At 35.0% G+C, this 144,179-nt stretch overlaps 2 protein-coding genes across 2 annotated transcripts in view; one reads left to right on the forward strand and one right to left on the reverse strand.

Moving 5' to 3' along the window:
* Positions 1 to 53,644: 53,644 nt before the first annotated feature.
* Positions 53,645 to 99,038, reverse strand: CEP44 (centrosomal protein 44). Its single transcript, XM_044680563.1, has 14 exons — positions 98,950 to 99,038; positions 92,823 to 92,970; positions 88,668 to 88,814; positions 86,483 to 86,599; positions 83,009 to 83,137; positions 78,809 to 78,952; positions 73,117 to 73,326; positions 72,202 to 72,277; positions 66,255 to 66,347; positions 63,977 to 64,011; positions 58,297 to 58,390; positions 55,564 to 55,691; positions 55,284 to 55,321; positions 53,645 to 54,697 (listed from the first exon to the last, which is right to left on the reverse strand). The coding sequence occupies exons 1-14, from the start codon at positions 99,036 to 99,038 to the stop codon at positions 54,649 to 54,651; spliced, it is 1,497 nt and encodes a 498-aa protein (XP_044536498.1). The 3' UTR covers positions 53,645 to 54,648.
* Positions 99,039 to 122,753: 23,715 nt separating this feature from the next.
* FBXO8 (F-box protein 8) overlaps positions 122,754 to 144,179 on the forward strand; it is a 41,200-nt gene continuing 19,774 nt past the window's right edge. Inside the window, 4 exon segments of the mRNA XM_044681672.1 lie at positions 122,754 to 123,090; positions 126,949 to 127,075; positions 130,481 to 130,523; positions 130,526 to 130,605. Of these exon segments, the coding sequence (XP_044537607.1) occupies positions 122,762 to 123,090; positions 126,949 to 127,075; positions 130,481 to 130,523; positions 130,526 to 130,605 (579 nt within the window). The 5' untranslated portion in view covers positions 122,754 to 122,761.

Genomic DNA, 144,179 nt, shown 5'->3' on the forward strand with positions numbered 1-144,179 from the left:
ATATGGGTTTATTACAAAATTCTACACAGGGAAAGGAAGGAGGGCCAGAGATTGGGTTTCCCTAAACACTAGATTTCTATTTCTCCTCCCTCCAATCTGTGAGATCCTCGCAGATCTGTCTTCTGGTCTTGATGCTCCTAGTCTACATTGACTGCCTCGAACCCAAATTCCTTTCTAACTTCCTGATTACTGGCCCCCAAAAACTGTTGGTGAAAGAGTCTATAGTTCAGTTAAATTAGATAGGTGAAGGTGAATGACAAAATCACCCTTGAGGGTACAGCCAAATATGGCTAGGCTTCGCTTTCACACAGACAGCTCTCTCTCAGATCAAGTTGTATTCTTCTTAATAATGATGGAATCTATTAGGCACTGGAACATAGGAACCAGGTTGGTGGGAACAGGAGAAATCTGGGTGGATATGATCTCTCCCTTGGAGACAGGAAGGTTGATAGGAGAAATCCCAGGATCAGGGCAAATGTCTTCCAACAGAAGGTCCATTAACCTAAGGCAGGAAGTGTTTCCTTCAAACTCCAGCAGAGACAGGAACACTCCCGCCTCCAAATTCTCTGAGTCTCCTTAAATCCTTTCCTCACATTCTTTGGAACCTTTCCTATTTAGCTCCATGCATGAGCCAACCTTGGTTTGCAAAGTCATGCGTGTGACTTCTGCAAACAATATTCTCTGTCTTTTCCCTTTTTCAGTATCAAAATCATATTTGAATCATAGAAGGAATTTGGTAGGATCTCTTGTCTTCCTATTTTTGTAAAGTGCTTGTAAAACCTTGGACTTAATCTCTTCTTTGAATTTAGGTAGAATTCACTCAAAAAATCCATTTGGTACAAGGGTATTTTTTAATGGGAATTCATTATGGTATGTACACTTTTTTTTTCACAAATTGAGTCATTTTAATTCTCTCCTTCTTGCTTTGTCAAACTGGGCATTTTATGTTTTTATAAATATTCATTTCATTTAAGTTGTTGCCTTTATTTGCATAGAATTGAACAAAATCATCTCTATTAATTTGCTTTTTAAATTCTTTATTGATTGTGAATTCTCCTTTTCACATTTTTTTTTAACCCTTAACTTCGGTGTATTGTCTCATAGGTGGAAGAGTGGTAAGGGTGAGCAATGGGGGTCAAGTGACTTGCCTAGGGACACACAGCTGGGAAGTGGCTGAGGCCGGGTTTGAACCTAGGACCTCCTGTCTCTAGGCCTGACTCTCACTCCACTGAGCTACCCAGCTGCCCCTCTCCTTTTCACTTTTGATATTGGTCATTTAGCTTTCTTTTATTTAAAAAAATTAATTAGCAATCAAGTTTATTGATTTTTTTCCAAAAATCCAGGTCCTAGTTTTGTGTATCCAACTAATTTTTTTTACTTTCAATTTTGTTACCCTCTTTGTCAGAATTTTTATTATTTTGGTGTTTGTGTTTAGTAAAGGATATGTTTAGTGTATTTTTTTCTACATTTTTTGAAGTTTTTTTACCCTAATACAAGGTAAATTTCTATTAATGTGCTATGTAGTACTGAGCAATATATACACTTTTCTAGTTCAATAATCACAAAAGTCTTACAAAATAACTTTTTTCTAAAATTATATTTAGATCCTTAATTTCTTTCTTTTTTATATTTGTTTAACTCTTAATGAAGTATTTTGTGGTCCCCACTATTATAGATCTGTTACCTATTTATCCCTTTGACTCATTTTTTCCTTAAATATTATTTAGATATTATGCCAATAAGTGCTTATTGCCCTAGCCCCTTGTTTTATCTGTTTCTTTTTAGTATGTCAAGTGTATGTCTTATAAACATATTGTTGACTTCCCCCATTTTATGGATGAGTTTGATCCATTCACATCCACAATTGTGATCATTAACTGGTAGCTAAATGATGCAGTGGCTAAAGCAACAGACCTTGAGTCAGGAAGAGTTGAATTCAAATTCATCCTCAGACAATTAATAGCTTTGTGACCCTGAACAACTTATTTGCCTTAGTTTCATCATCTGTAAAATGAAAATAATAATAGCCCCTATCTCCCAGGTTGTTGTGAGGTTCAATTGTCATAATAGTTATAAAGTACTTAGCATAGTGTCTTACACATAGTAAGCACTGGATAAAGATTAGCTATTACAGCTATTATTTATCTTCATCTTATTCTCATACTTTTCGTCTTTGCTATCAGCACCCTCTTTACAAAGATGCTTGCTAATCTTTCCTTGAATCATCCTCCTTCCCTAGTCCCATTTTCTCCTGCTTCCGTGGCAAGTAAAAAGTATTAGGATATCAAACTCCTGTGTTTGTGTATGTTTGACTTTACTAGTTCAGTTGAAAATGAGACTCAAGTAACACCTCATATCCCCCCACTTTCCTTTGGGTGCATTAACTTCTTCTTATACAACTTGACTATGAGATGTTTTCCCTATCTTTTCTTCCCAATAATCCTTCTGCCCTCTTTCTTTTCTTTTTTTCTAAATTCATCAAAATCCAATAAAACGTCTTCACATGTGTCTTATTTGACTCCTTCAATGACCCTTTGGTAAAAGTTTTGAAATTGTACTTTTGTGTCATACTGCTATATTCCTACAATATTCTCCATTACAACATAAGCATCCCTTCTGCAGAGTCAATTTTGATTAGTCTCTTGTATTTTCCTTTTTCCATCTCTCTTGATTTCTATGTTTCTATTTCAAAATTTCAAAATCCACTCAATTTTGGTCTTTTTATTACCTTGGAAATCTTCTATTTCATTAAGTCTTCTATTTCATTCATTCTTCTTCCCTCATAGGATTATCCTCACTTTTACTGGGTAAATTGTTCTTAGTTGAAATCCTTTATCTTTTGCCTTTGGGAGCACCACTTTTTCATACATTCTGCTCTTTTATAAAAGTAGCTACTAAATATTTTGTGATCCTGACAGATTCTTTCGTACTTTAGTTCTTTCTAGTTGTTATATTTTTCTCCTATTATCTACATGCTCTTGGTTTTAACTGACATTCTTTGGTGTTTTCATTTTGTATTTTCTTTTAAGAAATGATCAACAGATTCTTTCTATTTTTACTTAGCGTTATGGTTCTATGAGATCAGAACAGTTTTTTTTCATGATTTCTTGAAATATATACATATGTGTATATATATATATATGTTCATTTTCTGATCATAGATTTTAGTTATTGTTATGATTACTAGATTATCTCTCTTTAATGTTTTTCATGTCTGTTATTTTGCTATGAGATATTTTGCATGTTCTATTATTTTCTAATCTTTTTACTTTATTTTAATATTTTTTGTTTTCTTACAGTCATGAATTTCTGTTTGGTCCATTCTGACTTTAAGGGAATCTATTATTTGGATAAAGCTTTGAACTTCTTGTAATAATCTGCTAATTCACCTTCCACATCTTTACAACAAACCTTTTTTATTTCCAATTCGTTCCTCTGTTACTTTCATTTCATTTATAATATGTAGGTTAATGGATTTAAGGATGACACCAAGGCTGAGACATTAGGCAACTTGAAGGATAGTTATTCCATGGGCAATAAAAGGGATGTTTAGAAGGAGCAGAGTAGGTATAGGTAGAAAGATTATTAATTTTGGACATGTTGATTTGAGATACTTATGGGACATAGTGTAGGAAATATCCAACAGATAGCTGTTAGTGTGAGTTCAGAACTCAGAAGAAAGACAAAGACTTAGTAGTTAACAAAATTCCTATTCACTCAAAAGGCAATGGAGAAATTCATGATGAATATAAAATACATTTCAAGATGTTACTAATGATAAGTTGTGTGCAAATATTAAGGATATTCATGACAGGATAAATAACAAGAAGTAATTACATATCATAAGTGAGATAGACAATTTGATTGCTACACTAATATCTGTGAAAAATTAAAAGACCTAGAATTCAATTTGCTTTCAATTTGTTGGGCAGATTTTCTGTGGATGATCTATGAATGGATATGCACAAGTATGTGTAAGAATTACATAGAGATTTAAATGCTATCTATACCAAGGGAGAAGGCCTATACAACAATGAAATCACAGATCTATCAAAGTAATATATTTAGAATATTAATCAAAAGCTTACCAAAAAAAAATTTTTGAGAACACAAGGATCAATATAATCATGTTAAACATCTGGGGCAAATAATTCTGTGGCTCCACTATTCAATGATGTAATTTATTCTTTTGATGAATCATAGAAGTATAGCCTATCATTATGAGATGACCGAAGCCAGTACTTTTTCATTCAAGCATCTGTTAAGCACAGAAAAAGGAGATAATTTTATAAAACTTAAACAGTATACCATATTATAATGTAACACATGATGAATTCTATTTTACTCGTAGATATTTTCTGGGTTTGTTTTGTTTTGTTTTGTTTTTGTTTATTTGTTTTTTTCAAACAAAACTCCAGGATCATAGAACTAGAGGATAAAGAGCTAGGGGAGAACTTTGGTGGTAAAGTGGATAAAGTGACAGGTCTGGAGTCAGAAAGATTCATCTTGAGTTCAAATCTCAGATCTTCTCAAGTTTAAATCTCAGATCTTTAATAACTCTGTGACCTTGAGCAAGCCACTTAACCCTGTTTACTTCAGTTTCCTAATCTACAAAATGATGGAGAAGGAAAAAACTGGAGAAAGAAATAGCAAACCATTCCATTATCTTTGCCAAGAAAACTGAAAACTGGACAACAAAGAACTCTGAGATCATTTAGTTGAATCTTCTTGGTTTTTTTAATGTGAGGAAGCCAATGAACAGAAATGTTAAGTGATTTGGACAAGGTCACATAGGTAATAAGTAACAGAATTAAAATTTGAAGTGAGATCCTGACCTCCACTACACTTCTCTTTCTAGATTTCTTTGCATGACTTTCTAAAATACTGAGTAACAAGAAAAACTTGTACTTCAATAAGTGTTCTGACTTTGAGTCTAGGTCTGACTGGTTTTAGACATAGGAGCAGATTTTTGTTTACACGATATTGGATATTATTTTTAATTCATCCAAATCCAACATTGAAACTTTAACAATTATTCCCACCATGAGTCTATCTTGTGGGCAGGTGATGATAACCTAAGGTTAACTCAAATTAATTAGTGTTTTACTAAACTAGACAATGATGTATTCCCAAGTTAGTTTTATCCTTTCTTTCAGATCCTAACTCAGTCAAGAATGATCCTTTGAACTTTTTCCCTCTTAGTTTCTTAAACATAACTTTTTGTTTCTCATGGGAAAACAACATTCTTTTCAATATGAAATGTATTATGAGTGCCCTTCATTAGCTGTGGAAGCAAAATAACAATGCTTTTGAAGTACAGAATGCATAATAACTCACATTTGCACAATGCTTTAGGATTTACCAAAGTTACCATAACCCTGTGAGCATGATAATACAATTATTATTATCCTAATTTTTTTCTGGGTAATGCAGCTATGGAAAAGTGGCTCATCTGAGATCATATAGCTAATAAGTTAATAAGTAGGATATGCACTCAGATATTTTGATTGTTGGTCCAGTGTTCTACTATACAAACATATGTAAAATTATCAAAGTGTATTTCTATATATTAAAAATATAACAATGAAAAATAACCTCCAATATTCAATATGGAATCATGGAATACAATATTCCAAACAGAATATGGAATCATGTGACCAATCATAACTCTATTTGAGCCTTCTTAGATTAACTTAATTGAAAAAAAGGCATTCATTAGACCTGCCACCTATCAACTAAGCTCAGAAAGAGACAGAGTTAGATGAAGGAGACCCATATTACTAATTCAGTGAGAGGTCCTTTAAGATTTTATGTTTTTCATTTTTCTTCAAAAAAGGGAATGAGTGTTCTAATACTTTGCCAGTAACTTGGTATGTCAATATAGCCTTATTTTCCCTCTCTCCTATGGATATTTAACACCTGAATAAAAAAGAAAAAAACATACACCAGCAAAAGATGAACTCTGGGAAAGAGGACAAGAGAGGAGAGGAAACAAAGGAGAAAAATTCTGTGACAGAGATTTGGAAGATTTTGAAATTTATTCTCCTTTCCTGAGGATAAACACAGCGATATGCTGGAGCCATCTCTGATCAGATCATGGAAACTTGGTTAAATTTTCTATAGGAGCACTTGTACCTCAGAAATCAGGTATTGATTTGCTATTTTGTCAACTGTCTCCTCTTAAGAAAGTAAAGAAGAAAATGTTAGTAATGCAGATTAAATTGAAAAGTCTATGGGTTATACATTGTTCCCCACCTCCCCAGAGGCCCAGTCATTAAAGATCAACTTTAAAGCACATTCCTGGATGTTGAGAACAGAAATAGCCACACTTTTTCTGCCTAAGGATTTATATCTCTCTTGCTGTTTGACATACAGAGTTGATGTGGCCCATGTCCTTTCAGACCCTCAGCAGACCTGTCCTCCAACATGAGAGCAATGCTCCAAGGTAGCACAGCAGTGGCTTTTAGGTTACCCGGAGGCCAATGTTCCTGAGGCTATAGGCAAGTTCTAACCACATCTTATTATCCATTTCATTTTTAACCTGGGGTTCATCAACTTGTTTTACTTTTTAAAAATATTTTAATAATTATATTTCATTGTAATTTGTTTCTTTTTTAATCCTTTGGATTTTATTTCATGAATTTGAAGAAGTTATTCAAAAAAGTATTCATAGGCTCCACTAGACTACCAAAGGAATCTATGACACAGAAAAAAATTAATAATCTATGCCAGGGGTTCCCAAACTTTTTTGGCCTACCACCCCCTTTCCAGAAAATATATTACTTAGTGCCCCTGGAAATTATTTTTTTTATTTTAATAGCAATTAATAGGAAAGATAAATGCACCTGTGGCCATCACTGCCCAGTTGGATTGCTGCAGCACCCACCAGGGGGTGGTGGCACCCACTTTGGAAATCACTGATCCATGCCCTAAGAGGAAGTGTGATAGGAGAGAATATCTCAAATGAAGAATCCTGGATTCGTGTTTTCCTTATCATTTGAGTGACAATGTAGGGGATGGGTAATGGAGATCCTTGATCTTGGGATGTGGTTTTATCTACTTCATTTTATTCTGTTAAGGTAGAGTGGGGGTTGGGGGGCTGATCAGAACTGTTAGTTTCCATTCAACTTTGAGATAAAGTGAGGCACTTGAAGTCATTGAACTGTTAACAATAGAAGTTTATCTTAATAGCAAAACATACAAGAGGAATACAGTAGCACGTAGCTACTACAGATACTACTTCCCTGCCCCACTTTGTCTCCATTTGGAAATTGAAGGCAGGATATGGTGTTCTCAAGGTCTTCAGACATCCATAAACATGGAGGGAACTTGACTTATGGATAGGACTTTTTATGCTCTGAGGTGTCCAAGTCTGGTTTCAGGATAGTGACAGTAATGAGGGAATGAGGGAGGGATTCTGAAGTGTGGACTCTATGCTGAACATATTACATGAATGCATCATCAACACCATCTTGACTCAGGATTTCTTCTGGCCACTGTCACCCTTCTTTCTTTCTCCTTACTGATAGCTTCTTTGGCTGCTCCTACTCTTCTTACTTCAATCAATTTCTTTAGCCTCAAGGTCATGATGATGCTAGGAAAAATATGACCTTAAACTCAAATAGAACAAGAAAGTCTTTTAAATAAGTCAACACAAATCAACCTAAACATGCCTTCTTTAGCTTCAGAATTTCTATATCTAAAAAAAGTTGTTGATAGAGTATATAATATGCTCATGGAATATTTAGGAGTTGGCAACATGTCCTTATTCAATTTAGCAAACACTTATGACATGCCTACTGTGTGTAAGGTACTGTAAAAAAAAACAAACAATGAAACAGCCCCTGCTTTCCAGAAGTTTGTATTATAATATAAAGGTAGGGAATAAAGGAGGTAAAGGAGAAGCCAGACAAAATGCTCAAAAAATAATTAATAATTAGAGGGAATTAACAGGAAGTGGATCATCAGAGGCTAAATGAAGGAGGTGGCACTTGAACCAAAAAGAATGATAAAGAATCTAAGTTTGTTTTGAGCTTACTGATATTTTTAAAGTTTTTGACACAGTAGAACTTTCTTCAAACAATGTTTTCATACACATTTTGACATCCCTATTGAAGATAGAGTGAATTCCAGAATGAGAAACAGCTTTGAGAAAGTACATGGGGAGAAGGAATGTTGAATTGGTGAACTCCTAGTAGTCAAATTTACATAGAAGATAGTGTATTACAAGAAATAATATGAAATTAGGGTAGGATAGTAGACTAAAAAATATATATATATATGTATGTCATATATATATAGGCTGTTATGTAGAAAATAGGGGAGGGGCAGCTAGGTGGATCAATAGATAGAAAGTCAGGCCTAGCTAGATATGAGAGGTTCAAATCTGGCCCCAGACACTTCCTAGCAATGTGACCCTGGGCAAGTCACTTAACTGCCATTGTCTAGCCCTTACTACTCTTCTGCGTAGAAACTGGTACCCACTATTGATTCTAAAACAGAAAGTATGGGATTTAATAAATAATTTAATAAATAAATAACTGGATTAATTAATTGATAAGAGATAGATGAATGAATGAATGAATGAATGAATGAATGAAATAAAATAAAATGAAATAAAATAAAATAAAATAAAAAATTAGGGTTGGATATACAGATTTAGGAATAATTGTTGTCAACTCCATGTCATTTAATGAATTCATCAAGAGTGAAAGTATAGTGAGATAAGAGGGCAAAGGACAAAGTTTTGAGCAATACCCAAGCTTACAGGAGAGAAGTAAAGACCAAGCAAAGGAGATTAAGAAGAAACCACAAAGAGTGAGAATATCCAGAAAAGGGGATGGTCAATACTGTCAAATATATCTGAGATGGTCAAAGAGGACGGAAACTGTCTGATGGCCAGTAACTTAGCAATTAATATCATTGATGTACACAAAGCAATTAATTTTATTAGTATGATAAATGAGTAGGTGCCAAGGCAATGGAGGTGTAGCATATGGTCCTCCAACATATACGTGCACACACACACACACACACACACACTGATTCTGTCCTATTATTATGTCATATGTATTATGTCAGTTCCTATCCACTAAAAACCATAGTTCATGACACTGATAGATACATATATCATTACTAATCATCCAAAGGATACTTAGTTCAAAACAAAGACATGTAACAACTATCAGAATAAGAAAAGTAGCAATAAAATATTTTCTACATAAACCAGAGGTACTTTTTCCTGTTTGGGGCCAATTAAGTGGCACAGTAAACGGAGGAGCTTAAATTCAGGAAGACTCATATTCTCAAATTCAAATCTACTCTCAGACACTTACTAGCTATTTGACTCTGGACAAGTCAATTAACCCTATTTGCCTTAATTTCCTCATTTGTAAAATGAGCTAGAGATGAAAATAGCAAACTACTCTAGTATCTTTGCCAAGAAAACCTCAAATAGGGTTATAGAGAATTTGACAGGACTGAAAACTGAACAACAAAACTTTCTCTCATAAATCAATATACCATCAATGGACAAATGGCCACATAAATGGAATATTGCTAAAGATCATGTATATGGAACATACATATTTAGAGTACATATATAAAGATGCTTCTGATTGCTTCTTTTTGCTTCTAATACTACAGAGCTATTTTTTTATATAATTCTTTTAGAATTTATATAATTTATATAATTCTATTAGAAGCATTCTTAATGCTTCTAATACTACAGAGCTATTGTCTGCTGTTGTCATATCGTTTCCACCCATACTGCTGGTCTTATTAGTTGTATAGTCTTCTCTAATGTTAATACCTTTCCTCAGAGATTACCTTCAATTTATATTGTATGTACCTTGTTTGTAAGTAGTTGTTTAAGTGTCATCTTACTCATTAGATAATGAAATCCTTGAGAAGGAGTATTATATCTCTTCCCCCCCCTTTCTTTGCATCCCTAACCTTTAGCATTTATGCTTGGCACATAGAGGATGCTTAATAAATGTTTGTTGACTTCGGTACGTCATCTCTGCCAAACATAGTCTCTTCTGGATATTGCTTCCTACTAGTCTCATGTGGATGCTGCTCAGTTATCTTGCTTATCTTGTGATCATCAGGCACAACTATTGGACAAATAACTGTAAAGCTTCTCTTTGCCTCCAAATTTGGTTGGAGTTGGAGACATGAACCGGAATGTTACCTCTTTGGAATGGGAAGAGATAACCGGTGTGCTCTTTTAGTTGAAAGCCTATAGACTCTTTTTCTTTGCTATACCTCTTTTAGAAGGCAGAAGCCCTTAAACACTCAACCAAAAGACCAGGTAAAATTCTTCCCAGAGGCAAAAAAAAAAACAAAAAAACTCTAGTTGGTCTTTTTTCTTCAAGGAATGGTCTTTCTATTCCTTTAATAAATGGTTTAGGTTAGAACAGGCTTTTTCATTTCTAGTATGTCCTTTGCCTCAGGCAAAAAACACTAAGGAGTGCTACTCCTGGCTAGCCGAAGCCATCAGACCCAAGTTTATTTCTCGAACTGCCTTACCACTCAACTCTTAAAGACTAAGTTGTATAAGAGGAGCTGATCTGCATCAGTTGAAGGACTTTCCCACCCACCCCCACCCCACAGGAAGTTCCCTATATTAATAATAAAATCATAATTCCAACACCATCACTTTCCTTCCCCTACCCCCCACAAAAAAATCATGGTCATTATGGCTTTAATTTCTACCAGAAGATAATTTCCAATTTAGGGTTGAACTAGGAATAGAAGGTTTGGGGAAGATCAAGAAAACAAATATTGAAGTCCCCAGGGATGAGGACAGGAGTTAGGCTAGAAAGGAAGAATGCAAGTCAATCTCTGTGTTGCTTTAGAATGTAGGAGGAGTTACTTAAAGACCTAGTAGACAATGTCAATAAGAACCTAAGCAGGGGAATGGAGTGACCTTCAAAGGAGAAGAGGTTATTGCTAAATAACAAGTGAGAGTAGGGAACAAGGAGTGCTACTAAGTCTTCTTGGCCCAAGGTGTCAGGGGCATGAAAGAAAGAGCAGGCAGTCCTGGCAAGAATGAACATGGATGAGAAAGCTGATTGAAGTTAATGTCCCTTCTCTGAGTGTAAGAAGAATGAAAACAGCATGATAGCAAAAGGTATAGAACAAAAGGAAATTTGCTTGTTATTCAAAGTGCTAAGAATGGAGAGAAGAGAAAAAGAGGACTGAAGAGTGGTAGGACAGAGTTCCTATACATGAGAGTATAAGGGGAAAAGTAGCAGGGTAAAGATTTTTTGCCTTGGGAGAGCAAATTTAAATTACAGGAGATTGGGGTAAAAGGAGGCATGAATTTAATAACCATAGATCAGGAAAAAATAAAGCAACTAAAGAAATAGCATTGGATTGGGAGTGAGGAGACTTTCATAGAATCCTGGCCCTACCACAAACTAGGTAAGTGTCCTTCTGCCATTTTAACAAAATGTCCAGCACATAGTAGTATGTGTGTAAAAAATGCTTATTGAATTAGCTTGAATAAAAATTATTTAGCTATATAATCCCAGAACCCCAAAGCTGGAAATGTTTGATCCATAAATGCTAAACAAACATTTTATTAAAAATCTAAAAGAGCAGGGTTAGAGAGGGCACGGAGTGTCTGATCACCCTCTAAGGTCCTCTCTACCTCTAAAATTACATGGTTCTAATGTTTTTTCAAAGCAACCTCTCCTCCAGAAATAAGTATCATTTATCATGCAATATGTTTTTTGTCTGAGAGATGAGATCTATTTTCATTTTTCATTATTAGAGAATAATATTTAAACAACTCCCCAATTAGGCTAAATTTAGAATGATTAATTCAATACTCATACCAAAAACTATAACCTTATCTATTTTTCTTATCATGAAAATGACCCTGGGGAAAGGGAAAGAATTTATTGGCAGTTCATGAAAATCTGAGTCATGGGAGCAATGTACTCAGAACTGTTGGGCTAAATCCCACCCAAAATGACTCCTTAACAGAAAAAAAAAATGTTTTCAGGCACTATATGTTCTGGATTATAACAAAAGATGCCCAAGGGAGTTTATAAAACAAATATAGCAAGTCTCAATATTTAGGAATTAATCCTTCTACACTCTCAAAAATGTGTCATATAAATTTCTTCTGTGTTGTTTATACTTATACACTGTTTATTATACAGTGATTCCAGTGTCACTGAAAGAGAACTATTTTGTTGTAGGAATCTAGAAAGGTCTTTTCAATTTTTCATATCTTAATTGTTTTCCAGTTTTATCTTTAAATGCTCTTAAGATGAACTATTTTAATAAGGTCCATCATCAAGATGTGTGGCTTATTTTGGTTCCACTATTACTAATTGCTTTGTGAAGTAATAGTGCTCATAATTTTCTATCACCTTTCATCATAGGATTTTATAGGTGAGGTAATATTCTAACCTGATGTTACTTTGGCTGCCATATTTTAGCAAGGAAATAAAATCTTTTCTGAATGAACTTGTTTCTAAGCTTTTTAAAAATCTGTTTTTGGTGGTGATCAATTGACGTTATTGCCTTTAATGCAGAGGGAAAAGCTTAAGGGAAGACAGTAAAAATATATTGGAAAAAAATGTCTTAAGATTAAGAGGTCAAAAACTTACAGAATATGCAGAAATTTCAGTGAACCTATATATATATACATATATATATATTTAATGAATATTTTATTCAAAATAAGCAAATCGAGATGTTGAGCTCAACAAAGCATGAAATAATATCACAAAAAATGAATTTGGCAGGAAATCATTGTTTTTTGGTACAGTAGTCAAACAATTTGGCTATAAAGAGTCAGATATTTAATTTATTAGAACAAAGACCAAAAGCAATACCAAATTAAAAGATTTAATATGAAAAAAGATACAGTATGCAATCAATAGAATTCAAAACAATCCAATTTAGATAAAGAATTAATTCCAAAAGTAGAAAAAAATTTTAAAAGATATTGGCATACTGTCAGGTTTCTTTAGGAAGTTTAATCAATATAAATCAATTTCTAATATTTGATTCCATAAATTAGAAATTACATAATCCCAAAAACAGTGGCAATGAGAGGAAAATTTATCCACAGTCATCTTTAGTGAAAAATTACATACATACATATATATACATGTACATATACATATATATATATAAAAATCTATGGTACTGATATACATATCAGTACCAGAGATTGTAACTAGCTTTTAAAACATTGATTTTTCTCGCCTTTCCCAATTTGTAAACAAGCTTTTGAAAATAATATTTGATTCAAAAGATTTATTTGTTCTACTTGTAAGATTTAAATCAATATCAATAACTACAAGTATTAATTTTATAAAGTTTATTGATAATCACTTGAAGTAGGAGGAATAAAAAGGAAATAGAAGTATAAAAACTTAATTATCTAACAAAAATAAGACCACATGAATAAGTACTCCTGCCTGGCTCAAAGCCAGCTTCTGCAGACAAAATAAGGGGAAGAGAATAAGAGGGCGGAGCTACGCAAAACTTATATCCTTCCTAAGTTAGCACATAACGTAAAAAGGAACATGGGAAGCTGGGATTTAGAGTCCTGGGGAGAAAAATCTAATTATACATCCTTGTGAAAAAGTCATGGGCAATTATACAAAAACATTATTTTTAAAGCAATAAGTCAAGCAATTTATTCCCCCATTCAATAGGCTGTATATAGTGATTTTACCAGAAACCTGAAAGGCATTAAAATATAATCTACAACACTGCAGAAATTCAAGTAACAAATTATATCAAGTTGAATAAAATTAAAGAATAATCAAAGTTACTGAGTTTAGGAAAGGTTAAAAACAAATTACATACAAAATGAGACTGAGTAACCAGTAGTCTGAAGAGATTATCAAGGCTATGAAAACAATGATAGAATGAGAAAATTGAGAAAACTTTGTGTAGCATTTTGAATGACAGGAAGAAAATAAAATTTAGCAAAATAATGTTGATTTTTAAATTTTTTATTATTCATTGAAGAGTCCATAATCAAGCCTGTTTTTGATTCATCAAACAAATATTTATTGAGCGTCTACAATGTACAAGGCATTGTGCTAAGCACTAGGTATTCTTATAATATGTAGTTGAACTGGCCAGTAGGACATTTCTTGAACTGGTTCCAGTCCACCTCATAGAAACTAGACTGGGAATGTGGATTTTGGGTGGGCAGGGAGAGCCCTGCCATTTCCAGTCATGTGTAAGGGTTTACATTGCCTAATGACAGTGTTCCTTAATTGGCTGCTGAACCATAAGACCTTGGGAGTTCTATTGAGCTACTTGGATCCTGGAGTTCTCTTTCTTTCCAGCTGTGAAGTGTGTGAACAATTTTGAGCTGGTCCCAAGAGTTCAATGAAGGAGAGAGTGATTGTTTTCTTTTCCACTTAGTTTTAGAATGTTTTACTTTCTTGATCTTGATTAAGGAAGCATCTTGAGATGAAAATATCAAGGAGAACTCATAAGTTACAAAAGATCTAAAGGTCCATAGCTTTGGCACAGACATTATCTGACAGCATGGAGGAAGCAGTATTTGATAATAGGGGAAACTTCCACATCTAAAAAATTTTGCCGCTACCTGGAGAGTGGCCAAGCCTGGCACATTTTACCAACAAACAAATGGCAGGAGTGAACAAATAGTTGAGGTGAACTGGGAAGTATCTAATTAACAGTATTTGCACAAATGCTATATGATCTGATGAGATTTAAAATATTAAACTCCAAATTGATAATAAATACATTTATAAATTGGGTTGCTGAATACTATTGAAATAATTTTGTTAATGTGTGCCATGATTATTTTATGCTTAACATTTTTTTCTGGGCAAGACTAAGCCACTTTCACAAACCCAACTCATATCAATACATTAAGTACTCTTATTCTAATTCCTTTTTTGGAGGAGGCCTTAGACATAAGCAAAAAAAAAAAATTCCCCAAGTGGTAACTTGTGAGCAAGCCAATAAAGTATAAGAACTGGGAACCTAAAACCCTTAGATAGAAGTCAGGTTTCTTTAGGACTAAAACTGGTCCACAAATACATGGTTAGGTATAGGACAGGGAAGAGTGAGCACCCCAACATCTGTTCTATCAATAACATGGACTCATTGTAAAAAAAAAAAAAAGACAAATGACGGTTCTTTCCCTCAAGGGTGCAACACATAGAAGTGAATAATTCAGAAAGATATTAAACTGAGCAATGTCTAGCCATATGCATACTCATAATGGTTTCAGCCAATAGGAATAATTGTGAATTGATTTAACTCTTCAGGGAAATCACTTGGAATTATGATAAATATATGATTAAAATAGCCATACTGTTTCCCCTAGAGGTCCCACTGCCAACCACATACCCACCAAAGGAGTCAAACACAGAAAGAAAAATCTCACATACAGCAAAATATTCATACTTTGAAAAGTAGCACTTTTTTATTGAAGCAAAGAACTGGAAATAAAATACATGCTCACTGATTGGGGATTAGCTAAACAAAATATGATACATGAATGTAATCTAATAACATGTTAATAGTGGCAAAGTTAGTTAATTAGAATCTACAGTAAGGACCTACTATGTGTCAGATGCTATACTAAGCACTGGAGACATCAAGAAAGGCAAAAGAAGAGTACCTTTCTCAAGGAAGTCACAGTCTAGTGGAGAAAACAACTTGAAAACACCTGTGACTAAATAAGTTTTATTAACAAGATAACTAGGGGGTTGCCTCAGAGGGAAAAATACTAAGATTAAGGAGGACTGGGAAAGGCTTCTTGTTGGAATTTGAAAAAAGTTAGAGAAGTCAAGTAGTGGAGATGAAGAGGGAGAGCATTCTAGTTTTGGGAGACAGCCAGCGTTGAGTCGAAAGATAGGGTGTCCCATATGAGGAACTGTAAGGAGGCCAATGTCACTAGAGGAAAAGTAATAATAAATAGGAAGATCATGTACACCAAATTAGTGAAAATGGAAAGAAAAACAACAAAATAAAACACTATATAATTATCATGAGAGAACTTTGAGCCAAAGAAAAATCCAGAAAATAAGATTTACTCTCCTCAGTGGCAGAGGGAGAGGAATGTGAATATGAACTGTTGTATATACCACAAGGTCCAAAGGATGAATTTTGCTGGAATGCTTTTTTTTTTTTAACAAGACATCTTTATTACAAAAGGATGGCTCATTGGATAGGGGAAAAGATATACCTGTAAATGAATGTGACATAAAAACAAAAGAAAAGAAAAATAGGGTTTTTTTTTAAACCCTTGTACTTCGGTGTATTGTCTCATAGGTGGAAGATTAAAAAGGGTGGGCAATGGGGGTCAAGTGACTTGCCCAGGGTCACACAGCTGGGAGGTGGCTGAGGCCGGGTTTGAACCTAGGACCTCCTGTCTCTAGGCCTGACTCTCACTCCACTGAGCTACCCAGCTGCCCCGGGGTTTTTTTTTTTTTTTTAAGAAAGGAAACTACTAGAATTTCCCTCAAAGAGCCTATTATTATTCACTGAATTTAAGAATTTCAGCATCTTACAGAATCCTTCTCTGATATTTTATCATGCCTTGAAGGTGATCCTGGCTTCTCAAAGTCTATGCTGTGGAGTTCATTGGCAGATCCTACCAAACTTGCAAGATTTTACAGAGGGTCCTGGCAAGAGATTGTACAATTGTTGGAGGACCAGCCTAGCAAAGTTGGAAGGTTTTTCAACATAAGGTTGCCTGACCATCAGATGATGATTTTTTTAACTTTTTGCCAAAGCAACTTATGAAAAATGCCTACTGAGGTACATAGGGTTTTGTGATCTCTTGTCATCAAAGCAGAATTCATGCAGATGAAATAAGTGCAGTCTGGTAGAAAGATATGGATTTAGAGTTTGGAAGGCTTGAGTTTGAATTTTATCTATATACTTACCACTTGTATGACCTTGAAAAAGTCTTTGGGGTTTTGTGAGCTTTGGTTTCCACATCTTTAAAATGAAGAAGTGGGACTCAGTAGCCTTTTATAGTCTCTTCTAGCTCAAAAAGTTATGATCATAACGGGACTTTTGAAGTATTAAAGAGAGACATCGTTACTTATCAAAGGAACAGAAGGAGCCTTTGCTAATTGGACAGGGCATGTTTTATTGCTTGAAGGTATTATGTGTTAAGGGGCAGCTGGGTGGCTCAGTGGATTGAGAGCCAGGTCTAGAGAATAGGAGGTCCAGGGTTCAAATCTGACCCCTGACACTTCCTAGCTGTGACCCTGGACAAGTCACTTAACTCCCTTACTGCTCCTCTGCCTTGGAACCAATACACAGTTTTGATTCTAAGATGGAAAATAAGGGTTTAAAAAAAAAGTGTTATGTGTTGGAAGAGAAGAGAAGGTACTACTATCTGGGGAAGGGGACCCCCAAGGAAAATCTTCCTGCAAAAGGTGTATTTAAGCTGAATCTTGAATGAAGCCAGTTAGGAAGAGAGAAGGGAGAGCATTCCAAACATGAGGGTCAGCCAGTGTAGAGGAGCACAGATGGAAGAAAGAACATTGTGTGTGGGGAATAACAAGTAGATCTATAGCGGTGGACTTTATGGTGGAATTTATTGAGGTGAAATAGTGTATGAGAAGAAAAGAAATAGAGGAAGGGGTCAAGTTGTGAAGAACTTTGAATACCAAACCAAAGAGTTTATATTTGATCCTAGAGGTAGTAGAGAGCCACTGGGGCTTACTGAGTAGGCTGGAGGATATAGCAAGATTAGACTTTCTTTCACCAAACAGTTAAATGCCTAGTAAATACACAGTAGTGTAATAGAGGTCAGGGTTGTGCTAGAGACAAAAAGCCAAAATCAAATAATTCCTTTGCCCTAGAGTAGCTTACATTTCTAGGGAAGGCAGACACCCTAAATACAGATAAATAAAAACAATTTGAGAAGGCATTGAGCACTATCAATTAAAAGATGGCTACTGAGCAAAGCTTTTAGGAGATGGTACCCAAACTGAGCTTTGAAGGAAATGCAGAATTCTGAGAGCAAAAGAAATGAGGAGAGAAGGCATTATTCTCAAGTAAGGAACACAGTAATATGACCTCTATTATAAATTCAAAACTATAGAACACATATTTCCATATTAGCTCTTTGACAAAAACTTCTAAAGCACATATTATACACCAAAGTGCTGTGCTAGGCATCAAGGAAGATACAAAGGGGAAAATTATCTTTGATCTTAAGGAGTTGACTTATATCTGACTGAAGGTATACAATACATATACAAATAAATACAATATCTGTATAAAGTAATTTCATGTGGAGAGAGGAAGACACAACGCTAATATATGGGGAAGGGGATGTCCTTGAGAAAGACCACTTATGGGAAAACGGTAAAAAGAATGAGAATCCATGACCCCTTTAAATTTGACTCCAGTTAACTCAATTAATCTGCATATAGCCAAGGGAAGTGATTAATCTAGGATAATGATTAACAGAATTATAGTAAGAGTAATAGCATGCTTATATATTTTATAAAGGAAAAATTAAACTAATGAGGTAAATCTTGCTCTATCTTCTTTTTCCTAGTCTTTTTGCAATAGGGTGTAAGTAAGTGGAAAGCTTATTTACTACATGGCATGTCTGGATGATGAGTGGTGGGGACCTTGGAGATGTGCTGATCCTCTGACCAAGGATCGTTACCATATAGGACACTAGGAGGAGCAGTGCTGTTTCATAACTAATCAAATAACTGCCATACCTCCTCAATAAGCTAGCACACAATTATTCCTAGAAAAATATAAATCCCACCCACTGTCCATGAGCAGAAGGCTTGACCAGATATGGCACACAGGGCATAGAGATGTCCTGGTGGAAAGCCATCTAGTTGAGATATTTCTCTTTTTTTCAACTATCCTAAAATTGGTGATTGATTTTTGGTGTGGGATTTTGAGTGATGTAATGTTAGAGTATAAAAATGGAGAAAATTCTCATTCAATTGTCTTAGATGGGAGGAAACCTAATGATCCAGCTTTGCTGAGAGACACTCGTCTCTCAATAAACTTATTACTGGCTTAGAGCTTTGCCTCTTTTCTTTCAGATTGATTGAAAAATAGTGGTTCCCAAGTTAAGCTTTAAAGAAAGCTTGGGATTCCAAATGTAGAAACAAGTAGACAGACTATCTCAGGCAGGGAAAACAGTTCCTGAAAAGCACAGGGACAGGGAATAGAATGTTGGTTACAGGGAATAATGAGGAGGTTAATTTGACTAGAAAAGTGGACCAGCCTCAGGCATTTCCTAGGTGTGTGGCATTGGGCAATTCATTCAAATTATCTGTCTCAGTTTCCCCACCTATAAAGTGGAAATAATAGAATCTTCTTCACAGGTGGTTGCGAGGATAAAATATAAACTTTGTAAAATGCTTTGAAATAAGTTTATTAAATTTGACTATGTAATATGTATATTTGTTTTGTGTGACTATACTTTTTTATTACAGGGAAGAGCTTTCCTTTAAATTTTTTATTTGGGGAAATCCAGGCTGGAGTGAGAGAAAGTGGCAATGATTCTTTTAAACAAGAAAAAAAAAGATAGAAAAGAATGCTAAGAAATCATTAAAAAATAAACAGAAGATAGAAAAAGGAAGTTCAGAAGGGAGCATAGATATGGAGGGAAGTTTTGGAATTCCTGTGTTAAATTTGAATTATTCCTCAAAACTTCCATAAAACAAAACCCACTGAGCTGTATAAAAAACAGAGAACATAACAGAAGTTTAGTTTCACTGTAAACTATTTTTGTTTACAAATGTCTACAAGCTTGTTTGACAAATTGCTTTTTTTCCATTATCTATTGAAATACTCATATTCATTGATGTGTATAAAATTCAGGAAAAGAAACACTTTAAAAATTCCAAATGTGAAGTCACTGGATCATTAAAAGAAAAACTAGCCAGAGTCAAATTGTAAGTTTCTTGAACAAGAGAGTTAAATGGTCAGACTTGTGCTTGAGTAATATGTGTTTTTCAGTAGTGTGGAGACTAGATTAGAGAGGAGAAAATCAGAGAAACCAATTAGTAGCCTACTGCAGCTGTCCAGCCGAGAGGAGATGATAACCTGACCTACACTCAAAGGTTTCAAACATGGGTGACCTTAAGGATGGTGGCACTCTCAATACAGAAAAATCAGATATGGGTGGCTTTCAACCCTTTGACAATGAGACAATGAATTTCATTTTAGGCATGTTTCATTTGAGATGCCTGTTGGGGGAGTCCCGCAGGCAGTTGATGATATAGGGCGGGAGTACTATAAGATAGGATACAAGGTATAGACAAATAGGCATGGCATAAGGAAGAATGTGATAAGAGTAAAGGAAAAAGGCAGACAAAATGAAAAGTGACCATGGGATAAGTATTCTGTGATTATATTACTAAAAAATGTATGGAACATTTGTCGAAGTACAGCACATTTCACGTTGGTTCCCAGGCTACATATGTGCACTTTTATATGTTCCCATAACACTTTCTAGATCCCCATTAACTTAAATTCCTACAAACAGCCCAGAGTGAAAGTTCTTATTGTGCAAAAAGGAGAGTCAATATAAGTTTGAAATGGAAAATGGAATAGGCAAATTTGGATCAAATGAAATAGGATTTGTGTTTTTTATTTAATGTAATAATCAAGGACAATGCTAACATCAAACATTTGCATGTTTCTGTCCACATACATAACACATAGTCTCAAACATTATTTATTAAAGATAGGAAATTTGAGGTTTAATGAGTCATAAGTCTGCAGATCACAGGTTGGTTTACTCAGAAAACTTTTTGTGCTCTCTGAACATGTGGTACTAAGGGCAATGCTGAGGAGAAAAGCATCTGTCATGGATACATGCAGATATTTACTTCAAAACTATACCTCCTAGTTACTCAGTCTCCACTAATCTGAAATTGGGTCATTTCACTTAGCCTGGATGGAAGTTTCCCTTTGTTGCTTGCTCATGAGAACAAATGGCTTTCAACAGGTTTTAGCCACATGCTATTAGTGAAACAGATCAATGATCTATTAATTCTATTTAAGCTATTCTTCCTTAATCTGTTCCACTTTAGGTGAAGGACAGATACACATGTTATATATAATAAATATGTTAAAATATTAAAAACATAATTGGTTTAATCTGAAAATGTTTCAAAAGGTTTATATATTATATGTATATGAAATATGATATGGCACGATACATGACTTAATATGATATGATATAAGATTGTATAAAATACATATTGTTATTGTAAGGGTTAAAATAGGAGTTTTGACAAAATAAGAGAGCAGTTTTTAATAAATTAAGTTTTAATGAGAATATAGTAGAGTTGTAAATTAATAATAACCCTTTAAGCCAGAGAAAAGAAAAACTTCTAGCAGCTTTTAACAATTAGTTTAATTAAAATAGAGATAGTAAAATAGTAAAATAGTAAAGGAGGGAAATATAGGAAAGAGGTAGAGAAATAAATTTCCTAATACCTAACTAGCTATCATACAACTATTTTTAACTGCCTATAATTACTATCTAAAACTGCCTATATTTACCTATAACTGCTTATAACTACCACTATTAACAACCACCCCACAAAGTTCCAACACAATCTAGCCCAATCAAAACCAACCCATCAGTGTTTAATCCAACCTCAATTAGGTTTGTCAATGAAGACCAGCCACCTTCCAAAAAGTTCAAGGATGGGGAAAAAAACCCAATAGCCTAAACCAAAAGCCAAAACCCCAAAGGGTAAAAGGCCCTCTAAAGACTAAAGCCAAAAGCCCTCTCAGTAAGCTCAGGCCTGCCTTTATATTCCAGCAACTAAAAGCCAACCACCAACTAATCACCAACCCACACCACCAGCAACCAACCCCCAATGACCAACCCACGCCCAGCTGCCAACTTCATCACAACTGCCAGCCCCATCAGCAACTTCCAGCCCTATCAGCAACTAACAGACCGTAACTGTCAGCAATTGACCCCACTAACTGTCAGCAACCAACAGACTGACCAAATTACATTGGGCCCCTTTTATAACCTTCTCCTACCTCACTTCCTATCTCTGTGGTTCCTCCTTCCTGTCTCTATGCTTTCTCTTTCCTGTCTCTATGCTTTCTACTTCCTGTCACTGTGGGCTGGTTAATCCCTACACATCTCTATGGTAAGAGGACCTCCAGTTTCCCCCTTAAATTAAAAAAGAAATAAAGAATTCCTTTTTAAATTATGTTACATGGAATAAAATGTTGTTGTTCAGTTGTATCTGACTCTTCATGATCCCTTTTGGGGTTTTCTTCTTTTTTTTTTTCAGATTAACATGATTCATTTTCTTTCCCTCCCCACTCCCAGAGCCAACAAGAAATTTCACTGGGTTGTACAAATGTTGTCACTTGATACCTATTTCCATATTATTCACTTTTTGCTATAGTGACTTTTTTTTGAAGCCTAAACCCCAAATCACATACTCATATATACATGTAAGAAGTAATGTCATCTGTTTTGCTTTTGCATTTCTACTCCCATAGTTCTTTCTCTCAATGTGGATAGCATTCTTTCCCATAAGTCCTTCAGAAGGGTGCTGGCTTGTTACATTGCTACTAGTAGAAAAGTCCATTACATTGGACTGTACCACAAGGTTTATTTTTCTGTGTACAATGTTCTCCTGGTTCTTCTCATTTCACTCTGCATCAGTTCATTGAGCTTCTACCAGTTCACATGGAAATCCTCCAGATCATCAATCCTTAAAGCATAATAGTATTCCATCACCATCAGATACCACAATTTATTCAGCCATTCCCCAATCAATGGACACCCCCTCATTTCCAGCTTTTTATAACAACAAAAAGTGCGGCTATGATAATTTTTGTACAAGTATTTTCCCTTATCTCTTTGGGGTACAAACCTAGTAGTGGTATGACTGGATCAAAAGGTGTGTATTCTTTTAAAGTCCTTTGCAAATAGTTCCATATTGCCTTCCAGAATGGCTGAATTAATTCACAACTCCACCAGCAATGCATTAGTGTCCCTTTTGGGGTTTTCTTGGCAAAGATATAGGATTGGTTTGCCATTTCCTTCTCCAGCTTACTTTACTGATGAGCAACCTATGTAGAGTTAAGTAACTTGCCCAGCATGCATTCATACAGTCATTAAGTGTCTAAGGCCACTTTTGAACCCAGGAAAACATCTTCCTGATTCCCAATCCAGGGCTTTATCCACTGCATGACCTAGCTGCCCTGTAATATAATATAAATTACATATAGTATATTTCCATGAAAATATATTTTCATGTGAAACTATGTTTATATTGAATATATAATAAAAATATACATTTCTAAGTTAAGCCTACTATGTTTTTGATTAAATGCAGGGAAAGAGTTGGTTATAAAAATAACATAAAAGAAAGTAAGAGTATGGTCACCTTTGCCCTTTGATCTGAATGGCATTAATGTCTGATTTTCTACTAAGAAGCAGAGGAAAAAAAGAGCTGAGGCCCAAAGAAACTGCAAAATGAGGTAAAAACAAAGTTGTCAGAGTTAATTTGGAGATTGGCAGCTTTTTACTCTTCGTTGCTAGCATCAGCCTCTCTTTCCCATTCTACAAATTGTCTTTGTTTTTCACTTGTCGCTTCATTTAGTTCCTTTACACTGGCTGTCTCCCATGCCTGGAATATATTCCTATACTTCTGCCTCTTAAAATCCTTTCTATTACTTAATACTCAGATCAACTTTCCTCTAGATAAAGCTTTTTCTGATAGCCCTGGCTAGTAGTATTATCCCACCATAAGTGACCCATTTTTGTTTTGTATGTACTCTGAATATACTCAGATATATACACAGTCTCCTTTTTCAATAGAATACAAGCTCCTACAGGGCAGAATTGTAATGTTAGCAGAACCAGGAGAATGGTTTACACAAAGGGTTTCAGCTCAGATTAAATCAATGACCAACCTCTCATTCTTCCTCCCCTTGATTGGGCAGCTCCTCACAGGACCTCCATTTAAGGAAGGCACTGAAGCCATTCATGTCTCCTTGCTTTCCAGCATCCTTAGACTTCCTCAACTATGCACTAATACCAGGCATCTTCATTCCTTCCCTTCTCTGCCTTAGATTTATAGCTTCCTCTGACCTTGTTTTCTTTCACTATTAAAATGTAAGATTCTTAATTCTTTCTACTTGTATTTGTATCTTCAGTGTTTAGCACAATATCTGGTATTTAATAAATGCTTGGTGACTGACTGCTAACAAACTGACTAATTATGACCAAGTATGTCTTTCAAAGACTGACAGTGAAGCCTTTCTGTAGCTTCTAAGGTACAGAATAAGATATGCATTTTCAGAAATGGCTAATATGTGGGTCTCTTTGGCTTATCTGTACTTTTTATTTTTTGTTCACAATGTAGAGCTTAAGGGACGAGTTCATAGGTAGCAAAAGAGATACCAAAAAAAAAAAAAGAAAGAAAGAGTATCAATCAAACATTTTAATAAGAAGTGAAGTCCTGTAGACCTTTAAAAGTTTGATTTGGTTTTGAATATAGCAAAGAATTTTTGAAAATCAAGATAACTTTAAAAATTCATCTTGAATTTATAATTGATCATACTTAACACATTATCCAGGCAAATATTTGTTTACTTTCTTTTTCTTAATTTATTTATTGATATTTTTCCATGTTTACATGATTTATTTTCTTTTCCTCCCCCTTCCCAGAGCCAAGAAGCAATTCCACTGGGTTGTACAAATGTTGTCACTTGATACCTATTTCCATATTATTAATTTTTGCTAGATAGTGATTTTTTAAAGCCTAAACTTCAAATCACATACCCATATATTTAGTTTATTTTTCCTTAGTAAAAGTAAATTAATGAGGATAGCAAGATAAAGCCAAAATGGCAGAGTTGAGGCACAGAAAGCTTAAACCACTATAAAACTCTTCTACAATCAACCTTAAAATAATACCTCAAAATGAATCCTGGAGTGAAAGAACCAACAAGGAAAGAGAGTGAAGCAACTTTCATACAGAGAATAACTTCTAAGGTAGGCAGGGAGCATCCAGTTCACTGGGATGAGAGGGGAGAACAGCCTAGAGGAGGCCCCACCAAGGAGTTGTGATGCAAACCAAGAGCAAATCCTGTACCCCCACCACACATCTACTTTTCCAGGTTCTGAACCTGGACCCAGGTCAACATTCAGACCCTGAGACCTTGCCTAAGCCAAAAGCAGTTCAACCTCACATTTACTTCATCAAGTTCCAAGTCCCAACCCAAGCCTGCAGTAAGATCTGCAATCCCAGCGCAAGGCAATCTGCCTGGTATTTCTAATCTGTGTAAGCCTAGAGGGAAACCAAAAGTCCCAGACCAAGCTTGAAGTAAAGACTATAACCCTAGCACAAAGCAGTACACTGTACACCTGGTCTGTGTAAGCCCAGAACAAGACCCAGACTTAGCCCCTACCAAGCTCAAGGAGAAGTCACAAGCCCCATTTAATAAATAAAATATTGGTTAATTTGACTTTTTTTTTTAAAAAAAGGAAATAAGAAAATAAAATAATCAGTATCAAAAATGACAGAAATTAACTCATCACCAATGGAGGGGGGAAATTAAAGCAATCATTAGGAGCTATTTTGCCCAATTATATGTCAATAAATCTGAGAATCTAAGTGAAATGGATGAATATTTACACAAATATAAATTGCACATATTAACAAAAGAGAAAATGGAATATTTAAATAAATAAATCTCAAAAAAAGAATTTGAACAGACTATCAATGAACTCCTTAAGAAAAAATCCCCAGGGCCATATTGATTCACAAATGAATTCTATCAAACATTTAAAGAACAATTAAACCAAATAATATGTAGACTACTTGGGGAAATTGGCAGAGAAGGAACCCTATCAAATTATTTTTATGACACAAATATGGTACTGTTACCTAAACCAGGAAGAGCAAAAACAGAGAAAGAAAATTATAATTAATGAATATAGATTTAAAATTTTTAAATAAAAAAACTAACAAGGCGACTACAGTAAAACATAACAAGGATCATTCACAATGACAAATTGGGATTTATACCAAGAACACAGGACTGGTTTCCTATTGGGAAAACTCTTAGCATAATCAATAACTAAACTAACAGTAATTAAATGATTATCTCAAGAGATACAGAAAAAGCTTTCAACAAAATACAACCCCCATTCCTGTTAAAAACACTATAAAGTGTAGGTATAAATGAGTTATTCCTTAAAATGATAAGTAGTATCTATGTAAAACCATCAGCAAGTATCAACTGCAATGGGGATGAATTAGAAGTCTTCCCAATAAGATCAGGAGTGAATCAAGGATGCCAATTATCACCACTATTATTTAATATATTGTAAATGCTAGCTTTGGCAAAAAGAAAAGAAAAAGAAATTGAAGGAATATAGATATATGCAAGAAGAAAACTAAATTATCACTCTTTGCAGATGATATGATGGTATACTTAGAGAATCTTAGAGAATCAACTAAAAAAGCAGAAATAATTAAAAATTTTAGTAAAGTTTCAGGACACAAAATAAATCTACAAAAATCACCAACATTATTACTAACAAAGTTCAGCAGCAAGAGACAGAGAAATTCCATTTAATATAACTAGACAATATAAAATACCTGGGAATCTACTTGCCAAGACAAACCCAGGAATTATAGGAAGACAATTACAAAATACTTTTCACACAAATAAAGTCAGATTTAAACTACTGGAAAAATATCAATTGCTCATGAGTAGGCCAAACCAATACATATAATAAAAATGACAATTCTATGTTAATTTCCTTATTCAGTGCATTACCAATCAAACCATCTAATAATTATTTTATAGAACTAGAAAAAAATAATAAAATGCATCTGGAAGAACAAAAGATCAAGAATATCAAGGGAATTAATGGAGAAAAATGTGAAGGAAGGTGACCTACCAATATCAGATCTCATTGATTATAATTTTTATAAATTGCATTTATTATTTCTGCTTTCCTACATTTGTTTGCGATGTTTTTATGACCTAGTGTATGGTCAATCTTTGTGTATGTGCCATGTGCTCCTGAAAAGAAGGTATATTCCTTTTTATTCCTATTTATTTTTCTACAGATATCTATTATCTCTAATTTTTCTAACATTTCATTCACTTCCCTTACTTCTTTCTTATTTATTTTTTGGTTCAATTTATCTAGTTCTGATAGAGGAAGGTTAAGGTCCCCCACTGGTATGGTTTTCCTATCTATTTCCTCCTTAAGCTCCTTTAGTTTCTCCTTTAAAAATCTGAATGTGGTACCATTTGATGCATATATATGTTGAGTATTAATATTTCTTCATTATTTATACTAACTTTCATCAAGATATAATTACCTTCCTTATCTTTTTAAATCAAACCTAATTTTGCGTTAGCTTTGTCTGAGATCATAATTGCTACTCCTGCCTTCTTTGTCTCAGTTTCAGCCCAGTAAATTCTACTCCATCCTCTTACCTTTACCATATGTATGTCTACCTGCTTCAAATGTGTTTCTTATAAGACAACATGTAGTAGGATTCTGGTTTTTAATCCATTCTGCTAAGTGCTTCCTTTTTATTGATGAGTTCATCTCATTCACATTCACAGTTAGGATCACTGTTTGTGTATTTCCTTCCATTTTGACTTCCCCCTTAGATTCTGCTGAAGAAAAAAGCCAATATTTAAGTCTACTGGTCTGGCCACTAAGGTTAAAAAATAAATAAATAAAAATAAACAAGCAAAGGAGAAAGTATTGTAGTGCAGAGGTGCAATCAACCCTTCAAAATGCTAACTGCAGAATTTCTGGCAGTTAAGAGGGCTTAGAACCCTGACTAAGGGCAGTTGATCCCTGAGGCTTGGACAGAGCGGAGGGAGCAACTGAGCTCAGCCTTCGGGCTGAAACCTGTCCTAGAATTTGTGCTTTTCTCTTGAGATTTTGTAGCTTAGCTAATTCCTCTGGATCTCCCTGACCTTCCCTATTTCATTCCCTATTTCCTTTCCTGATTTCCTGTGGGTTTTGGGAGAAGGGTGGATTTTGGGTGGTAGCAATCAAACTTTGAAGATTTAGTTTTCCCCATAGACCAGTAGGGCTTACCCTTGATATAAACTATCTCCTGATTCATTGTTTATTACTTCCCTAACCTTAAAGGCAACAAAGCCTCCCGGGGCTGAGTGAGAGCAGGCTCTTTCTCAGTCCACGCCATTCCTGTGTCCCTCTCCCCTCCCCCCCCCAGGAGCTTCTCCCTAGATGGTTGTTAGAGAAACCTTGTATCCCTCTGTCTTTTATAATCAACCCTGAAACTTAATAAACCCTGTTGTTATTTAATCAAACATTTTGCTAAATCATTGGTTGAATGATAAAAGAGGGTTAAGGAGAGAAAGGATTTGTTTCTCTTTGGTTCCTGAGGGGAGCTGGAGGCATCCATCTTGGAGGAAGTAGTGATCTCTGTACTTCCTCTGAGAAACCCGTCTATTTCACAGACAAGGAAGAGCCTCAGGACTCTGTCTTTGTGAACTTGAGAAACTGACTAGAAAGCCCTCTAGTTAGTTTCAAACCATTTCTGACTGGCCCTAACCTTTGTCTGTAGAAGTGCCCTTCCTACCTGGAAGGGTTCAGCCTGTTTCCCTTCAGTGTCCTCTGTCTCAAGCCCATGTACCCAATCTGTGTCTCTCTATTGCAGCTGCCTGCCCAATTACCTCATCATCTCCCCTTGCCGCTCATTATACTTCATCGTCCTATATTTCCCTAAACTCAGCCATTCCCTTACATCTCTCCTACCACCTCAATCTACTACCTCCACTATTGCACCCTCCTTTCCCACCTACTGACCTAGGGACCCACAAACCCCATCCACTTGCTTTATTCCCTTATTACAGTATCTAACTATTAATAGCTATTATGGGGACAAAGAAAAACTTTGCTCAAACTCAGAGGAGAGTGAAGTAAAAACATCTGCTTCAAAAACAGCAAAGAAATACAATAATTAACCATAAGCTCAAAGAGAGTCTTTGAAAAAGCTTTAAAAAGACTTCAAAAATCAAATGAGAGGGGGACTGAGAAAAAATTAGAAAAAGAATAAGAGAAATGCAACAAAATAAAAAAATTATGAAAGAAAGTTCACCCAAATTGTAACATCCATGATCTCAAGTGGGGTCAAAGCTGCCTCACAGAATTCCATAGTGCCCCCCAGAACTCCAGGAGAGGGGGCAGTTGGGGCAGTTAGAAACCTGAGTATAAAGGGCCAGGTCACCCTGCTTGCAAGGATACTTTGGATCACACTCCGTGTGGGTTCAAGGGCTGGGAGGAAGAGTTAGATTACTCTTTGGTTAGCTCATCTCTGACCTCAAGGGCTGAATGTTACTTTACTTGTTTACTAATGGGAGAATATCTCAATTACAGCATCTTAACTAATCTCTGTACAGATCTTCAAGCAAGATTACCTTTCCATCTTAAACCTAGTTACATTAGATTAGGAGAAAGGTTATTTAGTGAGTGGGATAGAAGTTAAGTTCTTCAAAACACATTGAATGTGTAGCCAACAAGTTCATTGAAGATTTCAGTCAACTTACCTCCCTTTCATTCCTAAAACCATTTTCCCTCACCCTGTTTTCCTGAAAATAATAAACTCCTTTGCTTGATAAGGTACTGGGCTTGTGAGAAGTTATCCTGGGCTATACTCGCCATCCATATACTTTACCAAAGAAAAGATCCATTCTTTCGACCACTGGTGCAGTTTCTTTCCTTGAGAACAAGTCATCTGTATTTGAAGACAACCTGAAACCTATTCTATCCTAGGGTTTAGGGAATAGTTTAAACAGTGAGACTTGGTGACCTCAATGGGATTACCCTGTCAATTTACCAACTAGACCCTGAATTTACCAAAATTGTACAGCTTCCATAGCTTGAACCAAAAGGGATTCAGTTAAACAGTTATTTGCCTTCTAATCCAACTGCTCCTGGGGGGGGGGGGGGAGGGAGGAGGAAGAATTCTACTCACTCCTACCTCTCCCCCTTTAAGACAGCCAGCTTCTTCCTCTAGCTGGACTCGATTACTGACCATAGCTAATCTGAATCAAGTCAACAAAATTTTTAAAAAGGTCTAGAAAATTACAGAAGAAAATAATGCATTGATAACTAGAATTAGACAAGGGAAAGGTATCAATTTTCTAAAAAAATAAGAATAAAGCAAAATCAAAAGAATGAAATAATAGAAAAGAATATGAAACATTACAAAAACAACTGACCTGGAAAATAGTTTAAGGAGAGATAATATAAGAATAGCTGGACTCCCAGATAGTTATAATTTAAAAAAACACCATATTCTAAGAAATCAGTGAAAACTGTCCAGAGATTCTAGAAACAAAGGGTAAAATAGAAATTGAAAGCAACACCACTCACCCACCCACCCATCATAACCTCAAAGAGTTCTGGGTTTTTCTCCAGAAACAGTTGAAAATCCTTTAGTTTGTTAAATATCCATTTTTTTCCTTTTATAATTATTCTCATTTTTGCTGGATATGTTATTTTTGGCTGTAAACCCTGTTCTTTTGCATTGTGAAATGATGTCTTTCATGTCTGGTATTCTTTTAATGTTGTAGCTACTATGTCTTGTGATATTATAATTTTAGTTCCATAGTATTTAAATTTGTTTTTTCCCTTCTTGCTGAAGTTCTTGTGTTTTGATTTGCAGATCTTGTATATATGATGAAGAATGGAATTTACACAGGGAAGCCATGAAGGCAGAAGAACAGTGACAGAGGCAAAAGGTCATTTAGAATTCTGAGGCAGGGGCAGTTAGGGAACCCTAATGGACTTGAAGGGAGTCTGGTCTTGAACTCTGGATGAGCATCAGCTCCCAGAAAGACTTCTAGAAGACTGGATATTCCCATAGTCATGATTCCCAAATCTCTGAATAGAAACCAAGAGCCCTGAACCACCCTGCTTTCTGAACTGAGGGAAAACTGTGTAAAAGTGATCAATAGCCAATTATCTCAAGGGGATAATTCTTAGAGGGGTTGGGACAGCCTGAAGACCAATCTTTTCTGTTCTTGCAAGCCTAAAGGCTAAAACATTCACATAGAAAGTTTAGGAAAGCAGTGACAGTTTCCATCATTAGACAGAAAGGCTTAGGCAAGCCTTGGCTTTTAGCCAAGGGCTTAAAGGCTTGAACTGCTGATCAGATTTTCTAGCTAGGGATCCCCATAACCTTCTTTCCCAAACTTAACCTTGTTATCCATTTATTAAAACTTCATTCAAATTTAAAACACAGCAGTCAGATCAATTAAGAAGAGGATTAAAGGAGGATTAGTGGGTGAAGGATGATTCAGAGGCAGAGCTCTCTTAGGCCCAGGTAAAGCCAAATCTTGGGCCAGTCATCATTGCTCTCTCTCTCTGGCAGAGGTTTGTAACAGAAGGGATATGGAGGGGAACTAGGTAACACAAATCTCTAGTCGCATGCTAATTCATTACTCCTGTGGTGTTCCCTATCTGGTACAGACTTCTGCATCCTCTTGCCTCCAAGCTATTTCATCAGGGACAGAAGGTAGCTATTTGCTCTCTGTCTATAAGGGAGGGATACTCCTACAAGTCAGTTCACTCACATCACCTGACCAGTCATTTATTTCAACATCTTAGGGTTTTTTCTATCTTTTTAACAATGAGGCAATAGAAGTATCTCCTGCTAGCAATGATGTATACACAGGGTTAAATAGTTTAGCATGTATTAGTGGATGACCAAACAGCATCTTAAATGGAGAGATATGTAGATCTCCCCTGGGCCTGCTTCAAAGGTAGAACAGAGGGAGAGCTTCAGGCCATTTCAAATGAGTCTCAGTGCATAATTTTCCAATCATGATTTTAAGTTCTCTATTTATTCTTTCAACTTGTCCTGAGCTCTGGGGGTGGTATGGTACATGAAACTTTGGAGTAATCCCTAAATATCAGTAAATTTATGATAAAACCAAATCAGTAAAATGAGTTCCTCTGTCTAAATCAATTCTTGTTGGCAGGCCAAAACAAGGTTCGATTTCTCTTAAAAGCACTTTGGCAACAAACAACGCTGTTGCAGTAAGCCAAAGGATGTCCTCCAAAAGCTTTTCCACAAAAGAAATGCTGGTTATATGATTGGCAGGTGGGATAAGCTGCACACACTTTAGAGGCAATGTTAGTTATTCCAGGTGTATGAGGGGAGTATAGATGATAGGTTGGGTGTGTTTTGATCAACCCCACTTAAATGGGATACGTAGGCCAAAGCTGTTTACTCCTCCCCCTGCTGGGAAGACCTTTGAGGATATATTTTGAGCGGGGGCTCCCCAAAATAGCAAGGTTGTAGTGGGGCTGATGAAGGCAGATGTTAGAAATCAAATGAGACCAAAATGGACTTGGTACTATCTACAGAGCCACCACTATTTAGTCAACTGCCCACCTAACCCCTCATTCCCTTTTCAAACAGCATTTTTTTCCCTCAAGATGGAGTGTTGTTCTTGTCTTCCCCTCAGCCACTCAAGGTCACTGCTCCAAACTCTGACTAGTAAAAACTAATAGGAATTTATTAAGGGACAAAGGAATTCAGGATTCAGGAAAAGGGTTTCTGCACCTTGAGCAGTTATATTTGATGGCAGTGAAGTTGCACACAGAGTGGCAAATTCTGTGACTACAGGTGCTCCAAGGAATAACCATCTGTAAACATATAATACATTTTTTAAAAAGTATACAATCAATTCCCCTCTGAGGCAGGTGTTGACCAACAATTGTAATACTTTGTAACACTTATCATTTACTTACTTTTCTCTATAGTCCTTTAAAAGTATAATAATAATAACCATTTCTAAACAGAATACATACCAGTACACATATTTAAAACAAAATTCAAATTCTATAATATAATATATACACTTACCCATTGGCTAATGGATGTCTAAACTCATTCTATTGCAAAATCAAAAAAAAAAAATACTGGCATCTGTAATAAGGGGTAATGTGGCTGATAGCAGGGGAGTTGGTGGTACCAGTGAAGTCACCTGGCCAGGGAGATTGAAACTACTGTAGCTAATGATTTGGGACTGCCAGGGATGTGTTGCCTGAGCTGTGATACCCAGTCAGTCTCCCTGCTGTCTGTAGGCTCCTTTAAGATGGAGAGTGAGGAGCCCATCCCTGCTGGAGTAAAGACAGTAACCAACAGGAAGTGAAGCTCTCACACTTCCTGAATAAAATGGATGCCTGGCCAGTACTTCCTTGGAGTCAAGTGGTTGCTATTCTCCCTTCTCCTCAGCCCCTTAGCCCAGGATGACGTTATAATTAACTACAGAAGCCCACAGTTTCAGCCTATGGGTTTATTTAATGTAATAGGGGAATTATTAAGATGTAATAAGGGGAATGAAAAAGGATGCAATATGAGGCTGAAGCTAGGGGTAATCACTGGTAGGAACAGGGAATAAGGCAAGGCAAGGGACCCAAGGCTGGAGGCAATCAAGGGAATAGACTAGGTAGTAGGGAAATTAAGGCAATATAGTGGATGAGGCAGGTATAATGATGAAGGTTGGTAGTTGAGGTGGTAGGAGACATAAGGGAATGTCTGAGTTAAGGAGTATAACACCGAAGTAGCAAGGGTTGCAAGGGAGAGGATGAATTAATCTAAGGCAGGCAAACAGCAGGAGGGAATACAGACTCAGGTTAAAGACAAAACACTGAAGGGAAATAGACTGATCCCTTCAAGTAAAAGGACACTTTACAGAGCCAAGTTAGAGTCAGCCAAGACAGCTTGAAACTGACTTCAGACTTTAGTCAGTTTCACAGGAAGGGACTAGTATTGAAGTTACACTTCCTTCAAAATGGACACCTTCAGCTTCCCTCAGACTCCAGAGTATATTGTTCCTCTCTCTTTTCCTCTCTCTCTTACTAATTAACTAATGAAGTAGCCAAAAGGTCTCATTTAAACACAAATGGGCTTTATTGTCTTTAGGATAGATTGGCAGGGTAAAGGATTAAGGTAGCCCTAACAGCTGCTTACAGAAACCTCAGGTGGGGGAAGGGAAGCAGGAATGTGAGACTGAGAAAGGATCTGCCTTAACTCAGCTCTCAATGTGGGGTTGTAATCAATGGGGTTAGGAAGCTGGATACAAAGACTCAATTGATAATTTGTTGCCAGGGTAGGACTGAATTAACACAGATTTGAACTAACTCTCAGATTCACTCTCCTTTTCACTCTTCTCAGACATTCAGGTAAGGGGAAATGAAGGTAGGAATAAGGAAGGGTAGGGAGATTCAAAGGATTTAGCTAAATTAACAAATCTCAAAAGAAATTGCAAATATAAGCCAGGTTTCAATCTCGAGAAGGAGCTCAGCTGGACCCTGGTTCCCTGCACAAGTCCCCAGGTCCAACTGAAACTTTTTCCCAAGATTCTAAATTCCTGACATAAGAACTCTGCAAAGCCTGCAAAACTATTGTGCCCCCCTCTCTGTACCATATTAAATACAGGAGGGAAAACTGAAGAAAGAGGGTTTAGGATCCCGAGAAGCTGTTGCTAAGGGTGACTGGGTAGTGTTGGCAATAGACCTAGAAGATAATATCAGCCTGAGGGAACCAGCCCCTCAGCCAGGGATAATTTCCACTGCCCAGATGTTAAGTGATCCACAAGCTAGACAGATGAGGTTGATGATTTGGTTTAGGTGTGTCCCTGTTGCTAGACTGACCTAATCTAATTTCCTGCCCACATTCCACAACCCAAACCTCCCTTCAACCTCCCTTCCCCCTCCTGGGGTCCTCAAGGGGAAGTCAGGGATAGCTGGGTGTCTGGGTGAGGTCAAGGAAATCAGAACCCCCAGGTTGGTTCTGCAGGAGTATTTATAGTCCCAGCTGAAACTGTCATATCCTGGGATTTGCACCTGCTGGGCCAAAGTTCCATTCTCCTAACTTCCAGGATTGCCTAGGGTAATTTTGCAAATGAAAGAGATATTGCATAAATCCTGCATTACACATCATATGCTTCAAGTACAAGGAAAAATCAAATATCCTATTTAAAAGATAAAAATTCTGGAGTTCAATGTCAGTGAAAATAGTGTCCAATTGTCTCTGTAGATTTATCTTCAATGTATGTGACAGGATACAGTCAATCAGTTTTGATGGATAGTACTCTTAAGGAGACAAAGGGAGAGATTAAGAAAATGCCTTTAACACACATAATCCAACACATAGTTTATACTGGGACAACAATGGTTTAGCAAGCATAAATATTCTGCAAAAACCTTACTTAAACACTCATCAAACTATAGAGGTACTTCTGCATCCCTAAGGTATTGTGGCACAACAAAATTTTCACTAGGTATGACCAAGTTGGAAAGACTTGTTTTGGAAAGAGAATGGTTTTGGGGGGAACAGATTGTCTCCACTGCCAAAGGACCAATATAATAAAATATGGTCCTGGTAATACATGTTAACTGAGAACCAGACAGGTTAAAGTGATTAAATAAAATGTTATTAAGAACATAGAGAAACAGGGCCTAATATTATACTGCTATAGGAGCTATGAATTTTTTTTAAGAAAACAAGATGGAAATATACATTGAGCTATAAAACTATTTATGCTCATTGATCTAGAGATCCTATTTCTAAGGTTAGACCCTAAGAACATTATTGAGAAAGTAAAAGGCTATGGATATTTGAAAATGTTCATGGAAGCTTTGCTGGTTATGACAAAATAACTAAAAATAATTCAAGTACAATGAATGGAATAAATGAACAAACAGATGATGATGCTTGAATGTAGTGAGTTGTATTACATTATTAGAAATGATAAATATTAGAATATAAGGAAAATAAGAGAAATATACTAAGAGATGAGAAGAAAATAAGAATAATACATACTATGATTAAATTTTTAAAAATAGTAACTACAAAATCAAGGGAAAAAGTATTTAAGTAAAACAAATCCAAAGGGAAATCAAAAGCAGATGTTTATATTAGCATACATATATAATTTATATATTTTTAAACAAATTGTAAATAATGTGGTATTTGTGGTTTTGCACGTAAATTTTTATGCATTTGTTTATCTAAATGTTTTTTGTTGGTAGTGCTGGTTACTAAGTATATAATTTTTTAAAAAGATGGTAGAAAAACAAAAATGTATAGAGTAGGAAATTATAATAAGTACTAACATATATTAAATTATGGCTACTAAGAGGCTGGATGCTATGAATAAATGGATCTATATTCGTGTTCATTTGAAAAAAATTCAGAAAGTGATCCACCTCACAGAACTGAGGCTTCAACTTCTACAGCTGTCATCAAGCATTGCTTAGAAGGGTAATAGAGATTATGGCATTCAGAACTACTGGTGTTCTAGGCCTGTGGGAAAATATTGCTACTAGAAAGTCAAGTTTTTCTCATTAAGGATAGGAGCACTTTGAACCTTTCTGTAAATCATTAAGATTAATGGCTGGGTTTGATAATAATGATGATGATGATGATAGCTGACATTTATATAGAACATTAAAGTTTGCAAAATGCTTTACAAATAACATCTCATTTGATCCTTACAACAACCATGGGAGGTTTGAGGAAGAAATCATTACTATCAAAGAAAGTTTCCTAAAGGAGGGGACAATTCAGCTGGTTTTAAAATATAGGTAGCAGGGGCAGCTGGGTAGCTCAGTGGATTGAGAGCCAGGCCTAGAGACGGGAGGTCCTAGGTTCAAATCCGGCCTCAGACACTTCCCAGCTGTGTGACCTTGGGCAAGTCACTTGACCCCCATTGCCTACCCTTACCACTCTTCCACCAAGGAACTAATACACAGAAATTAAGGGTTTAAAAATATATTAAAAAATATATAGGGGGTAGCTGGGTAGCTCAGTGGAGTGAGAGTTAGGCCTAGAGACAGGAGGTCCTAGGTTCAAACCCGGCCTCAGCCACTTCCCAGCTGTGTGACCCTGGGCAAGTCACTTGACCCCCATTGCCCACCCTTACCAATCTTCCACCTATGAGACAATACACTGAAGTACAAGGGTTTAAAAAATATATATAGGTAGCAGCAGCAGGCACAATGCATACTTGCAATCCCTAATTGAGTTCAGGAGTTCTGAGCTACAGTAAGCTGGGCCAAATGAGTTTCCTGTGTCCATACTAAGTCCAGTACATATATAGTGAGCCCTGAAAAGTGGAGTGAAATAGTTTAGATTGGAGACAAAATAAGTCAAAGCTCCCTTTGTGAGTAATGGGATTGAACCTCATGACTTGTCATTACAACCTGGACAAGATAAGAAGAGTAGTTCTCAGAAGAAGAAAAAAAAAAAAGAGATAGGAATTCAGCAAGCCAAAGTAGGCCTGATTTTCAATCTAGTATTCTTCTTCCAATTATACCATAATGCCTTTTTTTTTTATGGGAGAATTAAATATGTACTAAATATACTTTAACAATAGCGCAATTCTTTTTGTGATGCACTTTGTTTACTTCAAGGATTCATGGTTTCAACACAGATCATTGTTACATCTTACAGATGATCTTCATGAATTGATATGGTGGGAAAAAAATAATTACCTGCTGAGAAACCTTCTGATGGTAGCCTCTCCATACTTAACTAATTTGATTTCATCAAAATGAGAGACATACACACCCATCATCTATTCCTTAAGCTTTGTCAGCCTGATAGAAGTTCCTTGAGATCAGAGACTGTTTTATTCTTTGTATTTGTATCCCTAATGCCTATGATAGTTCCTTGCATAGGTAAGGCACTTAATAAATGCCTGTTGATTAAGTAGTAGGATCTGCCAAGATTATGTTATACTGGCATGACCTTTGAGAATATAGGATCACATCTAACCATTCTGAAAAGCAATTTGGAATTATGCCCAAAGGATTTTAAAAGAATGTATGCCTTTTGATCTGACAATACCACTACTAGGTTTGTATCTCAAAGAGATTTTTTAAATGGGGACGGACCTGTTTGTACACAAATATTTATAGCTGTGCTTTTTGTGGTGGCAAAAAATTGGAAACTGAGGAGATGCCTCTCAATTGGGGAATGACTAAACAAATTGTGATATATGATGGTGATGGAATATTATTGTTATTATTAAGGGATGGTGAACTGGATGATTTCCTAATGAACTGGAAAGACCTCCATGAACTGATGTAGAGTGAAATAAGCAGAACCAGGAGAACATTATACACAGTAACTGCAATATTATGGGATGATGAAATGTGATAGACTTTGCTACTAATAGTAATGCAATGAACCAGTACAATTCTGAGGACTTATGAAAAGAATGCTATTTACATCTAGAGAAAGAATTGTTGGAGTAGAAACACAGAAGAAAACATATGATTTATCACTTGTTTATTTGGGTATATGTTTTGGGATTTTGGTCTTATAAGATTACTCTCTTACAAAAATAAATAATATGGAAACAGGTTTTAAGTGTACACGTACAACCCAGTGGAATTGCTTGTCAGTTTCGGGAGGGAGATCACATAAATCATGTAACCTCAGAAAACTTATGTATAAATTTATTACTAGAATAAAATAAAGAAAAATATTTTTAAAAGACTATAGGATCACAAACATATAACTATGAGGAACTGAAGTTTTTAGTGAAGAGATATGAAGCTTAGGACTCAAATGAGATTTTTTTTAAAATACATATAAATTAGTTCTAAAATTAGATATGTATCCCAAATTTGCAATGTAAGACAATATATAAATGTGGTTTTATAAGTATCAACTTTATAGCCAGTATTACAGGAATACATTGAACATAGTAAGGTTCAACTTGTTTTTTTGCAGTTTCCAAAGTATTTTTACATGCTCTCACTTAATCATTACAGAAACAAGTTGTGAAAATGCCACCTCTACCATAAAAATAAACAAACAAAAACCTCTCCTAATTTCTCACCAGTTCTAGGGAATAGTATGGAACATGATTGATTGTGCCATATTTCTCCCTCCTCAGCTTACTGGGAATTATCGTGGGCATGGGGGAAGCTTAGCATATTGCTTAGTCACAAAGTCTTGAAGGCCAGTGTGTATTTTAAGACACAGATCTCCCCATTGGTGTTTTATGACTATTTTACATTGTCAAACATGCTGAAACACCCAGGGGCATGTTTTTGAATGGGATTTTCTAGAAAACCTTAATCTAAATAGACTAATAACTTAGAATAAAGAAAGTAGTTGAAAGCTGACATGTTTAAACCTATAGTGATGATATCCATGTGTGTTCAATCTTCAATAAAGCATGAGAGAAAAATGAACTTCTAGTTAATCAAAATCTCCAACTCTTTAACTGGTAGCTCTCCAAGATTCTAGCTGCCATCACAGTCTCTCTCTACCCTACTAAACCCTAACATTCTTCTCCCCACACACTTTTTATTTCCTCAAAGACTGAGATCATTGAGGCAGGGGGAAGAAAAGGAGAGAGAGAAGCTTTCATTCATGAGTCTTACTTTATAGTTTCAGTGAAACCTGTGTAATTGAAATTCTAATAAAGAAACATAAAACTACTTGGTTTATTAACCACTGTGTATAAGAAAGGGGCATCTTCAGTGGGAGCAATAACCTAACTTCTTCTCCCATAAAGGTTAGGCTAGTTCTTCCTTCAAAGATTGAAACTATCCTTGAAGCTTGATTGTCTCAAGAAACTAAAGACTCTCACTGTTGAAGTGACTTTCTGGTTAGCTGAGTACAAAATAGCTAAAGGGATGTCCAAGTGATTAGCAACAAAGGCAAAGGAAATTCAAATCCAATGAATCAGTTGAGAATGTCTTCAAGGCATATCTTGTTGAACATGCTATAAGCTGCTGCTATAGCTAAGTTATCTGTTGAATACCAGACTCTCATTTTGTTGTAATATCCAGCACAAACTATCAAAGGACTACTATCTTGAGTGAGGCCTGAAAAAGAAAATACTGGGAATAGGGGAATAACTAGATGCCAGACAAACTGGGGACACTCCCACACCTCACAAGGGAAGGACTGACAGGTAAACACAGGGAAACAAAATGTGGATGTGAGATTTGGGGAATGACAGTTGGTCAGCTAACTGACAATCTATCAACCAGGGAAAGCCAATGATGTGAGTAACTTCAAGATGTGGGTTCTTAATGGCTTACGGGAGACAGGAAGTACAAACAAACTGGGTTTATTGATATTAAATAAGGGAAATGGAAGAGAAGGGTTTACTACACTATGGAATAACCCAAATGATTTAATTAAACTAAGGTCTAAACTAAACTAAACCTCTAACTAGAATAAGAGAGGTCTGGAGAGGTGGGCTTCTCTACACTGGTCCATGGTGCTCCAAGATGATCACAGATGTCACAGGAACCAGAACAAGTCCTATACACAGCCAGTTAATCCACAAATGCTCTAGGGAGTAAGGTAGATAAATCTGCTGTCCACCAGCAGATAACCAAGACCTTCCCTCTATCTAAGCCACGATAACTGATTGAAGTATCTTCTCAGTGATATCCCACTTTGTCAGCTCCTTGGATATTTGGTAAATCTGGACCAAATAGCCAAAACCTCCTTCCTTAAGCTTGGTCAAACCACACTCTCTCTTCAAACTCTGGCTTCACTCCATTATGGAACTCTCAGGTCTTTAGAGACAGCCTGGGTGTTATCTTACCTTAAATATCTAATTTCCTAATTTCCTCATTACAGGCCAAGACCAAAACAATAGCTAAGGTTTTAAGTATTGTTCCTGATAGTACTCAGTTTTCTCTTGGTTACCACCCCTCTTTTTGTTGTCTCATTTGTTTTGTTCTATTATATTAAGTTTATCTAGGCATATCCCATTGCTGCTTCCTTTCCCTGCCTCAGAATTTCAGTTTATAACCATTTTGGTTAGGCCAGTAAATCTGCTAAACAGATTGAATTTGAAGAACAAGTAGGCTGGAACATGGAGTATATAAGAAAGAGTTAAGTTCAAGTCTGGAAAGTAGCTCAAATACTACTATAAAGAGTTTTAAATATGGACCTAAGAAGTGATTATTTGGTAATCCAATAATAATTAAGATTATAATAATAAATAATAGTTATTATAAGTTATAAATATATTTTATTATAAATGTATGATTTTAATTACTTATGACATAATTATATTTTATATACAATATACATTCTATATATTTTATATAATTATAATAAATATGACACAATAAATATATTTATATAATATGAATTGTGAATTTATTATATATTATAAATAAGTAATAATAAATAATAAGGGCTATATGTAAAGGGAAAAGAATAAATCCATTGTTCCTATAGAATAAACCATCACCTGGAAGTCCAAATTCTGTTTTTTTGTTACCAGGTACATATAAAGGTGTTCATTCCCAACATTTGACTGGCAGAGAAGATAAAATCTTCTCTAATGCTTACAAATCTGTCGGTGTCCTGCTGGAGACTTTCATTTCACTAAACATACTTGTAATCCCTGTCAGTCTTTCAATAAAATGAAGGTTCTGAGTACACTCTGGGAGATTTTCTTATCCTCTTGTTTCAGAGAATTCACACNATATAATTATAATAAATATGACACAATATATTTATATAATATGAATTGTGAATTTATTATATATTATAAATAAGTAATAATAAATAATAAGGGCTATATGTAAAGGGAAAAGAATAAATCCATTGTTCCTATAGAATAAACCATCACCTGGAAGTCCAAATTCTGTTTTTTTGTTACCAGGTACATATAAAGGTGTTCATTCCCAACATTTGACTGGCAGAGAAGATAAAATCTTCTCTAATGCTTACAAATCTGTCGGTGTCCTGCTGGAGACTTTCATTTCACTAAACATACTTGTAATCCCTGTCAGTCTTTCAATAAAATGAAGGTTCTGAGTACACTCTGGGAGATTTTCTTATCCTCTTGTTTCAGAGAATTCACACAACAAATTTGGGAAATGCATACATAGTAATGGCAAGTATACTTCTTACTTAAAAACTCAGAGTTCACAATGTTGACTTTCATCCTCCTTTATAGACTTAAAATCTTTTTCTTTCTCAGTTTCTTCCTGGCTTATTTCTTTAGTCCTTTTTAGTAACTTCAGATTATCTAAGAAGCATGATTATAGAAAAATATTTCTCAAATCCTTTCATTTTCTTTTGAAGCAAGAAAGACCAACTTGTATTGATAATCCTAAACACAGTCAGGAAGCTAAAAAGAGTGTATACACAACAAGATACCAGAATACACAGACCCAGCTTTCCTTACCTCTTGGATCTCAACTTGAATTCAATGAGGTTTTCTTAAAATTCTTCCTGTTAATTGACAAAACAAATTGCTTATTTGCTAAGTCTGTCTGCTACTGGGTTCCTGGGAAAATCTTAAAGTATAATTAATGAAAGGAACCCTAAACACCAAGGATACTGCAATATGGAAATCAAACAGGCCAATACTAGAACCAAACAGGCATGAAGTAAAAGGTATTTATTGGTAAAATTCACTTGGGTCACCCTGGAGCTATCTTGCAGTGGAGAATCATTTCAATCTTATCTGCCTTCATCTACTTCCTGCTTTTACCTATCCTTAAAGAAAACATTGATTGAACAGCTAGAATTTAGAACTATGGTCTCTTTAAGCAGTTATTTTGAATTTGTTGGTATTCATTTAAGACTGTATACCAGATAGAAGGGAAGGAGATCTACATGATCAAATTTTTGTAAAACCAATTTGAATTTTTTTTCCAATGCAAATTAGCTGGGGGAACTTCAGAACTATACTTATAGAGAACAGAGTTTAGAAAACTGTTTTTCATAATTGTACTATTGTAGAGACTCCTATATGTTAAAGAGAGTTTTATATGTTATAATTTTATGTTTAAGAAAGTTTTCTTAATCTCTCCCTTTTTCTCTTTAAGAGGCAAAGGAGCAAAAAGATTTCTGAGTAAGAGCCCCCCTGCTGTGCAAACTGTCAGTTGATGACAGTTAGGAGAGTGTGGCTGAGAGTTGGTAGGTGAGTTGCTGGCAGTTGGAGAGGGCTTTTGTCTCTGGGTCCCCTGGGGAGAGGAGCAGAAGTTTCTGGTTCTCTCTCTAAGACTGGTAGTTTTTGATTGACAGTTGTGGATGGAGAACATGGATTTAAGGCCTTAACAGCCTTATTGATTATTGATTACTGATCAACTTAGGTAGGTAGTTAGATAGTGGGTAAATTCTTAGTCAGAGTAAGAGAGTAGGCCGGGCCTGGCCTGGCAGAAGACACTGCCCTTGAAGCCAAATAGATTTAGGGTTTTTTTTTTAGAAATTTCTAGTTAGGATTGAGATTTTAGGTATTAGAGTTCTCTCAGTTTCTTCCTTTCTATTTCCTATCCAAACTTTCCTCAAAATAAACTAAGTGCTTTGTGTTTTACCAAACTGCTCTCCACACTTTTGTTCAAATTCTTACCCAAAATTTTTAAACCTTCAAAACCTGGCAAGCCAGCTGGGAGTTTGATTAATCTATTAATCTTCTGTTCCTTATCAATAATAGGAACAAGTAGAGGTGTAACTATGGTGCTAGATATCATGGTACAGGGAGTAAAGGAGGTGGTGCCAATTTACCTCAGACAATTCCCACTACGGGAGACCTTCAATGATATTTTTACATCTCACAGTTTTGGATTATCTCCAGTTAGTATTGCTTATGGGAGTATTTGTGCTGTCCACACTGTTTCAAGGGTACCAACAGTAGCAAGTATTTAGTTTAATCCTTAATAAGAAAACAAATGAAACAGAGATTAATGAAGACTAGAGTTGTGTATTTTGAGGACTGCATCTCGCAACTGACTAAAGCTATTGGCCAACAAAATAAAACTATCTTTTACATGACCCAACCTGCCTCTTCTACTGTTTCTAATTCTCCCACCAAGGCAGCTAAAACTAAAAATCAAAAGAAAGAAGATACTAACCCTAACCTACTTCCTTTAAGAGAAGTACCAACTTTCAATCCACTGAAGAATGAGTTAGTAACTATTAGGCAACACAGACCATTTACCCCTCAGGATATGGAAGGATTTACTCGAAGCATTCCTTCTTTTGAGGAGAAGCCCATAGCTGTGATAAAAAAGCTAGAAACTATATGCCATCAATTTGATCCAATCTGGAATTGATTTTGAATATCTATTAGATGAATTATTAACTAAAGGGGAAAATATAAGGTTGTTAGAATTACTAATGAGGGTTGGGGCACAGTTCAATGACCTGAGAATGGCCTTCATTGGAATGTTAATGATGAAAGGGACTATGCAAGATTGTGTCAAGCTAGGGAGTCAGTACTTAAGGCAATGAGAATGTATTGAGATAAACCTGGGACCTGGACAAAATTTGAAAAGCTAAAGCAAAAGATAGGAGGAAATCCTTCACAGTTCATGGACAAACTTATAGAACTGGGATACATAGACATAGATTTGACAAGAGAAAGATATTAGACAATTGAGAAGGCAGTTTGTAAAAAAAAAACTGTGGCAAAGTAGTCAAGGACTATTTTAAAACCAGTTGTCCTAATGGGATGAATATAGAGCTTGATGAATTAAGGAGATTGGCCTTTTATGTTTATAATAGGCATGAAGTGAAAGATGCTGATGGCAGTGATTTGATAGATGCATTTAGAAAGGAGATAAAAGTTTTAAAAGGTAAAATTGAAAGTCTTAAAAAAATAGATGCAAGTTTTGGATTAGCTATGGCTCTGATATGAGAATATACAACTCAAAAAGAGTATACAAACCAGAGGTCAATGTGTTACTTGTGAGGAAAAAGGGGACACTTAATGATAGATTGCAGATGCTATAATCAAATATTCGGCAATTTCAGGAATAATGGTGGGAACTTAGAAATAACTATTCTATGAACAACTATTCTCGAAATAATAATAATAGAGGCAATTTCAGAAATAAAAATTATGGAAGCTATGGAAATGACAGAAACAATAACCAAACAGAGGTTAATGAATTGTTATAATATATCCATAATGGGACACATCTGCGCAATATCCAAAATGTACATCCTCCTCAATGAGAAGAATCTCAGAGAGGTGCACGTAGACCTTTATGAAGGCTTGCCAGGGGAGAAAGGACTCTGGAATCAAATAGTAAAACATTTGATTTTCTAGATAGAGATATTATGCCAGTCATCACAGTCCATTCTCCCCCAGATAGCACTGAACCACAAGTGACACTGAAAGTAGGGAATACATTATACAATTGTCTTCTAGATAATGGGGCATCAATATCTGTGCTAATGAGTACACTTGATTCTAATTGTAATTCTATTGGCTCTATTAATGTTGTAGGAGTATCTGGAACACCTTTGGAAGTCCAAAAGTTTTCATTGTGAATAATGTCTGTGGGACCTTTTCCATGGAACATTTGTTCCTGCTAATGCCTAACTCCCCTATGAATTTATTGGAGAGAGATTAGTTGTGTAAATTAAGAGTCATGATAATATGTGTACTCAAGATGGTGATATTACATTATAACTACCTGAAGAATCTCTAAATTTGTTCCCAGTACTCTTTTTAGATAATCAGGAGGTGGATAAAACTCTAACCTTCAAAATACCAACAGATATACCTGAATCTCTCTGGGTTACATCTTCTACTGATGCAAGCCTGCTGAAATCAGCTGTTCCAATTCAAATTAGAATGAGAGGTGGTCTACCTCTGTCTATTCTGCAATATCCATCATCAAAAGAACCAATCAAAGGAATTACCCCAGTGATAAATTCCTTAATCAAACAGAAAGTAACAATTCCCTGCAAAATCAGAATACAATACACCTATTTTGCCTATTAAAAAAAAACAAAATTAGATGAAAAGGGAAAACCTATTTATAGACTTGTCCAAGATTTAAAGGCTATTAATAATCATGTTATCAAAAGACATCCTGTTGTTCCAAGTACATCAACTATTATTTCCTCTTTTCCTAGTAACACAAAATATTTCACAGTAATAGATCTCTGCTCTACTTTTTTTTTCAATACCTATCCATGAAGATTCCCCAAATATATTTGCATTTACATGGAAAGGTCTCATCGGCCTCAGTGTTACTAAGAAAGTCCAACTTTATTTTCCCAAATTTTGACACAAGATTTGGCAAATATTGAGCTTAAGGAGAGCCGTTTAATACACTTTGTAGATGATTTGCTTTCGGCCTCATCAAATGCCAAAGCATGTCAAAAAGATAGCAAACATCTCCTGTTGGAATTATATAAGTGAGGACATAAGATCTCAAAATCAAAGGTTCAGTGGTGTCTCCCAAAAGTGGAAAATTTAGGATTTGCTTTGTCTGCAGGTGTGCGTTTCATTTCTCCTAAATGTATTGAAGATATCAAAAAATTGAGTGCCCCAACAACTAAAAGACAATTAAGAGTAATTTTGGGAACTACAGTTTTTTGCAGGCAATGGATTCCCTGCTATGGAGAAATTACTAAACATTTTATAGCATTGACAAAAGATGCAGTCACTGAATCACTTAAGTTGGATGCAGAACACCTAGCAACACTTACTAAATTAAAGCAGGCAATTTTATCTGCCTGTAGGCATCCCAGATTACAAAAAAAAACATTCACTTTGCATGTACATGAATGAAGAGGAATAGCCTCATGTGTTTTAACATAAGCTTTAGGACCTGTCCAGCATCCAATTGCATATTATTCGGCTCAATTAGACCCAATAGCTTCTGAGGCACCACCATGTCTCAGAAGGAGTTGCTGCAGCAGCTTTGCTACAAACAAATTAGTTAACATTGCTATTAACAACTTAGTGTTGGGATGCCCACTAACAATAATGTGCCTTCATAAAGTAGAAGCATTATGGCTAAGAAAGAACACAGGCATTCTCAGACCAAAGGCTTACAAGATATGAAATAATTTTATTAGGCAATGAAAACATTACTTTAAAATTCTGCAGAACACTTAACCCTGCTACATTGCTTTCAGACTTACCAATCACAGGAGAACTATTACATAATTGCAAATCATTAGTGTCTATGACAGAAAAGCTTCATGAAAATCTCCTAGACTCTCCTATAAAAAATGCAAATCTAGTTTTGTTTACAGGTGGTTCTTTCTTTATGAGAGATGGTAAACGTTACACTGGAGCAGCTATAGTCACAGAATTTGCAACCCTGTGGTCAGCTTTGCTTCCATCAAATATAAGTTTATCAGGTACAAAATTAGTAGCGTTAAAACAAGTCTATGTAATAACAAGAGACAAAAAAGAAACAATATATACAGATTCAAAATATGCCTTTGGAATATGTCATGCTGTGGAAAAATCTTTGGCTTCAAAGAGGTTTCTTAACATTGGCTGGCAAAACGATCGCTAATGTAAAAATTATCACTGAAGTTCTTTCAGCTCTATAACTACCTAAAACCCTGGCTATTGTACATTGCTCTGCCCATACACTGACTTAGTTTCAAAAGGAAACCACAGGGCAGATGTTGCTGCAAAACTAGCTGCCATAGAAGGTCCTAAATTGATTTTAAATTTGACAATTATAAATGAAGCAGATTTATCCCTTGCTTATAATGAGAAAGTGGTTAAAAAATGGAAACAGGACTTTAAGGTTAAACAAATTAATGGTGTATTGGTGGCATCAGGAGGTAAACCAATACTTCTTAAAACTTTTTCTCAACAAATTTGCCAATCAATTCATAAAAATGATCATTTTGGAACACAAGGCATTGTAGATTTGGTAAAGAAAGTATGGATAGTCCCTGGCATAACAAATATCACCTCTAAAGTCTGTGCAGCTTGTGCAACTTGCCAAGCATATAACCAGAATAGCTTTCAAGGAAAAGCATTTGGGTAATGTCCTTTAACCTAAACACAATTTGAACATCTACAAATTGACTTCATAGCAATGCCATAAGTGGGGCATTACAAATTTTGTTTATAGTAGACCAGCTAACCAGATGGCTGGAAGCATTTCCAACAGCAAGAGCCATGGCAGTGTTTGTATCCAAAATATTATTAAAAGAAATTATACCTTGATTTGGGTTATCAGCAAGAATTGATTCAGACAGGGGAACACATTTTACAGATTTGTTTTTAAGCAAAAATATATTCATGCCTAGGTATTAAACCAAAATGTCATATGGCATACTATCCAGAGAGCTCAAGGCAAGTGGAATGAATAGGGAATTAAGAACAATTATTGGCAAACTATGTACCGAAACTCATTTAAAATGGCCTTGATGCTCTACCTTTAGCATTATTCTACCTGCAAAGTAGACCAAGGAAAGATCTACACATCTCACCATTTGAGATGCTGTTTGGTCATCCACCTATTCATGCAAAACCATTTAACCTTGTATACATGTCATTGTTAGGAAGAGATACAACTATTGCTATATATATATACATAAGAGATCTGCAAAACAAGATAAAAAGAACTTCATGAATCAGGAGCTGTAGTGCAAGCTGGACCTATAAACTTTTCTCTTCATGATTTACATCCCAGAGATACAGTGTATAAAAAGAACTTTCAATGCACTGGAGGAACTCAGCCAACCTGGGAAAGTCCATTCCAAGTACTTTTAACAACCCCTGCAGCAATCAAGATAGGAGAAGACATTGTGGATTCATTGTTCTCACATGAAAAGAGTACCTGCAGTCGAAAGTGATAATCAAGAATAAAACTTTAGATATGACTGGACACTATTTTTAATGACATTGGACTCATCAAGAAGACTACAAATTTCTTGTTGGCTATGGGAAGTGGGAGATAAAAGGGGAGGGAAAGTATACGAATCATGTAACCATGGAAAAATACCCTAAATTAAATAAATAATAAAACAAAATAAAATAATAAAAATAAAAACCCATTACCCAGCAAGCCCTTCTGCCAACAGTTAAAGCATCTTTACATACTTGGCTACTTTCCAATGAACTTACTCTTTCTTATACTCTGTTCCAGCCTCCTTGCTGTTCCTCAAAATCAACATGCCAATTTCTTGTCTTTTCTCTTGCACCTACGCCTAGAATGCTTTCCATTCCCCTTCTGCCTCTCAAAATCCCCTTCAAGGTTTAGCTCACGTACTACCTCTTACAGAAAATGCTTCCTGATTTCCCTGGTTACTATTCTTTCCTGTAATTTTCATATCATCTATATACATACTACATCTTTCCCAGAGATTGCAAACTCCTTAAAGGACAATGACCGGTTTGGGTTTTGCTTCCCTGGTGCCAAGGACTAGTTTTATACTTAGCTTGTATTTAATCCAACAGTATCTAAATATCTGTCATGGACAAGGTAAAGTGCTTGGGGTTGGGGTGCAGGAATCGACTGAATCAGCTAATCATATGTTCAAAGGTTAAAAAGTTACATTTTAAAATTCACGGATCAGTAACCAACAAATATTCAAAACCTTTTAACCTATTTTTCAGTCATCTCTCTTGACTCAACTACATTGTCCTTCACTCAATTTCATTTATCTCCTCAGTACATGTGGAAAACAATAACTTCATTATGTGTGTGTGTGTTTAGATACAAATATATACCCAGAGATGTCTGTATCAATAGAAATGTGTTTGTATGGTGTGGATAGTGCCCAGTCAGAACTAACTTCAAACCAAGCCTCTAAAGCATACTGTGTGACCCTGGGCAAACGTCTAAACCTCTCAGTGCCTCAGAAAAGAGTAGAATGTGGGGGCATCTGGGTGGCTTGATGGTTTGAGAGCCAGGCCTGGAGACGGGAGGTCCTGGGTTCAAATCTGACCTCAGACACTTCCCAGCTATGTGATCCTGGGAAAGTCACTTAACCCTCATTGTCTGGCCCATACCATTCTTCTGCCTTGGAACCAATACACAGTATTGATTCTAAGATGGAAGGGTTTAAAAAAAAAAAAGAGTAGAATGTAAAGGGGTCAGCTCCTTGCTTTGATAGAAGGAATTTTTCCACTTGGAATTCTCCACAAAGATGAGATCCAGTCCTCTGCATGCGTAGATGCACATTTTTTTCACTTAACATTTTATGTTCTATTCTTAATTTTTTAAAGTTGGTTTGATATTATTTCTCTTTAAGAAAAAATTGTTTGTGGCCCTCCAACTGATTTGAAGTTTTTAGTTTTTTCTTTCCTCTGAGGATCAGTGGCCTATGATAGAATGCCCTTTTTCAATTCACCTTTAATTATTTTTGGTCTTTAAAAAATTCATTTTCTAGATTACATCAATTCAATTTTAAATAGTTGGTTTTTTGACATTTTGTGATTCAGGTTTTCTCCCTCCTAATCTTTCCCCAAAGTAGGTAATATGATACAGGTCGTGCATATGTCATTATATTAATACATATTTCCATGTTCATCATGTTGTAAAATGACAAATATAGCTTATATTAAGAAAAATCAGGGAGGAAATCGGTTCCTTTTGTCGAGGTAGCCCTTTCGTCATGAGTCCCTTGGAGTTGTCACGGATCCTTGCATTGTGGATAATAGTATATTGATTCCAAAGCAGAAGAGCAGTAAGGTGGCTTGTGTGGTTGTGATTTGCCCAGGTCACCCCAGCTAGGAAGTGTTTTGAGGCCAAATTTGAACCCAGGGCCTCTTGTCTAGAGGCCTGGCTCTCAATCTATTAGGCCACCTAGCTGCTCCCAAGACAAGAACATTTTAAAAATTTGACAACTGTTTTACAGCTGAGTAAACTCAGTCATTCTTCTCCCTCTTCTGCCTAAAGCTACTTCCCCATTTGCTTCCCCTTCTCAAACTTGGGAATGAGGGCCTTCTTCTATCCTTTTAAACCAAAGTAAAAGGACACAAAAACTCACCCTCCAAAAACAGGGAAAGGATTGAAAATAAGCCAGCCACAATTATCTCTTACAATGATAAGACATACATTAACCCTTTCTTCCTTTTAGGTCCTGTTCAAAATAACAAAATTTTAAGAGTTGGAAGGGACACCTCAGGAGTGGTCCAACACTACCTATAATGCACAAGTTATGTTACTTTTCTTGAAGACTTCCAATGAATTTGTCTAAAATTGTTTTAAATTTCTCATTTTAAGCCTATATGAGCTTTTATTTTTATTTACATTATTATTATAGTATGTTATTATTACATTTTAATTTTTTATTCTAAAATTTAAGGGTATCTTTGTTTTTGTATCACTTTTTGTATCACAGAATTTTTCTTCCCTCCCCAGAAAGCCATAGTAAAACCTACTCCTCCCCTCCCCACCAAAAAAAGAGAAAACTTACCAGAATAGAACAGTCTATCCAGTGTTCAATACTCAATCTCAAATCTCTGCAAAAAATTTATACACAGTATGACTGTGCAAAGAGTGATTCTACAGGAGGAAGCTGCAGTTCCTGACTCAACTTGGAGGTTCCTAAAAATCAAGAGGCCTTCTGGAATCCTGATCCTGTCACCCCAGTTCCCATCTCTATCATTTGTCGTGTGAGCTGCAAGGACCCGATCTATCTATCCAAAATGAGCCAGACCACCTAGGCTCTAGCCTTTTGGCCTCTAGCCAACCTATCTGACTAAACTGTACTGTTCCTGATTTAATTCAGTGGACCAGCTGGTCAGAAGTAGATAAATTCATTTTAAGTAGTGTAGTGAGAGTAGTCCAGTTTATTGGGACCTAAGAGACCTTTGCAAGTCAGGTTAGGGGGAGAAGTTAAGAAATATTAGAGTCAGGGCATCCATCTTCCTGGCCCACTCACCCATCAAGTTGTTTATAACAGTGATTCCCAAAGTGGGTGCCACTGCCCCTGGTGGGTGCTGCAGCAATCTGGGGGGGGGGGGCAGTGAATAACTGTAAGGGGACAGCGATAATATGTGACAGGGGGCGCCAAGTAATATTTTTTCTGGAAAGGGGGCGGTAGGCCAAAAAAGTTTGGGAACCACTAATTTAAAACATCGTGTGAGAGAGCAGTCAGACTGTGTTGCCATCAACTCACAGGAAGGGAGACCTACCAACCTGGCTTCAGCCTGTGGTCGACCAACATTGGATCCTCAACAATGGTCCAAACCTCAACACAACATCTATTGACTTTTACCAGATTCCTTACTCATTTATTTCAGGGCCAGAAATGTCTCAAACTATATCTGAATGCATTATCTTTCTGTCAGGAGTGAGTAGTATGTTTCTCATCAGGAGTCTGTCTGGAACCATGTTTAGTCACTGCATTGATTTGAATTTCTAAGTCTTTCAAAGTTATTTTTTACAGTGATATTATTGCATAAATTGTTTTCCTACTTCTGACTGACAGGTAGCACAGTAGAGAACCCCGAGTCTGGAGTCAGGAATACTTTAATTCATGTCTGGCCTTAGATACCATCGTGCGACTCTGAGCCCTTAACCATTTCCTTCCTTCTGCTTATTTCGTTTTGCATTGCTTCACACAAGTCCTCCCAGATTTCTCTAAAATTGTCCCTTTCATCATTTCTTACATGTGATGTCTTTTTGCAAACTCTCTCAAAATTATTTCTACCTTTTGTCATCTTTTAATTTGCTGGGTGTGAAATGAAACCTGTTATTTTGACTTGAATTTCTCTTTATTGGTGACTTAGAACAGTCTTTCATATGATTAAGTTTACAAATTTTTCTTTAGTTGTTTATATTCTTTAACATGTCTGTCCAGTGTAGAATGGATTCTGGTCTTACTCATTTTTGTTTGTTTCCAACATACATCCTTGGATACTATGTCCTTAACATATTTCAAGTAAAGATTTTTTCCCTAACTATTGCTCTTCTTAATATTAGGTCAATGGATTTTGTCAGAGCAAAAGCTTTTGAATTTCATGTAATCAAAATATTCTCTTTTTAACTCTCTCAGACTCTTGCTTAGTTAAGAACAATACTAGTTCTAAACAATCTATACAAAGTATTTTTTGAAGCCGTAATGACTTTTATTTGTTCTAAGTTTTTTTTTTCATAATTCAAAGGAGGGTCCTTTCATTCTAGTAATTCCAACATTTTATTAACAAGTAACCACATTAGCAAGGTAATTCATGATTATAAAATTGTACCACAGAACAACAGGCTTCCCTTAAATAATGCTTTCTCTTGGTACATTTAGAAATTTATTCCAATTGCAAAAATTCGTGTTATATGCCCTTAAGGTACAAATTTTTCACATAAAGTGTTATGTTTGTGTATTTGTGGGAAGGCACATTTGATGATGTTATAGCTAAAGCAAAATGCCACATGTAATAAATATATCAACAATGTTTTGCAAAAATTTCTGGTCACTCAACAAAAAAAATGTGCCAATGTTCTAATTATCCTTTTCAATTGCCAGCACCATGACCCAACAACAATATAAGTAAAGTCATTCAGAATCTTGCCTTTTAGATTTTGGAGTGCATTAATGGTTTTGCTCTAAGGTGTGAAATATAAAGGAACCACAAGGTGGCACTATAATTCTATTGAAGAGGTAACTTACAAGTCAGCCCACAAAAGTTTGTTCCATTTACTAATATTTGCTACTTTTTAAACTATAATTCTTCTTTAGATTAGAAGAATGCAATAATGAACAATTAGTCCTATTCAAAGCAATTACATGAAAGCTTGCTGTAATGAAAGTTTTTTTAATCTTAAAATCCTTTGTAAATGTGAGCAATAAATGGAATTTCAAACTTTCAGAATTTATACTCATTAAAAAAAAACACACTAGTTATCTTTTAAGGGAACATTATTTTATTTGACTTTAGTGCCATACAAAACATTTTAAGTTTAAAATTAAAATTCTTAATTACATATATATTTAGGGAAAAATAAAATCAAAGGAAAAAACTGTTTTCTTCCTTCATAATAAAGAAACCATCTTCTCTTGAAATCTGTTCAAAGTAAACTTCCGTTTTAAAATGAGAAAATTTTAAATTCTCTTTTTTAACCTTGACTCAATTCCATATAAACTTTCCATCAATATCATTCACATCTCTAAAGAAATTTACAACTTCAACTCACAGCCCCCATTCCACTCTCCCATCCACCCCCAAAATAAAAAGAACAAAAACTAAAAACCTTTTGTGTATCTTTGTAACTCTGGATGGTATCCATCTGTGCTGCTGGTCTTAAAATGTGTTACCGAATATGGCACTAAAACACTCAACACCTTTTTCACAGTAAGACTTCAGACCTACACACAAATATAGAAGTGGGAGATCACACTGACCTTCACTTTTTCAAAGTTAATTGAGAATCTAATGCATCACTACTTTTCTACTAAGCTGAAAAAGAAAAGCTGTATTTTAAAAAATAAAAACATTTTCATTCTCAATGTGTACATTTAACTTCTCATTACAACTTATTTGACTACACAGATGGCAAAATGGTATGCATGAAAATCTCTTGGGTGCAATATGCAAGTCCCCGTTGGAGTGTTTCCAACAGGATGTAAACTGTGGTCCTCAAGCCTGCACTTTAAAAAACATATTACTTAGCACACTGCCAACAAATGTCAACACAAAAATACACTGCTATAATGACTTCACTCTGCAAAAGAAATCTACTGGAACAACAGGAATATTTTCCTCACGAAAAGCTCAAACACAGTAAAGTAGTGTAATTACAGTTCAAAAGAAATAAATTATTTCTTCCATAATGAATACACCAAATGGAATTCTTAATGTAGCAATATCAATATATTTTAAACTGTACAAATAAGTCTTAAAATAAGGAAAATGTTCAGTGTTGAGTCTCAGAAGTCCATGGAGGAAATTCTAAGAGGAGTTATTTGAATATTTCAACAAGTCAGCAGTTTCTTGAAACCTAAAAATGTTTTAAAAATTATTAAAATAAAATGGGGTATTTTAAGAAATTAAAATTTTACAAACCCTAAAATAATTTTTTATGTATATAGGAGGAGGAAATTACTATTAATAAAAAAAGGAGCTATGATTAGGCTATGTAAAGAAAAGAGCTAATTATGACTCTTCAATAAAATGTTTACGATCTAAGACATAAGCAATTTTTATAGTAAGAGGGCTTTTTAACTTGGCAAGTTTACAATATTAAAAAAAAGCCATTTTTAAACAGCTGAACACAAATATTGTTTAGTGTTTTGTTAATGAAATGATAGATAATGCTCTTACTAATCATCAACACAAAGTGGACTTTTTAATCCCTAGTTAATTCCATTAACAACTCTAGATATTACTAGTTAGAAACCCAAACAGTGATTCATCCCACAAACATATAACTGAAGGGGGATTTATTATCCTCTTGAGTCCTAAGGAAATTCCACACCTGATTGAGAGACCTTTGCTTTGGAACACATGCATATTCTATAGGTACCTGACTCTGATACAATTCCCTACAGAGAAATGAATTCTTGCTGCCCTTTTCTATTACTTACATTTTTTTTATCCTTTCTATTTTCTCCATTGTTGTCTCCTGTAATTTAAAAAGGAAAAAAGTTAGATGACTCCTTCAAAATAATCAACTTAAAAAACTGACCATAACCCTATAAAATGGTATGAAATACTAGTTTATGTATCAGAATTTTTATGAGAACCTAAGTGACTTTTCCAAAGTTTGGCTTTTCTTTTTTGCCAGTACAACTAAAAAAAAGTAAGGCTCACTTGTTCTCCTGATCTTACAAGAAAACCAACTAAGTATTTACCAGTTTTACTTACCTTTGAAGTCTCTGTCAAACCAAAGAAATTAATAGTACTGGGTTGGGGAGAGGAATCTGCAGATAACAGTAAGCTGTATCCAGACTGCTCAAGGAGACTCTCCGGCATATCTTCCCTCCTTTTTCTATCTGTGGAGAGATTGATTTTTTAGTTACCTTTGTCTTTCTGCTCTCATTGTGGGGTCAACTATCGAACAGTTTGATTTACAGTATGTGACAGAAAAGAAGGTATTGTTTAGATATAAAAAGGCCATTCGTACAGGTCCAAGATTTGTCCTCACAGTCCTCTACTATAACATGTAGAGAATGCCATATGACTGAAATACACTCATTCTCTCTTTTTCTCTTCTTCTCTCTCTCTGTCTTCCCCCACCCCCATAGTCTACCACAGAAATGCTACATTTTTCTTGATTACTGTCAACTCAATCACTCAGGCAAGTCAAATTAAGAGTACATGTTCAAATTCAATCTTCTGTTGCTTAATTTCAAAATAAGTTGCCAGTGCTAACACCATTTAATTACATCAAAGGGATGCTATCAATAAATACCTGAAAGGAAATGCCTTTCATTCAAGATTTATAGTGTCTCCCAAGAATCTCCCTAATAGACTGAAATAGATTGTGAAAATTAAGGGAGAAAAAATTAAATAATTTTCAAAGCCACGATTTAACTGCTAAAGTTTCGTAAATTATTCCTAGAATTCCTGATTCATAAACTCCTACTCTAAAAAACTAGAGACAAAAATTATCACCCTTATCTTCATTTTTTCAACTAGGAGAAATTACTGGAATTTCAACAACTGAATCACATGCAAAGCACGCATACACATACTTATCTACCTGTCTGCTAATAGATATCTTAGCAACAATACACTCCAATGGATTCATGATCTTATCAACCAAGTCTTCAAATAGGGTCACTTAATGTACCCAGGGATATTTTTTAGTTCCTTTTATATCGGTCATCCTTTACTCTTGCCACTGTGTCTGTTCTATCTTTTTTCCAGGCATACATTTTCTGGGAGCCTTTATACTTTTTTTCTTGTGTAATTTCTCGTTTGTAATGTATCACAGCCTCCAATATGGGACTCTCCATTACCTTCTGTGGGAGATTTTTAATTCTTTGGAGTCTCTAGTACTCCAAAGGCTATCCAACTCATTTTCCCCCTCCTATTTAATTCTGGGCTCCATTTACTCTCATTTTTGTAGTCTTTGCAGGATACATTTTCTTTTGAGAAACTCTATAAGTTGTCCACTAAACTATGTATCACAGAACAGTGGTTTCTAAAGTGGATGGATTTGGCATGACCTCGATGGGCTTGTGATCAACCAATAAGAGGGTGGGGAAAAAAAGGAGACCCATTCCCTACTCCTCCTTCCAAAAATCAATTGCCCCCAACATAATCACTGTCCCTTACTTTGTCTTCTCCCAGGTTTCAACCTTTGATCCCTTGGGCTAGACCAAGTAGATATAGTGCTAGAGGCAACTCAATCACTTCCTTGATCCATTTTATATAAACTTACATACATTCATATCAAGGTCTCATCTGATAAAAGTTGAGCTACCTAAAGGCAGGGACTACTTTCTACTTCTATCTCTAACCCCCGGCACAACACCTAATTCACTACTAGCACTTATAAAAGGCACAGTGGAGATAAAATCCTCCACCCAGCCTTCCAAACCTTGCCTACCCTTCATCACTTTGTATAGCTGTAGTACAAGGCATGCTGTGCTCTCAAGTAGAAGTGAGAAATTCAAATAGAGAGATTCACACAGAATGAACAGACACAGATGGGTGGTGGTAAGATCTCATATATAGCTTAGTTCCCCCTCTGAACTTCTCTATTTCTGCCAAAAGAACCACTAAGCTTACTAATGATCAAATCTGCCATATATCATCTTTTCATTAACATGTCACATAGCCAGTTTTTACTCGAACAGTTCAGGCTTGTGTCATCTCTTGCTTCAACTACTGCAATAGTCTTCTATCTGGTATCTCCATTACACTCCATCATCCACAAAGCTGTGAAAATGATCTTCCTAAAGCACGATTCTGTCCATTAGTTTTTCCTACTCAATAAACTTAGGACTAGATGTGGAGCTAGAAGGCATTGCAGAGGTCATCTAGTTTAGACTCCATTTTATAGAGGAGAAACTTAAGCCCAGTCAGACTAAGTGACTTGCCTAAAGTCATAAAGATAGTATATGTCACAAGCAGAATTTGTACCCAGATCCTTGGACCCAAATTTGGCTCTTTCCAGTGAGTGAAGTATTAATTAATTCATCTCACTTCTTTCAATTTCTTTTTAACTAAGTTTTATAACTCAAATAATGACAAGTACAATAGTACATGTATGTCACTTAAAAATAAATTAATATATTTGAGTTGGGAGTGAATGCTAAAACTTCCTTTTATTAATGGGGCTACACAACCACAAAACTTTGGAACCAATGGGCTTATATAATGATTAATCTTTCCTCTCTTTGTCTGTGGATAGTTAGGTGAGCTCTAAACATCTGGGGCTTGATGTAATCAGCAAAAAGTCATCCAAAAATGAGAGCATTAATTATAAGGAATCAATCTTTGAATTAAGAATGTATAATAGATTTAATGAACTATAGTGATTATTCATCTCCTTGTTTTATGCCTCAAATTAAATTATCAGAAGGTCTTTTGAGGTAGTATCTTATACTACCAAGTATCAAGTAGGCTCCTTTGTTTTTAAACTCTTACCTTCTGTCTTAGAATAGACACTAAGAATCAGTTCCAAAGCAGATGAGTGGCAAAGGCTAGGCAATGGGGTTGTAACTTGCTCAGGGTCATATACCTAGGAAGTAAGTATATAAGGCTAGATTTGAACCTAGGAAAGTATGCTTCTTGAGCCAAGTGATAAGGCACTAAGAAACAAAAGTAGGAAAGGCAATTGGACTAGACCAAGGAGCTATATCTATACTACATACACTATATACTATAGTGCCAGAGGCAACTTAATCTATATTATTTGATCCATTTTATATAAACTTATATATATATATATTCATATGGTCTCCTCTGATAAAAGGTAAGCTATCTAAGGGTAGGGACTATTTTCTGTCTTTGTATCTCTAGCCCCCACCACAATGCCTGGCACAGAGTAAGATTTAATGAATATCTGCTGATTGACTGAGGGTGTTGAAGAAATAGTTCTAAAAAATATCAGAAGAGGAAGATACTAAAAGTGTGGATTTTCCCAAATAAAGCCATCAAAAGAGCTCTACCACCTACAAACCCATATAAATTCTTTCCTATCTCCAAACAATTTTAATGAAAATAATCTATTCAGGTATTGAGGTTATCACTGGAGATCATAGTAGAACAGACAGGCAGCCTTTTGTGATGTTCCACAAAATTTATTCTTAAGAAACTGACTAAATCCTGTAAAGAATTAAGATCTCACTGTGCTTAGTGTTGTTACATGCAAAGAAGTATGTGAGAAGGTATGATCTGTTAAATACTTAAATCCACTATATTTTAGAACAGTGATTCCCAAAGTGGGCGCCACTGCCCCCTGGAGGGTGCTGCAGTGATCCAGGGGGGCAGTGATGGCCACAGGTGCATTTGGGGGCAGTGAATAATTGTAAGGAGGTGGTGATAGTATGTGACAGGGGGCACTAAGTAATATATTTTTTAAAAGTTTGGGAACCACTGTTTTAGACTAATAAAATAACATAGGGAGACACATGAGTAGGGGGGTATGGAAGGGAATAGAATACCCATTTCTATAGAGCCTATTATGTGTTAGGTACTATGCTAACTATTATCTTAGTTTATCCTCAATAAGCTTGTAAGGTGGTAGGTGCTATCCCCAATTTATAGTAAAGGAAACGAAGACATTGTTTAAATGCCCTGGGACACTCAGCTAGTAAGTAGCTGAGGCTGGATTTGAATTCATGTCTTCTTGACTCCTGGTTCAGTGTTCTATCCACTTGATTATAATATACCTCTAAAAATAAACTGCCCTCCTTCCTCCCATAACAAAAGTCTACCAAAGGAAATTAAGCCTCTGAGCCACTATAAACTCTATCAACAATAAATGATGTCAAAGCAACAGGCTGACAGCTGTACTCTATTATCATGTGAGGAAATAAACTGAGACATTTGTAAGAAATATATTCATTGTCTGGCTGTAATGTTTATAATTAATCAAAAATGAATTCTAAATTGAAATAAACTTTTAAATTTCAGATTCAGTGTATGATCTTATGCATCAAAATTAATTCAGAAAACTTTTTTGCCAAAATTATAGCTCTGAAAACTCATGCTTTTTTCTTTTAGAATCTTACTGAAAACAGATTAGAAATCAGTTAGTGAGGAGCAGCTGGGTGGCTCGGTGGATTGAGAGTCAGGCCTAGAGATAGGAGGGTCCTGGGTTCAAATCTAGCCTCAGACACTTCCTAGCTGTGTAACTCTGGACAAGTCACTTAACCATGATTGCCTAGTCCTTACCACTCTTCTGCCTTGGAACCAATACACAGTATTCATTCTAAGACAGAAAGTAAAGGTTTAAAAAAATATAAAAGAAAGAAATTAGTGACCACGTGTTTCCTCCTTCTAATTCATTCACTTTTGAGATACCTACTTTATAGACCTAAAGCTGTATGAAACACTTGTGAATTCTATACCTGCCTTACCAACACTAAATATTACATTCTTATTTCTAAACAAGTACATTCATATTGATTTATTATTAAAGATATTTTCGACCAAAAATGCTACTTGTTCAGAATTAGAAAGCAAATATACACAAAGATTATGTAAAAGCATGAAGTAATTGAAGTAATAGTAAAACTATGGAAAGAAATTTTACAGGACTGTGTGAAATTATTTTCTCAATAAAACAACATTCTCAGGCCCTTGTGTTCAGCAGGAATAAGCCTTTTTATGACTTTGTGATGAGTTCTTTATCTAACAGAAAGTATTCCATGTAGAAGAAAAGCAAAATTAATCCAAGTACCTCTAAAACCTTGCTAAAACCATGCTTCCAGAAGCATAGAAGGAATTTCAGTATTACTCAGTGTAACTATTATTCAAGAATGACCCCAATAATATAAAATCAACACCAGAGATTATGATTAATCATAAGCACCATCTACTGAAGATTACTTCCCTTCTTAGTTTCCTTCATTAAAGAAGTCTTTACTGCAACGCTTCATAGATTAACACTTTCACTTCCAAAACCCTCATATTCAAACAATCATGCTCAGCATATATATATATATATATATATATATATATATATATGTAAAATATATTTTTTTTCTAGGAAGTCTTTGCCTCACCTCCCAATCATATAACTCTACTCACAACCTGACATTTGACCTTATGAACTGCTCTAAGGTTACTAATGGCCTTTTCTCATGCTTATCCTTTATATGTCTCTTCAGCACTTGACACTACTCACACTCTCTTCTCCTAAACACTCATCCCTGGATTTTCATCTTGCTGGTCCTCCTGCATGTCTTACCTTCTTCTGAGCCTCTCTGTCCTGCTCCCTATCAGCATACCTCTATCTTGTGCCCTCTTGTCTTTCCATAACCCTCACTTTTAGATCTCTCTAATTCCGATGAATTCAACTACTACCGGATCTATATTTCAAGATCCAGACTCTCTTGAACTCTAGTCACACACCACTTAATACCTACTGGTCGCTACCAACTGGATATTGTAGGCTTATTTTTCCCTCCAAACATTTCTAATTTCTCTATTTCTATTATAGACATAATTCTATATTATAATTATACAAAAACACCATTCTTCTTAAGCTTATAACCAAGGTCATTCTTGACTTTTCCTACTCTACCACATCTAGTAGGCTGTCAAGACTACCCAATCCTTTCTGCAATATATTTTCTCATAAGTATCCCATTATGTCCACTCACATTAAAACCAAATTACTCCTATCCTACTTCCACTAAAAATAACAGCTAACACTTATTATAGCATGTGCTATGTGAGTTACTGTACTAAAAAACTCAACAATTATCTCATTTCATCCTCATAACTCTGGGAAGTGGGTGCTATTATCGTCTCCATTTTACAGATGAGGAAACAGAGGTTAAGTGATTTGCCCAAGATCACATAGCTAATAAACATCTTTAGCTAGATTTGAACTCAGGTCTTCCTGACTAGATCCTGCACCCTTTCCACTGCACTATCTAGCTGTCCCATTAGCTCAGGCCTTTGTTGTGAATCTGTCTGCACTACTAAAATAAATTAACTGCTCTCCTAGGCATCAGGTTTTTGTTCTGTTTTTTTAGTTTTCCAATCTGTCCTTCATACAGTTTTTGAAATTGGTTTGTTTTTTTTTAAACCCTTACCTTCTATCTTGGAGTCAATATTATATATTGGCTACAAGACAGAAGAGTGGTAAGGGCTAGGCAATGAGGGTTAAGTGACTTGCCCAGGGTCACATAGCTGGGAAGTGTCTGAGGCCGGGTTTGAACCTAGGACCTCCTTTCTCTAAGCCTGGCTCTCAATCCACTGAGCTACCCAGCTGCCTCCTGAAATTGGTATTTCTAAAGCACAGGTGTGGCCATGTCACTTGATAGCTCCACTCAGCTCCAGTGACAAATACCAACTCATCTGTTTGGCTTTTAAAGCCCGTCACACTCTGGCTCCAGATGAATTTTTCAAATTAATGTACCTAATAATCTTTCCTTCCATGTTAGGGCCAGATTGGCCTGCTTGCTGTTCCCCACACAAAACACTTCATCTCCCACAACTGTGTCTTTGTACAGGCAGACTCCACTTCTTTCCCATGCTAGGAATGCATCCTAGGTCACCTGCCAGTGAACTGAAATGCCTTTTCTATCCCTGAAGTCTATCCTGAGCTCCACCTAATGAAAACAACCCCATCATTGATCACTTTCCTCTGCTTCCTCCTACTTCTCTCCCCATGATGGCAGGTTCCTTTGGGTTTTTGGCACATTGTAGAAACTTAATGTTTTTTGACCGCACGCTGACTATAGAGCAACTTTCCAAGGGTTTGGCCTTCTATGTTGCTCCTAAAAAAATAACTTATCTTTTCTCAAATGACCTTGGTCTTCTTTGAACAATCTATATCTAATGGACTCTGACAATTATTTGCCAGGAGATTCATCCTCTTGGTAACCTCCCCTGATTTAGTACATAGATGCAGATTTCTTTTAAAGTTAGGCTGAAATAATCAATGAAGACAGAGACTAGAAGTGCAGCTAATATCTGCTGACAATGGCTCCCAATAAACACTACAAACGTTCCTATTAGGAAAGAGGACCCTTAGGACCACCTCATTATTCAGTAAGTTGGCAAGCTTCATCAGTTTCGGTTTGAAAGCTTAGGCATTTTATTGATATGAATGAACATATTTATTGCTGAGTAATAGCTGCTTCTTCACTCTGAAAAAGCCCAAGTCAAATGCCACTGGCCTTGTGGCATCACATCCCAACACCTGTGTCAGTGCCTAAGTTAGTGAACTTCCTCCCAGCTGACTTTTACAAGGTATTTTGTACCCATCTTTCTTAAATACTTATCAAGTAGTACAATTCTTGTGAATGTCATATTCCCCTTACTAGAGCTGACTAAGTCGGATAAGACTGCCTTATTTAAAATCTCAGTTAGCACCTAGGGTTGGTTGAATTGACTAATCTGCCTTGTAAACATAAATTTCTATTTGTTCTAAGGAAACTTTTTTAAATCACTAATTTTAGACTTAGAAAGAACTTCAAAGAACATCTAATCCAATCTAAAAGGGGGGAATTGAGGCTCAGACCAGTGAAGTGGCTTACCCAAAATCATCCAGCTGGTCAGCTGGCAAGTTCTGGCTAAAATCACATCTCAGGTTCTTTAATGTCCTTTATAAATGTATCCTGTTGAAAGCCATTATCTTTTTATACGCGATCAAATTGGATTTCCCAAAAATATTATCACCGAAGTTGCATAATGCCTACTGAATGTTTTTGACTAAGCATGCTTCTGCCAGAATTTTAAGCATGGAGGTATGTAAGAGTAAATGGAGAAGCCAATGCCAAAAAAAAAAAAAAAAAAAAAAAAAAAAAACACCGAGATATAATTAAGTATCTAGTAAAACCACCTTTTCCAAATGCTTCTTCTTGATAAATGCTAATAATGGGTATAATATAAAAATAAATTATTTTTTCCCTAATAAAAAGTAGTTATATTTCAGAACAAATTTTTCAGTTGATCCTTATTTTTAATGAAGAGCTGTACTGTTTTTTATTTCTTGTAAGGCTCTTGATAATTTCTTTTAAATGTATCACTTTTATTTTCATAAACTTTTGTAGCTTCAAAATGACCACAACTTACACATTTTGTTTAGTTCAACACTAATATTTGTTAGTACTAAATCTTTAACAGGCATCCTAATTCAACTCACCCATCTTCCTGCACCTTCTATTCCTTTAGCTGCATCTATAAGAAATATTTCCAAATTGTACTACATACATGGTTTGGTTTAAAACATTAACTTTTTCCATAAGGTTTATGTATACTAAGCAAGAAACTTATGAAGTGTAGGTAAAGTAAGAAATTTGATCACTAAACTGGTGAACAAACTCTGTTTAGAAAAATCCCCATGAAATAAAAATATAAAAATGGAACCATTTTCAACATTCACATTTCTGACCATAAGTTCCTATACCAGTCAGTTCTCTATCAAAATACTAATTTATTGTGTAGAATCCTAACCACATTCCTTTTCCTGACCCACAGCATTTTTTCTGACAAAATGAGGCTCTTTACTTGATACCTTTTCACAGCTGATTCTACAACCCAATCATTTACTCAACAGGCTGCTTCTGGGACTATGTGTTTTAATTCTTTAGTCAACTATTATTTTCTAACAAGGTCGGGAACCTAAAAAAGATGATAATTAAATCATGATTACTCACATATGAACTGCTTATTATTTTAATAACTTGTAATAACTTTACTCAATATGCAACAGATCAGTTTTATCCATTACTTGTGTTCCCCACTTAAAATGTTTCTTAATATAGCTTTCCAAAAGTCTGAGCAGTAGTACCCCTTTCCATTCTCCTTTCCAGCTTGTATCCTAATGCTATCTCCCCATTTGATCTAGAAAACACTTCTTTTTTGTTTTCATTTTTTAATTTAAAATTAAATTAAAATTAAATATAGAAAATAAAATTTTAATTTAATCTTTAAAATTAAATTAAAATTAATTTAAAATTTAAACTTTCTATTTTGTGTTTTGTACTTTGAGGAATTTAATTTTATTCATTTGCAAATTCTTATTTTTAATCTAGAGAAAAACTCCTACCAAATGTGTGTTTGTTTGTTTTAGCTCTTACAACAGGTTAAAAATGCTGCCAGATTGGGACCACTATAAAACTACCAGCTATAGGAAATTTTGTAGTTATTTCAAATCTGGAGATTTACTGCTATTATTTGAATTTTAATAGTCTACCTATTAAATAAGATGGATTGTTAAACTTAAACCTATTATTAAGAAACCCCTGGAAAATTTCTAATCTATAACTAGACTGAAGGTGGCCCTAAGTTCTCAAAGCCTGTATCAGCAAAAGACAAGCTCTCTAAGGCTCTGCAAAGCAGGGATGATGCCACTGATAGTGTCTGCTGATGTTAAAGGACAATCCTAGTAAATGCTCACCACCAGCAGGCTAGTTCCCTATGACTTTGGTAACATATAAAGCAGATAAATACATTAGAGGGCCCCTAGTCTCCTGCAGTCTTTTTACCATTTTTGTAGCGATAGAAGCAGAGGGAAAGGCAGAGGATGCTATGAATTCCACAGTCTGTATTAATTAAACTACTGGCATCCTAAAGGTGAGAGCTCTATGATACACAACCAGAAGACATAAATAAGTTGCAACTAAACAGAAGAAGAGTTCATAAAATGTTCTCAGAGAGACAAATGGGCATCATTACGAACAGTTATAACTTATATACCTATGTCTTTTGGAGATGAATTAGTAAAGAATTTCTATGAAGAATTCTATAAGATTCTCCAAGGCAAATCAATATATGCCATAACACTCAGTGACATTAACAAAAAGGTAGGAAAACTGTTAGAAAAATATGATCTGGGTCTAAGAAATGGAAGTTGCCAAAGGTCTAGAGATATTCAGAAATCTCATATTTATATATCATAAAAAAGAGCTGTAAGCACTGCTAGACATGGTAAACACCAAACAATATCACAAAAAAAATGAAACTGATAAATCCTTACAAGAAATGCCTGAATGAAAGTGTCATTTCAGAATGAAATGGTCCATATGCAGTTGGATCATCAACTGTTTTAAAGCACAGATCGATTTTGTTACCAAATGAGAAGAAAGGATAATGAGTATATAGAATTGAACATCCAAGGGGGAGGAAGGATATGGACAAGAATCTTATAAGATGGTATAGATGGACTGCACTGGAGGAAGCACCCACATGGATGAAATCAGTGTTCCACTGAAGTTGCAAATAGCTGATCCAGCCATGGAAACAATTCCATCAATATGATTTACTTATAGTACCTTTAACTATAGGAAACACAAGGAATTTTACAAAGATCTTATTATTAATAAAGCAATAAAACTACTTCAATGGGAGATTTTAATAAAATGGCCCTCCCCACCTCCCTGGCCAAGAAACATTTTTGTTTGGACCACATAAAAGAATACCAGGCTCTTTTTCAGCAGCCAAGTCATTTTTTCCTCCTTCAAGTAATAAGTTGTTGTGAGTGAATCCTCCCAAGTGATAAGGATATTCGATACCTGTTACAAAAATATCAAACATATTGTTTGTGACATAGCTAATAAAGATATAGTACCAATTTGGATATAGATATATTTTCAATATAAGATTTCTTAATTAACAAGATTACCTATGTCTTAGTAATAAGCCTTTGAGGACACTGAATTAAGATATCCCTTGGGGTTATGACACAGGCCTAAGGAAATGAATGATTTCCTTTCAAATGATGAACTGAAAGCAATCCTCTATCCAAGTCCTACTCTAATCTCATTCTGGGAAAGCAATGCCTACTTTCTTGAAGATTTCACTAGCACAGTACAAGCGCTCTGTGGAAAAGCTTCCAGGTTAGTCCCAACCATGGACTGTATGTCTATCACTTGAAGAGTGGTGAACCTAAGTTCAGAGACATCATCCCCAGGTTGGCTTTTGGACTTAGCAACTCTTGAAGACGACCTGCTAAGGTATAGAGGAATTGTAGTAAGTTTCAATGGAGGATATAACTAAATCAAATGACAATAAAGATTCTCAAAGTACTGAAAGGAATATTGGTGTTTTGTTGTTGCTGTTGGATTCTTTTGGGAGAAGAAGAAATTTCCTCACTCCAAGTCAGAAAGGTGAAGGGGGGAAAAACACATTAAAAAAAACAAAACAAAAGCTTTGGAATCAGAGTAACTGGGCCTAAATCTCAGTGCTACTACTTTCTACCTAGATGAGCCATGATCCTATAAAAAGAGAGAGATCAGTATTCCATTCCATAAAATAGTGCAGATTTAAGAGATTCACAGATTAAGAGTTTGAAGAATCCTAGAAGTCATAAAGTAGAAACCTTTATTTTGAAAATAAGCCAATAAAGGCCCAAAGAAGTTAAATGACTGTCCCATTGTCTCGGAGTGAGTAAGCAGGTATTTGAATCCCTGTTATCTGACTCCAAATCCAGTGTGCTTTCTACTGATACCACTCACTCAATTCACAATTAAAATCTTGGTATGGCTTTAAACAGTTTTTTCCAAGAAAAATGTTATTACTCCACAGAAACCTAACTATTCTTCACAACTCAGATGAAAACTTCTTTCTTCACAAAGTACATACTTTCTATATTTTAAGGCAATGTTTTAGATATTTTAGTAGTAATCCTAGCATATCAGGAAAAGTGAATGATTTCATCTATTTAAAAAAATTAGATGAGAGAGACAAACCAATTAAATAATTATGGATATTGCCACGACGGAATTTTTTTGAGGCCTTAAATTATATAAGAGCCATAATAAAATTTATAATTATTTTGTTTAAACAGAAACAGTCAATTCTTCAGCAGGCTAGCTCTGACTGATAATCAGAACTGAGAAGACTGAAAAGAAACATACTAGAGATAGTGCACCTACTTGTGACATATTTGCAAGATTTTCCCTAAAGGTTACATGAATGAATGTATTATCTATTTTATGATAAAACTCTTTGAATATTAATAGTTCCCATATTTAAATGAGCTCTATTTAGGTGAAACCTAAATAGGGAACAGAACTGTCATAGTCCCCAGTGTATATACTTACTAAGTAATATCCCTATATAGCTGCCCTAATTGCCAAGTAGGCATCTCACTTAGAATTCCAAGTAATTTGCATCATGTGCTCCAAGTTCCTTCGGGTAATAAAAAGGGGAATAATTTCCAGGATCTTATAGTCCCTGGAAAATTAGGAAAGAGTCCCTGGAGAAAAGAAATACACTCCCTGAAGTCAGAGTGAATGAATTCTCTGGTTCCACAGCTCCAAATGAGAGGGCTGCTGTATCTCACCCTCCTTTCTTCCATCAATTCTCTAACCCTGCCACTTATGGGCTACCAATAATTTCTGAACTGTACAAATTGATGGCCTTTTGTCAGTCCTCATCTTTCTGGATCTCTCTGAGGTATCTTGCAATTTCAACTATCTTTTCTCCCTTGGTTTCTGTGACACTGCTGTCTCTTGCTTCTCCTCCTTCCTATATGATCTATTTCATCTCACTTTTGCCAATCATAATCCTCCCACCAAATAGGAATATAGCTGACATACTGGTGGTAGGCATCTTAACTTAAAACATTCAAAATGGATGTCATTAAAACCATTCCTCAATTCAATCTTATAGACTTATGTCAAATATTTTACCATCCTCAAAGTCAGAGGTTTACAACTAGTTATCCTTTACCCTTCTGTCTACCTTCTCTACATCTTTCCCATCCTTCCTTCCTTTCTCTCCACTCACAAAATCTCTAACGTAAATCAGGACCCCAGCAGCTCTTGGGCTGTATAATTGTAGTTATTAAATCAGACTGTTTCCAGACTCCCCGAAATCCTTTCCACATTTATTCCTGTCCATGAAGGTCTTCAGGCACAAGCTAGATGATCATTTCTAGTTGTTAAGAGAGGAGATTCTTTCTGGATATGGTTCCGACTATTGGACCTTTCCAACTCTCAAATTCTGTTACTGTCTCAACAAGTTCAGACGCATCATCTATTCCCTCTGACTTCTTACTAAATGTTTTTCCTAAACCTTTGCCACTATGCTTTCCTTTCAACAACAATCAGCATACTGACATAACAGAATCATGTTTTCAGTTAATATTTATATTTCACTCGTTATTATATGAACAATCATGAGTTCTAAAATGACATTCTCATATTCCTCAACTCCTACACAAGTTTAAAATTATTTCAAATTTTTAAAAACTTTCCTCTAATGATCATTATAGAACTAGCAAAGCTTTGATACCTTTAACAGAATAACAACGCCTAATATTTATGTGACTTTTTGTGGTTATAAAGTACTTCACATCCAATATCTAATATAGCAGAAAAATAAAACTGGATCAAGGTAAAAAAAAAAAGGTAAGAAAGATCAAGTTCAAGTGTTTTCTAAACTATTTCTTAGCTGATTTCAAAAAACAACTTTAACTCCTCTGAGCCTCACTGTCTTCATTTGCAAAACTGGGAAAATCATCCTTGCCAACAGCCATTGTGATGATCAAGTAATAAAATGCATATAAAAATATATTCGAAAGTGTCAATGACCTGCTCAGGATCACACACTACAACCTAGAAAAGCCAGTACTCACTCTTGCCCCTTGCCCCTTTCTTTCTTTGGACAGCACTATCCATCTCAACTGGTCAAAGGAGAGAGGGTCTAGATGCCCCAAATGGTTAAGTTCCTAGGTATGTTTCTATAAGAAGGAGTCCACAAAACGTGAAACTTCTAAAACACCATCTAGACTCTCATGTCACACACAACTTTGACAGAATGTTCAGTCATAAAAATTTTTGTTCTTTTACAAAAACACTTAAAACATACAAATTGGGTTAATGAATGAAAGAAAAAATTTAAACACAAATTCTTATCAATATTATTTGAAACTAAAATGGGTATAAATTTTCTTGATAAAGTTTTATCTTTTTCTATAACAGCTTAATGATAGCTATAATACAATGGGGATTGTATTATTCCCTTGGGCAATAAAATACAATACACTGTATAAAATTTAACTGTGTCACAAGTTTTCTTCATATCTATAGACTAGGCCTCTTCATTTTGGGTCCATAAAGTTACTAAGTGATTTAAAAACAATTTTTGATAACTGTATTTCAATAAAAATGACTTCCTTTGTAATCTTCTGTATTATACTTCATACATTTTTTTTTTTTAAAAAAACCCTTGTACTTCGGTGTATTGTCTCATAGGTGGAAGATTGGTAAGGGTGGGCAATGGGGGTCAAGTGACTTGCCCAGGGTCACACAGCTGGGAAGTGGCTGAGGCCGGGTTTGAACCTAGGACCTCCTGTCTCTAGGCCTGACTCCCACTCCATTGAGCTACCCAGCTGCCCCCCATACATTTTTTTAAAAGTCTGAGAAGGGGTCCATGGGGTTTTACCAAAAATGCCAAACAGGTACACTACAAGAAATTCTGCAACCTAGTTTTTTATTTATAGAATGTGAATTAACATGCCAATAAATTTTAATAGAACACCTGAAATATGATAATACTCCTTAATATGAAATATTTTATTAACTTACAGAGATAGTATGAATCATTTTCATTTCTACTTAATCGGGCTTCCTATTTTACACATTTCTAAAACTTTTAGGCATTTTCAATTCCTAGATATTTATATTGAAATTAAAATACAAAAAGAATGATTCAGATTTCTCTACCTTCAGAGAGATGTCTCAATAGTAAATTTCTAAGCTGGAAGCACAGAAGAAGGTTTCAGGACAAGTGCACTGCTTTCAATTGATAAAGGTGCCAAGGGGCTAATGCTTCAAGGTCTTCAATATTTGACTATGCCAGCTGGGCATCTATTTATTGAAATGTAGTGTAAATTCACCGAGAGACAGTATTTCATCTCCCATTTTAAGATCTGAATTCATTTAAAAATCTTTTTATACTAATAAAGCACTTTATATTTAATATGGCAGAAAAAGAAAACTGGATCTGGGTAAAAAAAGATTTAAGAAAGATCAAGTTTAAGGGTTTTCTAGGTTATTTCTTAGCTGGCATAATTCTGAGCATTCTGAAAAAAACAAATGAACCAAAAAGATAAGACTTGTAGAAAATCCTATGTAACCTTGAGTGCAATAGAAACACTATTAGATGAGCAATTGGCTTTGCTAACTCCTGCTAAATCTAGAATTTCCCAAAATATGGTTTTAAAAGATTGTGTAATATCTAAAAATATTAATGACTATTACAAATGCCTTATTGAATATACACACTGAAATTACTCTTAGGGCTTCTAGTTAACACATATAGATGACAAGTAAACTGTGAAACCAAAATTATAAATTTCTAGCGGACAGAAAAAAATCATTTAGTAATTTTTTTGAAAAAAAAAATCAAATCATCAAGGGCAAAAAAAAAGAGCAATGTAATTTCAAATTACTGTCCAATTCAATTTTAAATCCAGAACAGAATTTAGTTATCTCATCTGTGTCTACAAGAACAATAAGAAAAATAAAATAGAAGTCATTACTAAAAATAAGACCAAACCCTTTGATCTCTGCTACTGTTCCAATCTGGAAAAACTGCAGTGTGGAAGGCCTAATAAAATAAGCCATGCCCCAATCCTAGGCTATTCATGACAAACATGTAATAGCAATCTACCTTTCTTAAGTTGGAAGCAATATAGATTTTAGAATTCTATAATACTTTTTATATTACCAGAAAAGATGATGTCTCCTCTCCAGCATTTAATATTTATAGATGAATAAGCTACTGCTTACTGTAAATTATAAAAAAATGTAAATTCAGCGTTCTGGTACCTCCATTAAAATTTAGGACACATTAAGTACATTATTTTCAGAGGATGATCTAGAGTTGGACGGCACCTTAGAAGCCATCACATCCAACTGCGACATTTTGCAAGTAGGAAAACTGAAGGTAAATGAGGGTTAGTGACTTTGTTCAAGGTCAATTAGGTAAGGATCAGAGGTAGAATTTGGTCCTAGGACCTGACTCTGAGGTCCATGTTCTTTTCCCTAAAGTATGCTGTCCCATCCCCCATCCATAATGCATACTACTATTTCATGTCATATGAAAAAGAATCAAGTTTCCCAGAGTCCCTCAGTCATAGGCTCCTAGTCACTGTTTTCGGTAACTGCTAGCTTCTTTGAAATTTTTATAAGTAAGCACACCAAATGTTTCTTAAAATTTTCAAATAAGAACAAACATTATTGAGACTATAAAAACTTGTCATAGCAAAACATATTTCTAATTATTAATATTTAGTTATAAATACTGAAATATAATAATTTATTCTAATTAGTAAACATAACTAATATTCATGCTCATGTTAACTATGATTTTTATGATATTCTAATAAGGATGGCATATGCAACTTCAAGAACTCACCAGGAGATGAAAGAACCCTGTTCCTGCTATACTTGTGATCTTCTTTCAAATCAAGAGTATCTGAAGGTACATCATACTGAAATGAAATTTTAGGATTTAAGATACAAATAAATAACAATCATATTTTATTTTCTATCAGGTAACACTGGCTTCTTTGTGTAAAAGAATTGTCTTTTTATAAAAAAACAATGGAAGGCATTTTTCTAAAACTTATTATTAGCATATTAGTTTTGCATGAAGGAGACAGATAAATAATGAAAATATCTGGCAGATGTGAGGTGATTTTCACAATGCAAGAGCCAAAGGCACAGCAAACATTTTAATGTAACTTATTAGGTTGTTGTGATGCAAGGGAAAGGAAAATAGTAAACAGAATAGCTGTGTATCATTTTGATCAAAGATAATATAAATTACTCATTATATTGCTCTCTTCAGTCTACAAAGCAAATGACAGAATTTCAGAGACTCTGAAAAGAAAGTCAGTAACCTATCTGATTTTAAATACTACTAGAAACAAAGTTATTTCAAAACCATCATCAGGTTTATCAGATTCTCTGGCCTGATGCAGGGGATAGTGGGCTGGATGTGGCATCAGGAATATTGTTTCAAACACCAACTAGGTATATAACTGTAACCAAGTCATTTAACCTGAGGTTTAGTTTCAACCTACAAAATGGGGAAAATACTTGTAGTATTTATTTCAGAGTTATTGTAAAGCCTCAAAATAATGTAGGCGCAGTGCTTTGTAAATTTTAAAATACTATTTAAATGCCAGTAATACTAGTTATTTGTTGAAGAAAAAAGTCACTGCAAAATCAAGGTTATTTAAATTTTTGTTAATTTATGTGTAATTTCAGAAAAGGTAAATATAAAGATTCAACATTTCTCAAAAATGCTTTAAGGAATGTAAAATACCTTTTTAACATGTAAAAGCATTTCTGTTTCAAGGAGGGTGACACGACTTAAAAGATTATTCCAAACCATTTCATCTATAATCACTTTTCCTTTCAGTTGTTCTTCCAAATAATGTAACTTTTCCTCAATCAATGTCTGTTTTTTAAGTTTTTCTTGGCATTCAGCAAGAATATTCCGTAGTTCTGCAATCTCAGAATTAACATCAGATTCCTGGAGTAATAATAAGAAAATCAATAGGTTTTATAATCTGATACCTAAAACAAAAGTTCTTTCAGCATCTCTAGTAAAAGATCTCAAGATTCTAGTATCTACTTTTCAATAGAAGTACCCAGCAGCAAAATCAAGAGAACACATATTTTGTTGTTGAGTCATTTCAGTCTTGTCTGACTCTTCATGACCCCATTTGACATTTGCTTAGCAAATATACTGGAGTGGGTTGCCATTTCCTTCTCCAGCTCACTTTACAGAAGAGCAAACTGAGGCAAATGGTCAAGTGACTTGTCCAAGATCACATAGCTAGTAAAGGGTCCGAGGCTGGATCTGAACTCAAGCTTTCCTAACTCTAGGTCACAACCTAGTTTCCCTACACAAAGTCTAGAATAACGTAATATTAAAAGGGGCAACTGAACTCAGCTGAACAAATCTTGGTTCTGAAGAACAAAAGATCAAGTGTATATCTCTTCACAACAGAAGATGTGTGAGGAAGATAACAGGTTCAAAGAGCTGTATATGCAAACATGGTTGTTTTCTATCATGGTAAAATCGGTGCCTATTTTTAAAATAAATTCTTGTTATCTTTTGTTTTTACCTCAATTATATTTCCCATTGCTTCTTTCATCTCTACCCTTAGCAGGGAGAAACAACTTACACAAGGAAAACACTTTGGAAAAATCAATACAATGAAAATGTCTGATATTATCTGAAGCATTCCACATTCAGAGGCCCTGTCTATGCAAAGAGGAGAGAACTCTGGCTGATATACTTTCACAGCATTCAGTTTCAGATTTCCTGTGGCTAATATCTTTCCATTTACAGGGTTGTGGGTCACTGAGTATTACTGTTTTGCTGTACCTCTTTACTTCATTTGGCTTCAGGTCATATAATTCTCCCCATGCTTCTGCTTTTATCAGTCATTATTTCTTATGACATAGTAATATTCCAATTTGTACATGTGCTGCAACTTATTTAGCCATTTCCCAATTGAAAGGCATCTACTTTGAGTTCTTTGCTAAAACAAAAAGGGGAGCTACAGATATTTTTTTTTTATATAAATAAAGTAATCAATGATCCCTAGCCCCAAAGAATATTCCTAGAAAGGAGCAGAATCTCTGGCTCAAAGAATGTAACCATTTTCATCATTTTCTTGCAGAAATCCAAATTGTTTTGTATGATTTATAGCTCTACCAACAGTAGATTAATTTCTCTATCTTTCTTTACTCCTCTAAAATTGACTATTTCTATCTTTTGTCATTTTATCAATTTAATGGATGTGAGATGAAGTTGTTTTGCTGTATACTTCTCTTATTATTGGTGATTTTGAATATTTTTTCACATGGACATTGTGTGCAATCCCTCCTTTGAGAAAAGAACCATCTATCCACATCTTTAGACTATGTATTTTTTGGAAACAGCTTTTGATCATGTACATTTCTAGATTCGTATATATACTTGAACAGCATACTCTTACAAAAGAGAGAGATTTGATACAAATATTCTTCCTTGTTATTCTTCCCTTTATCCTATATATTCTCCTTAATATCTATACTATATAAGCCTCGAAAACTGAAAAAAAAAACTGGGAGGGGGGAGAGAAGAGGGGAGGAAAAGAAAATAAATCATGTAAACATGGGAAAATATCTTAAAATTAAAATTTGAAAAAACAAAAAAACAAAAACAACAACACCAAACTCCTTTTCTAAGACAAATAGAAATCCAGATACCTAAATCAGGGATAGAGAAAGTAAGAGAACTACATCAACGTTACTAAAGAATTATGTTTTAAAATTTTAAGTAAAACCCTAGGGAAAAAAACTATAGCATTACATCCTTAAAATTATTCAGCATAGCCATAGTCAAGTTTACTAGGAATGCAAGAATGGTTTACTATCAATCAATTAACACAATTATTAAAAAAACAAAAATATTGCAATCATAAGATTACCTCAATAGATGGGGGGAATCTTATATAAATTACAACACTCATTTATGTCAAAGTCCCTATAGAAAATGAGAGCAATGTATGTTGGAGGGATTATGGGAAAATGAACGCACTATGGCATTGCTGGTAGGGTTGTGAATCAGTACAACCATTTTGAAAAGCAATTTGGAATTATGCAAATAGTGACTAAAATGTCCATGCCTTTTTGATCCAGAAATTCTATTACGAGGCTAATACCTTAGGAGGCCACTGATTAAGAGGAAAGTCTCCTATACACAAAAATATTCATAGTATTTTTATGATAATAAAAAATTGGAAACACAACAGATGCCCATCAGTCAGATAATGACTAAACAAAGTATTGTATGTGAATGTAAGAGAATATAACTGAGCTAAAAGAAATGGCAAATGTGATAAAGAGCATGGGAAGATGTGCATGAACTGAGACAGAGTGAAGAACAACCAAAAGATAATATACACAATGACCAAAATGTAAATACAAAGAAAAACAGCAAAAAAAAAATACCCTCACAAAATAAAAAATGAATTGTAAAATTATAAAGAATAAGCATGGCTCAAAATGAGAAGATACTCCCACTTTACTATTTTGCAGCAATGGGCAGCCCATAAGTCCTGCACATTGCACATTTTGATGATGATGATGATGATGATGATGATGATGATGATGATGATAATAATAATAGCATTTTAAGTGTTCCAGGCCACTTAGCTATCTCTGTATTCTCAGATAGAATTTTTCAACTGACTTTTTCCATCTTTTCTCTTATTACCTTTAAAAATATATCATTTATTATAAGGAATGGCTCTCTGGAAGGGTATTGGCAAAAACTGTAGTGATAAAAAAAACAAAATTCCTCAACAAAACTTATTTTAAAATGGAAAAACAAAAACATAAGCCAAATTATTATAATAGCTATAGGAAATCCTTTGTTAACTAGAATATACATTTATGCTAAAATCCCTATAAAACATAGGTATAAGAGACTCATTTTTAACATGATAAAAAGTATATATTGAAAAACAAAGCTACTATTATTTGCCAAAGGAAACCATGGTAGCTTTCTCATTAAATAAAAGACGAAGGCAAGAATGTTTCTTCACTTTCCATACAATCTGACAGTTGTAAAAATGTTAGCAAAAGCAATAAGAAAAGAAAGAAATTAAAAGGTCTAAACATAATAAGGCAATACTGTCCATTTTTGTTGACATCATGATGGCTTATTTAGAAAATCTTTCAGAATCAGTAAAGAGACAGACAATAGTTGCAATAAAGAAGCAAAAGACAAAATCCACAAAAATCAAGAGAATTTGAATATAACAATAAATCCAAGAGTAAGTAAAAGAGAAATCTCATTCAAAACAAAACGCCATCAAAACATGGGAGTCGATCTAAGACATACTCAAGACTTATATAAACAGAAATTATAAAATATTCTATTCACTGTTCATGGCTGAGCTATGCCAATATGATAAAAAAAATTATACTACTACTTAAGTTATAGGATTAATGCTGTACTAACCAAACTATCAAGGATATACTCATTTATAGAGGTAGACAAAATAACTAATATTCATTTGGCAGCACAAAAGGTCTAGTATCTCAAGGGGGTAAAAAAGAAAAAATCTTGAAAGAAAGGAGATTAGTATTTAGACTGCAAATAACACTAAAAGGCAATAATCACCAAAACTATTTGGTACTGCTTAAAAAATAAAGATAGATCTGCAGGAGGGTAGATGAGGAAGAAAACATAAAGAACTGAAAGCAATAACTCAGTCTTCAACAAAGACAAGAATATAAATTACTTTGGCAAATACTCTACATGTAAACTAAGAAAACTAAAATGTAGGTTGGCAGAAATTAGGTTTAGAACAATTATTTTTACTATTCACTGCCATAAGTTCAATATGGTTATTTAACCTAAATACTAAATGTTATAACTTAACAAAATTGGAGGAGAGCCAGATGAGATGTCTTTCATAGCTATGGTATAGGAGAAAATTCTTAACCAAAAAAGGATCAGAAGCAATTAAAACATAAATGTTAAAATTGATTACATGCAAATGAAAAGCTCTTACACGAACAAAATTAATTCAACTGGGTTAAGAAAAGTTGTTAAATGGAGGAAAGAATTACACTGAATATCTCTAATAAAGGTTTGATATTAAAGATACAAAGATAAATAAAAAATGTAGACCAAGAAGCATTAAACAATGGATAAATGGTTAAAAGGTTATAAATAAACAATTCTCAAAAGAAGGACAGCAAATAATAACTAAATGTAAGATAGTTCCAAATAACTAAAAAGAGAAACATCAAATAATTCAGTGGTTTTATTTCATATCTAGCAAGTTGACAAAGATCACAAGAAAACAGGTGCAACTAATTTGAGGGATGGGGGCAGCTGAGTGGCTCAGTGGATTGAGAGCCAGGCCTAGAGACTGGAGGTCCTAGGTTCAAGTCTGGCCTCGGACACTTCCAGCTGTGTGACCTTGGGCAAGTCACTTGACCCCTACTGCCCACCCTTACCACTCCTGGGCCAAGGACGGTCCCTAGCCCGGATGAAAAAGGAGGAGGGTTGGGCGTGGGGCTAGCAACCCCACCCTGTAAAAACTACATCTGCTAAAGAAACTGCAACCTAAAGTAGGGGCAGCTGGGCTAGCTCAGTGGATTGAGAGCCAGGCCTAGAGACGAAAGGTCCTAGGTTCAAGGCCTGGCTCAGACACTTCCCAGCTAGTGACCCTGAGCGACTGTGTGTCCTATTGCCTACTGGTTGTGGCCCTATGCTCCTAGAATGGAGTCCCAGGAAAAAAAAAAATTTGAGGGATAGAGGACGCACATTATATACTATATAAGGAGTTGTGAATGGGTCCAATCATTCTGGAATGCAATTTGGTGATAGTAAAAAAAAATTACCAAAACATACCCTTTCACACAGAGATCCAGCTGCTAGGTATACAGAGTCTTATATGTGCCACATACTTTCCATGGTAGCAATGAGGTAAAAACAAAGTAGTTGTGTATTGAGTAGGAAATGATTAAGCAGACTGTGACACATGAATGTAAAGAAATATTACTTGCCATAAGAAACTATGAATACTACACAAAATCAAAGAGGGTAGGCTTTTATGGAATGATACAGAATAAAGTAAGCAGAACAAAGAAAAATATAAAAGAACACAAAAAAAGAAACTGATTATTGTGTGCTTTTGACACAAATCTGATTATGTTCCAGATTAAAGATAAGAAAACACATTTCCCTCCCTTGTAGGCAGAAATGGAAGAATATGAAGTGTGGAACACTTAATTGTCAGCCTCAGCTACTGTTGAGTTAGTTATGTTAAACTGTTCTCTCCTTTATATACATTTTTTATTCTTTATTACAACAAGGGCTGGCTTGCTGGGGAGAGGAATAAATGAAAGTAATTTTTAAAACTGTAGTCATTTCTAAATTAAAGAGATGTAAAAACAAAAGATAGCAATATATTTCTTAATTTAAAAAGATTATTCCAGACCAGTTCTTGCATAATCACTTTTCCTTTCAGTTGTTCTTCCAAATAACGTAACTTATCCTCTATCAAAATCTGTTTTTTAAGTTTTTCTTGGCATTCAGCAAGCATACTCCGAAGATCTTCAATCTTAGCATTAAGTTCTGTGTCCTGAAATAATTATTTAAAAAAACCTGTTAGGTTTTAGAATACAATTCTCAAGGCTGAAGTTTTTTGTAAAAAAATTTTTTTTATTCCCATTTGGTATCTAGCATCTATTTTTGAAGAAAAACACCTAGAAGTAAAAGCAAGAAAACATATTATGTAGTAACTACAATGATTTTAAAAAGCAGAAACAAGCAAAAAGGACTACAACAACAAAAGGCAGTTGAGCTCAGAGTAACTGCAAAGAACAATCTTGGATTTGGGAAACATAAAACATACATCCTTCCTCACAAGAAAGGTAGGGGAAGACGAGATGTGGAATGTTACATATACTGTCAGACATGGTTACTTTCTACGCAGGTTTTGTTTAACTGTTGTTTTTTTTAAAACCCTTAACTTCTGTGTATTGGCTCCTAGGTGGAAAAGTGGTAAGGGTGGGCAATGGGGGTTAAGTGATTTGCCCAGGGTCACACAGCTGGGAAGTGTCTGAGGTCACATTTGAACCTAGGACCTCCCATCTCTAGGCCTGACTCTCAATTCACTGAGCTACCCAGCTGCCCCCTTTGCTTAACTGTTTATCTTTGTTACAAGGTAAAGTCTAATGAGCATGTGAGGCTGAAGTAGCTTCCATAAAGACCTTTAAAATAAAACTGGGCCATATTTTTAATTAAGTTATATCTGACATATTTGGAGATTTACCAGAGAGAAGGAAAGGAGCACTATGGTTTGTAATATCTATCAAAGGCCAGTTGAGAAGTATGGGTGAATCAACAAGAGACAAAAAAAAGACAAGAAAAATAAGAGAAGATAATGAAGACAGCTATAGAAAGTAGAAGTGGTAAAGAGGTGGCAGTAACAGCCAGAGTGTTGATGAAGATCAGAAGCAGTGATGGGCATAGAAAGCTGCAGAAAGCAACCAGGATTAGTCAGGCCAACTCTAAAAACTCAATCAATCTCAAAACCTTAACTCCTTAGGAGATCAACACCTCATTCATAATACTAGAATTAGATGCCCTAAGGGCATCAAACAAGGACTATTAAGGCATGATAATCTGTATATAGTTCAACAGTTCTGGGGGGACATTCACTGCACACAATGTTACAGTAAGTACGCAAGTCAAGACATTCAGCCCATTGCCTCCCACCAGACCAATAAAACCTGTATCTACACAAACATCTAAAATCAAGTACAATTTAAGAATGAGTCAAGAACATTTTTAAATGTTTTCATTAAAAATAAGGCTGCTTGTGCTAATACTGTGCAATTATAATGATCAAACTTGACATGAAGGTAACTAGATCTGTTGTCAGGAAGACCTGAGCTCAAATCAGACTCTGACTATGTGACTCTGGGCAAGTCACTTAACCTGTTTGCCTTAATCCACTGGAGAAGGAAATGGCAAACCAATCCATTATCTTTGCCAAGAAAACTCCATACAAGGAATGAATGACTGAACAACAAGCTTGGAACTGGAGATGAGAAAAAGTGCCCCCTCCCTTCTTCACAGAGGTGGAGAATTAAAAGGGTGGGACACTGCTTACTTATATTGTTAGCAGTTATATTGACTTTTAAAAAAAATTCCTTGCTAAAAGGGATGGTATTTGGAAAGATGATATAAAAAAAAAAAATAACTCAAACCAGATTAGTGGCAGCTTCTTTGCATACCCAACAGTAAAGCAGACAACTAAGAGTTTTTGCTATAAAATTCATTTGTACCCAGGTTGTTTGAAACTCAGAACCTATTTCTTCATAGAAACAATTACTTTTTTCTCCTTCATTCCACGGTTTAAATTTTGCTACCTAGGCAGTTAGGTGGCTCAGTGGATTGAGAGTCAGGCCTAGAGATAGAAGGTCCTAGGTTCAAATATGGGCCTAGAGACTTCCTGGCTGTGTAACCCTGGGCAAGCCGCTTAATCCTCACTGCCTAGTGGTTACCTCTATTCTGCCTTAAAACCAATACACAGTATTGATTATAGGACAGAAGGTAAGGGTTTAAAATTTTTTTTTGCTACAGAGATATTCTACTTCCAATCTATCCAGAGATCAAATTTCCAGCAAGCCATCCTCCAAACAAAAATTTTTTAGCTAGTCTTGATATCCTATGCTAAAACACATAACACATACTTCTTACACCTTCCACAATAAACTTTTATTAGTCTGCATTTATCAATGCTCATATATTGAAGACCTTTAAGACATCAAGAAGACATTAAAATGTGTTCAGTGTTCTCTTTTAAAAATTCTGAAAATATGAAAAAAAATCTCCTTCAAAACTGTTTAAAATATAGTTTTTGTGCTTCAGGTAAGTTTCAGCTATACAGAAATTTCACTTAAAAAGTTCCCAACAATGTCAAATATCATAATGAGGTATTACTGAAACTTTCTTTCCATTGCTAGTGAAACCCTCATACACTGGTATTGTAGGACTGGACTTCATGAGAAAGAATGGATTTAAATATAGAGGTATGGAAGTCATCTGCATGGAGATGACAGCAGGATACAAACGAGTAAATGAAATTAAAAAATGAGAAATGTGAAGAAAGTTCATCACAGCAAATGACTCTCAGGTGTACACATTCAGTCTCCGTAACTCTTTTAAACCCTTACCTTCTAAAAAACCTTACCTTTTAAACTCTTTTTAAACCCTTACCTTCTGTCTTAGGTAATCGATATTAAGTCACAGTTCCAAGGCAAAAGAGCAGTAAGGACGAGGCAACTGGGGATAAGTCACATAGCCAGGAAATGTGTGAGGCCAAATCTGAACTCCAGACCCCCTATCTCCAAGCTGCCCCCATCAGTATCTCTCTTGAACTCCAATTCTACATATTACCAACTGCCTAGTAGACATTTTTAACTGAATGGTTCACATGTATCTCACACCATGTCTAGAACAAAAATCATTATCGTTTACTCAAAACCCTCCTTCCCCTTCTTCCTAACTTTTGTATATATTTTGTGGTTGTCACAATTCTTACAGATACTCCGGTTTGCAACCTCAGAGTCAACCCTGATTCGTCCCTGTACCTCAACTTTCATATTCAGTAAGTTGCCAAGTTTTCTTGATTTTTCACATCCATAACATTTCTCCTATCAGTTTTCTTCTCTCTATTCACAGGGCTACCAACCTGTTGCCTGGACTATGAAAAAAGACTTCTAATTAGTCTCCCAGGATCTAGCCTCTCTTTTCTCCAATTCTATTCTACATGATGTTGCCAAAATGGTAGTCTGAAAGCATCAGTCAAATTCTGTTACTCATCTTCTCAAGATGTTATGTCCCCCTCTTGTCTCCCACATTAATTCTTTATACTCAAAGGGACCTATAATATCTTCACCCTTCAAATATTCTGCCAGGCCATCACCACTGTTCTAAACTCACTTTCCTCACTTCATGATCTTGAGTCTATAGTAAACCAGTTTACTCTGCATATGTCTCTTTTGCCTCCAAGTTCTTGATGCAAAATCCTGAATTTGCTTCCACTATCCTGGGAGAAAAATCACATAAACTAGTCAAAAATCACATAAACTACAGGTTTATGTTATCTCAAGAGGATATTCATCACAGCAAGGCAATCCTTCTCTTCTTTCCCTAATTCTCTATCCTGCTATCTACAGACTTTTTCAAGTCTCTTCTCTCAAGTCTCGACACTATCTCTTCCTCCCTTCCTTTCAGCTCAGGGCTTCACTTCATATTTTGGCAAAATAGAAACCACCTGACAGTAAGCTGTCTTCTTTCCTTTTCTACCTTTTGTCCTTTAACATTAATTCTCATTTTCTTCTCATTCATTCCAGTGTCCAATGAAGTGATCCACTGTCATGGCCACCCTCTTTCTGCTTAAACCCCTGGATCCATTCCATCCTATCTTCTCCAGCAGACTGCCCTATAACCATTTCTTTCCCTCCTCTACAATCTTCAATCCTTCCCTATTATAAAATCGCTAGACATTAACCAGGTTAGAGGAAGAAATAAAAATATTCTGGAAGCTGAATAAAGCTTTTAAGCTCTCCATTTTAGTTATGTGATCAGATACTGCTATCTACTAAAAAGGAATAAAAACACTTACTTGTGATTCACAAGTGATTCCAATAACATCTTTTCCAGGTTCATTAAAATTTTCATTATCTTCAATTTCAGAAAAGAGTAGGTGAGACAAATTTTCACTATTTGGGTGACGTTCCACAAGTGGCTTTTTCTATTTTAAAAAACAAGATGAAACATATGAAATATTAACTAATGAACAAGCATTTATTAAACTGCTATGCTATCCTAAGCACTGTCCTAGGTACTGGGAATACAAAGACTCTATAAACAGTCTGTGCCCTGAAGGATCTTACATTCTATTAGGGGAAAAAACATATGTACAAGATAAAAGAAAATAATTTCATAGAGGATGGGTAAAGAAATGGGTAAAATCATGAAAAGTTTCAGGTAGGAGGTAGTGGATCTTTTTTATTACCCCCATTAAACTAGGTCTACCCATCTTACATGTGCACAGTCCTAATCCACCTATATAGACACAGGCACTTTGACCTGCTCCGTTTATGATCTGGGCAGATTAATGCTTCCATAGACAACCTGATGACCATACACTACAGAGGATTCCTCATATGAATACTGAACTTAGTCCACAGTACAGTAACCTAACCCATGGAACTCAGAACTCAAACTCAAGTGATTCACCAAATTTATGTTACTGATGTGTCGCACCATGCCCTACTCTGAGTTGATCTCTGAAATAAACTAGGAAATGTAATCAATAAAAAAACTTGCAAAATGCTTCCTATGCACAAAGCAATGTACAGACAAATAGAAAAGACAATTCCTGGTCTCAAGGAGTTCCTTTGTAGAGTGAGACAATACATATTAGGAGTTTCATCTTTAAATCAGAGGGAAAGGCTCCATGGGCTTTAAAACACAGCAGCAAATCATACAATAACACATCTTGTTTGTCATTTCCATTGATAAAACTGCATCTAATTCTAAAGCTGAACCATTTGCCTGTAGGAAGGGACACTGGTGATGGAAACAAACATTTCTTTCCAAGTCTTTAGTTGGTGGGGTTATGAAGGAAAGAGGGACAGGTGCAGCACCTGCAAAAAAAAAAAAAAAAGGCTAAGTTCTATCCCTAAAAGACCTGCCTCTGGATGATTCAGAAGGTTTAGTAGTCAGTATAGGGGAAATCTGTTTCCAGGGCAGTTGGGGCAATTGGTCAGTAGGTAGAACTGGTGGGAATGAAAAGTTCGTTTACACTGCTCTCCTAGATGATGGCTTTAATAGTCAGTTTATAAGTAAGATCAATTGCTTTTGCAGTAGGGCACTGGAATTCCTGAGGTTCCTGAACTCTGGGTCTGGTTCCACTGGGAAGTATGACAGGTGGTAGTCATTGAAGTGACAGCGGTTTGATCCATATGGCACATGTCATGTCCCATTTGTCCCACTGGCGGAAACTGGTAAATAGTTGGTGGCAAGGGAAGGGAGAGGATGGCGGGTCCCTTTTTCAAAAGGTTTGCTCCTCTGAAGGATAATAGTTGTAGAGTGAAAGAAAGAGACAGAGATCTCTTATTGCTATTTCTAAGACTCTGGGAGTTCACCTGCCTATCTATAGGCAGCAATTAGTATGGGTGATTAAGAGACCAAAATTCTATCTCTTTCAAGTCACTACCTTAATTATGACTACTGGGGCAAGTCTAGGAGTAGGACCTGGAGATCACTGAAATTTCCAGGGCTCCTATGAGTCCCTAGGCTTCAACACAGTAAAGCACAGTAGGTAAAGACTTTTCCTTTAAGTTTACTAAGAAGTAAAAATTATAAGGAAACAGTCTGTACAAAGGCATTGAGAGATTGGGAGGTGGAGGTTCTTGAGTTCAGAATAGGTGAACTAGAGTGAGGAGAAATAATAAATAATAGATTAGGAGAAGTAGGTGGAACTAAATTGTAAAGAACTAAAGGCCAGAGGAAAGTGTATGTGGGAAGCACTAGAGCTTATCTAGTTAATTAAACAATCATTCAGCACTTGTAAGTACTTACTATGTGCCAGGTACTGTGCAAAAGCACTAGGGATACAAGGAAAAAGTGAAAACAGTCCTGCCCTCAAAGAGCTTATACTCTAATAGGGAAGACAACATGTACATATACAATATACATATAAGGTAGATACAAAGTAACTTTAGAGAAGACTGGCATTTAGAGGGATCAGGAAAAGCCTCCTGCAGAAGATGGCACTGGGACTGAGTATTGAAGGAAACCAGAGATCCCAAGAAAGAGAGAGATGTATGTCTTCCAGGCATAGGGGCAACCCGTAAAAAAGCACAGAGACCAGAAATGTTTGATAGAATAAATAAGCACCAGAAGTGACAAAGTAAGCAGGTCATGGATGGAGTGCAGATGATGTGGAAGGTACTAATGTGCAAGAAAACTGAGGGAGATGGTAAGGGATGAAGTCACAGAAAACCTAAAATAACAAGTAGTTTGTATTTGGTCCTAGAGAGAAGAGAGAGCCACTAGATCAGGGGTCGGCAAAACATGGCTCTCGAGCCATATCTGGCTCTTTTGAGGGCCAGATATGGCTCTTTCTGCAGGAGCCATAAAGTTATTTTTTTTTTTCAGGCGCTGTTACAGGAGCTGCACTGTGAGCACTGCACGGCTCTCACGAAATTACATTTTTAAAATGTGGCATTTATGGCTCTCACGGCCAAAAAGGTTGCTGACCCCTGCACTAGTTTACTGTGTGTGTGTGTGTGGGGGGGGGAATTGGGACAATGACACAGGCACATCTACTTTTTAAGAAAATCACTTTGGCAGCTACATGAAGTACAGATGAACTTCAGGGTAATCAGTGAAACTCCCCTTGCTTATAAATGCTCAGTGGATCCACTGCCAAATATAATACATCGCAAATTTCTCAGCTTGGCTTTTAAACCATTTCAGTGATTTTAGCCTGCCTTTCTAGGCTTCTTAACTCTTTCAAGCACCATACTGCAGACAAACAGGCCTACTTGCTTTTACTCTGAGTTGGAATTTCATCCCCCATCTCCAAGTTTTCCCCAAGTTGTCCTTTATGTCTAGAATGCTTCTCTGCTTTACCTTCTTTTAGAAGCTTTGCTTTCCCTCTAGACTCAGCCCATCTGCCAGCTCCTAGTGGCTGCCCTTTCCGATATGCCTTCATTCTCATTACTAGTGCTTTCAAATAACTGTGTTTATACTTATCTAAGAATACTTTATATCTTCTTCTCTCCACTCTATTAAAATGTAAGCTTCTTGAGTTAAATTTTTTTCTCTTAGGAGAATAAAAGTTCTTGGAGAAGAAAGACTACTTCAATTTTGTCTTCATAAATCCCCTCAACCCAGATCTAGCACAATGCCTTACAAAAGTAGTTTAATTCAATTCAATGGTACACTTTTAACAAAATTATCTACATTCTTTATCTAGTATGAATCGGAAAAGTACCTCATAGATGTAGACTGATTTAACAAATCATATTTGTTCTAAATCATAAGGCATTTATTATGACACAAAACATACATTAAACATTCATACCTGCTCTGAAGGCAGAGCCCTGAATGTGAAATCTGGAACAACAGGTTCTACAAGAGTTTTCTCAAAATTTAAAAAAGATACTGGCTTGATAGGACGTTTCTTTTTCTGGATTACAGTCTAAAGAAGGAAGATATGCAAAACAGTATATTTTTTTGGTGAGAGTAACACACAGCCTTAAAAATTGTTACCGTTTAGTTATATAACTTAAAGCAGTGATTCCCAAAGTGGGCGCTACCGCCCCCTGATGGGTGCTACAGCCATCCAGGGAGGCAGTGATGGCCACAGGTGCATTTATCTTTCCTATTATTTGCTATTAAAATTTTTTAAAAATTAATTTTCAGGGGGCTAAGTAATATTTTTTTCTGGAAAGGGGGCAGTAGGCCAAAAAAGTTTGAGAACCACTGACTTAGAGCAATGAAGCTGCTTTTGTGAGATCTATGGGAAATCTCGGGAGTAGTGATCACTATTTTATTAATATCTTCTAGTTGAGGAAGCAATACTTTCAAAATTGATCATTGTTTTGTGCTTGCAGCTATGTTGAAAAGAATTATGCTTTATTTCAGAAGTAAAAATGAAGTTAAATAAATCTAAGCATGGCATGTTCAAAGAAGCTTATGGAAAAGATTAAATTTTGATTGACATAAAAAATTTAAATATAGGAAAGATGCTCATAATGATAAATAAAATACTATGTAATCATAGGTATGTGACTTAACATCATGTGTTAGCTTCCTTATTTACAAAATGACTAATTTACCTGTTAACAGTTATCTCAGTGTTGCTATATCAAATGAGATAATGTATACAAAATGCTTACGTGTCTACTATTATCAATTATTATTACTATCTAGTTAGCTGCAAAGTCTAAACTAGAAACTCCATTTCCTTTAAGGTTCTTTCTATAGCAAATTGCTAACTACATTCAATCAAATAATTAATGGTAAAAATGAGTGACAGGCTAATTTAGATAAAGATTTAATTTAAAAAACAAATTTGAACCTGACAAAAATTTTTGCAAGAACTAGAACACATATTTGCAGTGATGAGCAGAAACAGCAAAAACTTGCCATGTGTTCTGACTGATTAGTTTAAAGCTGAACAAAACATTTCTGGGAAGACTTTAATTAGTGATTAAACAGAAAATATGTCTTAAGACCCCTGAACAAAACATAAAAATTTACAAGTGGGAAACTCAAATATCATTGAGAAAGTATGCATCTCAAAACCACAAAGACAATGTTGAATAATTTCTTTGATATAAATGGACTTGTTCATAAAGAATTCATCCCACCTAGGTCAAAACTTCAAACAGGATAATTACAGAAACAACTCACATATCTGGTTATCACTTAACAAAGTCAATAATCAGTAATTAAATTTAAGGAGGTCTTAAAATTGTAGATATTCAAAGTCCTATTATATAAATCAGTCATTACTGCTATTATTATTATTGTAATGAGATGAGAAATGAGAACACTCAGACTTTTAAGTATCAATATATTTATAAAACTAGTCTCTTAAGTAAAAATATGTATATTTAACAAATAAAAAGAAACAAAAACAATAATTTAATCAACTATCAAACGAGTGACGTTAAATCTAAAACACATCATTCCTAAGGTTAAGTTTTTAAAGATTTTAATTTTTTAAAGAAATGACAAGCATGCTGAATAGTGAAGAATTGAAAGATTTCTGTAATCTGATGCAAAGTGAAATAAACAGAACCAAGAAAAAAAATACACAGCAACAATAATATAAATGAACAACTTCAAAACAATAAAAAGTGAATTGTGAGCAATTTCAAAGAATAAGTATGGTCCTAAAGCTAAACTATGCAAAGACACTCTACCTCCGTCCTTTGTCAGAGGTGGGAGGTCGAATGATTGTGGGAGATTGTATCTTTTTAGAATTTTTCAATATATTGATAAGTGTTCTTAATTTTTTTTCTCTTTTAGATTTAAAATATTACTTGTTATATGTAATGACTGGGGAGGGAAGGGGTACTCAAAGGGTACTCAAAGAAATTCTGATTTTTTTTTAAGTTTTGAAATAAAGCCATGAAGGTAAGTTATATTGAGGGTCTTTTCTAATACTGCAATACTAATGCTCACAATGAATTTTCTGACTATAACACATTTTATGCATTCAAGTACTTGATCATTTACAGAATTAGACAAAGAAGTACCTTATCTAGGTTACATAGCTCCTTGTGTTTTTTCATCACTAAATTCAAAATATCACAGACAATCTGTATCTTCCACTCTACGAACCCATACTGGAAAAACTGCTTTTTTGTCAAAATTGGTTTATAGTGAAATTTATCTCGAAGAAGCTGCAAAGACAAAAAAAAAAAATCAACACAATAACATGGAAATTTATTTTCAAAATTCTCTGTTATCTTAAGAGTTTATGAGATAGTTATCTCTTTCAATTACTTTCCCAGAATTTAAAATCTATGCCTTCCCTAACTCAAAATAGTATATATTGATAGTTATATTGACTTTTAGCAATTTTGAGTTGCCAAATATCAAAGGGATACTTTATAATCTTAAGACAAGAAATTAATAGCAGCTCTATTTGGGGCATAGAGATTTTTCAACAGATATTTGAATAATTAAAACACATTATTACTATTACACATTGTTTCTATGTTTGGCTTGATACCAGTTTCCCAAACTTCTTATCTAACATCTCTTTCTGTCCAAGTGGTCTACTGCACACTCCAAAAATAACTCTATTGCTGTTTCTGCCTCAACTTATCAGTCAGCCAATTAATAAGTATGTACTGATAAGTATACCTGCTATGTCTCAAGCACTGTGTTAGGAAGTGGAGGTACAAAGATAAAAAATTTACTACCTGCAAAGGGCATATATCCTCTGGAAGAGACAACATGTATTTATCTTAAGTATGTACAAAATAAATACAAAGTAATTTTGTGGAGAGGACACTTAGAAGCTGAAGAAAATCAGGAAGCTATAGGTAGAGCTAAAATTGAGAGGCAAACAAGGGCTTTTAAAAGGATAAAATGAAGAAAATGTATTTCAGACCTGGAAGGTGGCCCGGTACAAAGGCATGGAGATAAGAATTGGGGATGTTGTATATGAAAAACCCTAAGAAAGTCAATTGTCAGTATTGCAGAGGTAGAGTGAGGGGTAAGGTCATACAGAAACAGTAGTTTATTTTTGTTCCCATGTGTAACAGAAAGCCAGTGAAGCTTGTTAACTAGGGGAGTGCCATGATTAGATATGTACACTGATTACTTTGGGAAAATTATTTCAGCAGATACATGGATGATGGAATGACACCAAGAAAGACCTGAGGCAGGAAAGGTTAATTAGAAGGTTTCTATAATAAACCCGGCAAAAGGCTAAGAATGAGGGCCTACTAGGGTGGTAGCCACATGAGAGGAGAGAGATGCATGAGATGTTATGTTGTAAGGGCAAAAACTATACATTTGGCAATTGATTAGATATGTGAGGTGAAGAAGAGTCAAGAATTCAAGATGACTGACATTATCAGCCCAGTCATCTGGAAACAGAGTAGCTAATTTTATAATCTGTGACAAAAGTTTTCAAATTGTTTGATGTGAGATGGTCACTAAGTCACTAGATCATTAAATAACCTAACATTTTTAAGTCATTCCATCTTTAAGATGCTACACAGTCATAATATAATCAATGCATCAATACTTCAATAGTTCCATCAAAATACTTTTTAGAATCTGTATTTTTTGCAAACTCCTTCTGGAGGTATTGGTAAGTAAGGTCATATTCTACTAAAAAGTTAAAGCATTTTAGGCACTTACTACTTTTCAGGCACTGTTTTAAGTTTTGAAGATAGAAATGCAAAAAACAAAACAAAACAAAACAAAACAAGAAAGTTCCTTTGCTCAAGGCACCTGTATTCTAACTGGTGAAGACAAAACATAAAGAGGAGACAGAAATGAGAAGGTGGAAAAGGGTGGAAATCTAGAGAGAAAAAGCAAGTTTAGAGCCTCTCCTAAAATGGCAGGACTGGCTAGGGAGTCACCAATCAAGAGAGCAGGATCCAGGGTTCTCCTGACAGACCTGGTCTAAATCCTTATAGCTGAAATTTGATACTTTGATATCTCTATGCACATGTTTGTAAACTAAATGGGGGCAAGAGGGAGTTTTTTCCTTTTTTTGGCGGGGTGGGGAATAAGAGAAAAAGGATCATGCTAATAGCAATAAATTACAACGATCAACTGTGAATGATTTAACTAGTATTTAACTATTATCAGCAATGCAAGGATCCAGAACAACTCCAAGAAACTCATGATGAAAAAAAAGGCTATTTATTGCTGCAGAAGGAACTGATGGGAGTCTGACTGAAGACTGCAACATGCCATTTTTTATTTTATTTCCTTGATGTATTTTTCTACAGTATAAGTGATAAGGGTCTTCTTTCACAACATGATGAACGTGAAAATATGTGTCATATGATAATACATGTACAGCCTATATTTTTTACCTGCTGTCTTTGGGAGGGGAATGGATAGGAAGGAAAGAGCATGGACTGAAAAATGTTGAGAAATGATTATTGAAAATTGTATCAACACAATCTGGCAAAAAAATTTTAAATTAAAAAATAAGAATCATCATGAACTCAGCTTTGGCCACATCACACTTGAGATGTCTTTGGAATGTCTACTCTGAAAGATCTAATAGGAGATAGATTAGCTTTAGATATGTAGATTTGGTATTAATTTGCACAGATGATAATTAAATCAATAGAAGCAGATGAGATCACTAAGTGAGACAGAGTCCTGAGAGATAAGAGGGCTGTAAACAGAAAGCTTTACCACAGTTAAGGGTTATGAGATGCATAATGAAACAGAAAAAAAGGCTGAGAAATCATCATTCAAATATTCTAGGTAATATTTCCCAGTTTTGGTTCTTACATTTCCTTGCATGAATATAACTTCTTAATAATTATTAATAATGATAATAATAATCTTCTATATTGCTGTTAAAGAATGCTCAGTAACTCCCTGCTATTTAAGGATAAAGTATGAACTTCTTCATCTGACATATGAGGTTTCCTATAATTTGGTTTTAACTTACCTTTAAAGCCCCATTTCAACAGCTCTACAATTTATAGACATTAATTTCTAATAAAATTTGACTATTCACTTGCATTCTTGCCATGTATCTCCAAAGACCACCATAGGAAGGCTAAGATGCTACAGGTATGGGAAGAAGAGTGGTACAAAAATAAAGCTACTCAGAAGTAGAGGGAAAACTTATTAAGATCTTGGCTGTAGGAGAGACAGAGAGAATATCTTACTGGGATTGGGGAAGATGAGGCTGGAAGCTCCATAGTGAACAAGTTGCTAGAGTACATAGCAAATGGTGGAGAATGCCTAAGTTCAACCTTAGACCAAAGAGGAAAGCAGAATTTCATTCAGTAGGAGAGTCAACAGACACCCACTGAATATACTGAGTTATGAGACATGAGAAGACTGTGTGAAGAATAATAAGTAGTATTTGTGAGGGTGAGACTTAGCCGAAGTTTAATAATTTTAATCATATATGGATCAATGACTAGAGATTACAAATATAAGTTTAAAAAACTTTGATGATGAATTTGGACTACTTTAACTACTTTAAAAATAACTAATAATTGGAACTTTCTTATTACTGAATGACCTGGAATGGATGTAAGGAGATATGGATTCAAACATTAGCTATTCTAAACAGCTACATGACTTTGGAGAGGTCCTTTAACCTTTCTGACTCTTACTTTCTTCTTATGTAAGATGTAGATAACATTTAAGGTTTCTTCCAGGAATGATTTTTTAAACTTAATTAAAATTCTATTTGATAATTTAGTACAACAAAGAACTATTACTCTCACATGGTAAAACTGTTCAATTATTAACATCTGGAACCCATATAAATGAGTCAAGAGTATTCTGATAGAACAGTTAAATTTAACAGTAGTTTAAAAAATCATAAACCAAACTCATTCAAATCTTCATTTACTTGTATTATGAGATAAACATTTACTTAATTCATGTTATATATATATATTGAACTAGAGACCTCAAATGCAATTATATGTCTTACCTCTATCCATATGACATTTTATTGCTTTAAAACAGACAAGAGACATGTGTTTAATAGCTTCCATTGATTGTCATTTTATTTCAAGGTATATAACAGAATAATTTAGTATTTTACGACCTTCTATTCAAACCAGTTAGCTAGTACTAAAATTATAGGATAGATATAACCTAACAGCGAAATGAATAAAACTTCAAAAAACTTCAGTTTAATTAGTAATTTTGTATTTTCTTGATCTATAAATTTATATTACCTTATAGACAGAATCAATGAATCGATAATCATTCTTTGCTGTGAGTTCTGTATTGGAAATCACCAAAAATTCTGCTACATAAGTTGAATATGAAGTCAGGGAATGGCTGATAATAGGCAAATATGCAGCAGGATCTCCTTTTACTAAACTGTTGGAAGAAAAAATAAGTGTTTTAATATGATTCCATAAAATTAGACTTTCATAATTTTGTTAAGATTTTTCCCTTTAAAAATGCTATCATATAATACATGTGTAACCCAAATTGAATTGCTTGTCAGCTCCTAGAAGGGGGAGGGAAGAAGAAAGGGGGACAATTTTGATCATATAACTTTGGAAAACTTATGTGGAAATTTGTTATTACATGTAATTAGGGGAAAAAAATTGAGAGCCAGGCCTAGAGATGAGAAGTGCTAGGTTTAAATCTGGCCTCAGATACTTCCAGGCTGTGTGACGAGACAAGTCATTTGCCTAGCCCTTACTGCTTTTCTGCTTTGGAACCAATAGAGTATTAATTCTAAGAAGGCAAAGGCTAAAAAAAAATACTATCATGATCCATCGTGGAGGTAAACACTTTTAATTTCTGAAACTGGGAGATTATGAGGGTGGTCAACTGCTTAATGCTATGGTATCACTGAAGCCAATCAAGCACCAATGTCATGAGCTCCAGGAATAGAGGGCTACCACATAGCTTAAGGAGGTGCAAACTACTCAGTTCAAAAATAAAGTGGATCAAAGCTCCGAAAAGTATTAAAAGTGGGATTGGACCTTTGAGTGGTGGCTATATTTCTAGCTTAAATGAGATAGAAGATGACCCAGTTTCAAAAGAAAAAGAAAAATAGCTACTAGGAAATTATTATCTGTGAAAAAAAATTTCACTGTGGAGAACCTTAGATTTTAAAAGTAACCTAATAAATGTTTGTTTTCAATGAAATCTGAATTAAGTAATTTCCATTAGCTGCTTTAATATTAAAAGGGAAAATTCTAACAAGCATGTCATTTGAATATAGCAATATTTCATTTTATAGTTACACAAAGGGAAGAGGGAGGCTAGTATATTTAAAATAAATAGTGAAATTTCAGAAAATTAACTAAAACTAGCTGAAAAGTAACTGGGGGAGGGAGGATGAGAGAGGTTACAAAGATAAACTAAACATATGGTAAATTAGTAATATCATATTCATACACATATTATTCTCAAAAAATTGAGAAAACACTTTATCAAAAGGACAGCTAGGTGACTTAGTGGATAGGCCTGGAGGTGGGAGGTCCTAGATTCTAGCCAAAGATACTTCCAGTTGTGTAATGCTGGGCAAGTCACTTAATCCTCATTGCCTAACCCTTACCTTTCTTCTGCTTTGGAACTCAAAGTTAGTATTGATTGTAAGAGATAAGAGTTGAGAAAAAAAAAAAATCCTACATCAAACTCCTTTTGAGAAAATATACTACTACTTATATTATAGGAGAATGAAGCAATGAAAGAAAACTATAGATTAATATCACCAACAAAATACTGATACAAACTTTTTAATTAAATCCTAGCAGAAAGTCTAAAGCAATATTTTTAAAAATTAATCTTTATGACTGGATTTAAAACCAGAGTTAAAACAACAGTTCAACATTAGAACAATGAACAATTAAGCTAAAAACAGAAACACATCAAATCACAGAATCAATAGCTATAGAAAACACGTTAGAAAAAGTACATTTCACTTATGCCATTAAAAAAAAATCTTACAAAGGACTAGGACTATTGAAGGGCAATTTTTAATTTGCTAAAAGATAAACACCTAATACCAAAAGCAACATAATTTTTAAAGAGTCTTTTAAACTCTAAAGATTCAACATACTGTACTGATATTTGACATGATTCTAGAAATGCTAGCAGTAGAAAAATTATCCCTATTTGTTTGCAATTCAGTAGTTTGATTAGTTTTAAACTTATTGAAATAAGTAATAGCTTCAATAAAGTTACAAGATATAAAACAAAACTATAAAAGTAATAACATTCCTATACAATGATATAAATTTTAGGGAGGAAATCATAGAAACATCCCATTCAAAATAATCAGAAAATGCATGAAATACATGAGAGAGTCCGTCAACCACAAAAATCTCTACATTTAAATACAATTAGAAAATATTCTTTAAAGAAATAAAGAATTCCTTAAAGTTGGAAGAATATTCATTAGTTATATAATATCAATATAATAAACTTACTATATTTACTTGATAGAAAAAAAATAATTTACTTAAATAAATTTATAGATTTAGCACTATACCAAAAAATTACTACTAAGATACTTTAAAGTGCTAACAAAATTTTAAAATTTTTTTGGAGAAATAAAAGACCTAGAATGTCAAGGGAAATAATAAAAAGTAAAAATGTAAAGGGAATAGACCTCATGATCAAAACTATTAGTACTGCAAAAATATTTATAGTAGTTCTTTCTGTGATTGCAAAGAATTAGAAATTGAGAGGAATGTTCATCAAATGAGGAATGGCTCAACAAAATTATGGTATTGCTGCTGTGGTTGTTCTTCATTTTTGAAGAGTACCAATGACATCACAGGATAATATTTTTATGACTTGGCGTGACATGTAATGCATTTATTATTTTTTTTTAAAACCCTTACCCTAAGGCAGAAGGAGTAAGGGCTAGGCAATGGGGGTTAAGTGATTTGCTCAGGATCACATAGCTAGGAAGTGTTTAAGACCAGATTTGAACTTCCATCTCTAGGCTGGGCACTCAATCCACTGAGCCACCCAAGCTGCTGCCCCCCATGAATTGCATTTAAATGAGACAGATTTGAAAAAGGTCATCAACCTTACTCTTACTCTTCTAGAGTCATCAAGGTTCAATGGCAAGACAAAAGTCAGGATAACTGGTGATGGGTAGGGATGCAATGAATGACTGACCAGACTCTTGAGTACTATACAGTAGCTTGTTCCACTGCATTCCTGGCCAATGAACAAACTGTTCTAAACTGTTCTCATTTGCCCATTCCACTGGAGGAAATCTTAACATTCTTTGGGTAGAAATCCTAACTCACAGCAAACCTGTTTGTTATCTTTAACCAGATTTAGTTCATCTACTAAGATAGTTTCCTGGGATGTGGCCAAGGTACATGCTACTTGGAGCCATAAGTAAGAGTTGAGTGCCAGGTGGATGCCAAAGGTGGGTGCCCTGAAAAGGGTTCAGCAAGTACTCACACCAGAGATGATAGGACTGTTTCAGAAAAAATTAACTAATGAACTTATGTAGTGAAGTTAGCAGAACCAGAAAAACACTTTATAGAGTAACAACAATATTGTACAATGACTGTGTGTAAATGGAATTAGCTCACCCCCATTCATAGTTAAAACTCTAGCCATCAGAGATAATATCAACCCCACCTCCCTTAGTGGGGAGGGGAGATGAGTTACTCATACATAACAATAAGTAACAAATCAAAAACAAGGGACTGCCATTTGTCCACCTGAATTAGAGGTGGACCCCCAGGAAGTGACTAAAGATGCTATCTCTTCAAGTATTATGGTAACTTACAGTAGAGGCAGTTCACGCTTTGACCTTGGTGCTGAAGGATCTGGGCTGAGACCTCAGGCAGCTTCCCCTCTGAATTGTCAGGTGGGTAAGTTAGGCTGACTTCCTTTGGCCTACCTTGGCATTTCCAGAATCTCTGCCTTAAGCAGGCTTCTTTGCCTCTAATTGCTAAGGCCTTGTGACTAGTAGCCTAGTTTAATTAGCCTTTTAACCCCCACTCCATCCAGCCTCTGCCAGTCCAGTCCAGTCCAGTCCAGTCCAGCCTGTCTGTCTGTCTCTCTCTCTCTCTCTCTCTCTCTCTCTCTTCTCTCTCCTCTCCTCCTCCTCTCTGTCTCTCTCTCTCCCTACCTTCTACCTTCCCAAATCTGTAAGTAAACTACCATAAAACCCATCCTGACTTGGGTCTGTTTTAATTATGGAATCAATCTAGATCTGATTGATTCCTGGTGACCACATATTAATATATATATATATATGTGTGTGTGTGTGTATATATGTATATATATATAAAATATCTAATTTTTCCCTATTACAACTGTGAATGACTTGGTTATGATGATCAGTACAATAATCTAAAACAATTACAAAGAACTTGTGATTAAAAATGCTATCCACCTCCAGAGAAAGAATTGATGGAACAGTGTGAAGTATAATTTTTTCATATTTTTTTTCCTTTTTGCAACATGGCTAATATGGAAATATATTTTTGTCTGAATTCATACATATAATTGGTATCACATTTTTTATCTTCTCTATGGGTAGATGAGAGGGGTGAAAGGGAGGATAAAACCCTGAACTCAGAATTTTTTTAAAAAATGAATGTCAAAAATAAATAATAAAATAGAAAAAACTATTGGTCTGGTATGAAAAAATACAAAAATAAATTAATAACTGGAAACAAGGCATAAAAGTGGTAAATGGACAAGGCAGAAAGGAATTCGAGAGAATTGTGTAAATAGTATAATACTGATCTGCTTAACAAAGGGTCAATATTGGGAAAGGAGTTATGTAAAAGCCAGGAAGAGCTTAGGAGAAATTGAGGAGGGCAGGTATTCAAGGTCACCTTGAGGATAAAGAATAGGTTTAGAAGTAAGGCATGGGAAGTGATTTTAAGTGATTATGGTCAGATAAATAGAATACAATGGATTATAATAATGAGAATATTTAGATTAACAAGAAGAAATAGTTTAACTGAACAAGAGTACAGTTGGTCAGGTAAATGCAAGAAAGACAATAGAGGCAGCAGCCACTGAGACCAAAGGTACTGGGTTTAAAATTGGCTTCAAACACTTCTTCACTGTGTAACCCTGGGCAAGTCAACTAAATTTCAATGCCTAGTCTTTACTGCTCTTCTGCCTTGGAACCCATACTTACTAAAACTGTAGGTAGGGGTTTAAAAAAAGAAAAGAGAAAGGAAAATTCTTCAGATCATGAAGAATAGCAGAGATGAAAACAAAACACTCCTGAAATTTTACTTCACATCCAAAAACCATCAAATCAGAAAAGATGATAAAGATGCAAGTAGTCAAAATGTTGGAGTAGATATACAGCAATACACATACGAAATGGTCTAATTGTTCTGAAAAACAATCTTGAATTTTTTCTTAAAGTTGATAAATGTTCATCGCTTAACATAGTAATGCCACCATCTTTGACAGTCCCAGAGAAGTTGAGACATAAAGAAATGTTCCAAAGATAAAATTTTCAGAACATAACTTTTTATTATAGCAAAATAACTGGAAAAAAGAAAAAATTTATTGACTGGAGAATGGCTGAACAAATTATAGCATATTAAAGTAAAAATTATTTAGCTATAATAATAAATAAGTGCAACTTAGAGAAATATGTGAGGATATGCATGAATTGATGTCAAGAAAAGTGAATCCAGGAAAACAATATACACAATGATTACAATAATAGAAATTAAGATATTACTAAAAGGCAGAATTCAGATTCACTGAAGCCTTGGTCTTGGAGAATAGATGATGATGATACTCATTATCTTCCTCTTAGCAGAGAGACCGACTATTAAAGGTACGGAATACTGCATATGCTGTTAGACCCAGTATGTCAGTAAATTTTGCCTAATTGTTTTTGTTTTTTAAAGAGATAAATCAACAGGAAGAAAAGTGTTTTTTTAAGGCATCAACAAACTTTTGTAGGATTTTAAAAGAGATTGTAAAATCTCATGCTTTTGAAGATATTTTTAAAATATAATAAAAAATATCTAATTTAGATGATGGGGGTGGAGAAAGGAAGAAAAGAAGAGAAAAGAAGAGGTTAGATGAGTTTTTAAGGAGCCCTTCTCTACCTCTGACTCTTAAAGTTGCATGAGGAAACTATGCAACATTGAAAAAAAAATTTGTTTTCATAAATTTGTATAAAACTGTCAGTTGGCCAAACATTTCAAGTTCTTCAAATTGCAGTTAAATGTCAACTTTATCAAGATCAACTTAAATAGTATCCATACCATGGTATTTCTCTTCAATCACTCCACTACTCTTGTAGAGGTCAATTTTTCTAAAATTAATCTATAAAATCATAACTTTAAAATAAATCGATTCAAGTACTTTGCTGTAACTTACCCTGAATAATCCACCTCTCTAGGATAACCAAGCAATCGAATTCCTTGTTCTAGATTTCGTAAGCTTCTTTTTAAATCACCAGTTGCCATTATCTAAAAGTATAAATTCTGGCTTGGCTTCACCTTTAAAAAAGGGGGGAAAAAAGTAATTGTAAATGTCTGAACTTCCAATTAATTTTCCTGATGTACTTTGGTTCGTGACTTTTATGGCACTTAACACAGTAAGCCAATTACCATTTTCCATTTATTTCTCCTACTAGTTTATACATCTTTGTGAGACTGTGGCAACCATTTCATGTTGTCATCGTTGCTATAATGCTTCCACAATGCCTGATACAGAAAGACACTCATAAATATTTGTTGAAAATTAAATGAATAGACTTAACACTGAAAATTCATGCTGCCAATAACGAAGCTCAAAACAAAAAGATCTATCCACTAAAGAACATAAAATATACAAAGTAGGTTTTCTATGTATAACATTCATAAAGAAATCAAGAAAAAACCTCACAAGGAGTTACTTCTTGTTAGTGTATTCTGAAATGTAGTAAAATCTAACTTATTTGAACAATCTTAATTAATGTGAATCTAAGTTTCAGAAAATATTTAAATAGGACTTTGATAGGATACCTGAAGGATGCAAAGTAAAAAGTTAAGTCCTTGTAAATTTCATCCAATGAATAATCATAACCTGCAATTAAAAAAAACTATTTGTCTACAAATTGACAGTTTTAAGATTTGGTTCCATCTTTTTAGTATAAAAGTTCTTCTCAGTAATCTTATAAAACAGAATTAAATGGAACAATTTTTATTAAGCACTTATTATACCCTAAGCACTGAGGATACAAATTGAAAAAATGAGAGTTTTGAATCTCAGAGTTCACATCCTAATTAGAGAAGAAAACATATATAAGAGAAATTTAGCTGCAGGACAGGAGGGCAAAAAAGCCATGGAGTACAAAGAGCACAAGAGCAGGACAGATGATAAGGTCCTTTGGAAAATCTTTAGCATCCAGTAAGATGGCAGGCCTGATAGTCCTCCATCTTTACCAAATAGATTACATTTGATGATTTTTCTGCTCATGCCAAGTAGTATTAATGACCATGTCCAGCTAGAAGCCAAGGGCCTAGGGCAGTGATGGCATACCTTTTAAAGACTGAGTACCCAAACTGCACCCTAATGCCACATGTGAGCCCCTATCCCACACGAGAGAGGCAAAGTGCTTCCATTGGGCTGCTGGGCAGAAGGGAAGGTGATATGAGAAATGAGTGCATGGAGAAGGGGAAAGGAGCAGCCCCTTCCAGCACACATGCCATAAGTTCACCAACATTGGCCTACGGAAATGACCTTGGGGAAGGAGGAGATCCTGATAAAAGCTGAGCAGCAAGAAAGCAGGGGTATGGTTGAAGGGCTCTCTTGTACCCTCTGGAATACAGAGTCTGGTAGTAGGATCTGGGAGGGTAAGTGTCAAACAAGGGCCCTTGGGGAAAACAGTTATTTACTTAGCATTAATTACTACTAGCTTCTTAACAACTTTTTATAAAGAACATAAAAATATACAACACTGCAACATCATTTAAGAAGTTCTACTTCGTTTTATTTTTTTTCTTCTGATTTAAATATTTTTTTTTTTAGAAAAAATGTCCATGGTTATATGATTCATGTTTTTATTTTCCCCTTCATCCCCACTTCACCCCTCCCCATAGCCAAAACGTATTTCCACGGGTTTTAACATGTGTCTTCAATGAAGACTTATTTACATATTATTGATAGTTGCATTGGTGTAGTTGTTTCGAGTCTACAACCCCAATCATGTCTCTACTTCATTTTAAGTTAATTCATGTTTTAAAAAATATTTAGCATATACAGACCAAGTCTAATAAACAACAATTGGCCCACAAAGGAAGTGTTAGTTCTGTCCTCTAATACCAAGGTTATCAAAAAATTGTTGATAGAATGTCTCCAAAAGTGATACTACTTCATAACCAATATGCCAGTGGACCAAGTTATTTGTTGTTCAGGTGATTAGTAGCTTCTGACTCTTCATGATCCCATTTTGAGTTTTCTTGCTAAGCTACTCAAGTGGTTTGCCATTTCCTTCTCCATATCATTTTATAGATAAGGAACTGAGGCAAATGGGGCAAAGTGACTTGCAGGAGGACATATAGCTAGTAAGTGTCTGAGAAGAATTTTAACTTAGATCCTCCTGACTCTGGGGCTGGTATTCCATTCACTCTAACATCTAGAGGCCCAAGTATTATTCCTGTAGGGATTACAAACCAACCCAGGCCTTATCTCCTGGGACTTTTGTCCATGTTATTATCCCTTTAATCTTTAAAAAGAAGATTATCACCACCAGCTAAGTCTTTTTTTACATTTTATGGGTAAGAGTGGAGGACTCATGCTGCCCATTTAATACCTATAACTCCTGCTATATGAACATTTCCTCCCTACTATCCCTCAGTCCCTTTCATGCACTAAATCATTATTAAAAATATTCAGCAGCTTACTTGGACTTATCTTGCCCCCCCACCCCAATGTACTGTGGGTCATCTCTAACTTAACTTTTCAGCCTCCCTACCAAACAGTATTATATCTGAAAGATTGTGACACTAGCTCCAGTGCCTCCCTATTACCAGTACTTCAAAAGTCAAATACAAACTCCTTTTTTAAGAACCCTCCACAATGTAGCTCTAATATATCTCTAAATATATCATCCAAAACGCCTTCCTTGAATAAAACTGGAGGTGCAGTAGATAGAATGCAGGGTCTGGAATCAGGAAGACCTAAATTCTAATCTGGCCTTAGATAACTTAATAGCTGTGGGATCCTTGGGCAAGTCACATAATGTGTTTGACTCAGTTTCTTCAACTATAAAATGGAGGCAATGAGAGTACCTAGCTCCTCAGGTTATTGTGAGGATCAAATGAGGTAATATTTGTAAAGTGCTTAGCACAGTGCCTGGCCTATGGTTGGTGATAGACATGTGTGTGTATGTGTGTGTGTGCGTGTGTACACACACATTCTTTTTTTTCCAGATGATAGTTTTTTTTTAATTTAATTTTTTTTCCATGGCTACATGATTCATGTTCTTGATCTCTCTACCCCCGTGCCCCAGTAGCGGGCACACATTTCCACTGGTTTCTGCCTGATGAAGTATACTTTAAGATAACTGACAAAGCAATCATTGATTTTTTTTTAATCATTTATTAATATTTATTTTTTAGAAAAAATAACATGATTATATAATTCATGCTCTTACTTTCCCCTTCACCACCCCAGCTCCCCCCCCCCTCCACCATGGCTGATGCGTATTTCCACTGGTTTTAACATGTGTCATTGATCAAGACCTATTCATTAATAGTCTACATCCCAAATTGTGTCCACCTCAACCCAGGTGTTCAAGCAGTTGTTTTTCTTCTGTGTTTCCACTCCTATAGTTCTTCCTCTGATTGTGGGCAGCATTCTTTTCCATAAGTCCCTCAGAATTGTCCCGGGTCATTGCATTGCTGCTAGTACAGCTATGCAACAAATATTTATAGCCGCACTCTTTGTGGTGGCAAAAAATTGGAAAACAAGGGTACGCCCGTCAATTGGGGAATGGGTGAACAAATTGTGGTATACGCTGGTAATGGAATACTACTATTGTGCTCAAAGGAATAATAAATTGGAGGAATTCCATGTGAACTGGAAAGACCTCCAGGAATTGATACAGAGTGAAAGGAGCAACATTATACATAGAGACTGAAACACTGTGGTAAAATCAAATGTAATGGACTTCTGTACTAGCACACACTTATTCTTAGCCCTCTACCTTCCTTCCTGCCTCCTTCCAGTATATTACTCCCCTTTACATACTCTACAAGCTAGCCAGACTGACGTTCTTGCTATTTCTCACACACAACACTCCATCACTGGTTAACAGTTTGTCCTCAAGCTCAAAATAAGCTGTGTCGTCATCATGTTTTAGAATCCCTACAAGTCCTTCACCATTCAGCTCATGCTCTTCTTTTAACATGAGGTCTTTTCTGACCCCCTTACCTGACATTTATTTCAAATATACTCGTGTGCACACCATCTCCTTGTAAAGAATGTAAGCTCTATGACTGCAGTTAACTGCTTCACTTCCGCCTTTGTGTCCCTTGTATCCAGTACAGTGTCTGGAACATGGGAGGTACTTCACAAATGCTTGCTTGAGTGAAAAAGATTAGAAAAAAGTATTTGGCAATTTCACAGAAGTAGCTATGGGGCCCAATGGATAGAAAACCGAAGCTGAAGTTAGAAAGAGCTAAGCTTTGGGCACTGAACAACTGTGTGACCCTGGGCAAGTCACATAACCTGCCTGCCTTGATTTTCTCATCTATAAAACCAGAGTAATAACAACAACCACTCCCCTAGGGTTGTGAGGATCAAATGAGACATTTATAAAATGATCTGCACATTTTTAGGTGCTATAGCTAATAACTATTATTATTTCCACATATAATCCAGGCCACTTTCTTCCTTCTATTCAATTTTAAGACCAACTCATTGTGCACTTTCAGTAGCTATTTGTACTGCTGCACCAATTCAATAGACTGGCCACTCAACTGCTTATCACAGTCTATATTAAATATTTTTCATCCATTTGGTTTTCCTTGTACAGTTTATTAGGATGATCTCTTTCGAATAATCACAAATTACTATAATATTCTAGGATGATGCAGACAGCACAATATATATGCAAAGCAAAATGCATGATGGATCTTGCTCTCCATAGGAAATCTCACTTTCATCTGAATCCTGCCCAGAACAACTTTTATAACAAAGGCAAATATCTATGGCTAGCATATCTCCCTGCTTAATGCCTTCATGCTAATAATCATAGGGTCATTGACACTATGGTTACATGTATAAAGGAATCTTTTTGTCATTTTAACCTAAGCAAGAGAGATTCCTTATTTGTGAAGAGCCTTTTAGGGACAGTTTTGTGCTACCAAGTAAAATCCTTTTTAAAAATCAATATGTATAGTAGCATCTTGTATACTATGCAACCTTTCAGGCAACTGTGAACTGAAAAATTTGGTAAGTTACATAAAAGCATTTGCAAAAGCCCATTCTTTTTTCACATTTTTATTAAGAACATATTATCACATCTTAAAAGGGACCCTAAGTCATCTAGTTCCACCTCAATTTATAGTTGAGGAAACTAAGGCCAAGAGAATTTAAATGGTTTTCAAGAGAAACATCATCAAGGTCATGTAGAATTGGAAAAAAGGTTAAGCCACTCATGTAACAAAAGAGGTAAATGGACATCCTGAATATTCCATACTGTTAGTCACAAAATAGTAAAAGAACAAAAACAGCTGATGCTTTGATTAGATCAGAAAATTGTCAACTTAAGACTATCAAACCTTCATTTAAAGGTGAAAAAAACAAAGAACAGTGTGCAGTGCCCTGAAAGTAAATATAGCCAGCAACCAAACCCAGGCCCTCTCACCCTAACTCCCAATTCTCTACTAAATCACAAAGCCTTCTTCACAGAAAGCTTTCCCTAAGACACAAAAAAAGAGTAAATGCTAGTGATTGGACATATGTCATGGCCTGTACTGGTGCAGAAATGATTCAGACCAATAAGATCGGGGATGAACGTTCATATAAGTACTCAGGAGAAGCAGATCCAGGCAATAGCTTTTCTAAAGAACCATATTTGTGCCTTGCAAAACGGTTCCACCTGTGCAGAATTTACCTCTCTCAAAGGACAAAAGAAGAAAAATGGCTTCTAGCTGCCATGTTCTTTGTCATTATCAGCCTGTAAGCTCTTCCTTAAGGGAAGAGAAAAATTTGTGGTGTATGGCAAGAAACCTTTTTTCCTCATCCGCAAATGCCTCAATGCTGCCCCCTTCAAGGCAAGCCAGTATTGTATCATAGCTCAAGAAAAGCAAGGTTTCTGACAGGAGAAAAGAGCCTGTAAAAGGAAGGCTTATGCTTCCCTTCCCTTCTTAATAATTGGAGGGGGGAGAGGAAGCAACCCACAACACAGCAGCCAGCGCTGTTTAATTCTATCAATCTTTTTATTTGTATGTGCATTATGGCTTGTTAGTATATTTTTCTTAAAGAGCACCAAAAAACATCCTAATGGATATGCTGCAGATAAAATGTAAAGGTGGCATGAAGAGGAAGGTTTTGTTGATTCTTGCTTAACTAAAATTCTTGGTAACATTCAATTAAACATTTGCTCAGAGGAAGAAGGGAACGTCCATTTTTACAATTAAAAAACGTTTGTAATGCTTTTTCAGTATCTAAGGAGGGAGAAGCTATGAGAGTTGAGACAGGAAAAAAAATATTTTATGGAAGATTTAAACGCCAAGTGATGCTTGCTATTCATTTCAAAATAAATTTTAAGTCAATAAGAAATAGGTTCTCTTTAACCCACTACTCGCCAAAAGAGATAAAAACCTCAACACATCTAAAATGCAAACGTAGTTTTTCCAAAATGAAAAAGTCATCACCTTTAAAAAAAGAGTTATTTCGAAAACCGGGGTTTCATGGCACAGTTCTCAATTTCCACTGACTCCTACCACCGCCTTCAGGTGAACAAAGCCTAGTCACTACCTCCGAACTCACTAGCATTTTATTTAGCTCTAGGCTCTCCGCCCCGCTATTTACAGTGTGACAATGGGCTCATCACCACCCCGCTAGGGACCTTCCCCAGCCTCGGATCTTTAATGCCTTGAACAAATACTTCAACCTCTCCGGGCTTAGGCCCGGGGCGCCTCAGGGGTCCCCTCCAGACATGGATCTGGTTCGTAAGACCTAGGCCGCTAGAGAAGTAAGCGAGCCAACCAGCAGAATGGAAGAAATGGAATCAGATGTGGCTGCGGACTCTTAGTAAAAGTATGATTCTAGGGCGGCGGCTGAGACTCAGTTTCCCTTTCTGCAAAATGGGGAGGGAGGCAATAGCGCTCCACCCGCACGCAGGTGGTGGGCGGCCAGGGCGTAGCAAACACAAATCGGCGTTATTATCTGCATCTGTGACTGCCCCTACCCAACCCCCAACTAGGCCCAGAAAAGCGAAGAGATAGGTTAGGGAAAGGGCAATTCTCTCCCAACTCCCGCATTATCAGCACTGCTTACCTCTTACGACCGGGCCAAGGACGTCGTGTCAGAGCCCTCGGAGAGTCTGAGGAGGATGCTGGAAGCGAGCAGATCCCGTGCCCGCGATGTCCGAACGGCGCCTGCGCCGCTTCACGCGCTGCGCCGACCGTTTACGACCCGGGTGGTGGGTGGCAGGCCGCCGGGATCCTCTGGCCCATCCGTTAGCCCCGCCTTCATTCTCTACAACCCTCCGCGGCAGATTCCAAACGGCGCCCGTCAGCGCCCTGAAGAAAGCGGATCGTAAGTCACCACGGTTCCCTAAAGCCCCGGAACAGCTCGAAGAGGACTAGCAAAGCAGAGGCGATTTGGAGGAGTTGCAGTGACTTCGAGAAGCCAAGACGCGAAGACGACGAGCAGGTGGCGAATCGTGAGGTGGGCGAAACACACCTCTTTGTCTTCTAGGGCAGTGGAACGTCGTCACTTCCGGCAACAATAGGAAACGTCAAAACTCGTACTGGAGGCGACTTAGGTCGCAACTACGGGAGTGGCACTGAGCCCTGGAGGCGGCGGAAGCTGCTGCCTGTGCGAACACCACCATCCCCACCTCCTCCCCGCTATCCCTCGGCTAAAGGCCGTAGAACTCGAACCGGCTTCTCCATGGCCCGGACTACCGTGCCCGGCTGAGCCACTTTCCAGTTGGCTGGAGCCACCTCCTTGAGGCCGAGTCGTCGCGGCGGCGGTGGGGATTGCAGGTCACTCAGGTACAAATTCCGGTGCGCCTTTTTCCTCCGCTCCCATCTCCTATTCCCCGCCCCCACTCGGCGACTGCTTCCCCCACCCAGTTACCTACATGCCTGCCCGTGGGCAAAGCCTGACCTACCGGCGTGAGGCAGTGACCAATAGCAGTCGTCACCTACTCGAGTGACAGCTGCGTTAGCCAATGACCATGCGGGATTTAGGTGTCGGGGAGGCGGGAAACTCTCGTCACTAGGGTCGTGGCCCCTGGAGGAGTGGTGTCTTCTCGGGGTGAAGTGAAAGAATTGCTCCCTTCATCTCGGTCTTTCCCCCTAGTAGTAGTGGGAGCATCATTCTGCTCCCAAATCTCCCAGAACAAAGACTTAGCCTGTAAAATGAGTTCGAAAAGATCTCCCTTCTGAATAACAGCACACACCCAAGTGGACAGGGCCCGCTCCTCAGGCCGGGTTGATGGCTTTACCCCTTTTATACCTGATGTTGGGATACTTCGAAGCAGCTTCCTAATATTCGTTTTAGTGGCAAGATTAACACAAGCCCTCAGTCTCTGCAGTGATTGGAATTATCAGATGTTCCGGTACTCCGAGCATCCGTCTTTTAAAATAAATTGTGTTATATTTCCTTGCATATTCTTAAGAAAATTAATTTTAGTGATATCTTTTATTTTTTTACATCACCAGGATTTCTCCCTGTTTGGTATCCCTCCTTTCTCTCATCCAGTGTTGCTTTCACTTTAAAACAAAAAAAATCTTAAGCTTACATTAAAGTTATGGTACTGGAATTCTTGGTCAAATATTGCAGACCTGTTTCCTTTGAATGAAATATGAATCTTTTAAAAAAAAATAAGTTGTCCTCATGTTATTTAACTTGGATTTTCCCCTAGACCTCAACTTCTTTTAAAGTGTTATATAATGATTTTTTAAAGAGAAAGAGAAAAATCAATACAACAACATAATGAAAAAAATCTGAAATTATATGCAGTGTTCCACATTCTTTGACCTCTCACTTCTGCAAAAGAGTGAAGGGGAAAGGTCAAGTTCAAAAAACATTTTGTAAACCTACTATATAGCAGACAGTGTGCTAAGTCCTGGAAACATAAGGAAAAGAGACAAAACAAACAAACAAACAAAACTGTCCTTGTACCCAGGAAGTTCAATTCTCTCACTTTCTAATGTAGAAGACATGCAAACAACTATTTACATCAAAAAGGGCGTGGGTGTGGGTGTGGAGTCCTAAGGTGGAATGTCATCTCATATCTCCTTTAAGGTTATGTTTGTTCTTTGTAATTTTTGTTTTAATGCTATTTTCAAAGTTTTTTAAGGTTTTTTTTCCCCAATAAATCATTTCAAACCTTCCAAAAGTTCTTAACCTAAGGTCTTTTGAAACTTTATTTCATAATGCTTACATTATTTCACATATTATATATATTGAATCTAATCCTTAATTACAATTTGTGTTTCTATCAAGTTTTTGTAAATAGGTAAAATAAATAGCCTTTTTTATATTTCACAAGACACAGTCACCAAGACAGCTGTATAAATTCATTACACTGAATTAATCCAAATCTTTAATTGAATAGTCCATTGGTTATTCCACTACAAATCCTTTAACTGATTCAGTTCCTATTTTTTCAAATCAAATTGGGACAGAACAAATGGCTTCTCTATGGTAAGCCATAAATCATTAGCTTATTATACAATATACAGATCATTGTATTAATATAATATTTAGAAATATTTTACTTAATTGAATTATTTTAGTTAAAGAATGTTCCAAATGAATGGATAAATGCCATAAAATTATAAGTCTGGCTGAGACCATTGATTTAAAATATATACATGTTTATTGCCAGCTAGTTTCCCAAATATTTTTTACATTAGATTTTTCTGTCTTTAATTCTTAGTCATCTTCCATTTCTAATTATCATCACATGAAATTTATTATTGAAGAACCAGATTTGAAATGTAGTCTATTCAGAAGATGTAATAGTTACTTAAAATATTTTTTGAACATACTAGTTTCTATACATTGCTAGAGACTGAAAAAATAGGAATGACCTGCTAGCCTTCACTAATTTTTCCCCTTTTCTTTTGACTTAAATATGTAATGGGAATGTATAGAAATATGTAAATATGTAATAGAAAACAAACTTGATTCTTATATCTTTTATTCAGGAGTTTAAGCATATAGACCACCTATTGTCTTAATGACCAGATTTTACTTTTGTAAAAAGAAATTAAATATAATAATCCTAATAATTCTTAGATGTTCTGGTTAAAAATAATTAAGCCAAATTTTTTAATAGACTGAAATAAAATGTTAAGTTTTAAGGAAACAGTGATATTGTAAATCTTTGTAAAATTTTAAAAAAATACAAGGTGTGTGCTTTTTTGTAACAAAAACTATTCTTGCAGAACCAGACCTCTAAATTTAATGAGAGCTTTTTTATGCCTTCTATGTACCTTATGACCTCTTGGTACTTAACTGTTTCCCTTTTCTGCTTATAAGACCCCTTGTGGATCTAGACTTCTTTCATTCTTCCACAGTTGTTGCCTTTAAGTTTAGGGAGAGACTGGTTATCACTTTTTTTTTTTCTCTTCAGTCTGTTCTGGACTTCTTTGGTGGTCTATTTTTTAAGGAGAGAAATGAAATACCTAAAGTAATAACTCCCCACAGAATCCTTTTATTTTCTATTCTTTTAGAATAATCTTGTGGGCTCTCATTTAAAGATTATCAAATTAGAGTAACTTCAGATCCATTTTTTAAGCTACAAGTCTTTCAGAAGCTACAGATTTAAAAAAAGATATCTATTCAATCTTTAATAAAATTTACTTTTAATTGGTAATTTTTTTGGTTCTCAATTTTATATTTTTCAAATAAGATTTTTCTTCATGATTTAGAAATATATCTTATACAATAAAAAGGTTACTTTAAAATGGCACCACCACTTTGACACCAAAAACATTCCTTGGATTAAAATGTGTGCTTTAATCAAGCCTACTTCTAGATTAGTTATTGTATGCCAAAGATTTAATATTAATTATATGATGGTGGAATAGATTTGCCCCAGGACCAATTAGAAAGGAAAATGTTTTATTTATCTTTGAGTAACTTGAATTTCCTACTAGTTCTCTCCATTTCACTTTTCAAAAAGTCCGTCATTTTTTATGCTGTTTTTCCCAAAGCCATTTAGGGCCTTGTAATGTGTGAGCATTTTCTAGCTTACATAAAACTAACAAAGGAGAATTAGTTTCCTTTCTCTGTTACTTATAAAATAGTAATTTATTTAATGTTTAACTTATTTTAATAACATTTTGATTTAAGAATGCTTCATATTTTATAAGATTGTAAGAGTCGGGGTACAGTTTAATGTGTCGTCCAGTGACTATTGAAAAATATTCATGGAAGTGTAATATATAATGAGATTGCTTGGAAGTAATAAATGTGGAATGTTAAGAATATATTTCTGTTACATTTGAAGAAATATGAAAAACTTCATCTCATACGTGACAAAATCTGAAGTAGAAACTTTTTTTATATAGTTATTCTATAACAAAAATTTTCAGTAAAATGGTTTAAAATAACATTTAGATCGTCTACAAATTTAGCTATCAACCTGAAGCAGTACATTCAAGGATCTATTCTTTGCATTGTGATACATGCTAAATAATTAGTGTTGTAGTGAATTGCTTAGAATTTTTTTTTCATCTTTCTTTCTACTGCATTTTTGGTTAGTTCCCAAACAGTGGAAGACAAAAGACTGGATTTCACTGTCCTTTGCTCACTTGGTTAAGAAAAATAGGAACCTTAGCCACCAGGTTCATGTCTAAAACTACTAGACTGATGGGTCTTTTGTTTTTAAAAAATGCTTTAGTTTGGCTGAGAAGTAATTATTTTAATTTCTTTATAACTTATTAAGCTTTTAAAAGAGTGAAGTATTTGGATTTTAAATTGAATATGGAATATCTCAAATTATAAGCATAGGCCATTAAATTAAACTGAGAAAACTTTTCTTTTTACTTTCCCCCAAACTCCTTAAAACCCCCTTAAAACAGAGTTAATTTATCCAAAGTATAATGTTTTCAGGTTTATTTTTGTTTTACAGTATTTTAAAGTTTTGAGAATAACATCAAAACAATTTTCAAGTAAATAAGGTTCAAATAAGTAATATTTCTTAGAGTTTTAAAGCAAAATTCAGTTTGATCATGTAATAATCTACTTATATATTTTTTCATTTTTAGCTGATTTTGTTGGTGCAGAAAATAATTTTTATAACAAGTATACTCAATGAAAAATAATTTTAACTAAATATTTGTACTAACATATTTTATATTACTTTAGTAACTACTAAAAACTCAATTTTTTTTCATTACTGTAAACAATGCAATGTCAGTCTGTCATGATTGATGCTTTAATACCATCTATCTATTATTACTTAAAATATTATTTAATTTGAGGATAAATTAATTTTATATCTTTCTGTAATGCTGCAAAAACATTCCAGTGTAGTAGAATTTGTCCTACATTAAGAGCCAAGAGACCTAGATTCTAGTCCTAAATCTGCCACTAAATTAGTTGTGTGACATGAGCAAGTCATTTAACCCTATTAAGCCTTAGCTTCCTCGTCTGTAAAATGAGGAAGTTGGACTAGATGCATGTTCTTCCTGCTCTAAAATTGTATAGTTCTATTAAATGCAGTATGCTTCAGTTTTTATGTAAACTTTTAGATTCAAGATTCAAATTGTGACTATTTTTTAAAATTTTGTCTTCCTAATAAACAAAAGCTGCATCCTTTCGACAATATATTGGGAGGGAAGTATTGAGTTTGATGGTTGGAGTAATGAGGTCTTTTGCTGCTTCTGTTGACTCACAATATCATCTGAAGCAAGTCACTTTATTTTGCATCAGTTTACATATCTCAACTTCTACTTATGTAAGTATTACAGTATTTTCTATGATATTGTTTGTGTTTGAGTTAATCTTTTTTTTTTTTGAGCTCAAAAAAAAAGACATTATATAAATTTCATTCTCTTGTTTTTGGACCTAGATCAAACCTAACTAGAATTCCCCTCATGAAGTATATATAATCCATTATGTTGTTGTATTTATTTAACTGCAGTTATTTGAATGGTTCTATTATTTTAAAAGCATAAAATAGTATTGTAACTTATTTAAGGATAGGTAGATACTGGTATTCAATCCATAGTGGCTGTGATTCCTCAGAGAAATGACAGCTTTTTTTTATCAAAAAATTTTGGAGGCAACTCAGTTAATATTTGATTACTAAATGGTACTCAGTTCATACGATTGAGTGTCATAAAGGACCTTGGAGATGATCTTTTCTAGCACCCTCATTTTAAAGAGAAGGAAACTGAGGCTCAGATAAGCCATATACCCATAAGTCACACAACCAGTAATTAGAAGAAACAAGATTCGAACCCAGATTGTCTGACACCAAATCTAATGTTCATTTTATTATACCATGCCACTGTTATAGTTTTAGACTTTCTCTTTAGATTTTAATATTAGGTACTTAGTATTTATTAGTTCATATTTAGCCATCTTTCCACCAGTCAAGACTTCTACCCTATTTATTAAGGAAAAGGCTTAGAAAGAAATGAATATTGATCTTCAAGTATTTGAAAGATTGTCATGTAGAAAAGAGAGAACTTATTCTGCTTAGGCATTTACAGGTAGTTATTAACAAGAAGGAAATTTTCTATTTATGTTTTTTACATGTTTACAAGAATTCCTCATAATTTAGCGCTATCCAAAAGTAGAATTGGCTATTTGGGCAAGGAGGTTGTAAAGTAGAGGCTGCTATGTGACTTACCAGAGATGTTATAGAAAGGATTCATGTATTAGGTATTAGTAGGGGTTGGACTAGATGACATCTAAGGTTTCTTCCAGTTCTGATTTTATATAGTCTGATTTCCTGCACCAAGTTCTTATCTCAGGAAGTTTTATGGTTTTCAAAGTGGACTTTTTACTTAAATCGAATTAAAGTATATCATAGCATGTGAAACTTAAATATACATATACATATATGTATATACACAATTACAGGTCAGTGTACACACACTAAAAATATGACTGACCTGTCATTAGGAGAAAAGTACTTTCCCTATGAGTATAATATATGGTTCTTCAGAATTCTGAGGAATTGATAAATAATTGCTAAATACCTATAATTTTTTAAGTGTCCAGGAAAATAAACATCAGAAGTTCTCAATCTTAATGAGTTTTTACATTAATTCCAGAAGCTAAAGCAGAAATGGAAGATTCTGCAGATGATAGTTAAACATGGTCATATCAGTTTTTAATCCCAAGTTTTCTGCTTTAGCCTTTCTTCAAGCCAGATGAAGTCTTTGAACATTTAATATTTGATAATTATCTTTCAGTATAACTGGTGTTCTTTGGAAGAGATTCATAAAGCTTCCAGGGCATTCATGTCACAAAAAAAGCTAAGAAACCCTACTAGATAAGTGCTTTCATTTTTCAGTCCACCAAGGGAAATGAAAGACTTCTCTAAGTGACACAGCTGGAATTGCGGTTCTAGTATCCTGCCATCTTTTATTTGTACCAATGATGTCTAGACCACTTCACAGTATCAGACCTATTAGTTGAAAAAGGTAGTGTTAGGCTATTTCATGCTTAACTAATTGATGCATTTAAGAAGAGTAGGAAATTTTGTTTAAGCTTATAACGTCAATTGCTTTAAGCATTAACATAGACAATTATAAAAGCATATTAAATTGGATTCAAGTTGAATTATAGGCTGCTTTTTAAAATTCAGTCTTTTTACTCTCAAATACAAATAGTATTGTGAATATAATAAAAGGCAAAATTGGAAAGTAGTGTAGATTTATTCACATTGCACCTTACCTGACTGTTTAAATATTTCCACCATTTTGCTGTTCTTTTCCCCTTGTATCTGGCTGTGTGACCCTGGGCAAGTCACCTGACCCCCATTGCCTACCCTCACCACTCTTCTAACTAGAGCCAATACACAGAAGTTAAGGGTTTAAAATAAATTTAGAAAATACCACAGTAATAAGAATAACCTATAAACCAAGGAATGAATCTCTGTTGATGGAATTTGGGGTACTTTGGTTATTGTGGGGAGGTTATTTCTGGCTGGAAAAACTTTTAGCCCCTCAAGCAATTTCAAATAGACGACTATCTTCTTTGGCATGTAACTAAGGTCTGTGAGATAACTGGTAATGAGGTTACCCAGATGTTGAATGATCTTGCTTTAATAGCTAGATAATAATTTCTAATTTATATATCCTTTCTTAAGGGAGTTCTGTGAATTGGTTACTTTGCAATCATATTGTTTATAAATTTATATTTTTTAAGTGTTTGAAGGTAGCTTATTCTTTTAAGTAATAAAAGTTTATTTGTGTATTTTTTCCATTCCATGAATTTTTTTTATGTTACAAAGGTAAATAAACCTTAGTCCATCCTTCCTTTAAATAACAGAAATTCTAATTACTTTACATCTTTACTGTACAGAAATAGCTTTATGTAATACAGTTAATCAAATACTTACTGGAACAGGAGTGTGAAATATGAGGATTGCTTCTGAAGAGTAGGGATACATCTTAGTTCTATTAGAATGAGTAGTATAAGAAAAGATCAGTTAGAAATATGTTTGGTTTAACAAGAAAATAGGTAGGATAACAAGGAATTTAATTCCTATTATAGTGGGTTAAAATAACGAAGCCAAGATGGAGGTAGAAGATCTAAATTTAATTTGAAGGGTTAAATGTAGAGATACATTTATGCCAACCAAATGCAAATCTAAATATCATCAAAACTTTTTTTTTTCTCACTTTGACATTTCATTTTCCTTCTTGCATGGCTACACAGTATAGGTATGCAGTGTTTTAAAAAATAAAATAAAAAGAAATATCAAAACAATAGGACATCAATGATAAACCTTTTCGAGATGGAGTGCTGGGCCCCACCCCTACTCCCCCAGACCAAGTGTCATGTCTTGCCCCCCCATACTGTGTGCTATGCCTCTTCCCCCCACTGAGTCCTGGGCACTTCCTGCCCCACCCCTCGCCCCTTTACCTCAAACAAGTGAGGGAGAAAGCTTTCCCATTCGGCTGCTGGATAGAGAGGTGGATGAAGTGAGGAATGTCCTCAGCAAGTGTAAGGAAGGGGAGGGGTGTGGCCCAAGTGCTCTGCTCCCCTCCAGAGCTGCTGCCTGTGAGCCACCCACCTTACCCTGCTGTGCTCCCATTGGGCTGCTGGGCAAAGGAGCAAGAGATGTGAAAAAATGGGAAATAAAAATAATTTTGAGATCATTTTTTTTCTATCACAGGAAACTACAAGGCAGAAAGGCTAGTGAAGAGAATGTTAAATTTATAACCAAAGTTGGGCAGATCATAGGGAAAGAAAAATGGTTCAACTCAATCATGTTTTGATGACTGTGCTACCCATCTGTTTATGCAGTTATAGTAGCCTTTATATGCCCCAAATGAAAATGCAATAAAACTTTGTTTATCAGAATATCAGAATCACACTTAAACCCAAAAGTAAACCCAAAAAGTCTTTAATGAGATAACAGCATCCATTGAGCACCTAGAAACTAAGGTGAAATCCACTAAGAAAAGCAGAGTGCTCATGTTTCACTTAGTGTGCTTTGATTGGACATAGAACACAAGGGGAAAAAAAGAAAAATGTAGAGGAATAAAAACAGAAATTAGGACATATAACACACAAAGCCAATAAAACACCAGATACACTAACAGTGGAGAAGCTGACCACACATAACAGAATCAGAAGAATCAGAAGATGGAAAGGCTTTACAGGTTAGAAGGCCATCTCACTTAGCTCTGTTGCTCCCTTTTGTAGCCCTCAAGAGTCTTAGGTCCACGGCACTCATATATAGAATGGAACCTGGTAGGGCAGGTGTAGGGAGTTGAGAGTTTTATAGTGAGATATGTTGGAAAAGGATAGCCAAAACAGCTTTATTCTTCATACTATTCCTCAGAACCCTTAAGCCAATATCATAAAGACTATTTAAGTGTATAAATGGAATATAATTCTACATTTATAAAATTTTTCTTGTTTGAGAGTAATTTTAGGATAAGAAACTTGCTATCTCCCTTAATCAAAAAAGTGAATTGTTTGGAGAAGGCACCATGGAGATGGCTGCAGAAATCCCACATTGCACCAAAAAATCCAGAATGAACTTTGGGATGTAGTAAAATTGAACTATGGGGGGGTTAAATGCATTTATTTTTAATATACACTATTATGCCAAAAGGTACTGCCCCCAATAGGCTTTTTGTCAATGCACCTAGTAATCATTACTTTTGTTCTCTTTTATTTCCCTCTTATCCCCAAATTATTGTAATTTCCCCTTAGAAAGTACAATATTCTATGTACCTCTAGTTATAGATCTTTAGAGATATAAGTTGGTTATGTGTACTGATTCCATGGGGAAACTAGGCATGTAAATCTGGGAGATTTCTACATGCTCTTTTTCCATGGGAATAACAGTGGGGATTGTGTAATTAGAATTGGCTACCCAGGATTTTAATTCCCAGCATCCCACTTTCCTTCTCATATTACATGCTGATAGAGAAAGGATATAAGTTTGGTGTAGCCCCACCTCTCGCTCTCTTCCTGTGATCCGGGTTGGTGGGGGTTGTGGGAGGTGAGAGCCAGAAGACTATTGCTTATGTGATCTTAATTTTGTTAGATAATTAGGTTTTTTTATTTGTTTCCTTTTTATTCCTTTACTTCAGGTGATTATTAATAAATTTTATAAAATATAATACTTGGAGTATTGGACATTGATTTAAATCCTACACAAGTATCCTTTTATCCAGCAGATATTTATTGAGCTTTTACTTTGGACCTGTGTTAATCATAAGCATTGTGGGAATGCAAAAAAGTCTTCCATCAAGGAGATAAAAACATTTGTAGCAATAATTATAATACAAATTGAAAATAAATACCTGAGAAAAGGTACCAAGTATTATCAGAGCTCAAAGGAGGCGATGCCCCCAGTGAGGGGACATAGCTATGTTATATACAGTGTTTAAGAAGATCAAATATGTGGGACAGTTTAGAAAAATTGCAATTTTTAATAGTTAAAATTTAACTATTTTGTGCTTGTTTTGAATAACTTATTCCCTAACAATGCTAAAACATTGAGATTTTACTATAATGCTACCTAACTTCACAATTCTTGAAGAAAAAAATGACTGATACAAATTCTTCTGGGAAACTTATTTCCTGAGTATAAATAAGCCATATTGTTAGTGTATTTATGGATTCTGTAGAGAGTACATTTGACTATAAAGGTTTATTAACTGGCAAATGGACATTTTAACCTGCTTACCTTGTATGGAGTTCCTGAGAAGAAAGGTTTTTTCAAAGCAAATTTATAAACTGGGCCTACAAATGTCCTTTCATCTACATGCCAGAAAAGGCAGCCAGGAGTTCCTAAAAGTTTGTGGCAAGGACCCAAGTCAGGTAGGCCAAAAACTTATTGGATCCTTGAGTCTATAGCCTTTTAAGTTAAAAAAAAACAGCTAATTGATTTTCAGTTAAAAACAATGGCCAAAATACTACTACCAACAGATTGTTAAGTTAATATACTGCTGAAGAGAATTATTCTTTAACATTTCTATTATGGGTTAAAGTAATGCTACAATAATGTTAAATATATAGACTATTTGGAAGTTCATTTTATTTCATTTTCAAGTCGCTTAGATTTATACCAAAGAAATGTCACATATATATGTACAAAAATCTGCCCTTTAATGAATGATTCAAGATGTTACATTGCAATCTATTCAGAAAATAACTTGCTTTCAATTATATTCCCTAATGAAGAGAGAATAGGAATTATCTGCAACTCTTAGATTTTATGGTGTTAAATAACCTTTCTCTCTGGAGGAATGTTAGAGCTAGAATTGATTCTGTTTATCCTGTAGTCAGATACTTTCCTGTCACAAAAGAGAAAAAAAACCTCGTAGCATGTAAATGATGTGTCTAAGATCACACAACTAGATCACTACAAGCTCGTTAGTAGCCAAATAGGTTCTTAGGTCTTCTAGTCCATATTGTTCTTTCTACTATAACTTATTGTCCTTTATGCTTATTTGACTGTTGTTAGTTCTAGCTATTTGCCAATTTTAAAACATCTTTTCAGAAACATCTTTTAACATCTGTTTTTAAGTTTAGGAAACAAATATAGTAAAAGCATTTATTTGGAAGAAAAAGTTACCTGCAATACAATCCATTCATAATAATAGTACCATCCCTAGAAGTGCGTTTTTATACAAGTGATATAAAATTGGAAAAAAAAACACATAGAAATTAACAAAATTTAGACTGGAATGTAAAAGTAAAATGCCACTTGCTTCTCCTGGGAAAGGGTTTGCCAAATGAGTTCTTCCATCTCTTCCTTTCTAAAATCTAGATGTAACCCTACTAGGAATTTTAGTGTGTCTCAGAATTGCTAGTGTATTATCTTCTCATAGGTTCTTGTTTTTAAAGTATCAACTGCCAAAGCCACATCTTATTCCCTGTTAGAGCCGTATCCAAATAAAGAATCATAATGTTACCATCCCCAAAAACCTTGGGCTTGGAACTCAGATTTGGCTTATCTTGTAGATGGTTCTAAGAATAACTATAGCTTTACTGCTATAGACTAAGTGGATACCTATCGAGAATTTTTTTAAATCACAAACTGATGTTAAGTTTATTAAAAAAAATTTTAACCACTTTTAATCATCCGACTTATTTATCATATGTTTTGTTACACAAAGACATGGAAGAATATCCTTAAGAAATACATTAAAATGACACCCTGATTTTGAACAACACGCCACAACTTAACTTGATACTGTTTCCTATTAAAGTACATTATATCATAACAATAATTTTAAAAGAAAATTTCAGAATGAAATTTTTAAGGTTAAATTTATGTTAAAAACAAGGGGAGAAGGTCTCCCCTACCTATAACCCCTTGATGTGCCACCTTGAGGGTCCCTGTGTTTGGGCGCCACCTGACAAGACCTGCTCAAACAGATTATTGAAGGGTCCCCAAGATGGGGGTGGGGAGATGAGAAATAGACTTGGGATCAAGAGGGCCAAGATGAGCTGATTGGTAATCAAGGCAAAAGTTTATTAATTGTAGCTTCTATTTTATAGAGAGACTGAAACAGGCTGAGTGTTTAAGTAAGCTTTTCCACATATACAATGGAAGGTTTTTACAAGGTGGTACAATGGATTTGGTTTACCTCATTGAGTCTAGACAGAATTTTCTATAGAATACATACATCAGTGATTTTGTAAGAACATTCAGTGCAAGCGGGAGGGGTGAAAAGGAGGTTTTAAGGCCTCACCACTCAGGTGTGGAGTGAGCTACATGCCTAACTTCAGCTGATCTATGGCCTTAATTTTCCTGAGGGTCTTGTCCTCCAAAACTTTGCTCAATAGGGTTTTTTCAGGTTTTTCCCTCTACAAAAATTCATATAATGGTATGATGGCTTCTTTAGACCCTTGTGATGTTTGATATGATGTGGCACATTAGAAACCTAAGTGTTTTGTAATTAGTGCTTCCTATTTTTTAAAAAAAGTTTTTTATATATTTTTATATATTCACATATTACTTAATTTTTATATTATTTATATATCTTTGACTCTCCAATACCATTTTATGAAATAGAAAACACATTATTGATGACATTCATTAATATTAAATAATATTAAATAGTAAAAAATAATAATAATAAATCCTTATAATAATTGGAAAATTATCAGAATTGGAAAATAATTGGAAAAGTAAGGGGGAGATCCTTATAATAATTAGAAAATTAATATTTTCCTACTTTTAATTACTACTTTTTCCTTTCATAAAGTTATTTTATTTTATCAATTACATGTAATAACAATTTCCCTTATAAGTTTTCTGAAGTTGTATGATCTAGACTGTCGCTCTCCTTCATTTCCCTTTCCCTTCCCAGAGATGGTAAACAATTTGATCTGGGTTATATATGTATTTTTGTGCGAAACATTTCCATAGCATTCATTTTTGCAAGAGAATAGTCATAAAACCAAAACCCCAAAAAGAAAACCCAAATAAACTAAAGTAAAAAAATATTTTGCTTTGATCTTCAATCCAACTCCAAAATTTCTTTCTCTGGAGGTTTTAACATTCTTTGTCAAAAGTCCTTCAGAATTGTCCTGGATCATTGTAGTACTGAGAGTAGCTAAGCCTTTCACTGCTGATCATTATACAATATTGCTGTTACTATATACGATGTTCTCCTGGTTCTGATTATTTCATTCTGCATCAATTCATGTAGGTCTTTTCAGTTCTTTCTGAAATCTTCTTGTTCATCATTTCTTACAGCACAATAGTATTCCATCTCCATCATATACCACAATTTATTCAGCCATTCTCGAATTGATGGACATCTCCCTAATTTCCAATTCTTTGCTATCACAAAAAAAGGCCACCATAAATATTTTTGTACAAGTAGGTCCTTTCTCCCTCTTTTTTTTTTAATCTCTGTGATACAGACCAGTATTACAGAATCAAAGATATACACTGCTTTAAAGCCTTATGGGCATAATTCCAAATTGCCCTCCAGAATGGTTGAATCAGTTCCAACAATGAACTCCAACAATGCATTAGTGTCCCAAATTTACCATATCCCATCCAATATTTATCACTTTCCATTACTGTCATATTGGCCAATCTGATAGGTGTGAAGTGGTACTACAGAATTGTTTTAATTTGCATTTCTCTAATCAAGAGTGATTGGAAAATCTCTTACCATCTCCAAGTGGGGGGAGGAAAGGAAGGAGATGGTTTGGATTTTATAATTTTGGAAAACATATGTTGAAAATTATTATTATTACATATAATTGAGAAAAAATATATTTGAATTAAAAAGTGATTTAGAACATTTTACTAAAAGTGTTTTGATCTAAAACTAAAAATGTTTAATAACAAATTTCAATTTAAAGATTTTTTAAAAATTTTTTTTAAATTCCTATAGTTTTAGGCCAATTTAGCAACTAGAGTAGCATTTTAAAATATTATTTGTTGTGTTTACCAGGAAAAAAAAAAGAGGGAAGAGGTAATCAATCAGTCAATAATTATTAAGCATCTACTATGTACTAGACCAGGCACTTTGGTGTGGAAAGAGAGCATCCGTGATTTGTCATTATCCTCAAACACATTACCAAAGGCCCTTAAACTAGACATTTTGAGAATGTTTACATTTTTGCTATTAAAATTCAGCTAGGTAGCCTAGGCCTCAAATCAGGAAGACCTTATTCAAATTTAGCACCAGACACTTCCTAGCCCTGTAACCCTGGGCAAGTCACTTAAGTAGTACTGCAAAATGGGAATAATAACCTACCTTCCGGATTTGTTGGTATGAAGATGAAACGAGATAATAATTGTAAAGTGAAAGTGCTTAGCAAAGTGGCTGGTACATGGTAAGCATATATAAATGTTAGCTATATTAATTATGTTTATATGTGTATATATATATATAATTATTATAATTGTTCACTGCTTCTTTGGCTGATTTTTGTTTGACACACCTTAGTGTTATTTATATCACTAAATATATGTTTTTTTGAAACAGCACTCAAGAAACTCACAAAATTTACAAATGAGTGCTTTTCTTGTCTCACCCCTAAAATAGACCTGATAGTTTTCTTCTAGATTCTGATATTTGCTTTCAAATTTCTCTTAATATCCTAGTTTCTCTTCTTTTTTTTTTTTTGATTTTTTTTTGTTTGTTTTGTCCTCATTTTTCTTGAGTTATTAAAACTATACTTAATAGTTAAGAATTTGGCTAAAAGTATTTGGCTGTTTTACCATCCTACTTAATTCTTAATTTTAAAAGATTTTATCTTTATAATTTTGCATACCTTTATGCCCTATGCAATATAAGTCATTTGACAGTTTATAGGATCATAGATTTAAAGCTAGAAAGTATCTGACTTTCTGTTTCATTTTACTGGTCAAGAAATGAGCCCAGAGAAGTTTTACCCAATATAGCTAGTTAAGTGTTTGAGGCAGGATTGGAGTCAGAATAATATTTTGCTTTGTTTTCCCCTTAAAGAGGAAGATATCATGAAAATGTTCAAAAGCTATCATTACATACAATTTTTTCTTATTTCCTCACTGACAAAAGTGTGGGGAAAAAAAAGAAAACATTCTTCTTCCAAAACATCTCCTTAGCCAGAATAGGTTAATGTTTTTTAAGTGTGATCGATCAGATTTTTTTCCTGACTAAACTCTAATTGTCCCTTTTAATAAAAACAAGTTATTACTGAAATATTTATCATTGAGATCAAGGTGTCTAATTTACAAGACTGCTGAATTAGACTTAAGGGCCTATGTTACATTTTATTACAGTCTACAACATAAGTGTAACTGGCAAGAATTAACAAAATAAAAGCCAGTTACACAGCTGTTACCCATCTGGGATTTTGGTAAAAAGAGGGAGCTTAACTTAAGCTTCGTTGTGATAAAAAGCAGGGTCTAGAGCCTTTTTAGCTAAAGTCTTGTACAGTGATCAGAACTCTTACTTAATACCGACCCATAAGTCCACATAATAGTAATTTGTGAGAGTCCTAAGGCCATCACTAACTTTTAAACCTTGCCATATGAAAAATGATTCTGTCAACTGTGTATTTTTAAAACCATTTGTTAGCAACCTGGGAGAGAGGCAATGGTCAAAGTAAACTTTTCTACAACTTTATTTGTCCCAGTTTTGCCCTTGTCCTGTGTCCCAGCTAGCCTTGCAAGCAATGCCACTCCACTTTTAGCTTACGTTCATTAGGAAGTTTATGTTCTAACCAAGCAGTTGTGGAATATTACCTGTATCAGTTAGTTAATTTACTGGAAGAGGCATGTACCAATTTTCATTTCTTTTCCTCATTATGTTGCCCTGCTCCTTTTCTGAATTTCACAGGCTCGCAGATGGGTCAAGGGCTGTGGAGAGTGGCTAGAAACCAGCAACTTCAACAGGAAAGCTATAGTGAGCAAGGTTACCTCACTAGAGAGCAGAGTAGGAGGATGACTGCTGGTGGTATTTCTAACGCAAACCATCGCAAACAGGCCCAAGGAGGCATTGACATATATCATCTTTTGAAAACAAGGAAATCTAAAGAACAGGAAGGATTCATTAATTTGGAAATGCTGCCTCCTGAACTAAGTTTTACCATTTTGTCATACCTGAATGCAACTGATCTCTGCCTGGCTTCATGTGTTTGGCAGGACCTTGCTAATGATGAGCTTCTCTGGCAAGGGTAAGTTTTCTGAGTTTGTTTGGTTTTGAGGCTTTTAAAAAAGTTTAATTGATACCTTTTGGGTTCTACATCACATTCATGTCTGAATATTACCCTCTTTCCCCCACTAGGCCAGCCTTTCCTTAGCAAAGCTTAGTTAATATAAACTCAACAATACATAGTTTTAAAATGATTAGATTTGCATCATAATTCAAAGTTTTCTTTTTAAAGTAAAGGTTCATATGATAAAAACTTCTATTTGACTTTGGCTAATGAGTATATATGTACATTTTATATTATATTATTTGTATAGGCCTAATCATATTTGACATTTGGACAAACAATAGTACAAAAGAAAGAACTTATTACTTAAAATCTGATCAGAAGGAGTAAGTGTAAAGTACTGTTCTATTTTCTAAATTTAATCTGTACTGAAAACAGTGCTCTCTCAGCACATTTCACATTGAACAGTGTCTGAAATTATAGGCATATTTTTCTTTGATTTATTTCCAATTTTGTTTATTATTTTCCACAAATGAATCTGGGAATTACTGAGCAAGTTTATAATGAACACAAAATGTCTCAGTAGTAAAGGATAACCATGGATAATTGAAATCTATGAATAATCCAAAAACCATATTTTAGACATTAGTTGGAAACTCCATTTCTACCAGTCCTTTTATCAGAGCTGCTAACACAGCAAAACTGACCAACTGGAGTTTCATCTGCTTCTTATTTACCTCTGACCACCTACCGGTAAGTGCTAACGAGCAATGAAGTGACCAAATATTATCTGACAGAATGGGAAAAGCAGAAGTCCTGGACACCACAGCTCCTGAATATTTGAGAATTGAATATAATAGACCAATAGTTATATAGAAGTTAAAATGTAAACTGTACACCAGGGAAAGCTGGCAAAACCATACCATAAATTAAATTTATTACTGAAAAGAACATTTTGCCACTTATGTTGAGTACTCAAATTGAAGGAAAGACATCCTCATAGTCATTATACATTTGCAGTGACCGTGTCAAGGACTGCTTTTTTTAAACACTAAAAATGTATTCAAAGGTATAATTAAAACTAGATTTCCACACATTCTTCTTAATTTTGAAAATATAATTTTTCTTGAAAGCTTTTAGAATCATTTTTTAAAGTAAAAGAAGTCATTTTATTAGAAATTTGTTAGCTTATGCCATGACTACTTGAGCTCTTTTATCCCAGAAATAGAGCATCAGCACAATATATGTCTCTGAAAATATAAATGTGATCTCTCAGTAAATAATATGATCAATATTTTCTTCATGTTGTTAATACCTTATTTTAGGGAAGGTACATAAGTTGGATAATTTTAAAAGCATAGGAGATGAAAGCTATAGTTCTTAGTTAACTGTACTTTTTGAGCCATCAAAATAACTATCAAAAGTGAATAGTTTCATAATAAAATGTTTTTCTCATTAGATGTTATAAAATTTTAGGTAACTTTATAAAATATTATGAAATTGAAGTAATTTGGAGTGTATATATATATATAGAAATGGAAATTAAAGCTTACTAACACTAGTTCATTCTGATATTTTTGCAACAATGACTTGGTTATCTGAACTTTATTTTGAATTTAAACTTCATTTCTTAACTAATACTTCTTACTCATTTGAGGCTTAAACCTAAGCTTTGATAACTCATTATCATTTATCAGAGTTAGTTTTACTTTACATGTTTTCCCCCTAAGTAGTAACTTGGTTATTTTCATTATTAATATGAAGGCTTATGTAGTATCTTTTGATTATGGTTCTTGGAGTATATGTGTTTCATGGAATACTCATATTAACTTTTTTTTTTTTTAATTTTAAACCCTTAACTTCTGTGTATTGACTTATAGGTGGAAGAGTGGTAAGGGTAGGCAATGGGGGGTCAAGTGACTTGCCCAGGGTCACACAGCTGGGAAGTGTCTGAGGCCGGATTTGAACCTAGGACCTCCTGTCTCTAGGCCTGGCTCTCAATCCACTGAGCTACCCAGCTGCCCCACTCATATTAACTTTTATGTATACTTGATCCAGTAGAAAATAAGTTCTCCGTGTATAAGGGAATATTTTTCTTTTTTTTTTTTTTAAACCATGTATCTTTATTATGCTTTTCACCATAACTGACCCTTAATAAAATGTGTTTAAATTTTTTTATTAACTTAAATAATTTTATCCTTAAATGCTAATAAAATCTATGTTTTATTAGGGTTGGGGGTTTAAGAGACAGAGAATCATCACATGGTGACCAGGCCCTTAGTAGTAATGAGCCTCTCTATCTATCACACAGGCTCATATACATCTTTGAACAGTAGTGCCTATAATCAAAGCCTTTCCAACTCAAAAGGACCTATTACCACCTGTGCTTGTCAGTAGAGCCTTATGGTCACCTTCCATGTCACAGTGAGGCATCAGAATAGGATTAGAGGATTTTCACATATACTGACTGACAATAATAGCTAACATTTATATTTTATATGCCTAATTATTTAGGCAGCTAGGCAGCACAGTGGATAGAAGACTGGCCTTGGAGTAATCTTCCTAACTTCAAATATAGCCTCAAACACTTACCTGTGTGATAGATGCATGACCCTGGACAAGTCACTTAACCCTATTAGACTCAGTTTCCTCATCTATAAAATGAACTATGTCTTTGCCAAGAAAACCCCAAATGGGATCAGCAAGAGTCAGACATGATTGAAAGTGACTGCATTTACAAGTGCTTTACATATACATATGCATATATGTATATGTATATTTGATATATATAATATATATCTTATTTAAATAAAACTAGGAACAAATGTATATGAATAAGTATACATACACATATTGAGAATTTCTATATTTTGAACAAATCCACAAAATAGTGATCAAAGTAGGATAATATAATTGTGGTTTGGGGATCAAAAATTGTATTTTGAGGTTTTAAAAATAAGGGAAATTAAAAAGAAATATATCATAACATTCTACTTTTCTGTGAATTATATTTAAAAGTTTATGCTGACTGTCATATACTTTTATTTCTTATTTCTCTGTACTTGTTATATGACAAGAAAGGCTAAAGTAGGAAGAAGACATGAGATTAAGAGAAACTTGAGCATATGTTCTTTAAAGGCAATGTAATATAACAAATTGAAGAACTTTGTACAAATAGGTTCATAAATTAATCCCTTAAAATATGCTTTTATGGTAAATGTTATATCAAAATGTATCTTAACAACCACTATGTGCATAGTACTAGATATCATCCTGGCTAGTCTCTATTCTCTTGGCCATATCCTAATTTCTTATGTGGAAATTACTGCTTTTCCACTAATAATTAAAATTCTGTTCCCTCTTGCACAGTTCAAAAACATTTTTTATGTTAAATATGTTTTTGGCTTTATAAAATCAGAATATATATATTTCTAAAGAGAAAAGAGAGCTAATGTTGGCTTAAACTTTTTTGGAAAACTAATAATTTTTTCTCTAGGTGATAAAGATCTAAAATGTTTTGAAATTTTTATTAAAATAATATACTCATCATTGCTCATTATATTATTTTACTAGGTAGAGGGAGAGAAGGGAGGAATTCAAATTGTTACCTAGACAGTATTTCTGATTATATTCAGTTTACATGTTTATTGGATAGATTTTTTTTTGAGGAAGTTTAATACTGCAGTATTACTAAGCTCAAGGCCTCTATATAAAATTCTCTGGAACAATATTTTTAAAATCCAAAATGTAAAACTTTAAGCTTTTGAGAAACTAACATATCCAAGTTAAATTTATAATATATACATTAATACTTTGTCATATAAAAGTTTAAATTGCAACCTTTTTCCTGTGATTGATTTACTTTCATTTTTATAGGTTGTGCAAATCCACTTGGGGTCACTGTTCCATATACAATAAGAACCCACCTCTAGGCTTTTCCTTTCGAAGACTGTATATGCAGCTGGATGAAGGCAGCCTCACCTTTAATGCCAATCCAGATGAGGTAAGTGAAGAACTTGAATTTTAGTAAGAGTTGTAATTTTATTACTTCTTTGCTGCTGCATGTATAAGCATTCCAGTATAATAAACTTGCAGATAAAATTACAAATAATTGAAAATGGCCTTTTTAAACATTGTGAAACCAAAATATGAAGTTATTGCCTTATAAACAAAGCCAGTTTTTCTTTCTCTTTCACATCACATATACAATTTAGTTCACACATGCTTCATATGACAATCTTCATATACCAAGTTTGTAATATATTGGCTTTTCAGGTTGAAAAATTATAATTAAAGAACATAAAATGTCCCTAATTTGATCAAGGGGTATATTCACAAACTCTTATTGTTAATAAAATAAACTACTTTATTCTTCTATCATTTTATTAGTTAATGAAGTAATTGCTTTTATTTAGGAGGTACCAAATGACGTATTTAAACTCTTAACTGTCAAAATATTGCTGTTAACTATCTAACTATATCAATAGAATATACTAGTAATTTCTGTTATAAGTGACTTTCTTGAATAATGATTTTATCATCAGTTTTCTTTTTCTAAATATATATGTAAAGAAAATCATCCAGATATAAAACATATACTCTAACTTTTCTCTGTTTTTATTGGTATAAAACTCAAGAGTTATGAAAGACCATAGAATATGTTTTAGAACTATAATTTCTTATTAGATATTTGCAAATTATGGAACTCTTAATATCTGTTTTCCATACCAGAATGTTTCTTGTGGAAAAATAAACTAATGACTAAATTGTTTACATTTTCTTCATCTTTTCACTATCAGACTCTTATTTTTTTAAAGATACTGGAATTATTTACTAGACTTCAGAATGTCTTCTAAAGATATATTAAACTTATTAACCTTCCTAGTTTTTTTGTTTGGGACATGAAGTTGTACAGTGTGGTTTTTTTTCTTTTACTTTATCAAAAATAATCTATCCTAAGAGCCTTCAAGAAAAATGACATGTGAAAATATAGAGACAAGTCAAGTAAATTCTAAAAAGGATATTCTGTTCAAAAGAACTTTTTTTCCCATGAGTTTTTTTAATAGGAAGAACTTTTTACTACCATATGACAAATACTGTAAAATAATAAAACTCCCTGACAACAGTTATCAAAAGTTTCAGATATGCCATTAAGATCTCCTAAATAATGACACTATGTTGTTTTTCTGATATAACTACCTTTAAAGTTGGCTTATTAGAGCTGGTCCTACCCATTACACAGATTTTAAGAGTTCTACTGTGTATGTAAAAACTTAAGGATTAAGAGAGCCATAAAATAGTCTTTATACATTTGAAATCAATTCAACTACCTATTAGAATCTCCTTAGAATTTGATCTTTATTTAGAAGCAAAATTATCAACCTTTAAATATGCTTTGGGAATTAAAACTGCTTAGTTACCATGGGCTATTTTACTTTTCCCTTCACTATGTAAAAGTCTCTTTTGCTGACCAGATTTGTTGTTTTTGCTTTGGTGTTAGGCAAGACTCTAAATTTCCTTTATACACTGTGATAACAATAAGTATGTTATATTCAATGCAAGCTAATGCTAATTAAAACAAATTATATTCTGTTATAATTTTATACTGTGGCATAGCCATTAAGTGCAAAGAGCATCATTATATTTAGCTGCATTTTCTAAGTCACCAAGGGCTATTTGCAGTTATAGGGTATATTTTTTTCCACTAATAAGCTAATTATTGTTATTACAAATTATATTTGCAAAGCCATGTAAAATCCATTATGTCTTTCAATCTGATGCATCAGTTCCATGAAGTAGTTAAGTACTGTCATTATTACCTCCATTTTAGTAAAGGAGACCAGAGACAGATATAGGTACTGAATTTTATTTTAACTGTCTGACAGAGGACATAACTCTCCAAGTCCCAGTCTTGTATTTATCACATACCAGGTCATCATTGTTTATGTTTACATTAAATAAAACTGTCATCCCCAAGCCCTACAACTTATAAATCTTACAGACTAAGCAAATTTAACTTGCTGAGAACTTGAATAGTAAACGTTCAAAAGAGGAAAAGCTGATGTAGCAATGATACTGATGCGGTAAGTGACCATCACTTTGCTATTGGATACTCATTTTTTAAAAGAGTTGTAAAATCCAGGTTTTTCTCTGTCTTCCCTTGAAAGTCAATCTGGTACACTAGAGAAAACTGGATTGGGAATCTGAAGGCCAGAGTTCAAGTTCTGTTTCTTCATTTCCTGTAGCTATGACCTATGAACTATAGGGAAGTTTACTTAACCTTTCTCAACTTCATTTTCCTAATCTGCAAAATAAATGGTAGTGTTTCCTTACCAGAGTTGTCGTAAGGAAAGCACTTTGAAAACCTCCAAAAGCTATGTAAATAGGACCATTATTATCCCTCATAATTTGTTGTTCAAAGATAGAGAATTCCTCATAAATCAGAATGATATGGAAAGCTTTAATTAAAAATTTAACTCCTCCTGCATTTTATAATTTGCATACACCCTAGTCCAGAATAGCACTTGTTAGCACTTCAATTAGACTTTGTGGAGATCACAGAGAAGATAAAATTGAGTTCTTTTACTTCTTACTAGTAGCTCTAATACAAGGTTTAGAGGAGAATGAAATTTATTAGCATGAGATTTTTGAAAGAATATCTGGATTTTACTTATCCATCCTGCCCCCCCATTATTGTTGAGAGTTGGCTGTATTTTAATTTTTTCTACTTCCTCCCCTAATTTTAAGTGCTTCACAGGGCATCCAAAAATGATTTATACCCTAAATGACCATATAATCCTACCAATTGGGTACTAGGCTAGAATACACAATCACTCAAGACTTCCTTCATTCCTAAAATTCTCCCTCTATGACTATGAACATCATTAATTTAACTGACAATGTACTAAATACCAAATTAGATTTAGTCTAGTTAGGGAAGAAAGCATCTTAGTCATTTCATATATTACATTCCACTTCTATTGGTAAATATAATATATCTAAATTCAGTTGTGTTTCACAAGTCAAAATCACATAAATGTGATTCCTCTTTATTAAAGATGTGTTAAACAATACATTATGCAAAACCAAATCAAATGGATTCATATGTTAATCTTGTCATTCCTAAGAATATCACCAATTCCATCAAGAGCTAGAAATCAAGTTGTGCCTCGTGGAGACTAATATTTGTTCTCATTGGGAAAATCCTCACCCAATAATTGTATCCGTCTAGAGCCATGGACATAAAATTACCCTCCATTGGTGGTGTTTATCACAAGAGCTTGGGATAAAATGTCTAATAATATTCCACTTTTACAAAAGTCTACTTCTCCAAACTTTCCAGCTGTGTACTTTACATTTTGGTAGCAACATGATTTAAATATAAAAATAAGAATACTTACGGCCACAGGGAACAAGATTCTCCAAAGGACACCCACCGTTCATGTCTTGGAAAAGGGTAACCAAACTCCACAGCAACAGCTCCAGAGCTGGCGGTGGCTCACGGGGTGGGGGAGAGCATCTACACACTTTGTGGTAGGAGTATCTAGCACGCTGTTGTTTATGCATGGCATTGTGAACCCACGTGCATGAGCTTGTGTACTTTGTGGCAGATGATCACATTCTAGTAAAGGAATGTGCTGACAACTAAATGTTTAGCCTATATCCCCCCATGCATGTAAAGACTGCTTTTGTCATGTTTATACCATTGGAGGTGTTATAATAGATAAAAGCAATTTTATTTATCTACCAGTATGATTTATTCCTTTTGCTTCATTTAGTATATACAACATTTCCATGGCACAGCCATTCCATAACCAATGGTATTAATAATGTACTGTCTGAAAATGGATAGTGAACATGGTTCAGTTTTAACATTTTCTTCCTTTTTTCTCTGTAAAATAAGTTCTATCTACTTTATTAAATTAATTTATGAAGTGAACCTGAATGGGAACACATGAAAAAAGATTACTTAGAAGCTTATTATCTTATTTTCATTATATTTGGGGATTTTTTTCAATACAACTATTATGTATTTTTTTTCGGTTTGTCTTTTTTTTGCAAGTGGGCTCTACTATGTAAAATATATCTAATATTATGACTTAATTGTCCTCACATGGTAGAATGGAAAAAGAAGTAGTCATATGTAAGGCAGTTATATTTCCAAATGTTACATTTTTATCAGGGTAGAAACTGCTAATAAACCGATGGTCAGAAAAATATGTAAGAACATATCTGTTATCAAAATCTCAGTTTAATTGTTTTATACTCATTCTTTTAAATCATATTCCCGATATAGAATCTTTTTGTCTTTTTGGCCCTAAAATACAACAGGATAATGCTGATCTAGAATTTAGCCCAATGTCTGGCACACAGTAGATGCTTAAGAAATATTGAATGATTGATGTTTCAATATAAAACAACATTATTGAAGAATTGCTTCTGCTTTCTACCCTAAGAAGATGGATACATGATTGCTGTAGAACATTATGTATAGATTATATATAATTGACCACACATGTGTGTTCATACTTTCAATATTTCATAAGATCCACGATTTCCTAAGTATTATTCCTCACTTCACTGATAACAAGATTGTATTTGTACTCTTAACATGTTGATCACTTGATGGCCAACATTTTAGCAATGAAATGTGTATTCTAATATGCATGTGTCTACACATGCATTCATATATGTGTTTGTTTATTTCTGGACTTGAAAGATGGAAAACTTGTTTTTACTTCTGCTTTTTCTTTTGAAGACAGTTGATTCTTTCTGAATATCCATGAATTTATTCATTCTATTTTATTTGAACTGATTAGCCTTTATTTTCCCTTATAACATCTGAGCATTCAAGGCAGATAGGACGCCTTATTGTTTATATCTAATTCCTTCCCTTATGTTTTTAGCCTGATGGGCTAATTAAGTAAAGAATTATTTAAATATGTGTATATAAGTGATCGTTTAAATTGACTGTTAAGTGGTAATATTGAGGTCAGAATGCTGCTCAACTTTGATCTATAACAATATGCCCTTAATACCACATGAATTCAATCAAAACATCATTATGCATAGCCATTTAGTGAACATGGGGAGGTCATATTAGGACCACACTGGGACCCCAAAGGAAGTCTCCCTTGTGGTTCTACAGTCTGAATAATTCATCTAATAATTCAGAAGTTAAGAGTCTCATTATATTAATGAAAGCCAAACAACTTGATTCTTTTTGTTCATTTTGTTATCCTTTTCTGAAAATTAGTCTTATTCATCTATAAAGGAGTAAAAAATGTACTGTCTTTAGCCCATACCTTCTAGAATAAGAGTAATCTTGGTTTAATGACCCTGTTAATGGGTTTGGATTTCATGTGAGAATCAGAAAGGAAAATTTACTTAAACCTTTCTGGTATGATTTTTTCCAATTTTGCTAAAATGTTGGCATGAAGTTGATTAATTTTTCTTTCTTTTTCCTGTTGTGTACTTATTTGCAAAGCTATACAAATGTATTGAGAGTTCTAGGGTTTTGAACACAGTATATTTTTATCTAAATACATTTCAAAGAAATCTTCATTTGCATTTAGCAAATTATATCTTTCCCACTCAACACCAGGCAATACATATTTATTTATTAAGTACCTACTATGTGCTAAGCACTAGGATAAGCATTGGAAATGTAAAGGTAAAAGACAATCCCTGCTCTCAAGGAACTCACAATTTAATTAGGGAGAAAACATGTAAAAAACTGTGCATAAACAGGGTAAATTAGAAATAATTAATAGAAGGAAGGCACTAGGATTAAGAGGAATTAAGAAAGACTTCCTGTAGAAAGTAGGCTTTTATCTGAGACTTGAAGAAATTTAGAGAAGGTAGGAGGTGTAGTGATGGAGCCAGTTAAAATTCCTGGAATCAGAAGATCAGTATCTTGTTCAAGGAACATTAAGAAAGCCAGGGTCACTGAATCACAGAGTGTGTTGGTGTAGGAGGATGGTGGAGGGGCAACTTTGAATGACACACGAAAGATTTTATATTTAATCCTAGAATATGATATGGAGCCATTGGAATTTATTGAGAAGAGGATAGGAATAATATAGTCAGCGTTGCACTATAAGAAGAGTACTTTGACAGCTGTGTGGAGAAGAACTAGACTTGTGTCAGGGAAACCATTCAGTAGACCCTTGCAATAGTCCCAGGGGTGAACTGATTAAGGTGAGAGGAGAGAAAAGGGCTTATGCAAGAGACATTTTGAGGATTAAAGTTCAGGCTTTGGCATTGGGTTGAATATGATGAGTGAGAGATAATAGGTAAATTTCAAAGAGGAAGGAGATTGGGGAAAAGATAATGAGTTCAATCTTGATCATGTTGAGTTTAAGATTTCTACTGGACATTCAGTTTGAGGTGCCCAATAGGTAGTTGGTGATGTGAGACTGGAGAGCAGGAGAGATGTTAGGACTGGGCAGAGATAATTGAATCCTTGGGAATTCTTAAGATCACTAAGTGAAAATAGTGTAGAAGAAGGAGAGAAGAGGTCCAGGACAGAGCCTTCTGAGACACCCATGGCTAGTGGCATGACCCAGATGAAGATCCAGCAGAAATTGAGAAGTGGTCAGATTGGTAAGAGGAGAACCAGAGAGAGCAAAACCTATGAAGAAGAAAGTATCAAGGAGAAAAGAGTGATCAGTGGTGATAAAGGCTACAGAGAGGCCAAGAAGGCTGAGGACTAAGAAAAGATTTGACACTTGGGTTGTTGGTTACTTTGGAAAGAGCAGTTTTGATTGAATGCTGAGGTCAGAAGATAGACTGAAGAGTTAAGAAGGAAGTGAGAGGAAAGGAACTGGAGGCACTTCTGTACAATGGCCTTATCCAGGAGTTTAGTCATTAAAAAGAGGAGAAATGGAATGAGAGTGGGGATGGTTGGATCAAGTGGAGGATTTTTTAAGAGGAGACTTCACATGTTTGTAGAAAGTAGGGAAACAACCAATAAACAGGAAGAGAGTGAAAAGTGAAAGAGTAGAGGTAATAGAGGGGGCAGTCTGCTAGAAAAGACAGAACGGAGTAAGAGCCCTTGTGCATAGAGGGGTATTCTACCATTCCTGACCTAGAACAAGTTCCACCCCAGACCATTTGATGTCACTTTAGAATTTATAGTCTCAGTACTTAGGGTATCTTTTCCCCTCATAGGTACACCTCCTGCATACAGAGTGGGGTTGTTACTGAGTAGTGGTAGCCATGTTCCCAAACTAATGAATGCACATTTTCCAAGATTCCAGATTACAACCACTATGTTTACATTGCTTGTCCATAAAAATTGAATTTGAAATCTCTAAACATAAATATTAATGAGAATGACACAAGAGCTTTACTAACTCTGTGATCTTGAAAAAGTGACTTCACCTTGATAATACTATTTTCTCATCTGTAAAATGGGCAAATATACTGCCTAACAAATTCTTTAGTCTGAATTTTTAACACACTTTTGCCAATCACAACTGCTCTTTCTACCTTTTTTTCATTTTCCCTTATCTCTGCACACCTCTCTATGTGAAAACACTGGTGTTTTTTTTGTCCACTTAATCCATCCCCTTGCATTCCATTGCAAATGAAGAACAAAGCGTTTTGAGGGAACAAGTAGCATTGTGTACAACTTAAAGGAAGAAAGTACTATTCTTCTAAAACCAGGTTCCTATAATACAGGGGTCAGCAACATATGGCTCTTTCTGCAGGAGCCATAAAGTCCATTTTTTTTTTCAGGCGCTGTTACAGGAGCGCACTGTGAGCACTGCACGGCTCTCACGAAATTACATTTTAAAAAATGTGGCGTTTATGGCTCTCACGGCCAAAAAGGTTGCTGACTCCTGCTATAATATATGATACTTTTCAAAGTAATTTATTTTAATCTTAATCTAGCATCTTAGGCCATTAAATATCTTAACTGTTGTTTGAGATTAAAAACAGATAACCTAAGTTTTACATTGACCTCAAGATAATGAAGGAGCCAAGGAGATACCAGTAGTAGGTTGGATAGATCCATTATCTAGATTGTATGGGAATATGTGAATAAGAATCACAAAAAATAAGAAGGCCCAGATATAGTGTGATATGTATCATCACAGACTATATAAAATGATAGGGCCTCCATAGTATCACAGAAATTTGGGGAAAGTTTTGAAGTAATCAGGTAGACTAAAAAGTTGATGATAAACTTGCTTAATCTACATTTTTGTTATCTTTTCTCCAATTCCTACCATAGTGCTTTGCACATAGTTGCTTTGGGAGTACAGTAAACTCTCATATGCCAGTCCATATTGGCATCTACTATGCAGTTTGTGGTCTTAGATAATTGCCTGGGGACACTGAGAGAACTTAAATGATTTCCTGAATCAACACAGCCACTATGTTTCAGAGGTCGGGTATGAACCCATGAAAGGCTTTTTCACTCGAAGAGGAGTTGTTTCTCAACACTGCCCTGGTACCTTTCCCGGTTACAATAAGGACAAAATTAGCCTGCTTTTACAAAAAAAAAAAAAAAAAGATAAAAATTCTAAATTAAGATGCTGCACTAGAAAATTTCTGAAGTTCCTCCTAGTTCTAAAAATTTTTGACCTATGTTAAGAGTAAACATGTTTTAGAATAAAACTATGATTTTTAAAATAAATTTCTAAAGGTTGATTATGTCAATCAAATGCCTTGCCCACTTCTACAGCTCTAGGAGAAATCTTGTAACTAGAATGAGTTCACTACAGATTTATCTGATCTCAGTTGGGTTCTCATTCAGCCAGGACATTTCTTTTTACTTTTTCCTAATTGATTCTGTTTCACTCCCCACAACAGCTGTTGTAATCTTTACCTTCCCCTATAAGACATTTCCTAACTACCCACTTGCCATCCTTTTAACAGAGCGTTTTGCTTCATGCTTTATTCAGAAACTAGATTATTTTTTTCTGAGCCCCAGAACTGTGATGCCTTTATAGGCAGGAAGACAAATGTGTACATCTTTCCCTCTTCTCTCTTCCTGTAGCCTATGAATGACCTTTTTCTTCACCAAAGACAATCCTTCTATGTATGCTCTTGATCTCATCCTCTCTCATCTTCCCCAGATTGTATGATAATCATCCCTTTTCTCTCTAATTTTCAGTCTTTCCCTAGGTACCAGCATCTTCTCTGCTTCTTACAAATACACATTTCTTCCTTATCCTTTAAAAAAAAACAACCTTTATTCAAATTTCCTACCCACTCACACTCTCCTGTCCTCTCTTTCTTTTCAGAATCAAATACTTAGAAAAAACTTTGTATTCTTTCTTTCCATTTATCCTCCTTTTACTTCTACACCCAAAAGTTTGGCTTCTTATCACTCAACTGAAACTACTCTCTCTAAAGTCATTGCTCATTTCTCTTTTTTATTGATATCCTTTTTGAAAATCACCTCCATTTCTGACTCCACAGTAAAGCAAACCTTGTAACCAAGAATAACAAAAAGGTCAGAAGGTAAAATCAGACCACACATCAACTCAGTTTGACAATATAGTCAATGTTCCTCAACCCCAAAGCCCACCCCTAACATCTGGTATTGGGGAGAAGCAAAGAGGTATAATTTTGTCACTTCTTTTGAATATAAATTTGGTCATTAGAAGTATAATGTTCACTTTCTTTTTATGGGTTATCATTCCATTGATATTTCTGTAATCGTGTCTATAGTTTTCATGGTTCTTCTTCATTCTGCATCAGTTTACCATTGCCTAAATGCCATATCAAATGATCTTTGCTCTGTCTTTATTCGTTAATGACTTTTCTTCTATATTTGAGGCTCTTATCCACTTTCCCTTGACTGGGTTTTCATGACATTGATGTTTCTTCTTTCTCTTCCTGACTGACCACTTCTTCTAAATCTTTTGTCTGATCATCAACTATATCCTGTCCTCTAATTGTAAGTGTGTCCCAAGTCTCTATCTTGTGCCTTTCTTTGTGACCTTATGACTTTCATAGGTTTGATCGTCTTTTCTATGATGACTATTCCCATACTAACACACAGATACACTCATTTGAATATATGTATGTGCATTTTTATGTATATAATATAAATTTCCAGTCCTCCTTAGTCTCTCTTGTGAATTCTAGGCCCTTGTCAACAACTACATATTAAATATTTTCAACTAGATGTTCCATAGGCATCTCAAATTCAACATGCTCAAAATAATTTATCACAACCCTTTCTCTAAACCTTCTCTTTCTAATTTTCCTTTCTCATTCTATGTCACCCAGGTTTGCATCTTCAAAATTGTTCTTGATTTTTCATAATCTTTTCCCCCCACATACCCATTTAGTTGTCAGGTCTTATTAGTTCTATATCCACAATGCTTCCTTCATCTGTCCCCTTTTCTCCTTTATATGAGCACCAGTTAAAAACCCTCACTTTTCACCTGCATTATTGGCATAGTCCCTAAATGATCTTCCTGTTTCAACTCTCTCCCCTCTCCCAAGTTATCTCAGTTGTATTCCTAAAAAGAGATGTGATCATATCACTTCCTAGCTCGGGTGGCTCCAGTAGCTATCCATTGCCTTTAGGGTCCAGTACAAATCCCTGTTTGACATTTAGAGCTCTTTGCAATGTGACCCTCTCGGCTTCTTATATATATTCCTTCCCTTCATGAACCCTGTGTTACAAACAGATTGGCTTTTTTGCTGTTCTTTACCCTCAACATTCCTTCTCCTGTGCAACAGGCCTTCAAACCTGAAATGCATTATTTTTTTTCACTCTGCCTTTTTAGATTCCCTCATTGCCTCCAACCCTGAACTTGAGTGCTACCATGTTCAAGGAGGCCTTCCTTACCTCTTTTGCAAATAACTTTATATTTTAAATCTTCATTGTTTTTGGCTTCCATCTCTTTCTACTTGGCATGTATTTGTATACTGAAAGCCCTCTTAGACTCTCCCTGTAGCTTTTTAATACTAGTGTTCTGTAAGAACTGTTATATAAAATGAGAAAGGTTGAATATAGTTATCTATAAGGATTAAGAAATGAATATAATAATACTAATAGCTAATATTTACATAACACATGTTATATATGTTATAATATGTTGTATATATGTTATAATGTGTGCCATGGGCTGTGATAAACACTATTATTTGATCTTCACAACTCTGTGTAGCAGGTGCTATTATTATCCCCATTTTACAGATGAGAAAACTGAAGCAAACAGATTAAGTGAATTGCCCCCAGGATCACACAGCTAACAAGAGTCAAAGGCTGGGTTGATCTCAAGTCTTCTTTACTCCAGGCCCAGCGCTCTCTGCACTTGGTGCCACGTAGGGAGAAGGACCTACTGGACATAAACAGGCTACAATATAAAATCATCGAAGTTCTTTGAAGGATAGGAGTAAAAGATAAATTTATCACAGGAAAAGAAAATGGGTGTCAGAGGAAAGAGGCATGCTGCAGGTAGGATAGCCTTTATGTTCCACTGGTAGCCTTACAGTGTCAGAAGAAACTGAGGAATGTCTCCAAGCCTTTGATCAAGACTTCTGTTATAAATTTATGGGAACACATGCCATGTGGACAGGCAGAATAGGGTTCTAATTTTTAAAGAGGACATCCAACTCAATGAGATCTTAGATCCATTTGTGTATTTGAGAGCATTTTTTGGTATACTTGAGTATATTCGTGTTAATTCCTATGATAGGCCCTTCCCTTAAAGAGCTTACATTCTGATTCGTTTTCATCTCTGTCCTTTCAGCAAATAATGTAGCACAGTGCCTGGTATATAATAGATGCTTATTGGTTAATTGATTGATTATAATTTCACATTAACACTCTAAGGACAAAAAGTAGTCAATAGTGTTTAGTACAAGTGTTTCAGAAGTAGGCTTGGATGAAAACAAAGCTAATTTAACATTTAATTCCTTAGTCAAATTTGTTCTTTACAAAAAGACAAATTTAAATATCCTTATTGTTTCTGATTATTTTTAAAAATTATAAACCAACATATGCACAAATATTTGCAACACTAATTTTGTTTTTTTCCTTTTGATTGACTTTGCCCAAATAATTTTTGAGAATTCATTCACTTCTCATATGTTGAATGTTTACCAGCCAAAATCATGTATCTGATGAATTCTGTTTATCAGGATCATTTTATATGAGACTGACATGAAAAAAAAAATTTTTTTAAGAGAAATAACAAATGTATCTCTATAATAAAGGTGGCACTGCAAAAAAAAAAAATCAATGAATGTATGGTACTAAAATCTGTGAGGTTATTCCAGTGAAAAGAGAAAATGTCTTTGATAGATGGTTCTTCCTCCTAGTTCTATATTCCTTAATACTTGTAACAACCTGATTAATAAGGATAAACCAATCAATGAGAATTATTAATAATCTACATGTGTTGGGCACTAAAAATACAAAGACAAATCCAAACACTGTTGACAAAGAATTTAAATTCTATTAGGTGGAACATGTATACATAAAAATAAATACAAAACATAAGGCAGTTTTCCAGGGTTATGTAGAAGCTGGAAATTGATCTGAACTTTGACAAAACTAGTGATTCTCTGGGACATAGGTGAAGACAGAGTACTTTCTACGGGACACTCTGTAGGGAAAAATGAGAGTGACTGTCATGTGTGAAAGTAATAAGTAGACTAATTTGGAGCATTAAATACAAAAATCATAGTAATAGGTTATATGCCTGGACAAGTAATTAGAGGTGATATAATAACAATAATTTTATATTGGGCCTATAATGTACCAGGCACTGTACTTTGTGTATAAGTTATCTCATTTGATCTTCACAACAACACTGGTTTGGGGAGAGTGGGGCGGCACAGAATGATAAGTAGGAGTATTGTCTGAGGCAAGTTTTGAACTCTGTCATTCCTTACTCAATACCCAGCACTCTATCCACTGTGCCATATAGTTGCCAAGGTATTATCATTATTATTAATATGTAAAGATATGAGGAAACTATTACAGAATTTGAGGAGAAGGAATATTGTGGGCATAAAGTATTGGTGTCAAAATTAAGTCAAAAGAAAATATACAAGAAACATTGCTAGGTAACTAATTGGAGATTTGAGTGAAAGTCAAGAGAGTGAGGAATTGAGAATGATTATGAGGTTAGATTATGAGGTTCTGTGGGTTTCTAGAAATAGGATGATAAAGCCCAAGGGTGTCCTTCCTGTTGAAAATGCCCAATAGACATGTGGTGATATAGGACTGGAGTTCAGGAGAGGGACTGGAGTTTGAGATATCTAAGTCATCTGGATAGGGATGATAATTAAACACACAGGAGGAGGAGGAAGAGAAGGAGAAGGAGGAGGAGGAGGAGGAGGAAGAGAGGGAGGGACAGAGAGAGGAGAAAGGGAAGAAGAGAAAGGGGAGGAGGGAAAGAGAAAATGTGTGTGTGAAGATAAAAGAAACCAAAACAGGTCAGAGCCTTGACATACACTCACAGTTAGGGAATGTGTTATGGATAATGAATGATCCAGCAAAGAAGCTTGAGTAGGAGCCATCGGTCAAGTAGGGAGACCTAAAAGAAAGATTCTACCAAAATCCAGAGAAAACAGAATAAATATCTTGGAAGAAAGGAGGCTGAATAGTTTCAAATGCTGAAGAGAAGTTAAAAGGGTATAGTCTTGGGTGTGGCAATTCAGAGATCTATGGTAACTTTGAAAGGAATGGTGCTGGTTGAATGGTAAATTTGAAAGCCAAATTGGCAGGGTAATGAGATGTGAGGGAAAGAAGGAAGAGATGAGGGCAGTGAGGGTAGCTAAGTGGATTGAGAGCCAGGTCCAGATATGGAAGGTCCTATACTTCCTAGCTGTGTGACCCTGGGCAAGTAACTTAACTCCCCATTGCCTAGCTTTTACTGCTCTTCTGTCTTGGAACCAATATACAGTATTGATTCTAAGACAGAATGTAATTTTTTTTTTTTTTTTTAAGAAAGAAGGCGGGGCAGCTGGGTGGCTCCATGGATTGAGAGCCAGGCCCAGAGATGGGAGGTCCTGGGTTCAAATCTGACCCTCAGACACTTCCTAGCTGTGTGACCCTGGGCAAGCCACTTAACTCCCATTACCTACCTTTACCACTCTTCTGCCTTAGAACCAATACACAGTATTGATTCTAAGACAGAAGGTAAGGATTTTTTAAAAAAATAAAAAATAAAATACAAGGAAGGAAGAAAAGAACCAAAACCTTTTTTATAGACTATGAAAAACACTTCCTTGCAACTAAAGGTATCATTCAAATCATTACATTTTCTGGTTAAAACCTACAGTAGAAATGTCAACACTGCTGACTGCATGCAGTCTACAACCCTCAACATTCCCAAGTATGCCTAAACCATATTAAAATATAAATGGGGCAGCTAAGTAGCTCAGTAGATAGAGTGCCAGACCTGGAGTCAGGGAAACCTGGTTCAAATCTGGCCTCAGATACTACTAACTAGCTGTGTGACCCTAGGCAAGTCACTTAATCCCAATTGCTTATCCCCTGCCACTCTTCTGTCTTAGAATCGATACTAAGAAAATAAGGGTTTAATAAAATAAAATAAAATATAACTGGAAAATATTTAACAAATTAAGCAAAAAATATAGTAGAATATAGATGATAAAAGTTTTCCTGTCTCAAAACATGGCCTTCAAAGATCCTTATGCTTGACTTAATGGCTTATACATTTATTTTAGTGGGCATAACTGGACTAGAGAATTTAATACTAATAAAACAAAACTAGATGTTTCTACTCACTAGGCAAAATATAAGGAAATATAATAAATTCTACCCCAACTTTTCTTGAGTCACAAATAATGATTCTATTCAGGGAATCTTTAACATGATCACTTTGTCACCTACTATTTAATTTGATTTGCGTTCAGTCATTTCTTTCATGTGCAACTTTTCCTGATCCCATTTGGGGTTTTCTTGGAGAGATACTGGATTAGTTTGTCAGATCCTTCTCCAGATCATTTTACAGATGAGGAACTGAGACAAATAGGGTTAAGTGATTTGCTCAGGGTCAGACCACTAGGAAGGGTCTGAGGTCGGATTTGAACCCAGGATGTCTAGACCTGTATTCAATGTATCCAGAGACTCTAGATGCCCATTTAACTTGAAGCATTGACTATTTAAGTGCTATGAAAAAGATACTAAAGTCAGAAAAATCTGGTTATAGTTCTGATTCTGTCATACCAAGATAATAAAATTCTCATTCTTCTGTGCCTCAGTTTCTTTACCTTCAAAACAAGGGGGTTAGATAGGATTCCTACTCTAGAACAAAATCTGTGATTCTCTTCACTAAGTCTTCATCATTTTCCTTCATTAATACTTCTCACATTTGTCCTATCCTTTCCTACTGCTCATGCCACTGATTCAAACCATTATCACCACACACCTGACCCAAAGCAATAGCTTCCTTACTTGCCTCTCTCTCTAGTTAGATCCCTCATCTGATTTATCCTAAACAGCAATATTAGCATAAACTTCCAAAAATAACTTTTCATCATGATATTTACCCACTCAAAATCATCATTGGCTCCCTGATATTCAAAACCCTCCAAAACTTAACTCCAAACTACCTTCCAACCACCCAACCATTACTAGATCCTCAAAGCAACTTGTACTTTCCTTTCTTTTTTGATGCTTTTTCTTGTGTCATTTTCTTCCCCCAGGAAAGCCCTCTCTTTACTTTATTTAGAGAGAAAATATCCTGCAATGCCCTTCTCAAGTTTCATACAAGGATCACTCAAATTTTATATACAAAGACTTCATTAACTATCCCAGCCCACAGTTATCTGAACTACTATAACACTTATTCTCTCTATCATTCAACTGCTATATTGACCCTCTGTAGCAGTTGAAATGTAGACCACACTTCCTTCCCTCCTCCACCTAGATCATGCAACATTTGAATATGGCTAATAATTGCGCTCCAATCATTTTCAGGGGCTAAATTCTTTTGCCTTCCTCAGAAGGAGATTGGCTTCAAAAATGGAATTCTTAACTACCCTTTTCTAGCTTTTTTCATTCTTTGCTGATTTTTGTAAACTTGTTCATCCTTATTATTGTTGATCCTTGCATGTCATAGGTTCTTCCTTTTAGCAGCCCTAGGAAACTCCAGCCCCTTTTCTAACCCTCCAGTTTTGATAGTAAATGTATTTTATGTGGCAATTTTTGGTGATTTTTCATTCTTTATGTCTTCTTTTTAAAGAAGATTTATTACCAATACTTAGCATAGTGCCTGGAACATGGTAGGCACTAAATAAATATTCTATTGTTTGATTTTAGAAGTGCCGTCTGTTTTCAAGAGCAAGCTAGGTATTTTTCCTTTCTTTGTAGACTCACCACCTACTCCAGTGTCTTGGCCCTTAATAAATTGCTGTTGTTTAATTAAATACAGTATCATACCATTACCATTAGCTGACTTTTCCTGAGTATTCTTGTTGTTTTGCTTACATTTTACCTATCGAATTAAATTATAATTCATTTCAAAAAATATTTGTTATAAAATAGTTATAGGGACTTCCAGGTGAAGAAATTCCCTCTACCAATGGCGGGATTGCACCCTTTCATCACTTTATAGTTTGAGAATTGCCTTAAACCTTGAGAGATTAAACAACTTACCCAGTGTTACACAGTCAGGATGGATCAGAGGTAGGAAGCACAGGGCTTCCTTTAAAAAAAGAGGAGAGAGATTCTGGGAACATAGCAGCTTAGACAGAGCAAAACCTCCACACCCTTCCATGCCACCCTTCCATACCAAGACAAAAAACAAAGAGCTTCAAGAGAAAAGAAAACCAAATCTAACAACAGGACAGAACAGGGTGATCCTATTGCTGGACAGCTCAAGAGGTAGACCAAGAAAAAGGCTTGAATTCTTGAACTGTTGGGTCTGAGGGTAAAGAAGAAGGGGAATCCCAGAACCCCTTACCCACGTACTGTGCTGAGTCTCCAGCGGCTCCTGAAATCTCCGGGTGGGCAAATGCACTAGCCCAGAGCGAGGGCCTTGCTGGCACCGAACTCAAGGAGTTGAACACAGACAACAGGGAGGTGGCTAGAGGAAAAAGAGAAACACAGTGAAAACGCTTAGAAGATGGCGGCTTAAACGGAGCAGAACTTCAGA

This window comes from Gracilinanus agilis, chromosome 6, assembly GCF_016433145.1.
Source record: "Gracilinanus agilis isolate LMUSP501 chromosome 6, AgileGrace, whole genome shotgun sequence".
NCBI lineage: Eukaryota > Metazoa > Chordata > Mammalia > Didelphimorphia > Didelphidae > Gracilinanus > Gracilinanus agilis.

Bases quoted from the DNA above. Each gene is read 5' to 3' on its own strand.
- CEP44 (XM_044680563.1), bottom strand. From the start codon at position 99,038: ATGGCAACTGGTGATTTAAAAAGAAGCTTACGAAATCTAGAACAAGGA. The intron at 92,971-98,949 runs GTAAGTTACAGC...TTCTTCCAACAG, and splicing joins AGAGAGGTGGATTATTCAGG to TTTAGTAAAAGGAGATCCTG. The intron at 64,012-66,254 runs GTATTCTTTTAT...TATTTCTTATAG, and splicing joins GGCTGCTGAAAAAGAGCCTG to ATGCAGCTAAAGGAATAGAA.